General features: G+C 44.0%; 5 protein-coding genes across 10 annotated transcripts; 2 read left to right on the plus strand and 3 right to left on the minus strand.

Annotated features, from left to right (window-relative positions):
- The first annotated feature begins 11,573 nt into the window (after positions 1–11,573).
- Positions 11,574–49,771, plus strand: AEBP1 (AE binding protein 1). 3 transcript variants are annotated; one of them, XM_054997668.1, is made up of 22 exons: positions 11,575–12,725; positions 22,280–22,669; positions 23,833–23,898; positions 24,939–25,010; positions 25,716–25,787; positions 27,985–28,071; positions 29,362–29,439; positions 30,979–31,074; positions 31,464–31,559; positions 32,084–32,155; positions 33,110–33,219; positions 33,916–34,055; positions 35,048–35,132; positions 35,496–35,640; positions 37,631–37,722; positions 39,666–39,789; positions 41,871–42,067; positions 42,181–42,360; positions 43,529–43,868; positions 44,915–45,054; positions 45,948–46,047; positions 48,023–49,771. In XM_054997668.1, exons 1-22 carry the CDS (start codon positions 12,461–12,463, stop codon positions 48,589–48,591), a joined length of 3,516 nt encoding a protein of 1,171 aa, XP_054853643.1. In that variant the 5' UTR covers positions 11,575–12,460; the 3' UTR covers positions 48,592–49,771. The 3 variants fall into 3 exon arrangements, with proteins under 3 accessions (XP_054853644.1, XP_054853643.1, XP_054853645.1); XM_054997669.1 differs by lacking the exon at positions 23,833–23,898 and having other exon boundaries at positions 11,574–12,725; XM_054997670.1 differs by lacking the exon at positions 30,979–31,074.
- A 68-nt stretch (positions 49,772–49,839) lies between these two features.
- Positions 49,840–71,832, minus strand: POLD2 (DNA polymerase delta 2, accessory subunit). Of its 3 annotated transcripts, XM_054998447.1 has the most exons (12): positions 71,599–71,832; positions 70,615–70,660; positions 69,825–70,082; positions 64,602–64,723; positions 57,875–57,998; positions 57,357–57,471; positions 55,326–55,524; positions 54,559–54,639; positions 52,931–53,088; positions 52,584–52,711; positions 51,344–51,445; positions 49,840–50,122 (listed from the first exon to the last, which is right to left on the minus strand). In XM_054998447.1, exons 3-12 carry the CDS (start codon positions 70,042–70,044, stop codon positions 49,959–49,961), a joined length of 1,413 nt encoding a protein of 470 aa, XP_054854422.1. In that variant the 5' UTR covers positions 70,045–70,082; positions 70,615–70,660; positions 71,599–71,832; the 3' UTR covers positions 49,840–49,958. The 3 variants fall into 3 exon arrangements, with proteins under 3 accessions (XP_054854422.1, XP_054854421.1, XP_054854423.1); XM_054998446.1 differs by lacking the exon at positions 70,615–70,660; XM_054998448.1 differs by lacking the exons at positions 70,615–70,660; positions 71,599–71,832 and adding an exon at positions 71,457–71,567.
- A 5,025-nt stretch (positions 71,833–76,857) lies between these two features.
- LOC129342562 (antimicrobial peptide NK-lysin-like) lies at positions 76,858–82,805 on the plus strand. The gene is made up of 5 exons (XM_054998392.1): positions 76,858–77,078; positions 77,374–77,504; positions 80,124–80,234; positions 80,954–81,137; positions 82,639–82,805. Exons 1-5 carry the CDS (start codon positions 77,033–77,035, stop codon positions 82,665–82,667), a joined length of 501 nt encoding a protein of 166 aa, XP_054854367.1. The 5' UTR covers positions 76,858–77,032; the 3' UTR covers positions 82,668–82,805.
- A 2,393-nt stretch (positions 82,806–85,198) lies between these two features.
- On the minus strand, positions 85,199–94,876 carry MYL7 (myosin light chain 7). The gene is made up of 7 exons (XM_054998130.1): positions 94,817–94,876; positions 92,662–92,772; positions 90,014–90,089; positions 88,570–88,674; positions 87,570–87,648; positions 85,775–85,823; positions 85,199–85,400 (listed from the first exon to the last, which is right to left on the minus strand). Exons 1-7 carry the CDS (start codon positions 94,817–94,819, stop codon positions 85,299–85,301), a joined length of 525 nt encoding a protein of 174 aa, XP_054854105.1. The 5' UTR covers positions 94,820–94,876; the 3' UTR covers positions 85,199–85,298.
- A 3,712-nt stretch (positions 94,877–98,588) lies between these two features.
- GCK (glucokinase) lies at positions 98,589–127,023 on the minus strand. 2 transcript variants are annotated; one of them, XM_054998506.1, is made up of 10 exons: positions 126,895–127,023; positions 119,847–120,009; positions 118,156–118,310; positions 115,956–116,075; positions 115,140–115,235; positions 113,096–113,195; positions 110,803–110,986; positions 109,916–110,071; positions 106,870–107,103; positions 98,589–102,205 (listed from the first exon to the last, which is right to left on the minus strand). In XM_054998506.1, exons 1-10 carry the CDS (start codon positions 126,925–126,927, stop codon positions 102,061–102,063), a joined length of 1,386 nt encoding a protein of 461 aa, XP_054854481.1. In that variant the 5' UTR covers positions 126,928–127,023; the 3' UTR covers positions 98,589–102,060. The 2 variants fall into 2 exon arrangements, with proteins under 2 accessions (XP_054854481.1, XP_054854482.1); XM_054998507.1 differs by lacking the exons at positions 113,096–113,195; positions 115,140–115,235; positions 115,956–116,075; ... (1 more) ...; positions 119,847–120,009; positions 126,895–127,023 and having other exon boundaries at positions 110,813–110,869.
- Positions 127,024–142,943: the final 15,920 nt, after the last annotated feature.

Genomic DNA, 142,943 nt, shown 5'->3' on the forward strand with positions numbered 1-142,943 from the left:
CAGACAAGATAGATGCCTCAGGTTTGCAGAAAAATAATAAATAAATAAATAAAATAGGCAAAGTATAAATAAATAAATGGGGATTAAAAAATCCAAAATAACAGAATCAGTACCTGAAACTTTAAGAAATGAATGCCCTCAGTGGCTGTTGTTAGACAACCACAACCGTACTGCCAGCCTTCAGGTCTTTCTTTCTGTTAATGAAGAGCACGGGGAGGGCCGTTTGAGAAAGAACTCAGAGCCAAACTAAAAGTGACGTCTTACACAGGTTGGACACTAGTCGGCTTCCCTCAAGTTTTGATGGGAAATGTAGGCATCCTGGTCTTGCAGCTGTAATGGAGAGCCAAGCTGTAAAACCAGGATGCCTACATTTCCCATCAAAACTTAAGGGAAGCCGACTAGTGTCCAACCTGTGTAAGACGTCACTTGTAGTTTGGCTCTCAGTGGGATCATGCCCAGCAGCAACTACTGGGAGACTTGATACCATGCAACTTGCATGGTTCACCTAGGTCTGGCTTCTTGCTGCTGTTCAACAGCAGTCACCCCACAAAAGCCAGTGCAGTGTAATGGTTAAGAGTTCCAGACTAGGATCTGGGAGACGAAGGTTCAAATCTCTGCCTTGGAAACTTACTGGGCGACCTTGGGCCAGTTACACATTCTTAGCCTAAACTACCTGACAGGTAGTGAAGATAAAATGGAGGAGAACAATGCAAGCTGGGTCCCCCTTGTGGGAGACCTGTGAGCCCTGCTTGTAATTTCTAATGAGACAAGAGGGCCTTTTAAATAACTTTATTAGACATTTATTAGTGTGCTGTATCATACCATAACTCCTTAGTGATGTTGGTAAACTTTCTCATGCTTCATACTTCTTTTCCCTTAATTAGTTCATCTTTTATTCTACTTTATTGTACTTTTGAAACTCTAACCTTCCCCCATCATCCATTAAACTACCCAAGCAGTTCAAGTTCCCACAAACATCAAACGTTGATGGGGAGAAAAGCAAAGAAAAAACATCTAAATAAATAAGAGGTCAGGCAGGTACTTCAGAAACAGCAATATGTTCCAAGTTTCAGATTTCAGAGAACAGCCATGAAAATTTAGAGGGGTTTTCAATAGGAGTTCCCAAATGGTCATGGGATTTATGAGCCCAAATATTATTCTGGGGCTTTACTCATAGATTTAACCATCTGTGTGGCAGATTGCCCTATGTGTGAGTTGGGCTTTCCCAGGTAAAAAGGTATCTGCCTTTCCACAGACCCTAGCTCATATTTCCAGATGTCAGCGATGGCGCCAAACCAGGAGCATGGCCAGCTGCCATGTGGACACTTTCACAAGTTCAGTGGAAAGAAAACAGAGATAGACACGGCATCTGGAAGCAGTTGTTTCGTTTAGGAGCGTGCCTATGAAAGACACAGAGGAATCAGTCTCCAAAGAGCCCAGAGAGAGAGCCGTTCTGTAGACAGCCTGCAGAAAGAGAGGGCTGAATCACTGCTCTCCAGTCTGGATGACCAGCGTAAGATAGATCACAGTCTTCTTTACCAATGGGATTCACATGTATTAACTGAGAAGGATGGGAATCAGTTGCATTTCTTTCCTTCCTAGCTTCCAAGAAAATTATTGCTACTGATAACAACTACAGTAATGCAAGAGGAGGGGAGAAGACTTAAGAACTGGTGGAATCTCCTTCCTAGAATTATTTTTTTTCCAAGGAAGGAACGGATGGGTATCTGCTGTGGAGACATTCAGTCTTATATTGAAACTATCACAGGGAGAAGGACTTGTCAGGACACCCTCAGACCTGCTCAATGACTCCGACTCACAGTCCTCAGAGGAACTGTCCAAGGAGCCAGGATCAGTGGCTGAGAGACCAGAAAGACGAGGCAGAGTCCAGCCCTGCAGAGGTTCCAGCTGATAATGTACCATCAGCACCAGAGGCCACCCTCCAGAGCTTGCAAAGAAAACCTTGCCACCAGTGCCTGAGATAGCTGCCAAGCTTTCTCTGGGCAGGATTCAAACCAAGGCTTGTAGTGCCCCCCCAGACCCTCTCTCACTCTGCAGGAACAGTGGTGGTAGAACATCCAGGCCAAGGTGGCTCAAAAGAGGTGAATTGCCAAACTGGCTGCACACATCCAATTGTTGAACTAAAATAGTGCACTGATAGCTCTGTTGATGGTTAAGAGTGGCACTGATGGTTAAGAGCGGCAGGACTCTAATCTGGATAACTGGGTTTGATTCCCCACTCCTCTGCTTGAAGCCAGCTGGGTGACCTTGGGTCAGTCAGAACTCTCTCAGCCCCACCCATCTCACAGGGTGATTGTTGGTTGGATAATAATAATGCACTTTGTAAACCACTCTGAGTGTGGCATTGTTATTAAGAGTGAATTCTACTACCTTAAGTGTTGACTTTTGTACTGGTTATCAACTTTTATGGGATACATGTTATTTTTTTTTTATGTTGTTAAAGTTCGAGTATCCTCCTCCACATTCTCTCTGTGTTGCTTGCATAAGACAAGACTCTATATGGGGTCAGGGATGGATCACTCCGATGGTGTCTAGTTTCTGTTTTTCAATTTTTTTCCTTCTGAGTTTGCATGTGTGTTATGTGCTGTCAAGTTGCTTCTGACTTATGGTGACCCTATGAATGAAAGGCTCCAAAGCATCCTATAATTAACAGCCTTGCCAAGATATTGCAAACAGGAGGCTGTGCTTCCTTTATCGAGTCCGGCCATCTCATTTTGGGTCTTCCTCCTTCCCTACTACTTTCCTAGCATTATTGCCTTTTCCAGTGAGTCTCGTCTTCTCATGATGTGACCAAAGTACAAGAACCTTCGTTTTGTCATTTTAGCTTCTAGGGAGAGTTCAGGCTTGTTTTGATTTAGAACCCAGCTATTTGTCTTTTCGCCAGTCCATGGTATCCATAAAACTCTCTTCCAGCATCACATTTCAAATGAATCAAGTTTCTTCCTGTCAGCTTTCTTCATTGTAGCGTCACAGAAAACACGAGAAAGTCATAGAATGTGTTACTCTGACAGAATCTGCTGGCTGTCTTAATTATTTAGCTCTTGAGTTGTCAAAGACTCCATGTACAGCAATGCCACTTCAGTACATCTCAGATCATCGCATTGCTCCATAATCTGGCAGAAGCCAACTTCTATCCAGGGGTCATTTCGTAGAAAAAGAGCTGGAGGAACTCATTGGCATAACTCATTAGCATATGTCATGCCCCTTGACATCACCAGAAGTGTGTCATTAGCACAACTGATTTGCATAAGCCACACCCCGACATCACCTATCCTGACTGTTTTGGACCCAATCCTGGCCATTCAGGGCCGAAATTGGGCCCAAAATTGCAAAAAGTGGCTGAAAATGGCTGAAAAGGGGCCCAAAATGGTCAGGATTGGGCCGCTGCTGAGTGGGAGAGTGATCCATCACCCATCAGAGGCCTGATCTGGGCCGTTTCGGACCCAATCCAGGCCAAAACATGCCCAAATGTCCGAGAATCAGGTGGGCGGGGCCACCTGACATGTGACCTCTTTGGGGAACAGCCAGAACTGCGTTCCTGCGCGTTCCCCCTCAAAATGAGCCCCGCTTCTGTCTATTTCCTGTGTGGGGCATCAGTTCTCAGGAGGGAGGCACCACCATTATCAGAACAGATAAATGGGACTCAACCCTCTCGCATATTAATGATTTTAATCATAGGAATACATGTTAATCTATGTATTCTTCACAATATCTGTAAGGTTCAGTAGCTGGTCAGGAAAAGTACAGGACTGCCTCTCCACATGACAGTTCATTAGTACAGTTGAAGAAATAGATCTAGTGCTCTTTAATTGTGAACTTATAACCTTGCCTTGAGAATTTAATGAGAGTTATCAAGATGAATTCCAGCCCACTGCCACTTATCTTTGTAACCCTTTAGGGACTGTTTTATTCAGAGGACAATCATGTGTTAAAGTTAGAAAGATTTATTGCATTTCCTAACTGTCAACTTCTCTATAAAAAGTATCATGTAAGGGGCTAATTGGACTCCTAGTGGCTTTCAGAAGGAGGAGATCTTATCTTACGTGAGCATATCTGTGTGTCCAGTTTCCAAATCCTACATCGCATTTTGCCAATCAGCTTAAAACCTGATTTGCCGTAAGCTTATAGAAACTGTAATGACCAGGGCTTTTTTTTCAGGGGGAATGCGGGGGAACGGAGTTCAGGCACCTCTTGAAAATTCTCGGCAATAGTGCTTGAAAATAATATGATTTCAAAGAATCCCATGTGTTTCTTCCTCATTTCCCTCTTGAGAGACCTGCGTTTTTTCTGTACTGGTAGGATTACTTAGTACTTTATCTTTATCAAGGTCTTGCCTAATAAAAAGTTATACTTTTTTTGAAATAAAATCTTTAATTCAAAGAAGTTCTCTATTCTGCTGGCAAAAGATCTGATGTCGGACATATAACATTTCATTGTGCTGCAAGAGATAAGTCTCCCTCAGAGAGTTTGTCTGGTACAGACCTAATATGTGGTTTTGCAGCTGTGTTCAGCTAATGAGGCATACTTTCCCAGCACTGCAGATCTCTAGATTGGCGGCACGTTAGATGATTCGTCACAGTCCCCAATTTGCAAAATAAATTCAGAACTGTGCAGAGCTTGAAACAAATGTAACAGTGGTGGGATTGATGATTCTCAAGCATTATCTCCTCACCTGAACTTGCCGGCAAAGTGTTAGTTTATACATTCCCAATTAGGGATGCTGTTGGTTTAGTATTTGGGGTGAGGAATAAGAAAAATGGTACTGAAGTAATAAGCTTTTAATTCAACCCTTAATGTTTGTTGTCTTAAAATTCACTAACAAACCTCTCAAACAGCAAATGTTAAAAGTGATATTTATAAATATTCAAAAAGCCAAATCTGATTTCTGCTTTACAGGTAAGTACCAGCACTTTGAGTTGTTCCTGGAAATGGAACAGTGGCCAGCTGAGATCTTTACGAAGTAGATCTTCACTGATAAACTCTCCTTGAGAAGAGTCAGCAGCGTGCCTTGTCTGTAGCGATATGCTTTTCCCTCACTAAATTACATTTTCTGTGAATTAAGTCATAAAATAGACCTCAGGATGTTTGAAGTTCATTTCAAGTTTGGGCAAAGTTTGGAGGATGTGCTTGGGTGGAAAGAGTCCATTCACTCCCCCACTTCTAATTATAGCCTGGATCTATTCATCATTAGCCTTAATACTAATGACAGGGGAAACAACAGTGGCTTGAAGGAGACTGCCTGTTAACTCCTTGAAATTCAGTCTTGAATTTCCAAGATAATGGAGTTCTTCATCTACTAGAGCAGAATGGTTAGCAGTTGCATAACCTTACTTGCCCTTGCCTTTCTTACTTTAGAAGCAACATTTCATCTGTATCTATTTAAATGAATCAACATAGAAATGATCCAACTACAGTTACTCTCACCCAGAAGATTGGCCGATGTACTAGAGTAGGTCTCTCAACCCATAATACGACATCTGTTGGTGTTTGTATGGCTTATGGCTTCGGCCGGAAAAGCAATAAACATATTATTATTATTATTATTATTATTATTATTATTATTATTATGACATCACTGTGGATTGCAAATTAATGCCTTGAGGGCACACGCACACCCAATTGAATATTTGCTTATTTTTATTTATTTATATCATTTATAGACTTTAGAGCTGATGCAGATACTAATTTTAGATGCATGTCTCCATCCACAACATATCCACGTGGGACCCATTGAACTGGCTGGATGTATATCTTTTGATATGACTGGTGATGTTCGTCTACATCCTAGTTAGGTGCAGGATTAATTCCACTGACTGCACACAGCTGAAGAGCTGAATGAGGGCTATAATGTTTCCTACATGGTGATGTATTCCATGGAGGGAAAATTGTGTACTGCATCATTGTGAAGTGTAGGGTGAGGATTTCTCATGCACAGTTACCACGTTAAAAGAAATCCTAGTTGATCAACTGTATGAGTTTAATCAATTCAATGTATATAAAAACTGCAGAATGCAAACGGCATCAGGAGGCATTCCTTTAGGAATGGAATGAGGAATGCCTCTTCTAAGATTTGACACACTTGTGCACCATCTAAAAACAAATATGGTTTTTGCTCCAGAATATCTGTTTTGCCCATTTTCAAAATATAGCAAAAAGCATCTTCTTTATTTTTAGAAAATACACACTTGTATTATAACAGGCATAACATTAGAAGAGACATTCCCACACTGGAGAGAATTACTCTCCTAAGATGGTGTTGGCATTCTGCAATTTTTATAAGTGAAATTTTTTTTAAATTAAGTGAATCATGGGCACCCTTTTAAGGGCTCAAAAAAACCTTAGTTGTATTCTCTTTCTCTCTCTCTCTCCCTTTATATATATATCACTGCCATTGTGTTATCCTTTAATTTGGGCCCGTTTATATGCTTGTGACTAAATTTGTTCAACGAATCTTTGTGAATTGTGGTTTCTTGTTCACAAAATCTTGGCTGACATTCAGATCTATTTCTTGGCCTCTATCCAGGGCTGGATCTCAGGTTCCCGGCACCCAGGACAACCCAAGTCTGGCTGCCCTTGTGCGTGCGCGCACAGCATGCACGCACTCCTGGTGCTGCAGGGCAGGCATGTTGCCAGCAGAGCGGCGGCAGCGCCGGCGGCCACCCATGCCACTCGCCTGGCCCGCTGAGGGGGCGGCCGGCTTGCCGCATGCTCCGTCCTGCGGGGCAGGTGAATGGCGCGGGCAGCCTCCCAGCCGCCCACACTGCGTCCGGTGCCCCCTCTTTGGCAGCGCCGGGGGCAGACTACCCCCCTGCCCCCCCTCGATCCAGCCCTGCCTCTATTAATTATGTATTTTTGTTCTGTCGTCTCTTATTTTTAAAAAGCAGTCAAGGAGTGGTTGCTGTCTTGGAGTGACATATATTTTAGATTGTCCCCATCCAAGAATTAGTTTCCAGATGCAATGTTGTATGCTATCCAGGGAATCAGATTCACAAAGCATGTGATGATACTGCTGACCTTAGCATTCAGAAGGAAATGTAATCTGTTTGGAGTTTGAGTAGAGATGGGCACGATCCAAAAAAAAATACCGATTAAGCTGTTCATGGATCCGGGCCGCTGCCGAACCCAGGCCACCAAATCTAACTGATCAAGTCCCATTTCCGATATGGGATCGGGAAGGCCAAAGTGGGAGGGTGCCCTGCTGTTTCCAGCGATATAGGAATGGTGGTTGGTGGCAGCGGCGACCAGGCCCGGCGGGCAGGGGGAGGCGGCGATGAGCCGCCTCCCTTCAGGGAGGGAGGGGACATTCACACACACACACACACACACACACACACACACACACACACACACACACACACACACACACACACACACACTTAGAGGGGGGGGAGTTTTTAACCCGGCAATGAGCCACCTCCCCTGAGGGAGGGGACATTCCCAGGGCCGGATCTATGGTTGCCAGCGCCCAGGGCAACCATAGTCAGGCTCTTGCGCGTGCGTGCATGCACGCTCCTGGGTCGCCCCCCCAGCCCATGCAGCAAGCCGGCTGTCCCGGTGCGCTGCAGAGCTGGCGGCAGCGCGAGTGGCTCGGCGGCTGCCCGCGCCGTTCACCTGCCCCGCAAGACAAGGGGCGGCCAGCTTGCCCGCACGCCCCTTGTCCTGGGGAAAGACGAACAGCGCGGGCGTCTTCCCAGCCTCCCGCGCTGCCTTTTGCCTTTCCCCAGGACAAGGGGCGGCCAGCTGCCCCGCAAGACAAGGGGCGGCCAGCTTGCCCGCACGCCCCTTGTCCTGGGGAAAGACGAACAGCGCGCGCAGCCTCCCAGCCTCCCGCACTGCCTTTTGCCTTTCCTTTGTGCCCATGGCTTCAGAACACCCCCTTCCCCCTCCCTCCCCTGGGTTGCTGCTCCATGGTTGGAAGAAAGCCTGCTAATCAAGGAAAGCTGGGCTTCCATTCGTGTTTCGAGGGCGACAGAAGGAGGGCAAACACAGCTCATTCCCCTGGCTCCGTTGCCCCAGGAATAAATTACTGGCGCCAGAGTGTCTGCAATTCCGAACGGAACCGGTATATCCAATCAAGTCCCAAACAAGCAAACCCCCGACTGCTGGATCGGTTGCCATGGACGGAACCGATTAGCTGAGTCACGATGGCGCAAATGCCAAAATCGGGGTTTTTTTGAAAACGTAATTTAGATCGTGCCCATGTCTATTTATGAGCATATCCAAAGGTTATGGAGGGCCCTGTGGGGTATTGACATTCCAAGTATGTCCTTAGCTTTAATTAAACAAATATAAATTGTTCAGAACACGCTCAGTTCTACAAGCATGCACTTGAGAGTCTGCAGTCTAGAGCATGAATAAAGGCCAAACCAGTCGTGCATTGGGAGTTCTAGGTTGGCGTCCCAGGGATTTTTAAAAGTTTGTTTTCAGGCTTATGCTCTCCCCCACACCCCCGTGTCTGAGAACCATATTTATGCTGGGCTCTCTGAATGCAGGATTCCCCATACGTGTCTGGTTTGGCCCTGAGAAAAAGAGATGTGTTCTAGATTAAGCTTTGTATTCTGTGCATACTTCCTCCCATAAATGTCTCTATTCATCATCTCCTCCTTTCATTCAAGGAATTTAGCATGGCATACTGAAGGATTATCACACTGAAAGCAATAAACACCTCTTTCCCAATCAGTTCACTTCCCCCTCTCCTTTGCGTTCAAGGCATTTCCCCGATTTCTATCCTTACATCTCATGGCTTTCAGCTCCCATTCCTATTTCATTCTGTCATTCCAGTTTCCTGGAGCAACCAATACATCTGTTTTACTCTTTCAGACCAGAACTACATGGTGTGCATCTCATCCATCTTTTAAAACCCTGACTGCCATTTCTTTTCAGCATAGCAATATTAGGAAGTGCAATTTAATGGTGAGGGCAGAAGAAGGGAGCTTAACCCTTCCTGTACCTACTGTTTCCCTTCTACAGCAGGGTCCCCAACCTCAATGAACCACAATAAAATGGCTGCACTGGGGAAAGAAACCAATTGCTAGATGAGGGCTTAGGCCAGTCACAAAATGTTAAGATGTTCCAACCCAAGCAGCCTCCTATAATGGAGGAAGCTGTTTCCAAATGGGCACCCTGCAGGCACAATGGCGTTGCCTGCTGGGCTTTTCTGAAGCCAGGACTGGTTATTTGCTTTGGGGAAGAAGCACGTGGGCACCAGCAAACACACTGCTGAATGCCACAGCATCCACAAGCACCATGTTGGGGATCCCGGCTCTTCAGTTTCACCCAAGCTGCTCCCACCATGGTTCCAGATGCAGTTTCCGTCACAAATATGGATTTGGAACTCAAGCAGGGCAAAGTGACTTGGAAGAGGAGCTGCTGCAAAGTGTTTTCTCCTTACAATGCTCTGCGAGATGGAAATGGTTAAAAGCTTTTTAAAAGATGTGTTGGCTGCCTACAATGTAGTTTTAGACTCAGTCCTGTTTCCTGTGCCACAGATCACCATTAGCCTTACTTGTGCTTCTTATTAAACGTTGAAGAATCTAATTTCTTTAATGTTCTCTCAGCAGGAGCCACAGTCCTTGCCATAAATGCCAGTATTGACAAGGAGTGTAGCTTTGCATTCCATGCGCCATTTGAGTGCTGTTGCGGTATTTAGTCAGCCATGTGATTAATGATGTAGTGTGCAAGAAAATGGCAGTCTGTGGCCTTCGTGTGACCAAACTGCACAGCAAAGCAAAGTCTTTTGCAAATGGTTGTGGGTTTGAAAATTACAGCAATGTGGTTGATTTTGTCCTGGAAGGAGGCTGGCTGGATTGTGCAAGTCAATCCAGATAACCAGTAAAGAAGGATTCCTGGGAGGGCATACAATAGCATTGTCAGGGTTATATGGGTTGACTTTCTGAAAGTCCATCACATTTTATAAGGCCAAGAGCTGGAACATGATTGAAATACCAGATGTGAGATAGTTTGTTTTGAAGTCCTGGATAGTAGATTTAGAACACATCTAGGGAGGATGCCTCTGTGCATTTGAATGGGGAAATTCCTTCTTCCCCAAATAACTGCGAAGGATCTTGGCCAAGGAAAACTAGGATGGGATAGATACTTCTTGCGTAGCCAGAGAGAGCCAGTTTGGTGTAGTGGTTAAGAGCACGGGACTCTAATCTGGAGAGCCAGGTTTGATTCCCCACTCCTCCACTTGAAGCCAGCTGGGTGACCTTGGGCTAGTCACAGCTCTCTGGAGCTCTCTCAGCCCCACCCACCTCACAGGGTGTTTTGTTGTGGGGATAATAATGGCATACTTTGTAAACCATTAAGTTGTCCTGAAGGGCAGTATATAAATCGAATGTTGTTGTTGTTATAGCCAAATCTGGAGGTGAACTGGGATTCATCCACCAACACAGATGAAGGAAGCTCCCTCTAGGGTTTCACCATGCACCATCTAGATGAGGCTGACCTCTCATACCATCAGCACGAAGGATTTGAAGTGACCTGGAGCTTTTTGGGGGGGTGAAGTGCCAGGTGTTTTAGTAAGAACTGGAGGGAGGGGAAGGAAACAGAAACCAGCTTTATCTTCATCACAATTATGTAGATGACTATTGTTCCTATGTGGTTCATTCAGAAAGAGAATATAGAGCAATATTTGGGGACTGTGAGCTTCTCTATGGGTGCACTGCATGAGATCCATAATGAACCTGAAGGATTCCTTTAGCTATCACAGCTAATAGCCACTGATTTCCCCCCCATCAATTTGACTTTTAAAAATGATGGTGGAACCACATTGGAGCCACCACCCCCTGACAGCTTTGACCTCACACACAGAGAAAATGTACAGCTCCCTTGGCTGGAGTACAGGAACCAAAATCATACCTGACTTGTTAAACTGTCAGATGTGTATCTTACTTTACTGCAGTAGAAAAGAGCAAGAGTCCAGTAGCACCTATAAGACTAATAAAATTAGTGGTAGAGTATGAGCTTTCATAAGCCACAGCTCATGATCTGAAGAAGTGAGCTGTAACTCATGAAAGCTCATACCCTACTAATTTTGTTAGTCGTAAAGGTGCTACTGGACTCTTGCTCTTTTCTACTGCTACAGACAGACTAACAGGGCTACCCATCTTAATCTTTACTTTACTGCAACATGTGTTTAAACTTTGATCCTCAAGCAGTATCACATCTCGTCTCCACACTCAACACACCCCAATCCCGTGCTGTGCTGGTTTTTGCGCTTCCAGTGATCTAGAACAAACTCTTTGAAAAGGGACATGCCCCGAAAGGGGAATACAGCAAAAAGTGCAATAACCCACTTCTCTGAAACTGCTTTTAGGAGAAATCTGAGAGGCCGAAGCCAGCCAAGATTCCCAGTTTAGTCGCTTTAGTTTAGTCTATGCCTGGCGAAGGACTCGGGTCACTGCATCCTTCTCTGGAAATGGGGAGAGGGGAGGAGAGACAAGAGAGCCGGGGAAGGGCAGGGCGGGGGGGAATCCGGCTTGGTTTTCTTCGCAGCGTCAGGAGCTTCCTGCGGCTGCCCGCTTTTCACTCCCACGGTCTTCTGGAGAGGAGAAGGTTCTCTCACCATCGGCCCCACGACCCTCACCACCCTGCGAGCAGGCAGCAGCGGACACAAAAACAACCGCGAGAGGTTCCAAAGGGAGCCGGAGAAACAGATCCCAGGGCGCTTTTTGCCGAGATTACCAAAGGGACGAGCTGGGAAGCTGCAAGTTCTGGAAAGCGCCGCGGAGATCTCCGGATTTGCCCGGGTCGGAGCCTCCCGGAGAGTTGCTGGGGAGGCGTTTTAGTGACCCCCCTGCCCATTTTGTACAAAGAGCAAATGCCGGGCCGTTGAGGGCGGGGGGGAGCCCCGCGCCCGGCCGGCTCTTCGCTCGCTCCGCTGCCTCCGCGCTTCAAACGGCGTCGCGCAACCGCAGGCGCTTCTGGTCTCAATTAGCCGCGCTTGCTGCGCCGCGCATTCTTCGGCGGCGCTGTGCCTCCCAGCAGCGGCAGACGGCGCTTTCCGCTGGTTTGCGGGACGCTCCCACGACCGGCTCTGCAAAGCCCAGAGCTGATCGCTTTGGGGCCAGGAGCATCGCCCCCCTCCCGCGAAGGCCCCACCCCTGCTTCCAGTTTCTCCAAAGCTGCGCAATTCACCCTCCTCTCTGCGCCTCCCTTGCTTTCCAAGCTCCCCCTAAATAATTGCCCCGAGCCCTCTCCTCTTCTTCTTCCTTTGCAACCAGTCTTTCCACTGGCAAAACCTGCCAACTTTATTGAGCTAAAAATAGTCTCCTCCTTTTAAAGAACCCTGTTCTCTTCCCACACCCCCATTGCTGCTAACAGAGAATCCCCTTCGACGCCACCGCAGGCAAGACTTCCCCAGCAGCCAGGAGGACCATTCAGCAGGTGAGAAGGCACCTCTGAGGGTTTGCATGTGAAGGGAGCTTTGCTTGCCGTGATGGGAACCAGCTGCCCCCTATGGCTCTGTTGCCTGCTGTTGGATCTTCTGTGCCCCATGAGGCTCGCCCAGGTGGAGGCACAGACAGTGTTGACAGATGATGAGATCGAGGAATTCTTGCAAGGCTTCCTGCAGAGGGTGGATTCTGAGAACGAAGAGGATGCCGAAGAACAGGGAGCCGAGAAGCTGGCGCGAGGCGAGGAGCTGCCTGAAAACCGAGGAAGGCTCACGCCTGCAGGGACCGATGTTGGCCGGGCTGAAGAAGGTGAGCCCCTTCCTGTCTTGGCATGAAAAGGACCCAGCCTGTCCCCAGCGGGTATCCAAGGGGCAGCCCTGGTGTAAGCTAAGTCATGTGATCTCCTGCAGTGGTGGCAGTGTGGCAGGATCTGGAACCAAGCAGCCCCTGCAGTGCTGGCCGCTTGGTTCAGCTTGCCCCTGGCTGTCAGTGGCCTTCTAAGGCAACGGCCCGCCAGGAACTTTCCTGGCAAGTCAAAAGGCCAGCCTGCTTCTGAGGTATTGCCAAGTGATACCGGGAAGGCTCAGCCCTTGAGAGCCTTTTCTCACTTTTTGTGCACGCAGATCACTGCACTCAGAGGGGAAAAGCTGCTGGCTAAACAGATGCTGGTTGGAGGACGACACCTGGAGGGTAGTTTTAGGTGGGCAGCTGTGTTAGTCTGCAGAAGAACAGCAGGATTTGAGTCCAGTGGCACCTCAGAGACTAATAAGATTTTCAGAGAGTAGGCTTTCGAGAGTCAGAACTCCCTTCTTCAGACATCTGGAGGGCTTCACCTCCACCCTGAAAGATGTCCCATCCCCAAAAGCACAATGAAACTACTGACTGTGTTCAGTGCTACAGCATTCCCCATCCTCCCAGTGATTTTCTTCCACTGTTAAAGATGTGGCTTCTGCTATAGGCCTAATCTGAAATATGGACACTGTAGTTTAAAATATGTTTCTCACCATAAAGTGATTGGGGATAGTCCTAAAAAATTCAGATATCATTTTGTATTTAATTATTTATAGCTCGCTTTTCTCCCCAGCTGCTGAGAACATCATTCTGCCTTCCTCCATTTTCTCATAACATCAATCCTGTGAGGTAGGTCAGGCTGATAGTTTGTGATAGGCCCATTGGGGAATCAGACCAGCAAGACTAAATTCATGAGGAGCTGTGGACCTCACAAAACTGAATAGATTTCATTTTGTGTTGGGAAGGAGGTGGGTATGAACTGTCAACAATTGACTTCCATGTAGGGTGTAGCTTTGGCATTTCTGTGAATTCCATTGCAAATGTTCTCATGGGAGTGATCTTTCTTTAAAGTTTCAAGACCAGCTAGAGTTGCCAGTAATTTTTTTTTTAATGTTAAGGCTGCTGTAGTTCTTTCAAAGAGAATTTTAGCAGGTAAAGCTTTTCCTGCTCGAGTTGGGGAACCATCACCTTGGAATTTTAGCAATCTGTAACTGATAAAGGCACAAAGGGCCCTACCAGAGAAAACTTTGTCAAGCTTAGTTAGAGGAGGTGTGTTATGGGTACCCATGTTTCTTATTTCCTTTATCTTAAAAGCATGCAGTTTTAGAGAAAATGGGACTCTAATATAAATCTAACCTATACTGTAGTATATATTGTAATATATATACTCTAATAGAAACACCTTGAGAATCAAAGTGAATGTAACACGCTCATTTTTAAAAAAGAAACACTCGTATTGTTAACGCCACACTTACTATTAATACAGAAAAATACATGGATTTTGAATACTTGGAACCTTGCAGTACAGTGTGAGATGTTATTCTTACTTGTTATTTATACATTTTAAAAATCTGTACTGTCTATGAAATTACTGGCTCTTCAGTAGGCAGAATAATTCATGCAGCAATCATGATTTCCAGCAGGTCTGATGAAGGGAGCTTTGATTCTTGAAGGCTCAACCCCTGGAAATCTAGTTGGTCTCTAAGGTGCTACTGGACCTGAATCTTGCTCTTCTGCTACAGACCAACATGGCTACCCACTTGTCAGCAGGGGGCAGACAACACACATTTATGGATCTATAATTCCCCTTTAGAAAATTGTGTGGTTTCTTGAAGGATGTTGGGTGGCTGAGAAAAGCTTTCCTATACTCTGACCTGGGCCCATAGGAGAGGAAATAATGTATATTATAACTAGAAAAGTTACATGGGAAACCCACAAGGACTTGTGGGGGGACTCTTGTTCCCTCCTCGGCCATTATTTCCTCTTTCCCTCTTCCTGGCAACCTCCATAGCCTCACCTTTCCTTGCGTGCTTCTCTCCTTTTCATCCATCCACCAACCTACCTTTTATCTGCCCCCCAACTTCAACTATATTTATTATTTATTTACTTCATTTATACCCCACTTGTCTTCACATTGGGGGCCCAAAGCAACTTACATCATTGTTCTTACCTCAGTTTTATCTTCACAGCCTTGTGAGGTAAGTTATGCTGAGAATGTGTAAGTGGTCCAAGATCTCCCAGTGAGCTTCTGTGGCAGAGTGATGATTCAAACCTGGGTCTCCCAGATCCTAATCTGAAACTCTGACCACTACACCACACTGGCTTTTATGGGGGTGAGCGGCTGTTGAATAGTAGCAAGCAGCCTGGCCTCCGTGAATCATGCATGCTGTGCGGTATCAGGTAGCCTGATGGTTGCTGCTGGGCCTGTCTTCAGTTAGTCCTCCCTCAAAGGCCAAACAGCCATGGAAAAAGCCCTGCCCCCTCCCCCTGCCTTTCACTGACAAATATGAAGGCTTGAAAGGTGGCAATATTGTTGTGGTTGCCTAGCAACAGTAACTCAGACTTAAATATATTGATATTTAAACTCCTAGACACCAAACCATTATAGGAGGTTTTTTACACAAGAGCAGACTTCTCTGTGTGGAGCTGATGCAAATATATATCTCCATTGTGATTCTTGTGTGGTTCCTGCGAAACAGGCTGGATGTGTTCTTTGATATGAATGTATATTGCCATCAGAGGTTGTTGAATGTGCCTACTGGTATGTAACAAGAGTTAGATTGATGCCCACCTCTAGGTAGGCAGATTGGTTAGAATTTAAAGCTAACAACACCGATGAGTCCTTAATATGTAGGGAGCTAGCTGAAGTTTCTTGTGGAGTTGAGAATTCCTTGCCAAGGCCGGCTAACTAGAATGGCCTGAGTAACTTTACTTGATGCCTTAATTAGGGTTGCCAGCCTCCAAGTGGTGGCTGGAGATCTCTCAGAATTATAATTGATCTTCAGACAACAGATCAATTCTCCTGGAGAAAATGGCTGCTTTGAAAGGTGTATTCTGTGGCATTATATCCTGCTGAGGCCCCTCCTATCCCCAAACCCCACCCTTTCCAGGCTCCATCCCCCAAATGTCCATAAATTTCCCAACCTCGAGTGGCAACTCTATGCCTTATTGAATTCTTTAGACTGCTTTTTCTTAATTCTATATTCAGATTTCCTTTGGGTCACACCGATCTGATGATACTTTGCTACACAAAGATAGCATTTCCTCAGTCTAAGTGGTGTATATTGGCTTTCTGACATGGGTACTTCATGGCAGCAGAACAGGTACTTCCTTCAGAAATAAAAACGTACATTCCCCCCCTTATACATAGGTTATCTTAATTAGTAGTAGTATGTTCTACTTTAAAAGCTCTTATGGCTCTTCCCCATTGGCATTTTTAACCTGGGGCCTTCAGAATCCCATTGTTGCAGTCTTCAGTGAGTTTTCCCTGCTTGGCTGCAGAGAGAACCGTTTCAAGAACTGTGTAGTTTCTGGCCTTGCTACAGCCAATAGAGAAAGTACATCTAGGAAGAAGGAATGGCCTCCAATTGGCTGTTTCCTGGTAGACTGTCTGGCAGTTGTGTCACTATGAAGTTCTTTCCAGAAAAGAAAGTTGAGGAATGCGTGCTAGGGATCGTAGACAAGCCAGAAGCCTGCCAGCCCTAGCCCCTTACTACATTTAAAAAAGAGAATAGAACACAGTGAAAACAAGAGAAGAGGTGTACATCATTTACACTGTCAAAGTTTGACTCTGGAACTTAATGAAGTTCATTTTAAATATAATTTTTTTCCTACTAACCATTGCTGATGGAAACATTCTAATTCAGCGATATACTTGTCATTAATACAACAGATAAAACAGTGGAAATGTTGCTGAAGACAAACAAAAACTCTAAGGTCCTTAATACATGTATTTATATTCCATCTCTCCTGAGACCTGCCTGAGGTGGTCACACAGTAAAACATGATACAATTGTAAAAACAGCCCCCCATATTAACAAGCCATTATAAACCTATTTAAAAGATCAACAAAAATGGTGGATTATAATAATGCTTTTGCTCTTTCCTTGGACTGCCAGATCGAAATGTCAAAATTAAGGACTAGTCTCTATGGTGTTTGAAATGAGGGGTGTCTTTATTGGAAGAAGGGCAGTCCATTAAAAATACATATTGTTTTTGAGGTAGCATCGTACGGTTAGCCTATGAGGGTTGATATGATCTATAGTCATCAAGCGATGAGTGTGAGTGTGTGTGTACAATTCCATTTGCTGGTATGAAAGAACAGAGGCAAGAAGGGGTGTACTTCAGTTTAAAGTAATGCTGCTTCTAAGCTTGAAGCAACAAATCTAATATGGATTTAGGAATAATGTTTAGGCCAGTGCTTTCTGGAATAGATGGTATGCCTGTTTGACTGGTTGATTAGGGGCCTTTGAGGTTCTATGAAGAAGTGAATATGAGCTGCAGTAATTTCTACTTCCTTTCTGATAGTCTGTGTATTTCTTGCTTCTCCGAACTTTCATTGCAGCTGAGAAAAGAAACAGACTAAGTGAAGAGGTCAGCAAATCCTTGGGCCACCAAGGATCAATTGCTAAGCTTTTAGTAATGAGAAAAATTGAAAGGTCGTTGCCTCATCTTCTTAGTTGGGCTTTTGAGTATTGTTTATAGATGACACTGAGAGAGTAGAAGCAGGAAATGTATGTATTGCCCCACTTTGTGGGAGAAGGAAGACTCTCTGAAGAAAACCCCACTTGTCCCTCCAGTTTGCTGCTTATACAGGGAATAGAGACCGCCTCAAAAGGAAGCGGTTTAAATCTCTGTTCTTGGCACCAGGCTTGGTTGGTTTTCAACCCACTGCCCAGAGGGTATAGGCATTGCCAACCCTAGTGAAGACCAGAGCCCTGCTAGACTCACTCCCACAGACCATGGAAATGCTGGTCAGAGCTTTGGAATGAGACTGCGGCTGTCTGTTGGGCTGTGAGGTGACGGAGCCCTTAGTCACGCTTTCTCTGGGAGTCTAGGCCTCTGACTCATAGATCAAGGCCCCAGCTTGTGCTTTGTGTATCAGCAGAAAGAGGCAGAAGGCTTTCTGAAAACGCCATGTGGAAATCTAGAATGAACCCCCAGTTCAACTGAGACCGCACTGTGAAGATAGGGGAAAACAGAAACGCGACCAACTAACTCGAAATAGTAAAGAACAATGAGAGAAGCAATTAATTTATCCAATTACTGTGAAATAAACATTAAACATTACATTAAAGTGCTCTTAACAGAAGCTCTGGCGTACGCCTAGAGTTCCCCAAGGGGGAAAAAAAGAACTCTCGAAGAGCAAGGTGGACTGTAAAAAGCCCCAGCGAAGTCAATCACAATACACACAGTACATTCATGTATTTTTGTACATAAATATGTGCAAGGTATAACATCCAAACAGGGTCAATCCGGGAGTACATTCAAACCGTGAAATTAACAAACATAATCAAATTGTAACCGCAACGGGTTCGCTAGCATTAGACCATCCCGTATCGGATTCTCCTTCTTCCAAGCAGTTACAGCTGCAAAAAATCAGAATTCATCTTATTACAAAATTCAATTATTGCACATATTCCCAGTCTATCTAAAATATTATACTTACAAGAGTAAGAAGCAATATTAACATATACAAGTAAAGTTCATTCAAACGGCTCGCTCCCAGGCGTCAGCACAGCCTCACGGAACATACTTTCTTAAATACCATCAGAACCTTAAAGCACCAGGACCTCCAGGTATCCTCAAAGGTAAGCTGTAAGATCACAATTTACGTTCAGTCCCCTGGGTTCCACTGTACTCAACCTGTGGATCCACCAGGCTTCCTTTCTACGCAGGTCCCTTTGTATAAGAAAAGGGTCCTTAAATTGGCTCACATGAAGAACAGAATAAATAAAGTCCGTGTCCTTGTGTTTCTTTTCTTTGAAGTGGGCTACCATCGGAGCGTCTTCCACCTCACGACGAATCCGCGATCGATGTTCTTGAATCCTGGTCTTAATTTGTCTACTAGTACATCCTATATACAATAATTTACACGCGCATACAATCATGTACACCACATTCTGTGTATTACAGGTTGAGAATGCCTTCCAGAATAGCCCCATGGTTTTAAACTGGAGGGGCGACATGACAAAATCACATGTGTTACATCTCCCACATTTGAAATGTCCCACTGGCAAACCTGTGGATGGTGTAGCTCTAGCCAAATCAGTATGAGTCAATTGATCTCTAAGACTCCTAGTCCTTCTTAGTGCAACTAAGGGCTTTCCTTGGCACCCTGGGAGATCCTCAATCAGGGGCCAGTACTTTAGAATTCTAAAGAATGGTGTACATGATTGTATGCGCGTGTAAATTATTGTATATAGGATGTACTAGTAGACAAATTAAGACCAGGATTCAAGAACATCGATCGCGGATTCGTCGTGAGGTGGAAGACGCTCCGATGGTAGCCCACTTCAAAGAAAAGAAACACAAGGACACGGACTTTATTTATTCTGTTCTTCATGTGAGCCAATTTAAGGACCCTTTTCTTATACAAAGGGACCTGCGTAGAAAGGAAGCCTGGTGGATCCACAGGTTGAGTACAGTGGAACCCAGGGGACTGAACGTAAATTGTGATCTTACAGCTTACCTTTGAGGATACCTGGAGGTCCTGGTGCTTTAAGGTTCTGATGGTATTTAAGAAAGTATGTTCCGTGAGGCTGTGCTGACGCCTGGGAGCGAGCCGTTTGAATGAACTTTACTTGTATATGTTAATATTGCTTCTTACTCTTGTAAGTATAATATTTTAGATAGACTGGGAATATGTGCAATAATTGAATTTTGTAATAAGATGAATTCTGATTTTTTGCAGCTGTAACTGCTTGGAAGAAGGAGAATCCGATACGGGATGGTCTAATGCTAGCGAACCCGTTGCGGTTACAATTTGATTATGTTTGTTAATTTCACGGTTTGAATGTACTCCCGGATTGACCCTGTTTGGATGTTATACCTTGCACATATTTATGTACAAAAATACATGAATGTACTGTGTGTATTGTGATTGACTTCGCTGGGGCTTTTTACAGTCCACCTTGCTCTTCGAGAGTTCTTTTTTTCCCCCTTGGGGAACTCTAGGCGTACGCCAGAGCTTCTGTTAAGAGCACTTTAATGTAATGTTTAATGTTTATTTCACAGTAATTGGATAAATTAATTGCTTCTCTCATTGTTCTTTACTATTTCGAGTTAGTTGGTCGCGTTTCTGTTTTCCACTTCGTATTACGTGACTCTCTCTTTTGGACTTTGTTCGCACTGTGAAGATAGGCAAAACAGTATCAAGTACTCTTTAATATATAGTTGAGGAAAACAGGGACAGTTGCTGTTCACGAACATAGACTTAAAGGCAGGTTTGTAACATGACGCTCACCCGGTCACTTATGGTGACCATATTGGTGCTATAATGACTACTGGCAACAGTTTCTAAAGGTGAGGGAGGGTGTGCCCCAAGAACAAAAAGCTTTATTGGGTTGCCAACCTCCAGGTGGGACCTGGAGTTCTTCTAAGAAGTACAACTGACCTCCACACTTCAGAGACCAGTTGTCCTGGAGAAAATGGCAGCTTCAGAGGGAAGGCTTTGTGGTATACTACAGAGTCTAGGAGAAATTAAAGAGCCTTCACCGGTAGGTATTATCCTCAAATCTCCAGGAATATCCCAAGTCAGAATTGGCAACCCTGTGACCATTAGAAGGGGTGGTAGGAGGGTGATGGCGCGTGGAGGAGATTTAGCAGAGCTTGGAAGAGCAATTGGCACCCTACAAATTGTGTAATGTTTTTATTTCGTAGTTAAGTAGCCGTATGGCCTAGTCAGGAAGTTGGCCAGGAAGATAGCTTCCTAGAGATTACGGTGACCTGGATTGTTGTTGTTTTTAAAGTACCATAATGTCAACCAATGGTGACAAGAGTCAAGGTCACTTTCACTGTAACTGTTGTCTCAGGCTCTGCTTCTAGAACAACTCACACACATACACACCATGTAAATGTGACAAAGGTTACCATACATAGTAATGCGGTAGGATTGATGGAGTAAATGGGAGGGAGGTGCATATACTGAGTGCCCACATTGTGATGAATGTGTGGGGGTGGAGGTGAACACAGCATGCTCTGTCTTGGCCAAGGGTGTGGCCAGCACATTTGGTCTTGCTCCTCCTCTACACACGTTGCCTAGTACGTGCTTATATTATGTGTCCCCTCCTTCTAGAACTCTCTGTGTCTACCCGGGGCTGTCAGCTTCTTCACCATCATCTCTCCCCCTAGTGGCTCCCCTTGGTGATGCATAAGGCAAACACAATTCAACTTTCTGCTACACTGCTGCTTTATGACTTCAAATTCTAGCTCTAGGTTTGGCAGCTCCGAGTTGGGAAATTCCTGGAAATCTGGCGGATGGGTTTCAGGAGGGGAGGTACCGTAATGGGGCATTTCCAAAACAGCTGTTTTCTCCAGGGGAAGTGATCTCTGTTACCTGGAGATCAATTGTAATTCTGGGAGATCTCCAGCCACCACCTGAAAGGTTGGCATCCATAATCTAAAGAATCCATAGCATTTTACGTGTATTTCACAGGCAGTTTCCTACCCAGGCTATGCCTAAGGCCAAGTCTATTTAGTTTCAGTACCGGAACTACATCATGTGTTTTCTAAGCCATTTCTGTAATTAGAGAGCTACTTCTGTGAGGCCCTGAAGCTTTCCCTAATAAAGAATTTTTGATATCATGATATCAAGGTATCCTTTTCTATATGATCTCCTAGGGTTGTCGACCTATTTTGAATAAATTCCTTTAATGATTTTTTAATTGTACAGTATCTCAGTTGCATGAAATAATGAATTTTGAAATTCTGAGATGAAGTTCATTAGCAAAGTAGGAAAACAATAAGTCACCCCAAACAAGTAGTTACAAAATCTGCAATGCGCATATTCACCAGTAAACTGTACATATAAAGGGAAACTACATACTGCCATTATTAAATTGGTATAGTTGGAGGTGCTATGCCAGGGAAATGTTTATATATGCTTAGCTTTTGTATAGAGTTTTTGCACAATCAAAGCTCCTTATGCACATTCTCTTGTTGAAATTCTTTCACCCACCAAGGGTTGCCAACCTCCAAGTGGGCTCTGGAGTTCTCTTGGAACTACAACTGACCTCCAAACTACAGAGATCATCTGTTCCCCAGAGAATATGATGGCTTTGGAGGGCAGTCTCAATGGTATACCATAGATTCTAGGAGAAATCACTCTCCACATTCCCCCCTCCACAGGCTCTGCCTTCAAATCTCTAGGATTTTCCCAGGCCAGAGCGGGTATGCCTGCATTAACACTGTGATGTAGATGAGTAGTTCTGTGTCAAAACAATTTTGGTTTTGAAAATTTAGCTGCAAGAATTACTTTATCAAGGAGGAGAGCAAGGAGGTGAGGAAAGGGTTAAAGCCCGTTAAAACTTTGGTAACCTGACTGTCAACTTGCCATGTTTGTTTTCTCACAGGAGCACCAGAGAAAGTCAAGGAAAAGCCCAAGAAAGGAAAGAAGGAGAAATCGCCTAAACCAACCAAGAAACCCAAAGTGAGACCTTCCAGAGGCCCTAAGAAGGAGAAGCCTCCCAAGCCTACCAAAAAGCCCAAGGAGAAACGTCCAAAGGCAACAAAGAAACCCAAGGAGAAAGCCCCCAAGCCCACCAAAAGAACATCAGGTGGACGGAGAACAGAGAGGCCTCCCTCTGTCCAGCCGCATGAGGAAGAAGAGAAGCACCACTTGCCAGAGACGCCCTTGACCCCTCCCCTGGCCAGAGAGGAAGATGATTATGATTCATCTCGATTACACTTGCTCTACGGGAAGGAAGATGAGCAGTCTCGTGCGAATGAAGAAGGGGGCATATGTAAGTACCTATTGTGTCTTTCGTCAGTCATGTGACAATACAGAGACAAATGGACTTGATAGTACCTTTGCAGAGTTACTCCACATATGATTCCACTGTGAAGTTATCTTGTAGCATCTTAAGGGAAAAGCCCAACTACATTTGATGTTGTGGATCCATGATCAGGTGCCTGATTAATTTAGCTGCAAAAATCAGCTGCAAGTAGGGGATAACATGGGTTATTTTTTAGCTATTTATGCTTTGTTTTTCTCTCAGTCGGGACCTAAAGTAGCTCACAACATTGTTCTCTCCTCCTGCATTTTATTCTCTCAACAACCTTGTGAGGCAGGTTAGGAGGAGAGAGAGAAAGAGAATGATTCGCCCATTGTAACCTAACGACCTTCCATGACAGAGTGAGAATTTAAACTTGGTTGCCCAGATCCTAATCTGAAATGCTAACCCCAGGCAATGGCACAGGGAAAGAAGTTTTCCCCTTCCCCTCCTGTACTGTTTTGCTCATTGACAATGCCCCCATCCCTGCACTCAGCTGCTTAAAGTCCCAATAGGAAAAAAAGTCAGGCGTATTATAGACAGGGGTCAAGGACTTATTTCCCTGTTTTTGCTGCTTCACATACACACAATATTCCATGTGAAGCAGCAAAAACAGGGAAATATCTCTCTCCAGTGCTGTTTCAGCATGGAAAATTACTGGCGGGGGGGGGGGGGAGGCAGCAGCCCTTCCTTCCCCTGCAGTAGTGTTCTGAGCCCAAACAGACTCTGCTTTGTTTTTTAATAGTCATTCTCCAAAGCTGCTGTGAGGAACCACAGTTGGGTCCAAGTTGGAGAACCCAGACCCAGCTCTTAAAAGAAGCAAATGTCTAGTTTCCCCCTTAGATATCAGAAATAAAAACTCAAGTTGCAAACATTCCCATTTATACCCAGGACTCAACCCCGGCTTTGCAAACCATGTCCGAATGCCGTCTCCTTGGGCAGTTTCTGGTAGGACCCACCTCCTCTAAGTGTCTTGCTTGTCACATTTCCTGCTGATTGAAGGGGGGAGGCAAACTTTTCCTTCCCTTTGTTCAGGCTGTTATTCTACCTTTCCTCAAGTCCTCTCCCATTCCACCTCCCCAATCCTGGGTGCTTTGCTGCTGCATCTCTGATTCAATCTACATATTCTGCAGCTTTGTTTCCAGAAGAGCCGGACAAACCGCGATGGGATGAGAAACAAGATCCAAACAGGCATCAAAGTAAGAGCAATTAGGATATGGTGGGTGACAGTGGGACTCTGGTGGGTAGTAAGAGGAGTGTTAACCATGAATCAGGGTAGCGTAAAAGTCAAGCGGAATGAAACAGTAGTGAGTCATGTATTCGGCTGATCATAGCAGGCAATGAACATGAGTATTGCTTCCCTGGATCAGACCTCCTTGTTTCTGAAAGTTTTTCACTGGAATTGCATATTAGTGCATGAAGTTAACAGTCCTCTACCGTTGCTCCTCAGTAGCTGGTATGCTCATAGACCTATCTGCCATGAATTTCTATCATTCCTTTTTAAAGCTATTTAAACAAGTGGTTGTCACAGCATCTTGTAGTGAATTCCATAAGTTAATTATACATAGTGTAAAGATGTACTTTTTGATGCAAATTCTGAATCTGGTGGCGGTGGTGGAGAGTGCCCTCAAGTCATAGCTGACTTATGGTGACCCCTGGTCAGGTTTTCATGGCAAGAGACTAATAGAGGTGGTTTGCCATTGCTGTGTCTGCACTGTGGTCTTCACTGGAGGTCTCTCATCCGATTACTAACCAAGGCTGACCCTGCTTAGCTTCTGAGATCTACAGCTGATTAATGTTTTAGTATTATGGGAGAAGACAAAAAAAAATAGTCATGAGTATAGGTCAAGAAATCACATGATCCAAGGTAACTAGGATGAAACATGAACAAGCTTTGTTGGTTCAGACCAAAAGTCCATTTAGAATTCCTTTCCCCACGATAGCCAACCAGGTGCCTTTGGAAAGCCTACAAGCAGGGCACAGAGGTCTTCCCCTCTTTGCCCTCCAGAAACTCTGATTCAGAGATGCACTGCTTCTGAACATGGAGGTTTTATTTATCCATCACAGTTAATAGCCATTGATAGACTCCAGGATTAAAGAGGAGTGCAAAAAGGATCCTGTAATTGGAGTGTGTAACATGGAAAGGATAGAATGGTATATTAAAATCAGGGAAGAGGCAGAAGCATCTCTCCATGTGAGGGTCTAATATTATACCTGCCTGTTTTGTTTTTCATTTTAGCTGATTATTATGAACCCCCCACTGAACCGCAGGAGCCCAGGAGAGAAGACTGGAACCGTGAAAGCCAGCCAGGTGAGCAGTCCCTCTTGTTTAGAGTTGGCTGTTTGCCCAGGGCTTTTTTCTTTTGCTGTCCTTAAATCACAGCCCAGACTAGACTCCACTGGGGGCTGGTTAAAGAATATAGGACCCTCATGCCAAATAATATTTTGAGGATGTCAGACCAATAAGCCACACACAGACAAACACACACAGTATGACCACTCCACAGCTACCTCGATACCCTCCTTCACTCCAAAACCTTCTGCAGTAAACATTATCCCGCTTCTCATGTTGGCCAGACCTTCACTCTTCTAAATTTTCCTACAGCTGAGAATGTGGCCACTGCCTCATAGCACCTGAAGAAAAGCCAGCAACCTGTAAATGCTCCGTTCCCACTACAAATGCATCAGTGTGTCCACAGCTCCACACTGACACCCAGTGAAAGAAGCTGTCGTATACAAAGCTACCATATGAAGAATGAGACCTTTGGTCTATGTAGCTCAGCATTGTCTTCTCTGAGGGCCAAGTTACACTGCAGCTGTGGGGAACATCATTTTAAAAGACTGCAGGGGCCAGATTTGTCTCAGGACCACGGCATGGAGGAGAGGGGCTCGTGCCTTCCTCTGCATCATTCCCCATTCCAACACATTTCCCCATTCAACCCTTGCCCTCAAAGCACTATATCCTTAGACAGCCCCCAAGTCCAGGAAATAACTGTGCTGCTTTCTCTTTCTCTAGAGTCCGCAAGAGAGCTGGAGCCACCTACACTGGATTACAATGACCAGATTGAGCGCGAGGACTACGAGGATTGTACGGTTCTCTGTTGCTATGTAGTAACCATTCATCTGCTGGGGGCACATCTGGCTGGGAAAAGAGCCAGGGGCATGCCTCAAGAGGCCAAGATTGACAATACGGCATCCACAGGTCCAGCTTGGGGACACTGATGCCATTTTACAGATGAATGCCACCATTTAAAAATGTTGCTGGTGCCTAATCCTGATTGGGCCTTCATGGCATTTTAAAATGGCTGAGTTCAGCTGTAAAATGGCATCAGCATCCACGGGTTGGACCCATGGACTCTGTAACATCTAGTTTGGCCCTGGTGGTGATAGACAGTACCATCAAGTTGTAGCTGATTTACAGCAACCCCTGCTGGGGTTTTCAGGGCAATGGACTAACAGAAGTGGTTTGCCATTGCCTGCCTCCGCATAATGACCCTGGTCTTCTTTGGAAGTCTCCCATCCAATTACTCACCAAAAGCGTGACCCTGCTTAGCTTCTGATATCTGATTAGATCAGGCTTACCTGGGCTGTCCAGGTCAGGTCAGTTTGGCTGTAAACCAGCTGATTATCTGTGGTTCCATTGCAGTATGATGGTCTGATGCTGTGACTCCTTTGTGCCTTTTGAGGCAGGGATAATTTCCTTGAAACCTTGTATTCTGTTCCTGAAGATATTTCAGGCCAACAGGAAAGTATCTGCAATCTTTAAAATGTGAAGATGCTTTGCCAGCATCCTTAGTGGCCATTTTTCAGTTGCCCATTCACAGTGACAGATCAGACTTTCAACACCATTTGCAATAGGTTAACCTTACTTCAATGTTGCTGTGAAAATAAAAAAGATGAAATATGAAGTTCTCTGCACATTTTAAGCTGCTGCAGAAATGCTTGCTATTTGCTGGCTTCTTTCCAGTGCCCTAGGATTTGTGCAAAATTTTTCAGAAGGAAACAGCTCAGCAGCCGAAACACACACATAGCCCAAACCTTTCCCCCATTTCCCCTGATTGTGCCTTGACTCTTTTGGCTTGTCTGAGTGGAAAATGCCCAGCAGATTTTGAATAATGCTTGACAGATGGGAGGGATTTTGCCAAGGCAAACAGTACAGCCGTGCACTGAGACCCCAACATGTGGTGCTCCAGCTTGGCTGGGTGCTCAGATTCTCTTGTTCCCCTGTTCTACAAAGGTCATGCTGGCTGCAGAGCCAGGTAACTTCAGGAGTCTGGTGTACTTCCTGCAATCCATTGATGCCCTCAGAATCTAGACAATTGGGACTCTGTGTTCTCTCACCAATTCCCCCCCCCCCACACTGTATTTGGCACATTCTTCCCCCGCCCTGAACCATCTGGGCAAAATGGCTATAGGAAATAGAAGAAGAGCAGGTGAAAAGGGCAAGGGCTACATGTCAGGGGCCTGTGTCAGAAGGATCCAAACTGGGCTTGCCCCAATTAGAAGAAATGCATCAGAAAGTCAGATCCTCTGCAGACTCTCTGACTTCATCCTCTCCATAGAACCAGTTGTGTCTTTACCACCGTCTTCTGTGCTCTACTCCCTCTTCCCAGTATTGCATTCAAAACTGTTCACTTCCCCTGTTGACATTATACATACTTATAGGGAAACCTGACTGAGAAAACATACTTCATGTGTGCAGAAATGAGCGTATTGCTGATCCTATTCCACGCATTCACTCAAACCACTGAATGCATGTGCCTGTTGACTGCATTTTTATCTGGCCCTTTCTCCAAGGAACTGAGAGTGGCAAACAGAGCTCTCTCCATTTTATCTCCACAGCAACTTGGTGAAGTCAGTTAGGCTGAGAGTGGCTAACTCAAGTTCACCTGATGATGTTCAAGTGTAGATTTGAACTGGATCTACTAACAACTACACTGTGCAGGCTCTGCAAATGTATATTCTGTACATACTGAAGCAATTTCTATGTGTGATGTACGTGTGAATGCACTGAGAAGGGCTATTGCTCATTGTCAGAGCACATGCTTTGTATGCAAACAGTTCCAAGTTCAAGACCTGACAGCTCCTAGGAAACGGGGTGGATGGGAAAGATCCTTTGTTGTCAAAATCTGCATTCAGTGTAGAGTAGACAGCACTGATTCTGCATAAGGCAGGTTCATATGAACAGGGCTTCCATGTCACCCTGAGGGTGAGGGATCCTAACCCTCTGCACCCACGCACACACGCCTCTTATAAGTGACAAAATTGTCTTCCTTTCCCCACAGTTGAATATGTTAGACGCCAACCCAAGCCCAGCAAACCAAACAAGAGGAAACAGGAGAGACCCAAGCCAGAGACTGAGGAGAAGCCAAGTATGCAGCTTGTTTCCTTTTTGCCAGGATGTTGGAAAAAAGAGGGAGGTTTAGGGTAGGGGGGAAGAAAAGAAATATGTGGGAAAGGCTCCCGGAATAGCAAAAGCAGAAGGAGGCTGAGCAACTTCAGAAAGGGAAATCCCTTTCTCTTCTGCTTGCTGGAGAGGTGCCTTTTATAGCCCCAGGGAAGATGTGTGCACATGCTTGCATATGAGGGGGAAGGACCCCACCCTTCCGCTCCCGATGGCTTTATATCCTTCCGGCCTGCCACCACCAAAGTGATTTTCAGGCTTCCTTTTCATTGACAGAAGAGGGACTAGATGACCCTGAAGGTCCCTTCCAACCCTATGATTCTATGACTGTTTGGCACTGGTGAGCTTCTGAGTACAAACAGATTACAAAGCATGAATGGACACAGCTAGTCCCATGGGGAGGAACTCTGACACAGCCTTCTTCTTAAACAGAGAAAGATCTTTATTGTACTTGATTGCAGAGCACAAAAATGCAAGGGAGGTAATATCATGGCTTAAAGGTGAAACAGAAATAAAGAAAAAAATAAAACATGCTGAAGTAAAAATTAGAACAGAACAGACAAAGGACAGAGATCTTTTAAAACTCTTTTTCCTGATGGGCGGATTTCTCCCATCCCACCAATCCTGGGTTTGGAAGAGCAAGCCTTCGTGGGTCCCATGGCATCTCTCCCCAGTCGTTTGTTTCACGTATGACACGTCGCTGGAGACTTTTTACTTCCCTGCATGGTTTATGAAAACAGTCATCCTTCTAGCTGAATGGCTGGAGCCTGGAGCTCATCTCTGCTTCTTGTCAATGTGATAATTTTATTACCCTCCCCTCCTGAGAAAGTCTTCTCAGGGTCTGATTTCCCGAAGGTTGTGGTGGTGTCAGTTAAAGGGCATCTTTCTGTTGCATTATAAATAGAATTTTTATACATCACATTATGAATAGATTTTTTTATTTTTATTGAACCTAGATTACAACAAAGCAGTCAGAAAGTCTTACAACTAAGTCCTTTTCATGTGAAACTTGGCAAAAATTAATTCCACACCCATATTAGAGTTTAAGAGGATCTGGGGACTGAAAGAATTTGCTGCTCGAGCTGTGGACCACCAGTTGGCCATCCCAGATACAGAGGAAGTACATTTATATTAGACAGTTACTGCAAACCTTGGGATGCTTATTACGGGCTTGACCTGCCCTGTTAAGTGGACCTTTGGGAAATTGTGATATCATGTCCTTGGAAAATGTTATTGAGATTTTTGGTTTGCTCTGCAGAGGAACCTGAAGAGCTGCCCATCCCACCATTTGAGAGTCATTATGAAGAAGGATTTGAGCTGCCAGATTATGGGGACAGTAAGTATTATTCCATGTTCTTCTCCATAAAAGGGAAAAACCTGCTTGGAATGGCTATTTTGCTGCTCAATGTATCCATTCCTTGCTTTCAAGAAAAAAGCTTCTATCATATTGGCTCAGTGCTGCCTCCCTGCTTCCACCAGTTGAGGCTAGACTCATTCTAGAAGCATTAGCAAAGCTCCTGAGAGGGTAAACTGCATAAAAAAAACAAAAGAGGCTCGAAGAAATTATTGCTAAAAAAAAAAGGTAACCAGCACACAGGGTAGATCCCAAAATGATTGCCCCAAATTTCCAGGAAGACCACAACAACCACCACACCCTTGTGCTTGTATACTTCTCTTCTGAACAAATTAGTGCCACACTCAGAGCAGTTAACAAAGTCAGTGCTATTATTATCCCCACAATACAGCTGGGGAGCTGGGGCTAAGAGGATTGGCTTACCCAAGGCCACCTGCAGAGTTCATGACAGTAGTGGGAGTCGAACCAGCAGAGTGCTGGCTCAGACCCCAGCCACTTAACCACTATGTTACAGGTCCTAATCATCCGTGCTAATTTCCTTCCAGATTTTTGACAAAGTAGGTAACTTTGTAAGTACTTCTGGCCTTCAAGCTATGTAGATCCCTTCTAGATAATTTGAACTAATAGTCACATTAAACATACCCTATTCTCAGGTAGAACTGGCCCCATTAGGGTTGCTTTTGGTTCTTGCTAGGGGACGTAGAGGCAGATGGACGGTGTATTAGGGTTGAACTTGATAAACTTGTACACATAAAGCTGCCTTATCCAGATCAATATTGTCTACTCTGACTTCTAGGTGTTTTCCAGTGTCTCATATAGAAGTCTTGTGCATCATTCATTACCTGGAGATGCTGGAATTACACCTGGGACTCTCTGCGGGCAAAGCAGATGAGCTACAACTGAGCCGCAGATCCCTTCCAAGGCTCATTCTAGAAGTATCAGTGAAGCTCATGAGAGAGTAAATTGCATCAATAAAGCAAAGGGGGCTAAAAGCTGTGATAAAATGGTGAGATTGGGGAGAAGGTAGCCGTGGGACTCCATCTTCCTCCTTGTCAATCATGGCTTCCTCAGTGGTAGACCACACTGTGCCTCACATTGTAGGCTCCTCTGTAATTCTTTCTAGCCAAATGTGTCTTGCTTCAGCTTGATTTCATATCCCTTCTTAGCCATGAATTTCAATGGATGGTCTAGGAGAAGGTTAACTTACCTTCAGTTAACTGATGGCATAGATCCCAGAAAGGTAGCCGTGTGAGTCTGTTGCAACTGAAGTTACAAAGCGTCTTGTGACATCTGAAAAAGTAATGTATTTGTTGTGGGAGAATTTCTTACAAGAGCCATTTCATTACCTCACATACTTGTTGGGAGGATAAATGAATGTGATACAGTATTGTAAAGCACTATGGGTAAGATAGTCAGGACTGTGTTGTCGGTACTCCAGCTGTGGTGGAATGACAGGGCTGAGGAGAAGCTGGCCGTGGGACTCCAGCATGTCCCCCTCAACAATCACATTTTCCCCTATAGTGGACTACACTCTGCCTCACCAGAAGCCCAAAACATTCCCCAGCAAAAAAGACGAGGAAGATGAGATGGAGACGGATGAAGAGAAACTCAAACTACGTGAGGAGATTTCAGGAGGGTGGGATTGGGCCTACAGGAATGGGGATTTTATTATAGAGGGGATGGGAATAGAAGGGATTGGTTAACCTCTTGCTGTGACACATGCCATGTTGGCTTCCTCCCAGACCTGTGTCAGAATTGAAAACGTAGGCTCCTCTGCAATTCGGTCTATCATATTGCTCCACTTAATCAACACTTGCATGACCCCTGTGCCTGCTTCCCCGTCAAGCACAAATGCCATCCTTGCACTTCCATAGTCTCACTTTGCACACGCGCCTTGTAGCGCTCTCACTTCCATCCGCATTCTTGCACAAAATCGTGCCTGCCTCGCTCAGAACATAAGTTGGTTTGGCCTGTTGTTAACTCTGCTCCTCTTTGCTGTGGAGCAGAGAAGCCTAAGAAGGGGAGTGGCAGCAGTAAAGAAGAGGAGGAGGGTGATGTGGATGAAGATAAATGGGCGGAAGAAAAAACCAAGGATCGTAAAGGTCAGTAACCTGTGAAGCCAGAAAAAAAAATGGGATCCTGTTGAGTTTGGCTTAGAAACAGGAGAGGAGGTGGGTGTAGTGATTGATGTGCATCTTCTGCCAGGTTTAAAGGCATCTTAGTGAAATTCTTGTAAATAGCAATGTGAATTGATGAAAGATGCTGTATAGTGGGCTGTGATTGTAATAGGAAAATCAGTGATTAATATAGCAAAATTTTCATGTGTTTGGACACTGCAGCAATAAAGTTACTATTTTTTGATAATTCTGATTAAAGGGTCATATTTTCAATCAGAAGTGAGGTCATTGAAAATCACTGTGATTTTCCTGAAGAGCCATTATGCTTTAGAAATCTGTAAATTAAAACTGTAACATTTGCGGCTTTGCCGGTAGGTGCTGGCCCAAAGGGGCATTTAGGCTGCTTTCATTCTGCTGTTATTAATGAAGCTACAGTTCAGTTTCCATTTGGGTCCCAAACTGCAGAATTTGCTCTCTAAACTTTGACCCCTGTATCTTCACTTGTGTAGGGAAGCCAAAGAAAGCAGGAGGGAAAAAATGGGAGACAGATGAGGATGAGTGGACTCCAGAAGAGAAAATAAGTAAGTAATATGGTGGGGATTTTAGAGACTGTTGTATGTTTGTATTGCCGAAGGCTTTCACGGCCGGAGAAGGATGGCTGTTGTGGGTTTTCCGGGCTGTATTGCCGTGGTCTTGGACCAAGACCACGGCAATGTTGTATGTTTGTTGACCAGCCCTTTCTCTGTTTCCAGGGTTTATCACCTCTGCTTAGAACCTAACTAGACGTTACAAACGGCACGAGTTCTCGAAGAGGACTTGCAGCTATACTGTAATCCCTCTTTCCCCCATGCAGTGGTCCTGATCCAAACCAAGCCACTCTGTGCACTTACTCATGAGTTGCAACCCAGATCTACCAGTTACAGTATAGCTACAAGTCCCCATGGCAAACTCATCAAAGGCATAAGATTAAATTATTGCTATGGATAATGCATCTGGTGAAATGCCAGAATAAACTTTGTTAGTCTTTGGGTGCCACTGGATTTCTGTTTAAATTTCCAAGTCTTTTAGCAGAATAAGACAAATCAAGACACTCTTGACCCTCGAGATTTATTTATTTTATTGCATTTGTATCTTTCCCTTCCTCAAAGAAGCTTAGGGTAGCATCTGTGGTTCTCCCCTCTTTCAGTTTATTCTTGCAACAACCTAGTGAAGTAAGTTAGGCTGAGAGTGAGTAACAGGGCCAAGATCATCCTGTGAACTTTATAACTGAGTGAAGATTTGAGCTCAGGTATCCTTGTTCCTAGTCTGTCACTTTTAACTGCCGTACCACACTGGATCCAAAAGCTGCGTTTTGAAATATACTGAATATTTTCATTTCTCAACATCTCTCTCAGGTTTGCCTTTCTTCTTTCTTTCTGATCTGATCTAATTTGATTGTCCTGATAATCTGTGGCTGTTAAAGTTACCCCTTCATGCTGAAACCATCGTGTAATGCCTATGCAAGAGTAAATTGGCTTGACTTCCCTGCTTTGCAGAATGCCCTCCCATAGGAATGGAATCCCACCGAATCGAGGATGACCAGATCTTAGCTTCCTCCATGCTGCGGCATGGACTAGGTGCTCAGCGTGGCCGCCTCAATATGCAGGTAATAGGATCATTCTGCATCTTGTTTACAGGGGATGCTAGGATGCTCTTCTCAGACGGTTAAACATGAGATAATACTTATAGTATATAATACTATACTGTAACAGTGATATCATCAGTGTTACAGTGCTTATAAAACACTTATACAGTAATTAAGTTAAGAAGATCAAACCCTGGGCCGTTTCCCCACGGCTTACCTTGTTCCAGAAAACAGTGAAATCTCACATGAAATCTCACAAGAAGACGCTATTATCATGTCTTCTCCCGCGATAACAGTGTCTTCTCGCACGGGATTTCACTGTTTTCTGGAACAAGGTAAGATGTGTGGAAATGGCCCTGCTCTTAAAAGAGACAAGATGAGAGCTGACATGGTATATTGGTTGGCACTGCAAATCCATTGACTTCAATGGGCTTAGAAGGGGATATCTCTGTTAGTATTGTGCTGCAAGAGACAGAAATTCCCAGTTCAACTATTGTGTCAGCTGGGAATTCAGTATGTGGACTTAGGCAAGCCACTCTCAGCCTCCCCCCCCCCCCATTTGCAATTTATGGAGATAATATGAGTTGTCTGTCTTACACATTTGTTTCATAGATTACAACAAAATAACATATAGGAAGCACATTGTATATCCAAAGTGCTATATAAATGCTAAGTGTTCTTGATAAAGACCAAGTGCTGCTTCCTCCTCCCTTCCAGGCAGGATCCAATGAGGATGATTATTTTGATGGCGCTTGGTGTGCAGAAGATGACAGCCGCATACAGTGGATACAGGTGGACACCAGAAGAACCATGAAGTTCACAGGAGTCATCATCCAGGGCCGCGATTCTCTCTTGCAGTATGTGTGGAAGAGGGGGCAGGTGGGGGAAGGGATGAAGGGGAAGGGCTGTGCTGAATGGAAGTCACCCCCCCGCCCCAGTCTTGCACTAGTGGTTTAGCTCTACAGCCTGCAAGCTGGGTCAAATATGTAAATCAAGCAGTTAATTTACATAATTTATTCTGTTTCTGCTATGATGAAAAGGGGCTACTCAGGACACCCTGGCCATGGGAATCCTACTGAGTGCTTCTTTGGATTCTGAGTGTTCACCAGGCCTTTGGGCAGTGCTGGATGGGCCAGTGGCGGCCATTTTAGTTATGTGTCTTCCCTAGTCACGTTTTATTTATTTATTTATTTATTTATTTATTTATTTAAAGCCTGTCTTTCTCACAGAGACTCAAGGCAGATTACAAAATGTAAAATAATGAGTATGAACAGAATATATAACAAGCGGTATGATAAGACTGGGTTACAAAGTTACGGAACAATGCAGTAACAACAGTTTGGTGTAGTGGTTAAGAGGGGCAGGCCTCTAAGCTGGAGAGCCGGGTTTGATTCCCCACTCCTCCGCTTGAAGCCAGCTGGGTGACCTTGGGTCAGTCACAGCTCTCTCAGAGCTCTCTCAGGGTGATTATTGTGATGATAATAATAACGTACTTTGTAAACCGCTCTAAGTGTGTGTTAAGTTGTCCTGAAGGGTGGTATGTAAGTCGAATGTTGTTGTTTGTTGTTGTTGTTATTCATCATAACATATAAGAAATGCAAAAACCAAATGACAGAAATTAGAGAACAATGGAGTAAACCTAGATAATGCATATGATAAACAGTGCCGCAAACTACAGCCCTTGTCCCTTCTTAAAAATGCCTTCCTGAACAATTCTGTTTGACATATTCTGTGGAATGATAGAAGTATGGGAGCCTTCCTGATCTCCTCAGGCAGGCCGTTCCATGCTACCAGGCCCACCATGCTTTACATCTTCCATTCTCCAACATTTTTTTTTTGTCTACCATAGTGAGGACTTTGTCACCACCTTCTATGTGGGCTTCAGCAACGACAGTCAAAACTGGGTCATGTACAGCAATGGCTATGAGGAAATGGTAGGTACTTGCGTCTAGAATCTGAAGGGCCCTTGAAAAGCCCCTAGAAAAAGATTCTCAGAATTTTTACTCAAAGGAGGGTTGCCAACCTCTAGGTGGGGCCTGGATTTCTCCTGGAATTATGACTGATCTCCAGACTAGAGCGATCAGTTCCCCTGGAGGAAATGGCAGCTTCAGAGGGTGGGCTCTCTGGCATCACGTCCCTGTTGAGCTCCCTCCTCAGGCTCAGATCTTCTAGAATTTCCCAACCCAGAATTGTCAATCCTGACCCAAAGTTAGGGCCTTCTGCTAAGGCCCATAGAAGACAAGCTGTCTTCTTGGTGTCCTTCAACTGCTGCAGTTTATAAACTGTCTTTCATGCAGCTTTTCTATGGAAACGTCGACAAGGACACTCCAGTGATGACCGAATTCCCGGAGCCGAAGGTGGCTCGCTTCATTCGTATCTACCCACTGACCTGGAATGGTAGCCTTTGCATGAGGCTAGAAGTCCTGGGCTGCCCCCTCTCCAGTAAGAGTTGGAGGAAGACTGTGCATGCATGCATTTATTTTTTTAAATCCCTTGGATCATGATTCTCTATTATCCCATACTTTGATTAGCCTTTGATGCTTTTCCTGACTCTCAGAAGATCTCCAGTATTGCAGTCATGGCCAGAGCTCTGTTAATAATACCTGCGTAGCTATCAATATGTTATCGACTTCTCATTTCTATAACATGTTTCAAGAGTTCTTGTGACAGTCCTGAAAGGTAGGACCGTGTGGCTCACCTCCTGTAGGAAGACCTCCTCTGAGACTACAGCTCAGGTGACATTTGGACTGGGAGCTTCAGGGCTCATTTCTGAGCCTTTGCTTTACTACATCTCTCAGAATTACAGGTTTAAAAAGCTCCAGGTAACAAGGGTTGAATCCACACATCCTGGCATAGTGCTAAACTGCTGGAAAGATAGCATCTTCCTGGTGCGATTTCTGACATCATTGCCATGTGGTGCGATGATGTCAGAAATCGCGCCAGGAAGATGCTATCGTTCTGGCAGTTTAACGCTATGCCAGGATGTGTGGATTCAGCCAAGGTCCAAGCTTCTTCTTCTTCTTCGTTTTTGGCCCATCAACTGTTGTCTGTAAAAAGCCTTTTTCAGTTATTCTACTCTCTGTATACCCTCAATAGAAGGTAATATGTTGAAGATGGAGGGATTGCAGAAGTAGCCTTATGGGATGGCAGTACTAAGAGAAACACACTGGGGGCATGAGAGAATTTGTGAGAGGGGGGGTACGATTTGGAAGTCCTGCCTACCCCTATGATATCACCATCCAGGATTCTTTAAGTTCTCACGGGCTTTAGCAGCCTGATTTTCTCCTTTGTCTTTTTGTCTTCATTTAACTGCTCTCAATTTTCTGTGCACGTGGCACATATTCAGTCCTCAGTGGCCATTTACTGGAGAGGAGGCTGTTTTTCTTCTGGTGAATTTCCATGTCCTATTTTTCTGCATCCCTGTGAAGTCCCCTGAGAATCTGCAGACTCCTACTTTATATGCTGGTGGCCTGGTTTTGCCACTGTCATGGGAACCAGACTCTTTACTGTTAGAGTGATATGTAAAATTGTTACAGGTCATGACAGAAGGGAATCACAGGATATATTGCTGGATTACTGAAGATGAAGGGAGACAAACAGTACAATCCTAAGCAGAGTTACACTGAAGTCAATGGACTTAGAAGGGTGTCAGGATTGCATTATAAATCTCCAAGCTGCCTAAGCAGCTTTACTGGAAAGTAACTGAATAGTTAGCCAGCAAGCTTTGGACTGGGCTGTATGTCTGAAAAAAAGAAAGAAAGGGAGGGGTGGATTGAATGGCCTCAAAACACAGATATTGGCCGAGCTGTGTAGACTCCAGTATTAGAATAATATGGAGCCACAGATAAAGTGAAGGCCTTTGTTAGAGGTCTCATAATGACCTTACCTGGGCTGTTTCCACACTACTCACCTTCATCCGGAATGCTGCGGAACGTCGCAAAAAACGCGCAGAAGATAGCATCTTCTCGCGCGAGTTTTGCACGATGTCACGCAAAACTCGTGCAAGAAGATGCTATCTTCCGTGTTTTTTTTCACGACGTTCCTCAGCGTTCCGGATGAAAGTGAGTAGTGTGGAAACGGCCTTGGTGTGATATGTAAGATTGAGAGAGAGATTGCATAAGGCAATAGAGGAAGTTTGTAACTGAGCAGGGATTTGAAATTGAGTTCACCATACTTCACATCTCACATGCTGATTCTTAAATCTTCTGAGACATTCTCTTTTGCAAGATTCGGGTCCAGTAGCACTTTAAAGACCAACAAGATTTCCAGGGTATGAGCTTTTGAGAGTCGGAGCTGCCTTCATCAGATACCTGACTCTTGAAGGCTCATACCCTGGAAATCTAGTTGGTCTTTAAGGGGCTACTGGACCCAAATCTTGCTCTTCTACCACAGACCAGTATGGCTACCCACCTGAAACTATTCTCTTTTGCAGATATCCATAGCTACTACAGCCTGCAGAATGAAGTGATGACTTCGGTAGACAACTTGGACTTCCGCCATCACAACTACAAAGACATGAGACAGGTGAATATGTATGTCAGAGGAGAACTTCAACCTTGACTTTTGCAGCTTTCTATCAAACTAAGAATAAGCTAAAGGGGCTGAGTAATATCTCAATCCTAGGGTTGTTCTCAGTGACCATATATTGCTCCCAATATGTACAGAACAGTACACCTGAAGTCTGTCTACCAATAAAAACAGAGACTACCAAATTTCTTTTTTCTTGAAGGTACATTGTTACTCCTTTGAATTCCGTTAAGGAAAATTTCAGCTGGCATTTCCCTTTATTCCCATAACAAACTGATCATGATTGCCAGAAGGGCTTTTGTTTCTGCCTTCTGAAAATGGATTTTGCAATCGGTTTGATCTGCAGCCTTTCCAGGCTGTCTTGTTAAAAGTTCCCACAAAAACACGGGGTGTCTATAAGCTGCTTTTGTGATGTCCCTTCCACAGAGCCCTCCTTCGTCCAGTCTTCTTCTCTCAGCTTTTCTTTTTAATGAGAAACTTCTGTGTACTTAAGGGCAAAATTACATGTGATGCAGGAAGCTGCATTTGCTTATTCATATATTTTGCCCCGTTCATATATAAGGTGTTGGGGGTGTGATCTGACATTTACCTAAAAAGAGCTGCTTGGTTGAGGGGGGTCTAACCCTTCCTCCACCACGAAATCCCACGTTCTGTTGCCTCAGGCACTTTTGTCTACCCTATTAGAGCTGAGTTGAGAAATATTCTGAAGCAACTTACAGAGGTAAGTCAGAGTGTTCCCCAAACCACATATCCCTTATGTTTTTTTTAAAAAAAAACCCTTAGACCTTGCCCTCATTTTATACATGAACAAGCAGAGATATTAACAACTAAACAGGGCTACCTTCATCCTGCCTAGCGTGGCCTGGAGAGGGGTTTCAAAGTTGCAAATTTTGTTCTTGTTTTCTCAAGGGACACTGTAGCCCCTTTCAGTTAATTTTCTGCTTGTCCTGCTGCGTGTACTGGAAGAATGTGCTACAAACCTCCCGATACACATGAATCAGCTCACCATAGATCGCATGTAGCCCATGCTCTCGATATGGATATTTGCCAAGTTTGCGACATGGGTTTGCCACAATCATTATTTTTGAAATTCCGGGAATGATTTTTTTTTTAAGTGTTGGAAAGCCTACTACCAGGAGGAAAGCTAGGAATCTCTCTTCCTTTGTGGCTAAAATGAGGGTGGCAGTTGTTAACGTATTTCTCAGATTTGAAACAAACAGGAAACATGTCAATAAGATGATTCAAATGAATCAAACACATTTTGGAGGTCTCTACAAATAAAAAATAATTATTACATGCTGCCCTTTTTACAAGTTTCTGTCACAGCCACAGATAGACACCCTTACTATCACTTGTAAAAACCACTCCTTATGTGAGGCTGACCCTGGGCGTAACTACACAATACACCCAACACGTGTCAGGTCAAGGGTCTGTGACTGGACTTGCAGCAGGACGTGCATTGGGAGAATTTAAAAAGCACTCATTTGCTCTGCACCGGAAGGGGGGAAAAGTTGCTTCCTGTTTTGCCTCCACTCTGCTTTTTCCAGAAGAAAGGGTGGCAGTGGGGGGGGGGGCTTCTTGCCCTTTTTTGGGGGGGGCTTCACGTATCCTTCCTCAGCCACATGGACCATGAGAAAAGGGGTAAAAAGCCTCCCCTCCACTGCTGCCCTTTCCTCTGGTGAAAGCAGAGTGGGAGGAAAAATAGAAACTCCTTCTTCCCCCTTGCAGCACTGAGCAAACAAGTACTTTTTAAAGTGACTTCCCCTCCATATACATCTAACTACAAGTTTGGTTGTACACCCATGACCAGGCACATGTCAGGTGTTTCATATAGTTATGCTCTGTATTGGCTATTTCCATCCCAGTTTTCAGCTTCTCCTAAAGAAATCTTTTGGCTGGATAGGCAGCAAGTTATGATTCTTCCCCCCCCCCCCCCACAGCTTATGAAGGTGATAAACGAAGAGTGCCCTGACATCACTCGCATCTATAACATTGGCAAGAGCTCCCGAGGGCTAAAGATATATGCCATGGAGATCTCTGACAGTCCAGGAGAGCATGAACTCGGTGAGTGGCACGTTCTCTAGGCTAGGGCAGGCCCGAACATGTGAATAAAAAGTTGTAGGGGTGCAGCGTTTCATTGATTGATCAGTGCTAGTCTTTTGCTTTGACTGAAAAATGTTCCAACTAAAGAGGCAGTGAATAGATTTCCTTGAAAGACATTTGTGGCAGAAGTAAGCTGAATAAATATACAATGGTGTATGGGTTGGGTGGAGGAAAAACAAGGTGGGCTTTTTCTACCTATTCTGCCTCCCTAATTTTCACAGCCATTGATGGATCTTTCCTCTATGAATTTTTCTAATCCCCTTTAAATACCAATTGTAAGAACATAAGAATAATAAATATTCAGATCAACAAACATCCCGGCAAGCCACAGCATAATTGAATGTTTTTGTTGTGTTGGTATAACTGCCAGCCCTTCCCAACCCCTGATTTGCTGGCTCAGCAAGTCTTGGAATTGAACTGTGTAAATGTATTATGTCAGCCTAGTTCTTTTAGGAACCAAACTTGCTCTCCCTTCCAAAAACAAGGGAATGTTACTTGGGCAAGAACTGTTCTCCGTCAAATCATATTGGCATGCTGGAGCGGTGGTAACTGCTGGCAGTTGTTTGCTTTGCCTCCACCTGTGTCAACATTTCCACCATGCTATCCGAGATTGGCATTGGACTCCAAAGTCTATGCTTTTCTCCCATTGACTCTTTGTACAAACTAGCACAAAATAAGTTCCCTCCCGCAGCCCAGTGGAACTAATTTGTTATTTGAAGGTTTATTACAAGCCAGCCTCCTTGGTTTCTTGGCTTCCTCATCCAGTTCTCTTAATCCTTGTGAGTTACAAGGCCTGAAAGACTTAACAAATGCCTGACTTCTTTGGATGTCGCTCAGTATTTTTGAACAATGCCATTATAAACATGTAGCATTCTAGTATTATGATACCGGTTGGAGCAGAGCCCCAAATGCCATCACTTGCAGGCTTCTCTTGAAAGCAGGCAACAGTCAGGTGGCTTGGAAAGGAGATAGTGGGGTCCCACTACAGCATGGGGTAGCTGTAGGTCTCTTCCTTGAAGCCGCTGGCTTGTTGCAAAAAGTGCAGGTGGCTGTGTTCGTCCACTAGAAAACCATTTCAAATAATACCCGTTTGCCCCTATACTGCTCTTTTGAAAAGACTAGTGCCACACTCAGAGCGATGAACAAAATCAATGTTGTTATATAATCTCCACAATACAGCTGGGGCTGAAAGGAAGGGCTTATCCAAGGCCACCTGCAGAGTTTGTGGCAGTAGTTGGAGTCGAACCAGCAGTGTGCTGGCTCAGAGCCCTGCCACTTAACCACTATGCTACAACAGCTCTCCAAAGCAGTGGTAGTGCAGTATCCTTTATGAAGACCACTGAAATGAGACAGAGCAGGGAACAAATGCTCAGGTTCCCCAAAACGCTTCTACCTCAAGCTAAATGTCCAATAAAAAGTGGGGGTGGTTTCAGGGCATTGTTGGAAAACACCAAAGTCTTCTGTTTGAGATAGGAGAATACTAGAGGAACAGTGGAATACAGATAGGACACTGGAGATGCTGCAAAGGGAGGGGTTTGGGTGCAAAATTTGCACCCAAAGGCCTATTGGGACAGAGAAGGAAGCAATGGCTGTTCACTCTTTGAAGATATAAAAGTAGCTTGGATCTGCCTCCAGCACTCCTCAGAACGCATGCATCCCCCCTTGTAAAGCAGAGAGGCATGTTGACTGCAACAACAGCAGCATACATTATTTATTAGTACCAGCGAAAACATTGCCCCACAAATGAGCAGCCTCTTGAGCTTGTCAGAGCGCTTTCAATAGTTAATAAGATACATACACACAGAAGTGGAAGGGGAGGAGAAAGGGAAGGAGAAGATGGTGTTGATTATGAAAAAAAGCCAAGTATGAAGTTTGCAATAGCCTTAAGATGGAGTGGAGGAGGAACAAGTCAACTTTATATTGCAATATGACACTGATGTTAAACGCACACCCATATGTCACAGAGATGTCGTGCAGACTTAAGTAAGTCGGATGATGCCTTTTCTAATGGACCCACAGGACTACCTGTGTTTGTACTTTAGGGGAGCCAGAGTTCCGCTATACTGCAGGAATCCACGGCAATGAGGTGTTGGGCCGTGAGCTCCTGCTAATGTTGATGCAGTTTATGTGCAAGGAGTACAAAGATGGGAACCCCCGTGTGCGGAACCTGGTGACCGAGACTCGCATTCACCTCGTCCCTTCACTCAACCCTGATGGCTATGAGATCGCCAGCCAGATGGTGAGACTGGGATGGGATCAGGCGTCTCAGAGCCTTGTGATCGGGGGGAGGGGGGTGGATTACTGGTTTTTCATTAAACTGTGTCCCCTGCCATTCTCTCTTTTGCTTTGCAGGGCTCTGAGCTTGGTAACTGGGCTTTGGGGCACTGGAATGAGGAAGGGTATGATATCTTTGAAAACTTCCCTGATCTCAATAGCATCCTGTGGGCAGCAGAAGAGAGGAAATGGGTACCACACAAAGTTCCTAATCATCACATTCCCGTACCTGAGCACTATCTCGCAGAGGATTCCTCAGTAAGTATTCGTGGCTTCTTTGGAAGGACTGGGATGCTATAGGATTGATAATGAGACCTTTTTGCTGCTGCTGCTCCCCTTAGGCAGATGTAGTCTTTTTCCTTGTTACACTGTCTTCTCCCATGTGACCCTGCTTGTCATTGGAGGCCCTTCTCCAGGTGACCTCGCCTTCTGAGGTTCCTGTGGACAGGCTGTTTCCAGGGCTGCAAATAAATTATAGAGCTCTCTCCCTAGATATATTCACCCTGTGCTGTCTTTGTTATCTTTTGGGTGCCAGAGAAAATCTGTCCTGTTTAGCTGAGCTTTATGGGTAGTGCTATTATGATTATGTTTGGTTTTACTGTAGTCTGACATAACTTGGCCCATATTTCTTTGATTCCTCTGGATAATGAATATTGATTGTTTTAACTGCTTTTTACTTTGCTGATTGGTATTTTTAAAACATTATTTCTGATTATGGATTTATAAGACATTTTAAAGAGCTAGTATTTGATAGCAGGCCAGAGCAGAAAATAAAATTTATCAGCACACTATGCCGAAAGCACAGGGTAGCCAGCACAGAAACTCCGTATGTTCCCAGGGCAGAGTTAATGGAAATGGGCTTGGATCCTAGTCCTTCCATTCAATGTAACATGTCCTCAGCTGTTGTGGAGCTTGTTCCTCTGATACAAGGCATTTTCTTCTCCCTGGAAAGTGCTGAACAGAGAGTGCCTTGCATTAAGGAGATGCGCTGTGCAAAGGATCATTTCCTCCACATGGAAGATATACTATGGAAATGAAAGAATAGTGCTGAGATCCAGACCATGGGAAACATAGTAGTAGGTTGCAGGTCTGTGGAGTAACAGTAATTTAATTGCAAAGTTTATAGGTAGTATGCATTATCAGTATTAAAAACATAATCTGATAAAAGAAACAAGAAAGAAGTCCAAGAATCCTGACGGAAATAATCAGCAGTAATAACTAAAAGCTGAAAGAGAAACTGCTCTGAGAAATAAGAGTTTTGCAAGTTCTGTGGTATGACACAGTGATGGTGCCGTCATATGAAGGTGGTCATAATTTGGAAGGAGTTTGGCACGTATGGTAGAAGAACAAGAGAACTACAAAGTACCGTTTGCTCACAATTTTCTCCAACACAACCGACTGTCTACTCTGCCTCTTTTCTTTCCAGGTGGCAGTGGAAGTGCGAGCCATCATGGCATGGATGGAAAAGATTCCTTTTGTTCTTGGTGCCAATTTTCAGGGTGGGGAAAAGTTTGTCTCCTACCCCTTTGACATGGCTCGCCCTGTCAACGAGAATGAAGTGGCCCTTGCAGTCCACAATGACTATGAAGAAGAGAACCCAGAAACCAAAGAGACCCCAGACCATGCCATCTTCCGCTGGCTGGCCATTTCCTATGCTTCGGCCCATCTCACCATCACTGATACCTTCCGTGGGGGGTGTCACGATCAGGACATGACCAATGGAATGGGGATTGTCAACGGCGCCAAGTGGCATCCACGAGTGGGAAGTAAGTGAGCATAAGAAAACCATGCTGGATTGGACCAAAGGTGGCCACCGAGAAGCCTTTGGGAAGCCCACTGGCAGGGGTTTGTGGTGTTAGTGCAGAGACCTCCTCATAACACAACATTCAGTCTTTGATATACCAGTTTTCTCCTAATTTGTACTGCTTGTTTCATGTGTAGTGTTGGGTTTCGCTATCATTGTGTAGACGGGTTCTGGTCTGATAGATGACTTCAGTTACGAGAGAGTCCTTCCTGTTCTTTGCAGGCTTTGGAACCTGAAAAAATAAATAGGAAGTCCAACAGCAAACTCAAATCGGGGGGGGGGGGGAATGGGTGGCTGAAGACAGTATAGTTACTGTGATCTGGTATTTATGGTACTGCCACGGGAGCACTGAGTCCCTCAGTGGAGAAAAGCAGGTTAGAAGTGCCCTGCATGAATGACTGGAAACTGTAGTTGGTTCAGAATAGAGCTTCAGGACCAAGTGAATGGCAAGTGAACAGGAAGGAATACACGTGAGTGTGTTCACTTGCCAGGCAAGTGTAATTTGTCACTTGTAGCTTGGCTCCAAATGAGTTGACTGGTAAAACTAGACAAGAATCTTCCCTTGTCAGCACTTGGACCGTCACTGGCTACCAGTTCATTTACAGGCACAGTACAAAGTGCTGGGCTTGACCTACAAAGAGCCTGGGACAAGGGTATTTGAAGGAACACCTGCCTGTTAAGATCTTCTTCAGATGCTGTGCTCTGAGTGCTACCACCTTCTGTCGTGAGTGGCTACTAGAGACAGGGACTTCTCTTTTTGTTCCCATATTCAGCAACCTGGAGTCTACTGGTAAAATTTCAAGCACATGGTAAAAACCTCTGTGTTTAACAGATGCACTTGACTCCGTAAGATTGAGTCTGTGCTGTTTTTTTAATCTGCTGGGAATTGTTTTTAGTTTTATATCTTGTTTTCTACTTTAGTGTGTAAAACTTACTGGATTCTGCCTTGAGAGAAATTAGTTGGTAGATGGGATATAAATATCCTAAATAAAACTTCTGCTGTTCCAGGCATGAATGATTTCAGCTACCTCCACACCAACTGTTTGGAACTCTCCATCTACCCAGGATGTGACAAGTTCCCCCATGAAAATGAATTGGCTCAGGAGTGGGAAAACAACAAAGAATCATTATTGACTTTCATGGAACAGGTGAGGAACAATTTATGCTGTGGGGTGAGAAGGGCTGTGATCAGAGCAAAGGCGCTAAGCAACATTGGAAGAAAAGGCCATGCAGCTGGCACACTTTAAGTCGGTGATGATTTTGAAAGCTGGTGAAGAGGGGGAAACCGCATTTTTCAAGACTGTCTCATTCAGTTTAAATACTCCTGTTTTGAAACTGTTTCTCGTTTAAGAGTAACAATCCCATGTGCCATTGGTTTTTGCACCAGAGTCTGTTTCCTTGCATCAAAATTTCCCCGTGAAAATGAATGCATTGTTTCAACATTATTTTGTGTCATTGGTATAGAAGAAACAAAAGCATCATCAACAACTGCAACAAAAATTGCAACAACCAATGCCAATGCATGAATGAAAAAGAAAGTTACTGGCTGGTTCCTAGGCAAAGGGGATTGATGATTGCTCTTGGGTAGTCATTTGGCTAGTCAAAAAAAGATTGAGTAAAGTGAATGATTACCTAACAATATTTTTTGTAACAAATTTATAAGGGCAGTTCTAAGCAGTGACTTTCATGACAGATGACTGCCTGCCTTCATTTCTCATAGTAGGTGGTCAAAAATGACATTTACTGTTCTGCTAGGATTGCCCTGACTGCTGCAATGCTAAGAGACAAGCAGCTCTCATTCTTGCCTCTGCTAACATATGGCACCAGAAAGAAATTAGAAGGCAAACTGGCACCTGCACAATGGCATGCTTGGCATCGCAGAATATTTGGTTGTCATCAAGTAATGGACAAATGATTGCCTGGCACGCTAACTTTACTCTTGGGAGGTGGCTGGGCAGGAACAGACTTCAAATCTACCCCAATATAATTCACAGTGACTCAGTGGACAATGTTGTGACCACTGCCTGGAATCTTTTTGCAGGTACATCGTGGCATCAAGGGTATGGTGAGAGACCAGCAGGGAGACCCCATTGCAAATGTCTCCATCTCTGTCGTGGGGATCAATCATGACGTAAAAACAGGTATGGCTAGGATGAACAGAGGATAGCCGTGAATGCTGACCATCATTGTCTTGCATTGCCTAAGTGACCCTCTCTCCTTCGTCCAGTGCTGTGCTGGAATAGGGCTAAGACCTTTAGGAAGAGCTCCCAGTAAACAGTTTGAACCTGGAATTCCTGGGCAAAGAAGCTAGGAGACATGTTAAAAACATGAATGTGACAGTTAAAGCACCTACAAGCAAGAAAATGTGTTTAGCTTCAGAGCATTGGCCTGCACTAGACTTGATCCAGTGCCTCAGTTCACTTCCTGTTTAATCTCAGCTGTCAACAAGGGAAAAATAATTGCTGATGATCCCTCAGCTAAGTCTTCCTGGAGGACCAAACTGACCTTGACACTGAGTTGTGGGCTCTGGGCAGTTATCTAGGACATAATTTTTTTTTTAAAATGCAGCTGCGGAAACATAGCTCTCGCAGAAGAGGGGCAGGGGTCAACTTCTTTAACTCTTTCCTAGCTTGCAGGCCCCAAAAGCAGTTTTTAGTGGGGAAAGAGTGTAGTTGATTAAAACAGGAGGAAACTCACAAAGATTTACAGGGAAAGTCCTGTTTTCTTCTCACTGCCTACTCCAGCCTCACCCTTACTCATCCTTGCTGCCAGTTTTGCTTGCTATTTTGAGTTGCTATGACAATTCAAATGCTGGTGTGGAAGTTGCTGCTAACTCTGGGAAGATGCGTTGTGTTAATCTTGTTCTGCAAATCTAGGACTGATGCCGTGTTATAGATTTGCCAACCTGCACAGGGGCTAGGGCTTGGCTATTAGAGGGGTAATAATAATAAAGGTTACAGTGTAATTGTATAGTAAGAAGTGTCTACGGTCAAAGGAGCAGCTACTTTCCAAGATTCTATGTACTCATTCATAGTAATAATAATAATGATCGATTTATATACCACCCTTCAGAACTTAACACCCACTCAGAGCGGTTTACCAAGTATGTCATATATATCCCCCAAACAAGCACCCTGTGAGGTGGGTGGGGCTGAGAGAGCTCCTAGAAGCCGTGATTGACCCAAGGTCACCCAGTTGGCTTCAAGTAGAGGAGTGGGGAATCAAACCCAGCTCTCCAGATCAGATTCCTGGAACTCTTAGCCACTACACCAAACTGGATCTCTAGTAGTATTGAACTATTACATAGCCATGGCATCTGTACTGATGGAAAGTTGTTTCAAATGGTAGCCCTAACCCATAGGCCAACCACTAAGCTTTTTCCTGTGGCAGTAAGTTTGCACTGTAGGGTATAACTAGAGGGGAGGCAGTTTCAAGCAAGCATTTTCCCACATTCTAGTGGTGAAACTCCAGGAGTGCATACAAGACGCAGATGCGTGGCATCCTAACAGTCAGGAATAAGTTGAGAGGGACCTGATATATAGAAACTCCTGACATTCATTTATATGACCTGTGAAGCATTTGCTGCACCTTGGCATTGATGTAATCAAAACTGAGCTCCATCTCTCCTGAAAATACTTTGCCATTTGAAAAATACAAGTTGCATTCATTCACGTTTGCTGAGTAAGTTAAGAGCAAGGCACAAGAAGCATGCATGTTCCTCCCTCCAGAGGACTAGGAGGTAGCCATGATAGTTTGGCATAGTAAAATAAAGCCCAGCAGGAACTTAAACACTATCAGCACTTCAGTAAATATATAGCAGATTTTAAATGTTTAAAATTTGGAATATAAGTACATATAAAAACTGCAGTTGGCACCTGCCCTCTTAAGAGAGGCGAGCTTTGTGGGAAGAATAGGAACTGCCTCTTCTAAAGTACATTATTTTCTCTAGTAGGTTTTCCCATATGGAAATTTATGCTGATTTAATCAAGCAATTAAGTTGGTACAAATTTTCACTTATTTCTTAAGACAAAATAGAAAAATAAAAGATAATTGCTTATAATGTCTTGCAATTGATAGTGATAACTATCAACTGTTGTCCTCCCTTGTCCATTTCAGCAAGTGGTGGTGATTACTGGCGCATCCTGAACCCTGGGGAATACCGTGTCACGGCCAAGGCTGAAGGCTACAATCCCAGTGTCAAAACCTGTAATGTCTTCTATGACATTGGAGCCTCCCAGTGTGACTTCACCTTGTCACGCTCCAACTGGAAGCGCATTCGAGAAATCATGGCCATGAATGGGAACAGGCCCATGGGAAGGTTTGGACCTGGCCAGCCCATGACACAGAGGGAACGCCTTCGCTGGAGGATGAGGATGCGGCAGAGAGCACGCCTGCGCCAGCAGATGCGCAACCGCCTCATGCGCAATGCCACTACCAGTGTTCCTGCCACTCCTCTCCCAACTACAGCCTTCCCCTTTCTATTCAGCAGCACCACACTCCCACCCTGGAGCAGAGAACCTCCCACCACTGAGGAACCAGCCACCTGGGAGACCGAGGTCTACACTGTGGTTGTAACTGATTGGGAAACTGACATCACAACAGAGGCAGATGCCTGGGAGGAGACCACAGGCACTGCTTTCCCCATGACCACAGCAGAGACTTACACAGTGAACTTTGGAGATTAGTGACAGCCAGCAAGCTTGCTATGACTGTTGTCTTGGAACAATCAAATTCCAAAAGCTGGTCCCCCCCTACATCCGCTTCTCAGCAGGAAGCTACATCGGTTCATCATAGCACAGTAGGTGCTGTCCTTTGCTTTTAGATCCCACCAAGAAACCCGCTGGCTTTGAGCAGGCTGCTACAGCCATAGCATTTACCCTTCTTAAATCTCTGCCTTCGATGTAAGGATATTACTTTCTCAGAGGTATGTTGTTCCAACTCAAGAAGCCTTATACTTGCCAAATGGGAAGGTTACATGAGCAGGCCAATAGTGGGCTAACTTCTCCAGCCGTTTGTGCTTGGTTCTGGTACAGAAATAAACACAGAGAACATAATTCTCTGCTGTGGCTAAATGCATGAAGTTCAACCATGTTGCTCTTTCCTCCCCCATGTCCTTACAGGTCTTACAGTATGGCACAGGACAGAACTTGAGGAAGACGAAAGTATAAACCTGTCCCCCAGATAATTACATTCTTCATTGGGGCAGGTTAAGCACATTAAATACATTTGAATGAGGCTCCATCAAGTCCCCAGTTGCAAGTTCTTGTCCTATTAAGCATTACTGGTGGGACGGAGACAGATTAAGCACCACTAAATGCTAGATTGCAATTTTTTAAAAAGAGGTGTGTGCACATTTGTACAATGCAGAGATCTTGCACCCGTTTTGTTAAACAGGAACGCTTTAAAACATTTTGATGAGGTCTTAGAATTGATGTTTAAAGCGGTAGAGGGATTAAGAAATGACTGCAAAGGAGCAAAGTGTACCACCTCTCTCTGACCAGTAGAAGTGCCAGCCAAGTTCACAGTTGGTTTTTAAATGCTTAAACAACTTTTTTAAAAAAGTCTCCAGCTTCACATTTTGTTGCAACTGAAAGCATGATTCTGTGGGATCTATCGGATTGTTCACTATAAGGAAGATTATCTTTCTCCACATGTAAGCAGTTTCTAACCGCCAGTATTTTGCTGCTGCCGTGAATGAAGCTGCCGCCCCCAGCAGCTAAGAGAAAAGGGAAAATGAACAGGAGACATTCAGAACTGTAGGGTTGATGCCCAGGCCACACAGCTGCCCAGGAGGCAGGTACAGTGCCACTTTAAGCCTCTTTGGCCTTCTAAACATTTATATGAATAAAATGAATTATTAAAAAAGCTCTCTCATTTCTGCATATTTTTGCCACCCGGATGGGGACTGTATGAACAGGGCAATGGCATAAAAATAGAAGACAGTGTTCTTTATTGTGTTTCCTTGTACAAACCAAAGTTTCATATATACAGAAGACCCAAGCTCTAGGCATCCCATCCTCCGAGGTAAAGGCAAACTGCCAAAGAGTCCCTTTTAGGGCCCAGTCTCCATCGCTCCCTCCTCTTCCTCCTCATTAGCACCAAAAGCAGAGAAAGTGACTGGCTGGCACGTGAGGTCACGCAGGTTGATCAAGCAAGCAGTCTGGGATGTGCTGAAGTCAGGAAGAGTCACCAGCAGGACTTTCTGACCATCTTCCCCTGTAAGGCAAAATCCACAACAGAGCAACTACTAACAAGGTGAGTGGGAAGGGTCTGGTACAGTAAGGTTAGATAATGCACTGTATGAATGAAGGCAGACCGAAACATACTGTGGACATAGGCACTTAATCTTGATCAAATATGTCAGTGAAAACCAGAAATTGCAATTATCATGTCCCTCCCAAACTTATGCCAGTTTGGGTGGCCACTTGACCAAGAACTTCAGCTGTAAGAATATATAATTGCCCTGCTCCAGCAAGAGAGATTTGCAAGCAAAAGAGCTTTGACATGTAGATACACACCCACAACAATACGCAACCAAAACATATGAAAGCCTGGCAGATGTTGTGAGCAATTTGTTGCGCACACAGCATAGCTCTCAGGCAGATTCTCATAATCTTGCTGGTGCTTAGAAGCAGTCTAGTCATATTCCTTCTGTCTTTTTCTGGGGACGTTTTCTCTGACAAGGTACAGTCTAAAACAGCAGTGGTCTCAAGAACGTAGTTATACAGTGTAAATCTTTCCACTTGGCTGCTTTGTACCAGCAAGTCTGTGAATGCTGCTAAAATGTCAAGATTATAGAACACACTTTGCATGCAGGAAGTGTGTAAAACTTTCAAGCAGGGACGCACACCAGCCCTTAAACTATCTTCAAATGCTAAAAGATCCTGAGACACAGCGAGTGTCACACACTCTTGGGGTTTTGGCACCTGTGAGTGTATCAGCCTCTTTCTACATGGAAGTAATCACCCTAGAGTCCTAATTTCCATCAAAGGCGAAACTCAAATTTATCCGTGTCCCCAAAGATGCTATATGTAATGCCTGGACCATGGAATGAATAGGCTTGTATCTATTTTCCTCTCTTGATGGACGGTAGTGGATTCTGAGCCCCAGAGGGAGGGGTCTGCAGACAACAGCAAAGGATTTTTTTTCTTTCCCTATGAGTTTAAATTCCTTGCCCTCTTGTTTTCATTGTGGGCTGGAATAAGGAGCAGTGAGAAATACAAAGTATACATAAAACACTTTCTGTACCTACCCAAGGTTTACAGGACTGACAAATGATTTTGCTCCAGATAAGTTTTGTAAAATGAATCTGAATTTAGATGCAATCTAGGAAGCTTACAGATTTCTGAGACAGACCTTGAACTGGCCAGAAGGCAAAGTCTTTAATGTTCTTTGGGATCTGCTCCCCCATAAGGCCCCCTTCCCTTACTGTCTTACCTTTAGCCACCTTGGATTTGAAGAAAGGTGCATTCCCACAGAAATAGACATGAGGGCAATCAGTGAAGATGAACGGGTCAGTCTTGTAAAATGGATAACACCCTGGAAGACAAAGAAGTGCCTTTTAATGAATGAAATGTTAATGAATTAAAGGGTGTTCACAATCTGGGCAATCTGCACATATCACAGAAATGCAAATTACAAACTGTTTTTAAGACACACACATTGGCATGGCCTCAATCCAGGTATATCCTTCCTGTGACCATTATTTTTAAATGGAGAAATAGCAGGCATGCATTTTGTTGGTGCAAGACTACCATCTGCTATCCCTCCCCACAGATTTTTTTAGGCTTTTAATACATAATACAAATTTTAAAAGCCAGCCTCTGTTATCTATAGTGTATGCATCTTACGCACACCCAAGGTGTAGTACTGCTTTCAGTGTCAAGGTGCTTTGCACACATCATCAGAGAAATCCTTACAACAACCATGTAAGTTAAGTCTACATTATTCCCCCTCTAAATTTCAGAAACGGAGGTTAGCTTAAGACCACCCAGTAAGTTTGGGGCCAGGATTTGAACCAGCAACCTCTTCGATCACAGCTTGTTTTTTTAACCACACTATGTTACACTTCAATGGAAGTGACAGCATTTTGCATTTTTATCGTAGTGTTCATTGTGTAAAACCTACTATCACTCAACAGCAGTAATGGCAGAAAACAGCAAAGGTGATGAGAAGGGAAAAAGAAGGGTGGCGAGTTAGGAACAATGTGAGCAAGTTCTGGCTCTTGGCCACTGCTCTAGGATTCTCCTAGGGAAACATTCCACACCCTTGATAATTTATCTTGAACATTTCTGTTGCTGCATGCAATACATTCCACTACATTCAGGGCCACCCTGCCTTTGCATACCAAGCTTCAACAGCAGGCTCCGGGCTAATTTAAAACTGGATGTTTTAGTGCATTTCTAAAACATGCTTCTGATTTTAAGACGTGGTGAGGAACATATCCCCTCTCACCCCATGCTTCTGTCTGGTACTACCTACACAATCACTGGTCTTTCATCTATATTCAGAGTAGAAGATGGAGAAGGGAGACCTCAGCAACAATAAACAGATGGATTTCTGCACCTACCTATGCATTCCTTCCAGACTGGTCAGCTCCTACAATATACAGTTATTTGCTCAAAGCTATCCTGGCCCATCCATCTACAAGAGTCCCAAAATGCCTTAATTTAATTACCAAGTGTATCTGGGGCTGTGGGACTGATATGCCCAATCCGTAGGGTCCACTCCAGGATTTCCAGGTAATCAGACATGCAGCTGTATTTGAAGATGTCACTGATGTTCTGGCCAGAAGACCCCAAAAACCTGAACAGAGAGGGATAAATTGTTTAGGAGTTAAATGATGGCACTAAATCCTGGCAAGGACCAACAACTGTGATAACCAAATCTTTGCCAAGGTTAATGCTAGTGTCTCTGCCAGAGGTATGGCCACAAAGAATGCACTTTCTACTTTCCAAAGAGAATTTACCATTCATGCATTTGCTCCAAGGAGTTGGGGGGGGGGGGGCGGAAATCTGCCTTTACCTGACACCATCAATATTCGCCTGGTAGGGATTGGTCACCAGCTGCAGTGTGGAATAAGTACTCGACAGAGGAAACATGCAGCGATGCAACGGCTGCTGCGGCAGTGTGTAGTTGGTGGGGTCAAACTCGCCAGGCATCACATCTACAGGGACAGACATCTGAAAGGGTAAAGCAGTCAGTCAGTAAAGAGGCCCCTCAATTGATGGAAGTAGCAAGGAAACAAGCTAACTTGAGTTTAGTAGAGAGAGCCCACAAAGCCAGAAATTTAGAGACTGAGCTACGGCTTAATTTAGGTATCACTAACCATTATCAAGGCGTTTAACTATGGTTTACTGCAACACCTGAATTGACAAGCCATGGTTTGCAAACAGCCAGCAAAACGGTCGGAAATTTATTTTATTTATTTATAGTCCGCCTTTCTCACTGAGATCCAAGGTGAGTTACAACAGTGCGAGTGGAAATACAATGTAATCGACAGCTAAAACATTCACTGAGCAAAGTACAATAATGAACAACAGGACATTTGGGGAAATGGATACAATAGGGAATGGTAGCAGAGAAATTTTAAATGAGCATAAAGCTGAGCACGGAGATGAAATCTATCTGAAACAAAGCACAACTAACTTCCACGGCATGTTTAGCAGCGTGGAAACTCGCCAGTAGGCGCATATCTACATCAGAAGACAGTGCCCAATAGTGTAGTTTGCAAATCATGCATGGTCTGTGCCAACTATGATTTGGTATGTCAGAACTGACAAACTACTTCTAGCACTGCTCTGCTTCCAGAGGCTATTCCACACAGTAAGAAAGTAGACTAGTAACTCTGAATATGGCTTGCCTGCACTTTCAGAAACTCAAACCATTGTTCGGGTTCTAATATTTGATTAATATCAACAATGAATGAGCCTTTCCTTGGAAGCATGACCAGCTCCTAAAACAAAGCACAAGATCTTCCCGGACATCCTGAAAAAGCAGCAAGTATCTCCTTAATGAATAATGTGGATTCCTCGCCCCTGTTCCCTCTCTTCTTTCTAATAAGCCAGTGTGGTATAGTGGTTAGAGTGCTGGACTAGGATCGGGGAGACCCTGGTTCAAACCCCTACTCTGCCATAAAAACGTGCTGGGTGACCTTGGGCCAATTACATTCCCAGCCTAACCTACCTCACAGGGTTGTTATGAGGATAAAAATAAGGAGGGGAGAATGATGTAAGCCACTTTGGATCTCCATTGGGGAGAGAGGCGGGGTATAAATAAATAAACAAGAGGTCCCCAGGTGTTTGTGCTTGAGTGAAATAACGTTCAAAGAAGCAGAGCACACCTAGAACACTAGTTATTGCTCCATTTGCACTGAATGGTGGTGGCCAGAAAAGCAATTCCTTATCTTGAAGGAGGAATAGTTTTTCTGTCCACAGGAATCCCTAAAACACCTTTATGGTTTCAGTTCTTCTTTATCCCTTTTGACCTGCCTTTGTAGCTGTAGACGAGAGCTAGTTTGTTTTGGGCTGTTCCCTCAGTGGCCGTTCAGGGAGGCTTAACTCCCCATAGCAAAACCAAGAGACTGACCTAAAAACAGCAGACCCGCCGCCACCAAACCTTTCCCCATCCCCTCATCCAAAAGTGGTTCTCACACTCAGCTGCAGTAGGATCTCATCCAGCATTTTCACAGCCTCCACGCTAGCAGCCTGAGTCTTCTTGGTCAGGTACTTGGCCTGGATGAGAGCACGCAAAGGAAAGAGCCAGAGGGAAAAAGACTCAAATGTTTAACTGGCGCGATGGAGACACAATGAGATAATCTACTGGGTTAGAACTTTCTGGTAGATGGCTACACTTTAAGTTTAGGAAGGCAGTCCAAGAACAACCAGCCACTGCCCCCTTCTGCATATGGGCGCAAACAAGGCAAAAAAGAAGGCACTGAGCTGAATTTCAAGTATATGCTTTTCTTCAGATCCAATAGCAGGAAAGAAGCATCTCTGACACTGAAGGGGGAAAAGGATAGGGGCACACAGTAAAATGTTGAGCTGGTACCCAAAACAGGGGTAACTAAAATGCAGAACTTTGGGTTCCTGGCACAGAAGATGAACTGCTTATCTTGGAAAGTTTTGGAATTCCTCCTGCTCTGGGAGAGGAGGCTGGCAAGTCTGCAGTCTAAGAATACCCTGCCAGTGGAAAGGGTTGGAATGGAAGTCCCTTCCAAAATTATAACCCTACGCATTCCGGTCTCTGATTATCAGCCACACAGGGGGAGAAGGAGACTTTAAGGACCCTCTGAATTCCTGCATGCTATGCCTCTAAGCAAAGACTGAAGAAATATTTCCAGAAAAGATGGCCTGGGATACAGCATCAGTACACGCAACCAACAACACTCCAGTTGGCAAAATGCATCCAGGACCTTCACCTTGTTCACGGTCTCCTTGTTTTGGGTATTCTGACTGAGCAGGTTACCCGCCAAGATGACTCGAGAGATGAGGGCTGCACTGCTTTGCTCTCCTTCAGCGCCCAGCTGCCCCGTGACCATGTCGACCAGGAGCTGCATGCCCAGGAGACTCTCTCCGCTCTTGCCTCCAAGGCCGAGGCCTGACACTAGCAAGACAAACCTGCAGGACAAAATACCAACCACAAATGCCAGGTTCTTATCTCACGCCACAGAGCCTTGCTGTCTAGACCTTTAGAGGCCGGAAACCAGGGAACTGTAATGGGGTCTATGACAGAAGGCTATATAATTATGCATGCTGTGAAGCTTTTCTCCCTTTCTCATAATACTAGAACCAGGGGTCATTAACTGAAGCTGATGGGTGGGAGTTTCAGAACAGACAAAAGGAAGTAATTTCACATGGCACATAGTTAACTTGTGGAACTCACTGCCACAGGATGTGGTGATGGCTGCCAACATGGAAGGCTTTAAAAAGGGCGTGAACAAATTCATGGAGGATGGGGCTATCAATGGCTACAAGTCATGACGCAGAGGCAAAGGCCCCTTTATATCAGTTGCTGGGGAACACAGACAGGAGGCAGCTGGTCAGCCACTGTGTGAATAGTTCTGGACTAGATGGGCCTTTGGCCTGATACAACATGGCTCATCTTACGTTCTTATCTGGCACGGCTAGCCTCAGGATACAAATGGTTAAAGTTTAGCTTTCTGGCAGAGAATAATAATTAGGTTTCTTGTGGTGCTGGAAAAGCCATTTGGAAAACACAACAGTTATCAGTGTGATTTCCATAATGAAGGCATGAGTAGATTGGAGAAGTTGCTAACAACAGCTTCGCATTGTATAGTGGTTACAAGTCTTCAAATGGCTTTTCGTAATAAACTGGCCCTGGGCCTGCAAATGGGCTACTTATATTGTACTGATAAGGCAGAAACAAGAAGTGTGCCCAGTGTCCACTGCAAGAAACCTAGAGACGTGCAGGACTCACAGCAGACCACGTGTGCAGATCCACTTCTCAGACGGCATTTTACTATTAATTTCACTTTTTGTTATTTCTGTTTGCATCCCACTTTCCAGCAAAAGCTCTCCAAGTATCTTATGGTCCCCAAGAACAACATATTTAAAAATGCATTATGTTATACAAGCCATACAGTGCAAATAAAAAATGCAAAAAAACCAAAAAACAATTCCACAAACTTAAAAGCCACAGAAAACAACAGGGGGCAAAAGCCTTCCTGAAAAGATAGTGCCGATCCTGTCTCTGCTCATTCCCAAGTCCCTGCCATGCCCACATCTCATAAAGACTCCTCTGCTCTTCTCGTCTTCAGATTCCACCATCACTTAGTCCGTGACCCAAAAACTAAGCGAAGTTTCTGAAACAAAATTGTAGAACCAGAACAAATCACATTCACTTCGCTATTTTAATTAAGACTATTTATTCCAAGTGGATATTCATGGTTTTCTTGATGCAGAAGTTGAGCAGAACCCCCACCCCATCATTGGGACAGGATTCTTGATAACTTCTGCTTTAGAGGATATCATAAGTCACTGCCGCAAAAATTACAATGCAGTGCTAAAAAAAGGAACTGCTCCATGACCAAAAATCTTCTACGGTGTCAGTACTCTGGCCCTTTGCCCTACATGATACCAGGAGACATGTCCAGAGAACGGGGCAGACAGGAGGCTGAAAGTCTAAGAAAGCAAAAAGATCCAGATTTTGCCGCATCTGGAAAAAAGCGATAAGCCATGAAAAAGCTAACTATAAATGCATTGCAATATCCCAAATTATAAAACCATTTTTACAGCAAAATTTTTGCAATTAAACAAGAACTGGACATGTTGCATTTGTAGCTATACGTTGGTTATAGTTGGAAGGAGCAGAAAAACTGGATCCTGTTCCATAGTTTTGTTCCACACTGGCCACTGTTAGAAAACCAGATGCTGGCCTAGATGGACCCTCAATTCTGATCCAGCAGAGTTCTTCTTACAGGGAACCTCACCTATCCGTACTGGGCCCCATCATGGGTAGCTGGGTGGGCATGTCTGCGAAGCAGAAGTCTTCGACAAGGAACTTCCCGTCTTCCTTTTCTGAGCCATAGACGGCAAGGATGGTCCCTGGGAAAGGAGACAGAATTAAAAGGACGGTCAGAGCTACAGCAGTTCCATGCTAATTCATTCCACGATACCATTCATGGTGGTGTAGGAAGCCCAACATGCTTCATGTCATCATGATCACACTCTGTTCACCTATCTGGTCTTTCCTACCACTCAGCGGTCATGCATGGGGGAATCAGCAAGCAAGGGGTAGGGTTAAGCACTCCCTCCTGCCCACTCATCTTACCTGCAAGTACCACCCCCTCCACAAACACACACTGCATTTACTTTACAAGAGAAACATGGAATGGGAAGGCCCAGTGCGCTCTTGCATGCTGCTGTGCAGGTTGCTGGACAGAAGCAGCCTGGATCAAAGCCATGTCTTGGCCCCAGGATCTTTGTTGGCCCATTTTAGACATCATACCTGTTACCAGCTTGTCAACTGGTATGGCTCCTTCCAGTTTGATTCGCTGCAGCTCATCCTCCAAGATCAGCTCATCTGACTGGTGGACATATTTGGTGCGGGAAGGTTGTGGTGGCAGATTGTGCTAGCGAGAAAAAGCAACACCAGGCAGTGAGAAAGCGGCAAGGTTTACACTGGTGCAAAGCTAATCTCCAAGAGGAAATATTTTTGGCAGCAGCTCCAGAAGTTTAGAAAGATTTTATGCTTCAGGTCCCTTCAGAGACCTGCTTGAGGTAGCTAGAACCACATCTACACCTTACATTCCTGCAACTATGAACATGAAGATTCTAGTCACCGCTGTTCCTTCTGGATTAGTGCATGCAATGTTTTACGGCGCTTTTAATTTTTTAAAAAATTAATTGCAATGCTTGGCTGCAGAACTCTGGAGAAGGACTCTAGTAGAATAAGCTCATATTGCAAAAGTGACCTGCAATGCTTTTAAAACAGGCTCTGCAAGACCTTCCATGACATCATGGCAGCAAGGATGATAAATTCATTACCAGCTGGACCGGGCAGGTCCAAAACCTCAGAAATCACACCATATGCAGAATTCTGGTGGATGGTGGAATAGTTTTGTTTCTTCTCAGCCTCGTCTTCACCTTATTAAGAAATCTACTGCAGTTCTTTTAATCTTGGTAAAGGATCTCTGAAGCAACAATCAATACCATTACTATGCCACCATGTAGACCCTGTTCATTTTTTAAAAAACAACACAGCATGTCTCAAGTTTCTACACACACAAACCAAACTCGGGAACTTCATTCATTATCACAATTCCTACTCTCTATGCACTTCTTCCCCACTTTCCAAGCACCAACACTAATATACCCACAGCACTGTAATAGCCCTCACTTTCCACATGACTTGTAGGGGGGTGCACCCCTCCCCCCCAAAAAATCAGGTGATCTGGATCCGGTTTTCAGGGATACAAAAATTTGCTATCCCTGAAATCCAGGTCAGATTCTGTAATCTGGTTAGAGAATCCCAAATTTATCCAGCCATTAATCCTTTTGGAGAATAATGGAGAAAACTATACAGGGGGATGGGGGTGGCAGGGTCATTTTGCAAGCAAATTCCACCAAATTTGCTGGGAACCTACTCTTTCCTGCCCACCAAAGTTTCAGGAAGATTGGGCTCTGGGATCCAATTCTATAGATTCCCAAACAAGCTGCCCAGCCAGTCTCCATTGTTTCCCAGGGGGGAAACATTTCCAAGGCTTTCCAGATAAAGGGGAACCTTAAGCAAAGGCAATCCTTGGCCAAGAGCCAGTCCCAAAAGTAAGTCCCACTTCCAATGCAAGCTGAACCAATAAAGCCCAACAGAACCAAAGTGAAGCAAGGGAACCAATGTCAACCCAGAGAATCCTCTAAACTGAAGCAAAGGAGGGGAGACTCGCTGGAGATGTGGAGTTTAAAAGGCGGCCGGCAGACTGAAGGACTCTTCTGAAGCTTGGATGGAGGTAGAACGGCAGGATGGGATGGGAATCCCATCCTGCCTGCTGCCTCCTGTCCTCTGCCAGCCTCGTGACACTCTCCTCCTGCCTGGTCACTCTCCTGCCGTGGTGTGGTGCTTGCCCCCCCTTCACTCCACCTGCTGCTCACTGCTGCTGCTCCACCTCTCCTGCAGCTGCTTCCACGGCTGAATGATCCAATCCGAGTTTCTCCCGTGTGATTCAGCATAGCCAGATTCGTATAAATCTGGCTATTCAGCTGGGTCACAAATCCCAGATTGTACACCCCTGCTGACTTACATACATTTCTTTCCCCTTTATTAGGCCCTATGCTTACTTCCAAGCAGAATGCTCAATCCACCCCCCACCCCCAAGGCTGATGGTAGGTAAACTCATGAGAAAAGGAAGTACTTCATTACTCAAAGAGTAATTAATTTGTGCACCATCTGTGCACACAATGTAGCGATACCCACTAGTTTACAAAGGGAATCAGACAAATTCATAGAGGATAGGTCAACTGATAGCTATTAGCCACTATGTATAAATGAAAACTTTGTATTCACAGTAGTCACCTTCTGAATGCTGGGTGGTTTTGAATCCATGCCCTTTTCATAGACCTTCCAGGGTCATCACATTGGATGCTGTGTGAAAGAGGATTTTGGACTAAACTGACCATTGGTCTGATCTGCTATGACTGCTCTTACGTTTGCATGTATCTTCTTCTTTGAACTCTCACTTGTGCTACAGCTTGGAGGAGGTAAGAAACAGCTTGAGAGGAGCTTGGGAGCTGAAGTATGAAGAAGCTCAAAGGAGACAAAACACTTGCCCTTCCCCACAAGCCCTTTACGCATGACTGAAAAGGGAAGAAGGTTGGGGGTGATCTCCAACAGATGCTGGCTACTATACAGGGATCCATGCCCTACATCACATCATCTCCAGCTTCAGATAACTGGGTCTGTAACCTTAAGGCACCAACATGTTTTTTGCAGCAAGTTGCAAGCCGCTGAAAATGTTGACTATTCCATTCACAGAAGACAAAATTTCTACCTGTATTTATGCACCCCCCTCCACTCTATTATATTTTTACCCAGCCCTTTCTACAAGAAGCTCAGAGTGGCATTTTATCTCATAATCTTGTAGGTTATACAGTGAGCTTCATGGCCAAGCTGGGATCTGAGCTGTACAGGTCCCATCCACATACTCTGTCAGGGGCCAGTGCATGTTGAAAAGCCTCGCGCCTGTTAAGACTGCTAAATAGTATACCTCATATTTTAAGAGCCATGTGGATTTGAGTTTCTGATCATTATAAATACAGCTCTTTAAAAGAACACTAGAAGTAACAAAAATTAAACACGGGGGGAGGGGGGAGCATGCCCGTAAAGGAAAATTACCTTAGGAAGAATGGAGCCGGTTTCCCAAAGCCAAAAAAAATCTGCAAGCAATAATTCGTAAGTTGTTTCCTTCTAAGATTTGGCATCTAGGACTGCTGCAAGCAACAACTTTGGAAATTTATCCAAAAGTGATGTTACTCATCTGGTCAGTGATTTCCTGCAGCCAGTCTTCGGCGGTTCGGCTCCAGCACATGTGTTTACAATCATAAAGGGCTGTTTGAAAGGAGTTCATTATCAGGGCATGTTAACTTATTACTCAACTGCCATCCTTTCAAAGTTAGCAAAGACCTCACTTACTAAAGAGTTGAGCCACGTGGCCAACAGGCTGAGGCTTCCAGATGGGGAATTTTTCAGGTGCCAATGGTACTGATTCAGCAAAGCCTGACAGTTATAAGCCACGCAGGGAACATTTCATTCCCATCCTGGTCCAAATGGGACAGACGAGACGAGCAGGAGTGAGGAAAGTTGAACAGTCCAAGAGAGTGACCTGCGCAAAATGCCAGTCTGGTACAGGGTTTAGAGTACTGGACTAGGACTTGGAAAACCTGGGTTTGAATCGCTGCTTGCTATGAAACTTACTAGTTTACCTTAGGCCAGTCATATTCTCTCAGCCTAACTTCCCTAGTTTTGAGGATAAAATGGAGGAGGAGAGAATTATGTACAGTCCTGATCTTCTTGGATCAGGACGATGTCCATAATGGATAACAAAGCAAGAAATAAAACCAGTAAGCCCAAGCTTTTCTTGCTGCACGGCTTCCCCAGATTCCAGAGTGTTGTATAGTGTTAATTCATCATTAAGAGAAAGCTCCGGTGCGGATTAGGGCTGCCATCTTTTTAATCAAGCAACAAATAATTAAGGAAGTGAAGTTTTCCCCTACCGCTTCTCAGGAAAAACTTTGCCTGTTAAATTCTCGTGTCAGCCTATTTATTGAGGCACAGGAATGAGAATTTCTTTTTAAAAAATCTATTGTAGCCTAACTTTTAGAAGGAAAGGTTTCCGGTTGAAAGCATATCAATTTAACTTATTATCTTGACCTGCACTGAGAGATGAATGCTTGGGGGGGGGGGGGGCGGAATCACAATGATATCTAAAATAAACCAAGAGTTCTCCTTTAATAAATGCTTCCACTCATCATTTCTGCTTTCAAACTTCCAGCCAGTCCTATGACCTTACTTTAAAGAGTGTTGTCTTGTTGTTGTGCCATTGGAATAATGCAAATAACCCAAAGGAAAAAAATGGGAGATGTGGTGATTGCCTAGATGAACCATTAGACAGTCGAGAAGCCAACTAGTGTCAGTTAATGAAAGAAAAAGCCTGGCTCATCTCTTTTGGCAGAGTATGACTGAGAAGGAAGGACACTGGCAGAAGAAGAGATTTTAGAGAGAAAAACATGTTTATTTCAACTGATACCTTCAACATACAAAGCTGCCATATACAGAACTAGAACCAGAGACCGTTGTGCAAATAAATCCAACGGGCTCTAGAAAGCTGGGGCTGGGGAAGGCTGGTGGGGGGAGGGTTGGGAAGGGCTGGCAGGTGGGGGGCAAGGGGGGGTCTGGGGAGAGGTGAGAAGCAGGAGGGGTCTGGGGAGGGATGGCAGGTAGGGAGGCAATGGGGGTTTGGGGAGGGTGGAGAGGCAGGAGGGGTCTGGGGAGGGATGGCTGACAGGTGGGAGGCAAGGGGTGGGTGGGGATGGCTGGAAGGCAGAATGTGAAGCCAGGGAGGGTGGGCAGGTGGGCTCGCTCTTCCTGCCGCATCCCCGGCTTGCGTCCCCTCGCCCTGGGTCCGCAGAGAGCGCCGCACTGCGGCTCCAGCAGGCCATGCAGGGCGGTGGCCACATCGCTCGCACCCCCTCACCTTGGGTCCGCGGAGAGCTGAGTGCTGCAGCTCCAGCGGGCCTCGCAGGGCAGTGGGCCCATCGCTCTCACCCCCTTGCCCCGGGTCCACAGCGAGCAGAGCACCGCGGCTCCAACAGGCCTCGCAGGGCGGTGGGCGCATCGCTCTCGCCTCCTCACCCCAGGTCTGCGGAGAGCAGAGCGCCGCGGCTCCAGCGGGCCTCACAGGGCGGTGGGCGCATCGCTCTCGCCCCCTCACCCCAGGTCTGCGGAGAGCAGAGCGCCGCGGCTCCAGCGGGCCTCACAGGGCTGTGGGCGCATCGCTCTCGCCCCGGGTTGGTGGAGCGCGGAGCGCCTGGCTCCGGCAGGGCTGATGTGGCAGCGAGCGCTTCACCTTCGTCCCGTCGCTGCCAAAAGCGGTGCAGGTCAGCTCCAGCAGGGGTCAGAGGGCAGCGGGCCACAGGCGCTTCTCCCCCGCCGCAGCTCCCCTGGGGCTTGCAGACATGCTGCCCTTCCCGCACCGCCACCTGCCTCCTCCTCCAACTGGCAGCAGCAGGCCAGGCCTACTCGCCTGGCCCTCCGCCTCTAGTGGCACCCTCTGGAAGTGGCATTCCACTGTGCCCTTTTATCCTGGTGCGCCCGCACTGGCACACCAGTATAAATGTGCGTTGTCGGAAAGACACTAAGGGAATTATTTATAGTAGGATTAGTGAAATCCATCTAATCCAGTTTTGTCTGTGATTGGCACAGAATGGTTTTTTCCCAACACCTAACTGTGGGCCTTCATCCTGAGATTCCTAGGTTTTAAAAAAAAATATTAAAGATAGCCTGGGCTAGGTTGTCCTTCCACCAACTAAATTGTTCAGTGGTCAAAGAGTACATATATGTTTCAATTAAAAAAAAGTTAACTGAAAGATCTGGTTAACAGAAGATCAATCCTGTAAAAAACAGTCTTGTGGGAGGGGGTGAATTTCCTATCCGAGTTGCACTTCTTAGGACATAATTTGTACAGAATTGGCTCTACAACTTTTCCCTCTTAGGATATTGTACCTGCACATGAGTAAACGTGTCCCCAGAATACAGCCACTTGCCAATTACAGTTTTCTCTGAGTAAACAAGAACACATCTGGGCACAAAGCAACTGCAGAAATCAAATTATACCATTTTGGATGCTTTGTAACCCCAGCACATAAATCACATTAGAGTTTTAACGTTTTCCATTTTTCCCCCTCCAATAAAATAACAATCTAGGAAAGCGTTTTTAAAAGATCTGGAGAGATGCAGCCCCTCCTGTTATCCCAGATAATATCTTTCTAACCACAGACACAAATGTTTTGGGGATACAGAAATATCCCAGAAACAAACAAAAATGCGCAATTAGTTATTAATGCAGTTATTTCCCCCTGTGTGTGTTTTCAGGCTCTTGAGGTTTCAGTCCTCTGAAACACAATGTTTCCTTCCACTGAAAAAATAATAATGGGCTATGTACACACACACCCCTCATAATAAAATGTATGTAAATTTTTGTTCAGGTTCACCAGAAGGTTAAGGCTACAACTAAAAGATCATTAAGTGGTGAGCAAGGACGTTCACCAGAAACCCTCTTGGGAGATATTATTAAGCGAAGAAAAAATTGGAGTAAGAAGAGGTGGGCAAGAAAAAGATACCATAGTACATGATGAAAAAGCAATGGGATTGGACCCCATCACTCCAGTCACCTAAATGCAGAGCGTTCCTCCAAAGCAAAGAACCTCCTGCCATATGAACAGCTGCTTCCATCTAGAGATGCTCAGGACCTGGAGGAAGCCCCAGTGTGGTAGAATCCATCCCCTAGTTTCAAATACTCTCACAACAAACTGGAAGATCTCTCGTTTATATGTAATTAAGTTAGGACATGTAAGGTTAAAAAAAAAAAGCTCTCCTGCTTAAGACAGATTTTAGTCATTCCACTGTGATCTTGCCACAGTTGCCATACACAGACCATGCAAGCTCATTTGTACCCTCCTGTTACCTCTTCGCTGATTTCTCGCAGAATAGATGGCTGAAGCTGCATCGACTTGAAGAGAGTTCCCACCACACAGCATTTCTCACCTATCTGCAGCTCACACAGCTTCTTCACTGTAATGTTGCTCCCTGCAAGAAAAAGGCGACAAGTACAGGGAGTTTTTCCAGCACTAAAAATGTTAATCTGGCTGAGACATGAAAAGTGGCACGTACTTGTTCCCATAAGCACGAATACTAGAGGCCTACTCGAGTACCCCACCTCCCTTCCCTGCTCCATAGGATTCCTCACAATGAAGTTTTGTGACCTACCTTTCTCCCTGCCATCTATTTTCTAAGAAGTCTCTCTCTACACCACATGCAACTCTAAACCAGAAGAAAGTGTATTTCTAATGCTGACACGAACTTGCAGTAGAAGTCACACTGCAAATGACTTTAAAAAGTTACCAGGCCTGGGAAACTTTTTAAAAAATGCTTTTGAATTCTTTCCTGTTGTTATATTGAGAGCGGTTTTCCAGAGCCTTCCTCTAGGGGAGACTCTACCACCTATGCTGTCCCACAGCTCCTTCTATTCATTATGCAGACTGAAAAATCAGCACAGAAGCAACACGGCTGTCAGGAGCTGGGAGCAATCAATTAGCTGGCTGCATGAGTGATCACATGCACATACACGATAAGGCGGTAAAGCTGCATGGAAGATCATGCCATTAACCAAATGTACACAAAATACTGCATCAAATGTTTTTGCTCCAGTCAAGTTTTGTGCATAGCTCAGAATTGCTGGCAGTGAGTCCATGGTATATTTTATGCATACCAGGCAAACCTAACATTAGAGTTTCTTATTCAAAATAACATTTCACAGAAGCTAGAACAGATGCTGCACTCTAGTGACAATCTCTGAAACTGCACCAAATCCCATCTAAACTTCTATTAATAAATCCTAGCCTGTCAAAAATTACTGGAGTACTGTATGTGTACACTGCGCAGTTGTTGAGTCTTGGACTAAGATCTGGGAGACCCAGGTTCAAATCGCCACTCTGCCATGGAAACTTGATGGCTAAGCTTGGTGGAATGCGCTCCCGCTGGAGATCCGGGTGATGTTCCGCCGGGCCTTTGGCTGAGGACCAGCAGATGTCCCCCTTCTTCCACCTAAGACCACCACTTCTTCTGGGACTGCCCTCGGCCATGCACTACGCCCATATACGGACTCCCAACTGTTTATTTAAGTAGCGTGCGCCTGGACTATTTTAATGATTGTTTTAAGATTATTATTGATTTTATAGTTTGATGATTAACTCATTGTATTTTATGAATGTTGTGAGCCATCCTGAGCCCATTCGTGGAGAGGGCAGGGTATAAATCAAATCAATAAATAAATACTCTCAGCCTAACCTACCCCACTAGATTGTTGTGAGGATAAAATGGGGGTGAGGAAAACGATGTAAGCTGCTTTGGTGGCTCATTGGGGAGAAAAGTGGGGTATAAATGAATTAAATAAGCTAACAAAAGTATGGCAACTGTACGTTTTAAAAGGTGTGATGACTATTCTTGAGAAAAAAAGGAGAGCAGTAAAAAGGAAAGTTAATGTAACATTTCATAATAAAGAAAACCCCTTTTCAATAGGGATATACATTTCATGTATTCAAAATTCTTTTCAACTACATTAATACTTCAGCAGGATACTTTCAACACATACTTGGCATGTTATTTCTCATAAAATCAGCTGACTCCCACAGCTGCATTAGTTATAATGCAGCAGTGATCCGGAGTCTGTTGCATATTCAGTGAGTCAGAGGCTATGTCTTCAAAAGCTAATTTAAAGGGCAGAGAGAGACTGACGCAAGGCACACGGAACACACCGCCCTCTCCAGCTTCACACCATCATTCACCAGCCTCTCTCAATCCTCCTAAAAAAATGAGAGTTTAAATCTCATTTTCCTACCGTACACAAACTCAATTTAGTTTTATTTATTTACTTCATTTATATTCTCACCTTTCTACCCATGGGGATCCAAATCAGCTTTTATCATTCTCTTCTCCTCCATTTTATCCTCACAACAACCTTGTAAGGTAGATGAGGCTGCGAATGTGTGCAACTGGCCCAAGGTCACCCAGAAAGCTTCCATGGCAGAGCAGGGATTTGAACCTTGGTCTCCCCAATCCTAGTCCAACACTAACCACCATACCACACTGGTTGTTTATGGTTGTAGCTTCGTGCAATTCATCCTTGCAAGCTACAGAAGTTAATTGTCCCTATTAATATACCCTGCTGTTGTTTAGAGTTCACTACAAGAACCCAGACTTTCACTTATGCTCTCAACATTTAAGCCTTCCCAATTATCATCAAACAGGGTTTTTTCCACCAGGACAATGGCAAGATCTGGGTCAAATGCAAGGATCAAACCCAGCTTGCTCAACAGGCACTTTTCAGTATTTCCGAGCTGCAGAGATTATCAGCTGCAAGATGCAGCATTAGCAAATGGCTGGCCCTGAACTGAAAAAGTGTTGCTAAGCTTGGGAGAGTAACTGATTCTGTGCCATCCTTCTGCCTGTACAATCCACTTTCAACATGATGGTATTTCAGGCCTTAGACATTTTTTGTCTGCATTATTTTCTAATTCTCTAATTCTAATACTATTGCATTGTTTACTGGATGGTTTATGCTGCCTGATTTTTTTTTAAAAAAAATTATAGTCCGCCTTTCTCACTAAGACCCAAGGTAGATTACAAAGTGCACGTCAATACAATATAATCAACAGCTAGAACATTTGATGAGCAAAATACAATGTGATCAGCAGCTAGGATATTCCATGAACACATATAATAGTTGCAAAAGTCTGAAAACAAGCATAAATCTGAACACAGAGATGAAACCTTTCTGCAACAAAGTGTAACTAATTAACATGACATCTTTAACAATGTGGAAACTACCCAGTAGGAGCTTATCTACATCAGCAGAATGTACACGCTAGCATAGCCTACAGCCCCGGTCTCTTTCTAAAGTATCTCTCTGAGCCAATTCTTATGGAACAGTTCTATTACCTGAGTAGAAAGCCCTCCTGAATAATTCAGTTTTGCATACTTTGCAGAAAGTCAGAAGAGTGGGAACTTCCCTAACCTCCCCAGGACGGCCATTCTTTAAGATGGGGGCTACCATAAAAATATGTATGGGCAGCTGTTGATTTAGCCCAGCGGCAGAGCAGTATCTGCAGAAGGTCCTGTACTGATGAGCGAAGCTGCTGTGACGATGGAGAGGTGGTTGCACAGATATGAGGAGCAAAGCCCATGAAGAGCTTTGTATGAGACAGTCAAAACCCTGAATAGACCTCAGTTCCTGTTGGGTAGCCAATGGAATGCTTGTAGAATGGGAGTAATACGCATGCTCCATCTAGTTCTTGAATGTAAATGAGCTGCAGCATTCTGATTGATTGATTGATTGGATTTTTAGCCCGCCCTTGCCACAAGCAGGCTCAGGGCGGGTTACAATCATAAATAAATTACAATAAATAAAACCAATAAAATACATCTCAGTACCAACATGGATTTCAGCATTCCAGATGGTGCACCCTTCCCCCTGTTCCTGTCCCCCCCCATACACAAGGGAAGAAAAGGGTGGAGGTGTGGGTTGGTGAAACTAACTCCCCAAGCATGGGGAGGCAGATGGACGATATGCTCCCCCCGACTGGCAGGAGACCAGCAGGGAGGCTAATTAGATGGATCCAGTGCTGGCCTCAACCATATGCCTGGCGGAACATCGCCCGAGTGTCTTCCAACAGAGAGTTCCACCAGGTTGGGGCCAGGACAGAAAATGCCCTGGCCCTGGTTGAGGCCAGCAGAGCTTCCCTGGGGCCAGGGACCACCAGTAGGTGTTTAACTGCAGATCTAAGAGCCCTCCGAGGTACATATGGGGAGAGGCGGCCCCTCTGGTATGCTGGTCCCAGTCCGTTTAGGGCTTTACAGGTCAGAACCAGAACCTTGAACCTGATCCGGAATTCCACGGGGAGCCAGCGCAGCTGCTGCAGAGTTGGAGTCACATGTGCCCTGAATGAAATTCCTGTCAGGACACAAGCAGCAGCATTTTGGACCCGCTGCAGTTTTTGGGTCAGGCCCAAGGGAAGCCCTGAGTACAGCGAGTTACAGTAATCTAATCTGGAGGTGACTGTTGCATGGATCACTGTTGCTAGGTCATGGGTTGAGAGATAGGGGGCAAGCTGCCTGGCCTGCCGAAGATGGAAAAAGGCAGTTCTGGCAGCTGCCTTGACCTGGGCCTCCATTGACAAGGAGGAGTCCAGCGTCACACCAAGGCTCCTGACCGATGAAACGGGCACAAGTGGTGCCCCCTCAAAGGCCGGGAGCTGAATCCCCATATCTACCCCCCCATAGCCCAGGTATAGGACCTCCGTCTTCGTGGGGTTCAACTTCAGTCTGCTCTGCTTCACCCATTCAGACATGGCCCCTAATGCTCTAAGTTGGGCCTCGGGAGTAGAGCCAGGCCAGCTGTCCATCAACAGGTGCACTAGCTAGAGTCTCTAAGCTGACTTTGAGGAGAGATTTTCTATTATTTTGTAATCTGCCTTGAGTCCCAATAAGAAAGCAAGACTATTAAAGAAGTAAACACATTTTAAAAAGTTTTAATTTTAAAAAAAGGATTTCAACTGTTATCAAGTCTTTCCAAGACACTGCTTGGCAACTTCAGTTGTTTTCCAATATAACTAAAAGTTCTAGATGTTGCAACTCTTTGGCTAAGGAGAGCCACTGATCCCGATAGAAACAAACTAATAATTCAGAGATGGAATTTACAGTCTAAGCCACAGTTCAGATACACTGAGGTATGTGGATCTAAGCCAATTAACAGTCTAATCCTAAATACGCTTAGATAAAAAGTACCCTTAGGACTGCAAAAATATTCTCTCTTTAAGTCAATGACACTGCATTCAGATCTTAACTCTAATTAAATCACTTTGCCTATCAAGTTGGAAGAGTTCTGCAGTGAGCACCAAAAACACTCAAGCACATTACTCTTGAGTAAAGCCTTCTAAGCAAAGCTAAAATGTATATAATAGCAAGCACACAGAATGCTCAGTGTTAAGGAGATGGATGAAATTCTCACACCATTTACCCCAGGCACAGTTGTACTGAGCTTGATGTACAACTTTCAGTGCAGGTTACTGACTCTGCCAACTTCCAACTACCATAACGCCACAAGAGTAAACTATTTTGTACACAAACTCACCCCACTTCCGCCGGGCTCTGTCCATCAGTAAGGGTCTCATCTGAATAAGACGTGTGGCATAAATATGGGCATACTGCCGGTTGAAGGTCCTCTCCCCAAGCCTGAAGTTCTGTGAGCAGTTGGTATACGTAGAGATGGGCACACGGGCGAAGGTAGATGCAATAGAAGATGGGGAGGTCAAGAGACTATGGGCAGAGGGCACAGCCTGCTCCGAGAACATGGCTTGCAGAATGGACTACAAGCCTAGGCAACAGGTTTCTGCAAAAGATAAGGAAGTAAAAAAAAAATAGGGTACTGAGAAACAGGGATTCTTATGTTCTGTTCTTCCTCTAACAAATTCAGGACAGTGTACATACGGGGTTAGCTTCACTGTTCCTCACAACAAACCCTGAAGCACTTTAGGCAGCACAGTGTCAGTCTAAGAAGAGGAAGATTTTGTTTCAAATCCCCACTGCCATATAGCTTCATGGATGTCCTTGGACCAATAAACTCACTCTCAGCCTAACCTACCTCTCAGGGTTGTTGTGAAGATAAAGTGAAAAGGGGAAGAATCATGAACACTGTCCTGAACTCCTTAGAAGACAAGGAAGGTAAAATTGCAACAAATAAATAAAAGCAGGCCAGACAATAATTTGACCAAAGCTACATTGTGATCATCAGGACTGAGTATGGAAGTGAACATGGGTTTCCTACATTCAAACACAATACCGGCTCCCACAGAATTCCATTTACAGACACTTTGACTAAAAGTTACCAACAGGGATCGCAAGCAAAAAGATTAAATACTTACTTATTTCATGCATCTAATGAAAAGCAGGATTGGAGTCCAGCGACACCTTAGAGACATAATATGGTATATGTATGCAAATTTACAAAGATTTAAAACCAGCAGAAATCCAATACAGAGCTGAAGAAATAATGAAACAAAGCATAAGCCATTCTGACATATTAAACAACATAGGAATTACCCAGTAGGATCATATTTTCAGCAACAGTAGTAAAGTTTATGGTCTGTCACGTTCACAGTAATGTTAGTACAGTCTGTAGTCTTTCCCTATCCCTTTACTAGTGGATTTCTTTGAGACAACTTCCTTACAGTACAGCCCTCCTATCTGAAGATTGAATAATTTAGTTTTACACACTCTGCTGAAAGCCGGGAAATGGGAACTTCCTGACATCTTCAGATAGGCCATTTCATAAGGTGGGGACCACCACAGAGAGTGCACGTATACAGGCAGCAGTTGCTTTTGCCCATGTGCAAGGTAGCACCTGCAGAAGGTCCTTTTCAGATGAGTGAAGCTCATACCCCGAAAAATCTTGTTGGTCTCTTAAGGTGCCACTGGACTCAAATCCTGCTGTTCTCCTGCAGATCAACACGGCTGCCCAACTAAAACTATGCATCTAACAAAGTGATCAGATCAGCAAGATCTTTACACTGAAATAAAATGCAGCCTTTGAGAGACTCCTGTTTGTTTTTACTGTAACAGGCCCTTTGGAACGGTGTTAACAGTATTGCCATAGATGTGATATATTTTTATTTTTTAACATTTTAATATTTTATTTTATGTTAATACTTATTTTGTTTTAAAGATTTTATATTTATTTATTTTTTTATTTTTAAAACAAACTTACAAATATAATTCTCTCCTTTTTCACTTTGTGCCAAGAACAATTCACAGTGCCTGCCTACCTCTGCGGGAGCCTTGACAGAGGCAAAGCACCCGCCCTGGTCTCCCAGCCCTTTCCCCTCGACTGCGGAGCCTCACAAGCTCACCTCTCCCATGCTGGACGGAGAAAGGCGAGCATCACATCTCCCACCTGGGAAAGGAAGGAAACTAGCAGCACAAAAAGGGAAAAGGCGCCAAACGTCCTGACGTCAAAAAACAAACGCACCAACAGGAAGTGAGGTACCAAACATAAAAGCCGAGGGTAAACACGCTCGGCCTTTTTTGTCGGCACTTCCTGTCGCCCACCACCACATCGCCGTTCTTCCAATGCAAAAAGCACGTTGAGGGTTAGATCATAGAGTTGGATAATGGTAGAGCGACACCACTGTGACCCTTAAAAGGGAAATGGCTTTTTTAGGAGAAGCGCACGCGCTTGCGTGTCGCTCTAGGCATTTCTCTCTCGAACTCTCTGTCCGTTTAGCTTAATGAAGCGGCTCCGTTCCACGGTAGCCGTCGGGTGTACCTGGGCGGTGTGGCGCGGGATGGTTTCGCACAAACGAACAAGGGGCGGGTTTCTTACCTGTGAGGAAGCCGAACCAGCGTAGCTCTAGTCTCTCCCCCCCACACACAAACTGCTAGGGGATCTTCCGCCGTAATAAATGTGGTCGCCTAAACTCGAGTCATAAATCCATTGAAATCAGTGGGGTTAGGCTGGAGGAATTCGGTTTAGGATTGCGCTGTTAACGTGGTCGTCTCTTCTAGGAGGAAGAAGGGCTTCTTTATTTCTTTTAATTAAAAGTGCCGTAGCGCTCTTCTTTTGTTTTCACTTAGGATTTATTTATTAAATATCTTGTTTTTCCGCATAGTTCAAGGCGGCTTACAAAAGTATGAACTAGGAGGGTCAAGCTAACATAAAAGTGTTAAAAAAATCAATATTTATTATATGGTTGTTGTGGGTTTTCCGGGCTGTATTGCCTGGTCTTGGCATTGTAGTTCCTGACGTTTCGCCAGCAGCTGTGGCTGGCATCTTCAGAGGTGTAGCACCAAAAGACAGAGATCTCTCAGTGTCCTGGAACTACAGTGTCTCAGTGTCAGGAACTACAATGCCAAGACCACGGCAATACAGCCCGGAAAACCCAAAACAACCATCGTTCTCCAGCTGTGAAAGCCTTCGACAATACATCAATATTTATTATAACTTGTGCACACAACATTAAAAATGTAAAAAGATAAAAGTTAAAATATCAGAACTAATAAAATATACAAAAGATTCAAAATTACATACAAATTGATGGAGAATCCAATGACAATATACATACATCAAAATAAATACTATATCATAAATACTATAGCATCTACAAATAAACTGACCAGATGTGTTTCGGCCCATACCGGTCTTCCTCAGTGGTCATTAAAATCCTATGTAAAACCACACACATCCAGGGATTAATTATTCCAGTGATAATTAAAATTGAATTAGAAATGAATTAAACCCAGGTGTTGGTGTTAAAATAACGTGCATAATGTGTAGTTGAGAGGAATTACACAAAATACCATGGATAAACTGTCATGCTTGTTTCACTACACATCTGACAATGCCTTCAATATTATTCCGGTATAAAATGATATCTGTCACTGGAGACGTGAAGTCTCCATCAAAGATAGTATTATTACACCATAAGAAGTATTATCTTGCTGTTTCCAAAAAGCCCTGCTACAACACATTCCATCCTCTGTTCACCTTTGTGCAACCATTAGCTTTGACCCATGTAGATTGGGGGTGGGGGGTGGGGAGATCACAACTTTACTTGATGAGAAAACAGCTGGTTTCTGGAGCATTCAGTAGGTGTAAAGTTCTATGATGAATACCACCACATCCTATGAATACCACCACATCCTGGTTTCAGTTTTTCTTAGAAACCCTGCCTTGTGTCTACTGTGGGGGATATGGGGGCAAGCAGGCATCTACAGATTCAACTGAATAAGTGGCCCACCATGTCATATGTAATATTTGAGCTCTAACAAATATAATCCTCTAGTAAGTTGTTAGCTGATGAGTCCGACTGTTTTCCATTACTTATTGGCCAAGAAACATGTAGCTGCTGACATTCACAAACACTAGGAATTATTCCAAATGTGCCTTGCCTTGCCCCATATTCTGCATTGGAGGACAAGATGCTGCCTTTGGGAACTGTTCTACTCTTTTAGTCTACTAAATGGAAAAATTTGCGGAACTACCTTTCTGTATCACTGCATATGATCAGATTGGTTCCTAGCGAATTTCTTCTTCCAGTATGCGGTATCTTCTTTCCAATCTGAAGCTAGTGTAAACTACACTCACTGAATTACATAGTCTCCCAAAAATATTGAATTGGATTGGATTTCTGACTCAGGAATTGCTCATAACACATTTATTTATTTGGATATTTATACCCCAGTTTTCTCTTAACAGGAAGCCAGAGCAATATTATTGCTCTCCTCTCCTCCATGTTATATTCAAAACAAGTCTGTATGGTAGGTTAGGCCGAGAGAGAGTGAATGCCCCAGAGTCACCCAGTGAGCTTCTAGGGCAGAGCAAGGATTTCTTCCAGCTCTAACCACTATACCACACTTGCTCTCAAATGTCTATGTTAATGCCAACTCTGGCTTGAGTAATTCCTGGAGATTTCAGAATTGTGACTGTGTGTGTGTGTGTGGGAGGGGGAATCAGAAGAGATATGTCACCTAGAATCTATAGTATTCTATAGAGTTTGCCTTCTGAAACTGCAATGTTCTCCAGGGGAACCAATCTATATAGTCAGGACTCAGGAGATCAATTGTAATTCCTGCAGAACTCCAGGCCCCGCTTGGAAGTTGGCATCTTTAGCAGGAGAGGGAAGGGCAAGCATGCATCAGGGAAGATGTGCAGGTGGGGGGTTGGCAGCACTGGGCCTCACCAGAAGCTTGGGCAACTGGGCCCCACCTTAGGGTATGATTATGCTGGTCCATCTAGTTGGTATATAGATCACAAGCTGCCTTCAGTTCTGATTGAGAAAGGCAGGATATAAATGTTTTAGTAAATTGATAAATAATATATTGTTTGGGGTTGTTGCACAAAACTGTGCTCTTCCCCTTTGCCCCTTCCAATCTTCTGAGCAAAAGAGAGATGAGACAGACAAGGGCTGTTGTAACAGAGTATATTTGCAAATATAGGGTACCAGCTTACAAAATGAGCTTAGAATGTACCACAGAACAAAGGAGCACATGCTTCTTTTAAGGGCTCATGTTATGATCTTCACTTTCTTTGGGGTGGATTTTGCTTTAATCTTTCCCTTCACACCCTCTGGGTAGTTAGCTGCCACCAGGAATATATAATTCCAAAATGTTTTATTTAAATTTTCCCTTTTGTAACGTGTTTGAGCGTCAGGCTCCTTCGTGGTTCTATGTGGCCCTGAGGATAGGAATGGGAGATAACTCTGGGATATAACAAAACAAAATAAAAGTTTATTTTTTAAGAAGCGTATTGGTTACATAAAAGTCATTCTTAGTTCTTCTAGTTGCTTCATCCCAACTCATTCACACAGATCTCTTGTAAGGCTTCACACACAGTTAGCCTCTTTCTCTAGGCTCTATATTTCCCTCACAGAGAACTCCTCAGGCAGCACACAGCTAGCCTGTTTTCTTTTCACTCTCAATTCTTTCTCTCTCAGGCGCACACACAGTTTGCCTGCTTCAAACAGAATGAATATATAGTCTCACAGACACATTCAGTTCAGGCTTCCACTCAGGTTGCCTTTCCCTCACAAATACATGAACACCCTCAGGCTGCACACAGCTCGCCTCTCCTGCCCTAACTGAATCTTTTTTCTCTCCCTCAATAACTGAAAACTGCCTTCACTCCGCCCACTCTGTCATCAACCAATCATATCACTCACTCATCTCTCTCTTTCACCCCCACTCTTCACCTATCTCACCAAACATTTAAAGACACATGCACCCATTTCTTGAAATCATTACAGCTCATGACATCATTTTGGAGAAACGAAACTCACATTCAAACAAAACATGTGATCTCTTTACACCTATGGATAGGCTATTCTCCATTTCTCACTCTCGCGACAGCTTTATTACTCTTTTTTGTCTTCACAGTAGTCCCTCGTTACTTTCACACACACACACTCTTCCTCCAAAGAGGAGGGGGGGAGGACTTACAATTTTTCCTTTGTCTCTGCCTCTGCATCATAAGAATGTTCAGTTATCTATTCCCAAGGACATACATTTCTTCTGTCATAAACAACTAGAGAAAAGGGGGGGGGCTAAAGAGCAGAGACCAGTTACTTTAAAACATAAAAATCCATTCTTTTCCTCTTGCTAGCTTAATTCATAATTACATTATTGATTCAAGGTCTCCACTAAAAATTTGCTAATCCCACAGGGTCTGGTTGCTATGAATAAGTCTATCCTATTAACTTTATTGACTTTCTTCATTTATACCCCACCCTTACCTCCAATAGGCACTCCATCCAATGAGGACTCACGTTGTTGTCATGTCTGCCATTTTATCCTCACAACAACCCTGTGAGATAGGTTGTGTGTGTGACTGGCCCAAGGTCACCCAGCAAGCTTCCATTGCAGAGTGGGGATTTGTACTGGGGTCTCCCAGTTCCTGGTCTAGACAGTCTAACCACTAACTTAACCTAAAGTGACATGCCAGAGCCCTTGGCAAAAGAATGGTAACAACTGTAAATATCTTCTTAGAGGCCCTTGATTGTTTTCTATAGTTCCCTCCCTGAGGCTAAGAGACAGCACAAAGTCTTTTCCTTCCAACACAACCAACCCAGATAAGCACTGTCCTGAGATCTTCTCACCAGAAATGGAAACTGTGTAGAAATATAATAAATAGTGTACCCCCAGAGAATATAGGCAGAGCTGTTGAACACCTTAAGGCAAAAGGAGCACAGTGCTGAATCAATATGGAAATATTAACTGTGCTGGTTTGTGGAGCTATGGGGCCAATGTGCACATGGAACGAAGAAAGATTCATAGCCATTTATGTCATTCAGAGAGAGATGGGGAAAGAACCAAGTACCATGCCAGGTTCATTCTCCTCTCTCATATCACTTGAGGCTAGGAGATTGTCATTCCCTCCCCCCTTTTTCTGTCATCTTTAGACGAAGAACCTTCTTTCCTTCAAGATGACAAAGTGTTATCCTTTTTAAAGGGTGACAAATGTGGTTAAACACATTTGCCACATTCTGAGACATTTGTTCTCATGGCTGGGAGTTTCCACCGGTTAAAAAGGTGATATTTTTGCCTCTGTTTTTTCTGTTGTGAGCTTTTTCACAAAACCTTGTGGGAATTGAGTTAGGGACAGGAAAACAGAGGTGGGGCGGACTGCTGAGGCCACAGCTCCCCAAGCTTGCCTTTATAAGCCTTTTTATCAATTTCCAGATACTCTTGAGAGTTCAGATACGCCCTGTGCTGCTTTAGGTATAAAAAGCCTAGTTGGACTGAAGTGTTTGGAAGTGGCTTTTCCAGCTGCGGTTGAACTGCTGACCTCCAATGGCTTCTTTGTTCATTTTGTCCCTGAATATTGCTGTAGGTGCAGGTAAGATATGAAGGTCGAGGGATGTAATTTCTATGTCTTCAAGAAAAATGTTATATGTTTTCATCCCTTTTTAAAAAAAAGCTGTACCTCCAAAGTTGCTGTCCCTCTGGGATTTTCCAATAATAGTACAGTTACCATTATCCACCTCCAAAAGAACCCAGAATCAGTGTCACTGCATCACTAACGCATATTGTTTTGTGGAGAAGCACCTCAGCTAGGAAGGCTAGCAAGAAATAATGTTAGATTTGCTTGGTTTCTCATCTCTACACAGTTAACTGCCCTTTTGCTTTGACAGCCTTGGCTGGATCCCATCTGGTTCCTGAGACATGCCTGCAAGGTCCAGAGTTCTGGTGCAAGGACATGGCTACAGCTGTTGAATGCAGGAGGGAGCAGTATTGTTGGAATCTCCAGAACGGCTCCTTGTTGGTAAGAGGGGACAATTTATCCCATTTCCATCTGATATTCCCTTCTCTCTTCTTGCCATTCTTTGGGCCAAGCTACAAGTGACGAATGACACTTAAACGGCAAGTGAACAGGCTCACATGAATTCCTCCCTGTTCACTTGCTCTCCACTTGCACTTCACTTGATCACATAGTATGTGTGATCAAGTGAAGTGCAAGTGGAGCGCAAGTGAACAGGGAGGAATACATGTGAGTCTGTTCACTTGCCATTCAAGTGTCATTTGTCACTTGTAGCTGGGCCCTTTGTCTACATTTCACACTTACAGAAAAGTTATTAACATTCCTGTATTAACATATGCTTTCCGTCCATTTTATTTTCATTGTTATTGTTGAGTTAAGGAAGCTATAAGTAAAAAAAAACTTACACAATTTTATTCTGGGGTATATTTTTTACCCCAAACTAAATTTCCAATGCATCGTGGTAAAAAATGTCCCACCATTTTTTAAATTTGTGGCAATAGAAGTCATTGTATTTCATAGTACCCAAACATCCAGAGCCTGAAAATATACATTTGGAGGAATGTTTCCTTTGAGCAGATTCACCATTCCTTAGTCATATTTTTTCCTTTAAAAAAAAGGCCAAGCACTGGGCTTCCTATCTCTGCAAAGAGGCCCTTGCCGGTCTGCTCACCCCCCCACCCCCCCAATACTGGAGTGGGGGGGGCTCAAGAGAGGCATTTGCCCTGGCTCACCCTCTGTCCAGGATTTTTCCTGATGCCATAATGGCCAATCCATCCCTGACAGTCAACGAGGTAAAAGGCAGCTGAAGGGACCCCTGCTTTCAATGGAGACCACCGTGCTGGGGAAGGGTTTTTCTTTTTGTTTTACTCTTCCCCAGTATATTCACATAATTTCTTTGACAGAAACAGAAGCCTCTGGGCTGTTTTTAACCCCAGTTCGTTGGCCGGGGTGTGGGGGGAGGGGGATCACTCTTTTTCCCTCTGTTTGTCTAATAGCAGCTGAAAGTGGTGGAGGTGGTAGTTTCAGATGAGAAAACAGGAGGGGAAGGTTTTTTTTTAAAAAAAATCCCTTCTCTAGCCCTGATCCACATGGCAGAGCTCACATCTAGTTTTTAAAGATAAACTACTCATTGAGGGTATCCCTGAGTCCCTGCAGAGCCAGATCATGCATCTGACGAAGAAAACTTGATTCTCGAAAGCTTATGCTACAATAAAATTGGTTAGTCTTAAAGGTGCTACTGGACTCTTTTTGATTTTGCTACTACAGACTAACACGGCTAACTCCTCCAGAATGGACAGTATTCATATATCAATAGTCTGACAGAGAGTGGAAATACATGTTGTAAATTACCTGGGGACGCTCAAGTGCAGGACATTATGAGTGGTCCTCAATTCACATACAGGCTGTGTCTTGCTAAGCACGTGTGCATGCCGTTTTCACGGGAACTCCCTTTGTGTGATTGCATTTGCAAGTGAGTACAAACACCAAGTTTTTTGGGGGGGGGCAGAGCTCCAATTCAGCTGTTTCTGCAGTGAGAACTCTCAGGGATGGACACTGTGGAGCACATACTTTAGGCTCCATTGACTTGCCAATTTGTGTTTCTTTAAGATGTGAGAAAGTGTCAAAATCTGCATTTCAATTAATGGATGTGGGAGGTGGGGGAAACTGGGAATTTGGCAGTTGTAAACAGCCTGGGATACTTTTAGCAGTTGAAGAGGAACTAGTATCAAACGTGTGAATGTACTCACGTGAAGCAAATTGAAGTGTGACTGTGTGAGTGAGGGTATGGGAAGCTGGAGGGGGGACACGTGAAATGAAGTACCTAGCATTCTTAGGTACTTTGATCAAAAAGAGTCCAGTAGCACCTTTAAGACTAACCGACTTTATTGTAGCATAAGCTTTCAAGAATCACAGTTCTCTTCGTCAGATGCATGGAGGGCAAGAAGAAACTGGTCAGATATATAGGTGGAGAGGGGAGGGAGGAGTAGATGCAAACAGTAGCTTCTGATATGGAGATCAGTTTGCTTCTGTTAAGGAAGTCAGTTACTTCTGATAATGAGATAACCATTCATAGTCTCTATTCAATCCCAGCCTGACTGAGTCAAATTTACATATGAATTCCAATTCAGCAGCTTCCTGTTGGATTTTGTTTTTGAAAGGTTTCTGTTGAACTACAGTGACCTTTAAGTCCTTGATGGAATGTCCTGGTAGATTGAAGTGTTCTCCCACTGGTTTCTGGATGTTGCCATTTTTAATGTCAGATTTGTGTCCATTTATTCTTTTGCGCAGAGGTTGGCTGGTTTGTCCAATGTACAGAGCAGATGGACATTGTTGGCACATGAGGGCATATATCACATTGGAGGATGAGCAGTTGTAAGAGCCAGAGACAGTGTAGTTGACGCCATTGGGTCCTGTAATTGTATTCCCTGGGTAGATATAGGGGCAGAGCTGGCATCTGGGTCTGTTGCAGGACCTGGTACCTGTGCTGATGACTGCTAGCCGATTCATGATTGTAAGTGAGAAGTCGTTTCAGGTTGGGGGGCTGTCTGTAGGCAGTGTATTTCCACCCTCAGTAGAAGGCAGCTGCATCTTTTGATCACTTTGAGGTTTTGTTTGTGACAGTGGGAGACACTCTTGGAAGAGGAAGAGGCCCCTGCTCCAGGGAAGAAATGTTCTATGTGCATCAAGATAATGCAGAAGCTCCAGGAACTGGCTGGGGATGATCCAGATGAAGTAAGTTGCCCATTACTTTCTCGTAGTTGCTTTGCTACTGCTTATTAAAGCGGGCATTGGAGGAAAGGCTATTGATCTGCAGCAAGCTGAAAGCCCACAGTGCAGTTTTATTGTGAAAGCTAAGCTAAGCAGGCTGGCCCTGTAAGCAACTTGGATGGGAGAGCTCCTGGACTGCGGTGAGGACAAAAGGGTAAGTGCCGTAAATAAAAGGTGCACAACCTGTGTGCAAGTTCTATACTTTAATGGAACTGTGAGATGCTGCAGGAGCTCAGAAACACCCCTGCTCATCTGTGTGTTTGACACTGTTACAACTCTGTGCTTGCCATATACACTACAGCCTGAGGTTGCAGAGAAGAGACTGGAGAAAGGAATTTGTTCACGCGAGCAATGGGTAATCCAGTTTGTTCTGGGCATAGAAAAAAAAATGACAAAAATGAGGGAGGGAGAGAGAGAGAGGTGGCTTTGGGTTTTCAGAGATCTCCCAGCATTTCTAGTTTTTTCATTTAGGTCCCCAGCTCAGACCTTGATGCCTTTACTCTAAAGCATAGACTTAACCCCTGACCATTGACAGGGCCAGTGGAGAAAATATTATTAAGATAAAAGAAAGGCAGAGACTGGTATTGGGAAAGGACTATGGAACAAAGAGAAAAGCCATGCAAGTGTGACAGGCATGCTGCTGCCAAAATTCTATTACCATTTTGTTGTTGTTATTGTTGCAGGAAGCAATTAATAATGCAATCAGAAAGACATGTAAGTCTCTGCCCAAGCCCCTGGGTTGGGTTTGCAAAACCGTGATGAAAAAGTTCAGAGATAAGATCATCGAGGCTCTGCAGAATAACGAGGACCCAAAAGAAATGTGCGTTGACCTCAAAATATGCCGACGTGACTCAAGAGTACTCCCAGGTAAGATAGTGAAACTATTCCTCGTAATCATCCTACTGAAATGTTATGAAAGGGAATAATCAGGGTATAGCTGTGCAACATGTCTATGTGACACATTTCTGAAAGGGTCCAGCACAATACCGACACCTCAGTCTTCATGCAGTTGTGGTATCCAATGGGGTATCAAATGCCATTCTGAAGCATTTGAAAAAAAATCTCAGTATCAACATGTCAGATGGCAGGGAAATGCAGGAGTACCTTTGAAAGAAAGGCAGCTAAAAATGCTATAGATAGATAGGATAGGCAGAGATCCAAGAGTGGACCATTGGACAAATTCAGTAGACCATCCAGCACTTGTTGGTGGTTGGAATTCTTGCAAAGAGTGCTGGACTGGGTGGATCCAGCCCAATCCAACAAAGTGCTTCTGAGATCTTAAGCAAGATTGGGTACTCAAGATCACTTAAAACAGCTTCACAGTGCCTTCACTGTTAAGAGATCCTGCACACTTCAAAAACAAGAACTGACTGACTCATCAGATCTCTGCAGTGAGCACAAGAAGAATGGGAAAGGCATTGGGTCCCATTCACAGAATGCAGAATATGGAGCAGAAGTGTTACAATTTGAAATTAGTATGTTGCAAGAAGAAGTCCTGTGGGATTGCATTTGAGTAACCATAGGAAATGATGGGCCAGCATCTGGAGTAGATACCCTGACCTGGATAGCCCAGGTGAACCCGATCTCGTCAGCTCTTGGAAGCTAAGCAGGGCCAGCCTTGGTTAGTAATAGGATGGGAGCCCTCCAATGAAGACCAAGGTTGCACAGGCAGGCAATGGCGAACCACTTCTGTTAGTCTCTTGCCATGAAAACCCCACAAGGGTCGCCATAAGTCAGATAAGTCAGTTATGACTTGGCAGCAGTCTCCACCACCACATCTGGGGTAGACAAGGACAGTACCTTTTTCCTCTCTATCTGAAGGGAATTATATTTATAATAGGGAAAGTATTCACTTGTGACGAGGCACATTCCAGGGAGCAGGAGTTTCCCCAAGTCATGATCAAATCACTTTGCAATACATTATTTGCTCCCTTTCTGAGCACAGGTTGTGCTCTTTTCAGAAACCAAATTTGCTGAAAACCCACTGCGTAGGTTTAAAGATATAACAAAAGAACAGAATAGTCTATATGGAACAGAAAAAATGGGGGAAACCTCCGTCCCATGCTATTTTGACATGGGAGAATGGCTTGAGGGGGAAGGGAGGAGCTCCTCCTCCCCGCCATGGAGGCATTCTGAGGTTCTTTGGGCTCTCTTATTTTTTAACAGCCATTCCCCAAAGCTGCTGCGTGGCTGCAGGGAACCAAGCTGGGCCTGAGAAACCAGATTCCAGTATCAGATTCTGTCTTACTTGGTTTGATTTGAACTTTTTGCTTTCATGTGAACTAAATTTTGCACTTGACACGTGTACATTAGGACCTTTCCCAGTCAGATGGCCTGATGCTAACCGTGTGGTTGTTTTCTGCACCAGGTCCTGCTGCTTACGCTGCTGCACACTGATCCTGGAGACCAGCACAGATGATTGATGGTTTCAATCACAGATGATTTTCAGATGCTGAGCATTCCGCTGTAAGGTTTTCACCAGTTGCTTGCCCATGATGAATCTTTGCTTTCGGGTGTTACGCTGAATAAAAATGCATTGATTAATCTGTCTTATTTGTTTTCTGTAAAATGTGTGCACACGTAGGAAAGGACGCAGATACACACAGGACAAAACTCTTAGCCCCGAAACAATCAGACTAATTCGTCACTTGTAGCTTGGCTCTGACAAACCTCCAGTCTCTTAGGCTCATTTCTTTCCAACTGAACATATTATGATTCCCTTTCCTGTGCTGCTTTCACTCCCCCCTCAGTTAAAAGATAAATGTATATACATATTACTGCAGGACTGGTGCCTGATCTATGTGCATCTGATCACCAGGAGACAGCCCATCAGTTGTGCTGCTCTGGGCAAGTGTTGGTGAAGAAAAAGCCGTTTTGATTCCGGTAGTAGCACGACAAGACAGCAGCACACTTGGGATGCAGGATCTTTCTGGGGATCTAATGGGGATAGTGGATCTGCTCCCTATTTGAGTGACACTTTGTCTCTTGGTGTGATCTGTCTGTATATTTTTAAGTACAAACAAAATCATAAATCTCTCTCCTCCAAAGGAAGCCAACCCTGTTCCAACCACTGCCCCTGGAACTTCTTGCTGTATAGAAAAGTGGGCAGTGCATAAAGCTATATATGAGTATGTGTCTCTATTGTTTTTTAAAGGCAGATAGTTCGCTCGACACAAAGGACAAGACTGATGGTTAGTTCAGCCTCTTGGTATGTACACTTGTCATGGGAATGGTGATGGAAGGTATGAGCTAGCCTTAAATCACAGTGGAAGAACCTGCTGTGAGCACTCTTTAAATGGCACATCTGTAAGCTTTGTGTGCTTCTCATACCTATGTAAAGGTCATGACCCCTACCCCAGTTCTTCCACAGAACTAGAATTCCCTGGGTTCCGTCTGAGGGCCAAGCTACAAGTGACGAATGACACAGGTTGGACACTTGTCAGCTTCCCTCAAGTTTTGATGGGAAATGTAGGCATCCTGGTCTTGCAGCTTGGCTCTCTGACTGCTGTCCAATGGACTTTTCAACTGTCACTTGTCCAACATTCCGCCAAGCTGTCTACATTTCCCATCAAAACTTGAGGGAAGCTGACAAGTGTCCAACCTGTGTCATTCGTCACTTGTAGTTTGGCCCTGAGACAGTTATATCGGATTAAGTCTGTACTGCTAAAGTGGAATGAAGATTTGTGTAATATAAACATACCATGATTCCTTCAGCATAGTGTGAGCCCAGGTTCCTCCTAGATTCAACTGTATTCCTCACAGACAATCAGCCCCACCCCTCCATACACACACTGTCATATATTTAATTCCTATAAGTTGCCCTGCCATACATATCAAAACGTTTGCACAATGGGGCTATGAAAGTCAAGTGAGGGCTGATGTTCCTGAAGTGAAAATCTGAGACAACACTCAGTTATACAAGGGGTGGGGGGGAATCTTAAATTAAAAAATGGGGAGACTAAAGAAAACAAAAAGTTTAAAAGTGTCAAAATCTTGCAAGACTACCTCATGAGATCTTGGCAGTCATTTCAGATTGCCTAGGCAAACACATCTCTGATTGCCTAAGGGCCAAGCTACAAGTGACGAATTACACTTGCCTGTATTCCTCCCTGTTCACTTGCCATTCACTTGGCAAGTGAACAGGGAGGAATACATGTGAGTCTGTTCACTTGCCAGGCAAGTGTAATTCGTCACTTGTAGCTTGGTTCTCAGGAACCTAAAATGGCTGCCAAGATCTTTTGAGACTTCAACAGATAAACTTGAGGAGAAAAGTCAAAATGGAAGGGAGGGAAGGAAGGAAAATAGAACACAGACAGGGGAAGATGGGGGGGCTGAGTGGAGCAGAACATTCCTCTCCCCCCCCGTGTGTGTGTGTGTGTGTGTGTGTGTGTGTGTGTCTGTCTGACTGACTGTCTTTATGAAAGCTAGTGTGGTGTAGTGGTTAGAGTGTTGGGCTAGGATCTGGGATAACGAGGTTTGAATCGCCACTTTGCCATGGGTAACCTTGGGTTAGTCATGCTCTCTCAGACTAACCTACCGCACAGGGTTATTCAGAGGATAAAATAAAAGAGAGGAGAATGATGTAAGCTGCTTTGGGTCGCCATTGGGGAAATAAATGAATATTTTATATATATCCTTTCTTAAGTAACATATGTATATTTATTTATTTAGGTATTCATTTGTTGCCTTACTAATAAAAAGGATATTTTTGAGTGGTTTGAGGGAGTTGGTGGTGGTACGGATTCCAACCAATCCGTGCTGTTTACAGAACCATTTTGTTTAAGAAGCTTGACTCTGGATAGAAAAGGAACAAGGAGATCAAAAACAGTGAAAACCTTTCCAGGTTTGCCCTGTTGTAAAAAATGTTACAACCATTGTCACTCATACATTTCTTTTAATCTTATAGCCATAATTAGAGCCTCATTCTTTCCTCATTGGGGCTTTTATTGCAGAATATTTTATTGCAATGCCCTGTACCGCCTGTGCTGGTAGTTACCACACACTGTGAATTTTGCCAGTCTTCTTCTCTCAGTCTTCCTTCTCATCGCCATGCGTGATGATGTAACACAAAGATTTGTAATCAATGTTCCCAGCCACATCGATGGGGGCTAAAGCAAACATTTGTTCCACCTAGAAAGAAAGAAGTACAGGAGGAAAGTAACCAGGGCTTTTTTTCAGGGGGAACGTGGGGGAACGGAGTTCCGGCACCTCTTAAAAATACTCGGCAATAGTGCTTGAAAATAATAATGATTTCAAAGAATCCCATGTGTTTCTTCCTCATTTCCCTCTTGAGAGTTCCGCCACCTCTTTTCCCAGAAAAAAAACCCTGAAAGTAACAATATGCTATCATCCATAACTGAGCAAAGCTGAGATTTTAAAAGGATTGGCTGAGGAGGGAGGCTTTGCTAAGCATGTGAAGATCCCAGTTATCAGGGAATGAGGATCTTTAGAGGGAACGTGTTGAGGAAATTCTGGATATCAATTCACCAAGAAGGTCACCTCACCTCGTCAGAAGAGAACTTGTCCGCCTGTGTTAGCAGGAGTTGTTTAAACCTAGAAATAAATTTTTTAAAAAAGAGTTCAGACATCACTCAAAATTTAACCACTCTGAGTTGTCCCTGTTTATGAGACGAACCCTATTTTCTAATCTCTTTCCCTGTCCGATCATTGTCTCAAATTTGTCTGTTTTAGCTTTTGAGGATGCCTCATTAATTTTTTCTCACTGTGAGTTCATACAATTGTCATGATTTATGGTTTTGCCCCCTCTCTAGAAGTTAAATCTCTGAGTGGGTACAAATGCGTATTGTCTCTAGCATGAATATGGGCAAATTGATGCAATGCATAGCTTGCCATTTTACACTCTGCAGCTGCTGAAATTTATTTTGAACGATGCCTTAAGAATTCAAAATACTGCAGGGCTATTATATTTTCCTGAGTATATTTTACACACACACACACACACACACACCAGAAAAAACACCTAGGCTTTTAAATCTGTGGAAGACAGGCTGTTGAGGAGTAAATGGAGAACTACTGTAGCATAGTGGTCAAGTGGCTGGGCTGTGAATCAGCACTCCGCCTCTCGCTACTGCCATGAACTCTGCAGGTGGCCTTGGGTAACACATTCCTCTCAGGGCCAAGCTCCAAGTAACAAATGACACTTGCCTGGCAAGTGAACAGATTCACGTGTATTCCTCCCTGTTCACTTGCCATTCATTTGCGCTCTACTTGATCAAGTGGAGTGCAAGTGAATGGCAAGTGAACAGGGGGGAATACACGTGGGACTGTTCACTTGCCATGCAAGTGTCATTCATCACTTGTAGCTTGGCCCTGAGTCTGTTCACTTGCCATGCAAGTGTAATTCGTCTCTTGTAGCTTGACTCCTAGCCTCAGCTCCCTAGCTGTATTGTGGGGATAATAATAACACTGACTTAGTTAACCACTCTGAGAGTCTCTCTACACGAGACCGCCAAGAACACTCAAGTGAAGGGAGAAGCAATGTTAACCAGGAAACATAGAAGTTTAAAAGACAGCTGAAGGCTTCCTCGCTTTCACCTCTCTACAAAGAGCTGGAGATCACTCCTGGGAGGGTTTGTTTATTTCTTCTTTGCCTCCCAGAGTGCAAGGTGAAATTAACATAGCCTTCACAAACCCTCCAAGGAGCAATTACAGGCTCTTTGTAGAGAGGTGAAAGTGATAAAGCCTTCAGCTCTGTCTTCTAAACTCCTACATTTCCCGGTTAACATTGCATCTCCTTTCACTTGAGCATCCTCATGTAAGAGGGCTCGTATAGAGGGACTCACAGTGTGGCACTAATCTGTCCAGAAGAGCGGTATATAAGCACACTGTTGTTGATGTTAAATTAATACAACTGAATGTAGAAGAATCTTCAATGCATTACCAAAGAGGACATGGAGACAGCAAAACTGGTTTGAGAATGGGGGCCAAAGAAGTTTGCCCCTGTTTTCATCTGCAAAGCACTGACAGGCATTTGAGTTTCCAGAGACTAAGAGCCAAACTACAAGTGACGCCTTACACAGGTTGGACACTTGTCAGCTTCCCTCAAGTTTTGATGGGAAATGTAGGCGCCCTGGTTTTACAGCTTGGCTCTCCATTACAACTGCAAGACCAGGATGCCTACATTTCCCATCAAAACTTGAGGGAAGCTGACTAGTGTCCAACCTGTGTAAGATGTCACTTGTAATTTGGCTCTAAGGAAAGAAATGTAATGGGCCAGGGAGGGGGGGGGGTCAGAGCCCAAATAGCTATACCAAGGAAGGAGACAGTGTTTGTACTTACTCTTCTTTGTTGACGTAGCCAGTGCCATTGGGGTCAAAGAGCTTGAAGGCAGCAAGGATTGATTCTTCTGGGTCAGTTCCTGTGGAAGAGAAGAGAAAGACTATTTGGGATACACTCTCAAACTTCACCAGATAAAAGTCGGCTCCTTCTCATCAGGAAATCAGGTTGTTTGATTTATCATAATTAGTTCAGGCAGGGACTTTGAAGCCTAGGGGGGAAGTAACTGTGACAGATGTTGGAAGTCCCTGCAGCAGATCCCATACCTTCCAATATTTCAACAATGGAAAAAAGTGTGCCGTAGCACTGACTCTGCCATGGAAACTCTCTGGGTGTTCTTAGGCCAGTCGGTCTCTGTCAGCCTAACCTACCTCACAGAATTGTTGTGAGGATCAAATGGAGGAGGGGAGAATGTAATAAACTGCTTTGGGCCTCCACTGGGGAGAAACAGGGTATAAATAGCCAAATAAATAAGTAAAACACCCACGCTACTATTATGCACTGATGCAAGCTGTGCACCATCTGCTCTCTACTGAACGAATTCACTCTGCAATTATTTGTCTCACATTTTTAAGTCAGGAGGGTGAAGTTTTTCTGGCTACAAATATACAAACAATGCAATCCTAAACAGAGTAACTCCAGTCTTAGCCCATTGAAATCAATGGGCTTAGACTGGGGTAACTCTGCTTAGGATTGCACTGTAAGCATATTTCTGAGTCCCCTATGGTATGTTGCCAACAGTTTAGAACATACCACAGCAACCACAGTGAGTGAAATAGCAGGCTGTGCATTGTGCTTAAATGTTCACGCACATGGCATTTACACACGTGTGCACTAGCATGGAGATGCATTCATCTACTCACTCACAGACTTAACTGTTAGAGGCACTAAGGTGCTGAACTGTGAAGAATGTTGACACCAGTAGTCACACAGAAATTTACTGTGAACAGATACTTGAAAATAAGGACCTTGTCTACTGAAGACCAGGGTGGCACTAACTCACCATTCAGTTTTTCTCCAAAGAGAGTTAAAAAGACTGTGAAATTAATTGGTCCTTTCCCTTCCTTCAGCATCTCTTCCAGCTCCTCATCCTTCACATTCATTTTACCTATAGAGAAAACAGGTACCCAATGAAATTCCTTTTCCATATGGGTGAAGCCCTTTACATTGCTTGTGATAGGCAAAAGAAACCATCTGAATTCAGTACAAAGACTGCTCTGTTACTATGGAATCTTGTGCTGTTCACAGTGCACTGCAGCCCAAACTGCTGTGTACATCATGGGCAAAATCACCAGTATAGCCAGTATGCCAATGCCATCCTTACAATTTCAGTTATTGAAAGGATTCCATTCTGCTTTTCTGGTGTGTGTGTGTGTGTGGGCATGGCAATTTGAAAGTATTAATCAGGCTACATAATCATATTGTTATATCCTGGGGAGTTGTGAATTTGGTGGTGTCCCTTTATTGTATTCTACAGGTATTTTAACGAAAATCCTTTGCTTTAGATTCAATTTTCACTTGCTATGTTGGTTGTTGACTGTGGCTGGTTATGGCCTAGACCAGGCCTTACCTTGGTTGCAGTAAAGTTTGATCTGTTTTGGTAACAGGTGTAGTAGAATTATTACACTGGAAGCAAGGATAAAATTAATGTGGACCTGGGGGACTGCCTCTTACCATATGTTCCCCAGAAGCTGCTCCATTCGGCAGACAAACATCTACTGGTGGTCCCTGGAGGTTCACCATGCCTTTACCAGAGCCAGGCCTTTTTCAGCCCTGGCACCAACCTGGTGGAAATCTCTGTGGAAACCGGGGCCCATTCACATTTATTATCTTTCTACCAAGGCGGCAAGACAGACATGTTCCACCAGGCATATGTTGGTTGAGGTGGGTGGGCCACTAAACCAGCCTCCTGCTAGGGTGGAGATGTTGTTCCCCCCAGACTGTTTTCATCTGGTAGCTGGACACTCTGCCCCATGGATTTGTTCAATGTCTAGTGGATGCGAAATAGGTGTCCAACGGTCTTACACAGATTTTATTGACTGATGTTTAAAGTTAGCTATCATGTTTTATTTATTTATTGCTTTTTGTGATCTACTCTGAGCCTGCTTGCAGGGAGAGCGGAATATAAATTTAATAAAATAAAAATAAAATAAAAAACAATGCCGATGTATTTTCATCTAGTTAGACCCTGAATATTCCATACTATGGCATTTGTACCTGACACTGTTTTTCTTATTGGACAAAGGGAGCTTTGACTCTTGAAGTCATACCCCGGGAAGCTAGTTGATCTTTAAGGTGCTACTGGGCCAGACTCTTGCTCTTCTAGTATAGACCAACACAGCTACCCACCTGAAACTGTTTTCCCCTTGTAGCAGCTAATTATGTGATGTTGAAGAAACCTCTGAATTTGTACAGATCACCACTCCCTAACAACTGGAATCACTCACCAAGTTGGCCATAGGTCTCTTTCAAGTCTGATTTGCTGATAATGCCATCACGGTTCTGATCAATGCAGCTGAATGCCTTGGGGAAAGAGAAACATACTATTTGGAGTTCTATTCCTTTGTGTCACAATGATAGTGATGCATGCACGTGTGCACATAGGTACACAAACACACACAAATATGTCCCCATCCTACCTACCCCAGGAATTCGTTATCTCCTGCCCTGATGTTATCTCCTCAGAGTGGAAAGAAAGAAGCCGTTCATTATAAATCTATCAGTCCTTGACTTCCAGTCAGGGATGATTATGGAGCTTCTACAGGACATCTTGCTGTAACTGTACTATTTCCAGGTTTCTCCATCCTTCAAAGGCTTTTTCCCAAATGAGCTTAACCTAGGGTTGCCAAACTCCAGGTAGTGGCTGCAAATCTTCAGGAATTACAACTGATCTTCAGGCAACATATATTACTTCCCCTGGAGAAAATGGTTGCTTTGGAGGGTGAACTCAAAGGTATTGTGCCATATGGAGGTCCCAAACCCTGCCCTCTCCAGGTTCCACCCCCGCCCCCAAATCTCCAGAAATTTCCTACTTGAGGGCTGGCAACCCTACTTAACATTGATATTTTTGAAAAGAAAAAGCACTTTATCAAGCCTTTTGGAAGGAATGGTACATATTTCTCTCCCACAGAGTTCCCGCTCACATCAGCACTATTGCCTCAGGGTCAGTAACTCGCAAGAGCCATTTTCCTATTTTTTTCCTGCCATGCCAACAGAATAATTTTTAAGGTTTTTTTTTTTTTTTAAATCAGTAGTTGCAATAGTGCTATATGGCATCTATTCTAATACTGTCAGGCTGTTGATGAATTCTAATGCAGCAATTTCCCATTGCAGTCTCCTTTGAAATTCCGTTGCTGTTGAATGCTGCCTTTTCAGGTCAGCACGTTTCTCAATGGGGCCAGTTTCTATCAGCCTCTGGTATCACCATTACTTATAGAACAGCCTTTACCACATGGGATTGCAAGGGTTTCCCCCCCACCCACCTCTGCCATTAAAGTATTGGAGAACCCCCCCCACACACACACATCTTGGATCATTAAATTATGGGGGGGGATTGACCCACATGTGTAACCCAGTTTTGCTTCTCTTCTGTCTAACCTTCCTCCATGTTCCTCTGCAACATCTAGGACCAGATTGAAATGAGCAGATGGGCAAAAATCTAAATGGTTGCAGATGAGCAAGAAGAACTTACCCCTGTGACATTGCACATGTCTAATGTTTTATTTAAACAGGACTACTGTATTTGCATATTAGCACACTTGCATAACACCCACTTGTGTTGATGGATCTCTGGGATGCTAACATTGCATGCGCAGGAGCCGGGGGTCCATTTAAACAAGTTGTTGGGCTCATACAACATCATATGGGTAAGTTCTTCAGGCCCACCAGTGTCATGGTTAAATCAGGTCTAAGAACAAATTCCAATGTTTTTTAAAAAAATATATGGTGATGTCACCATATGTCTTTCCTGTACCAAAGGTCACCCCCCTGCTTGTAGTGCTGAAAGATAGAACTTTTGATTCTGGAACATAACAGAGAGCTTCCAGGCTGATGGACACACATAATTCTTCACTTAACAGGTAAGTAAATGGTTGTATTCCCTGCCAGTGGATGTGGTGATGGCCAATACATAGATGGCTTTCAAATGTAGGGGGCTTTACAACGGAATTAGATTCATGGAGGATAGGTCTAGGGATAGATACGAGCCCTAATGATTAAAATTTCCTCTTCCAGGGGCAATAAATTTCTGAGCCAGTGTAGTGTAGTGGTTAGAATGTCAGACTTGGAGCCAAACTACAAGTGACGCCTGACACTAGTTGGACACTTGTCAGCTTCTCTCAAGTTTTGATGGGAAATGTAGGCATCCTGGTCTTGCAGCTTGGCTCTCCGATTGGCTCTAAGATCTAGGAAGTGCAGGTTCTGCCATGGAGGCTTGCCTGGTGACCTTGAGTCAGTCACACACTCTCAGCCTAGGGTTGTTGTGAGGAAAAAACGGAGCCAAAGAGAACCATGTAAGCCACTTGGGGCCCCCATTGGGGAGAAAGGTGGGATATTAAATAAACAAACAAACCACTGAATACAAATCCCAGGAGGCAACAACAGTAGAGGCCTTGGCCTCTGTGCCCTGTTTGTTAAATCTCCAGGGCAGGGCTTCCTGGCTGGCCACTGTGGTACAGATAGGGTTGCCAGGTCCATGTTGGGAAATTCCTGGAGATTGGGGGGGGTGGAGCCTGGAGAGGGCAGGGTTTAAGGAGGGGAGGGGCCTTATAATGCCATAGAGAACCCTTCATATCAGCCATTTTCTCCAGGGGAACCGATCTCTGTTGCTTGGAGACAGTTGTAATTCTCGGAGATTTCCAGCTACCACCTGGAGGCTGGCAACCTTGTCACAGGTTGCGTGACTGGATGGACCTCCACACTGATCCAGCAGGAGACATCGTACATTTTTAGGCTGAAAGGCTTCCATTAGCTCTCATTTTAAAAAGAATGTACTGCTGTCTGTGTAAATGACATCTAAGAGTTCAGTTTCATTGAAAGCACTAAGTGGATGCCAGCTTTCTGCTTGAAACCAGGCCTGAGGCCTGGCCTCCCTCACCTCTTTGAACTCCTGGATCTGTGATTGCTCAAACATGGAGAAGACATTGGAGGAGCCTCTCTGTTGACGTTTTGCAGCTGCTTTGCTTCGAGTCCCAGCTTTTCTGCTGGCCTAGGGGGGAAAAGTCATGATTAAGGCACCGGAGATTCAAAGTGGGTCCCAGCTAGTCAAAATGAAAGGAATCTTATCAATCCAGGAGCACCTGTTATGAGCTGGCACAGTCAAACCAGAGCCTCAAAGAAGTTTTCCATTCTAGATAAGAGCCCAAAAAGAGACAAAGCAGAATAACTTTCCTTCCTCTCTCAAAATAATTTGAACTTAAATATATGCAGTGATTTTATTTATTTGGTCATTTTTACTCTTTTTTCCTTCCCCCAGGGGGCCCAATGATGCTGCTAAGCAGTAAATTTGGGACAGACAAAACAAAATATTTCATCTCTTAAATGGAATTTACTGCCACGGGCAGGCTGTGATGGCCACTAGTTTAAAAGGACAATAGACAGATTTGTGGAGGTAAGATCCAGGGAGATAATCAGATCCCGCCATTGAACAGGACTGTCTATTCATAAATTATATCTGAATATTAATAAACAATATCTGAACAGGCAAATAAAAATTGCAACCATCTGTTACATCTGGAACAGATATTTAGCAAAACAAGTCAGTTCTGAACTGATTGTTCATCTTGTACAAGAGCAGTTATGAAAAGATCTTTGTTTTACGTTTGATCTTCATTAATGTCAATATAGTTTATCTTTTCTTGATTGATTAAAAATAATTCTGCGGGTTAAGAAATTGATGTTCTATCTCTAGTATATTTTAAATATCACCCTGTTTTCCACCACTAAAATACTAGCCTGGTCAGAATGCTGAAATTATTAAATGCGCATTAGAAAATTAGTGAAAGCCGATACCCAAATGAATTGGTTGGGACACTCAAAGTAAGTGCAGTCGCTAGATGATCTCCATTACTGGTTGAGAGCCATTGTGGTGCAGTGGTTATAAATTAAGTCCATGTGGACTTAGACTGGAGTAACTCTGTTTAGGATTGCACTGTGAGTGACCTTGGGCCAGTCATACTCTCTCTCTCTGCCTAACCTACCACACAGGGTTATTGTATGAATAAAATAAGTGAGTGGAAATCCTTGTAGCTCCTTGGGGGATAAAAACAGGATAAATATATAAATATATATATATAAATATATATAAATACAAATTCAGTTTGCCTCATAATTTCTTCACATAATAATTCTAAAAATCCCATTCATTAAAATCGTGGAGCAGCTATACTCACGAGTCACGACGTGATCCAAATCAGAGTTACACCCTTTTAAGTCCATTGAAGTCAGTGAGTGGGCTGAGATTGGTATAGCTCGATTTAGATAGCACTTGCAATTATTGTGTTAGTTCTGTGGCCGAGAGCCAGGAGAGGGAGGTAGATGAAGTTTGCTACTGGAATGGCTCCGTTGTTACTTCTCCCTCTTGTCACAGGAACTAAATGTTCTTCGTATGTGGGAGGTTTTTTGCCTGTTTGGTTTTTGTTTCGGGGGGGGGGGGGGGTGTTTGTTCAATAGTACAACATTCTGTTTTTCAATCTGGTCTCCTTTCTCCCCACCCCCATCTAGTTTCTTGGGTTCATTTATTTTATGTTTTGTTTGTTAAGATTTCGAGAGGTTCCCCACCACCACCTTGAAATGAAATTTGTTGCACTGTACAAAAATAGTACGCTGCTTCAAGGACTCTGGTCAAATATGTAAATAAACAGTCATATGTATTAATTAGAAAACCTTTGGAAGGCGTGACATAGCTGGGACATCACATAACCTTTGGGATGATTACTTCCCCCAGAACTGAAATACAAGCTCATGTTTATTTATTTTAATTGATGCCAGTTTTAAATGACTGATCATTGTTCAGTGGAAGTGAAATTAACAACAGGAAAGAAAGCTGGAATGCAGCTACACTAGGACAAGAACAAGCTATGGGAAAAGTCGCCCCTGCGTCCCCAAAGTTGCCCCCCTTAGTTAAAAGGGATCGTTCCCAATCAGCGCCTGGTCTGAAATCTTTCCCAATCTCCAATGTTTATTTCCTTGCATGAAGGTAGAACTACTGCTCCCTGCTGTAGAGGAAAAAAGCAGAGGGGAAAAGTACTCACCATCTTGGAAGTCCCGTAGAACAAAGAACTGGATGGTGTCAGCTGTGGGCTCAGGCTATATCCCTCATGTTATCTCTTGGTGAGCTAAATCAGGAACAGGGCAGCGGGAGAGAGCCAAAATTGGCAGTCCTTTTTGATACTGTAAGAGCGAGAAAGGCCTGGGTGATAGGACCGCATTCCAGGCTTTGTCGATGGAGGAAGCTCCCTTCCCTAGTTTGAACTGTCCATTCCAGACTGACCTTTGTCTTATCCTTCTCTGTACAGAAGTATTGTCAGAATCAGAACCGCCATTGGTTGATGTTTCTGCACTAACCCGGCCTATACCTACTGAAATTGGGAATGTACTGCACCATATTTCATAGAAATAAGGTACATTCCAGCAGTCTGGTACCTCTGTGCAGTTAGGCACCCAGAGCTCCTTTCAAGTCAATTGACTGAGTGAAGTCAATTGCCAGAGTTTCTCTACACAAGACGTCTTACACGGAGATGCTCATGCGAAAGATCTTACACTGGTTCTCCCACTGTGGCTACACATGCATTGCTAGGGACATTTCAGTTTCAAATAATTTCAAATTGACTGCCCCTAGAGAGGCGAAGATGAAATTAACAAACCCTCTGAGGAGCGATCTCCGCCAGCTGTCTTTTTAAACTATGCTTCCCGACTAAGATTGTGTCTCCCTACACTTGAGCGTCCCCATGTAAGATGTCTCATGTAGAGAGACTCTAAGAGCCAAGCTACAAGTGACGCCTGACACAGGTTGGACACTTGTCAGCTTCCCTCAAGTTTTGATGGGAAATGTAGGCATCCTGGTCTTGCAGCTGTAATGGAGAGCCAAGCTGTAAAACCAGGACGCCTACATTTCCCATCAAAACTTGAGGGAAGCTGACAAGTGTCCAACCTGTGTAAGGCGTCACTTGTAGCTTGGCTCTTAGATGTGCCTAATTCTGTTGTTGTGACCCTCCTCCTATTTCTTATGGCCCCAGTACCATGCATGTTTGATCACCATCCCTCTTCCTCTGGCTAGGCAGCTTCCCTGTTACCAGAAAGGAAACATCTGTCATTGTGACGTATTATAAGTACATAGAAGAGATATGGGCCGATTCCACACCACCTTACCTCCCGTGTTTTTTTCGGAATGTTTGCGTCACATGTGAGGGCGCAATATCCAGCTGCCTGTCCACATCACCTTCTGACTCCCATTTCTCTTGCGCGATGCCACGATCACATCCCCTCAATAAAACCCGCAATGAATGGGAGGGGTGTGTGGTTTGGCTGTGAAAAGCCTTGTGACCTTTTTTTTTTTAAAAAAAATCTTCAATTGGTCAGTATATCGACAAGATACTATCCTGTCCTATCGAAACGACACCCCGTTAATTGGCTGCGATTGGCTCATTATCCTCCCACCATCGACAGTTTGCAGTGATTGGTCCCGTTTAGGCGGGCAAATTTGAACTGATTTTTAATAGTAGATCAGCGGAATTTTTCTCTCTGTTGGTAGTAGGAGGATTGTTGGATTTCTCATCATGGCTCCTCGTGAAACCATCCTGTTCCTTTTTTTTTTCTTTAAGTGCGGGGGGAACCTCGGAGACGAGGGGTGGGGCTTGGTGATGCTTTAGGGGCTGGATGATGTAATGAGCTCATAGCGCGATGAAATCGTGGTGGTCTGCTGCGGCGCCGTAGCGATACCATTATGATTTTTTTAAAAAAACGTGTGAACAGAGGAATGTGTAGCGCTGCAGCAGCAAAAAACTGGCGCTAAAACTAGGTGGTGTGGAATCGGCCATGGAATCCTTTTTCTTTTGAACATCAGTTCCATTGAACTTCAGAGAATGCACATCATAGTTTGGATATCTGTGATATTTTTTGAAGCCTGATCTGTCTGCACTACAGAGAATATATGGCTGGGTGGAATTAATCTGGGATTTGCTGTATGCATTTAGCAACAATACTGAATTTCAAATAAATGCAGTTCTTTGCAAATGACAGGACATTTGTTGCTGCCATTTGATAGTGGGTCAAGGCTTTTGTGTGTTTGCAAAGGAGAATCTATTGATCATTTTAGCTGCTGTAACTCTTCCTGTTATGGCAGCAGGATGTTAGGAGAAGTTACATTCATCCGAATTCTTCATTTCCTACAAATATTAGACACAGGAGCTGGATCTCACCCAGAATTAGAACAGAAATGGAAAAATAGTATCTAACCCATCCTGTTTTAAATGTGTGTTAATACACTGTTGTTTTAATGTTTTAATGTAGATGAATTTTTTATTGTATTTTAATATGTTGTTATCCGCCCTGATCCCGCTCACGGGGAGGGCGGAATAGAAACTTGAAATAAATAAATAAATAAATAAACAAATAATGTCTATATGTGCATATGTTAGTACGATACAGACTGGATCTTACAATTTATATTCATGGGTATTTTTCCAGCTCTTTTACTGCCTCTTGCTCCATAAAGATTTTATTCCTTTTTTAATGCAAAGACTTTTTATTGGTGGAAGCAGCAGCTGTGGATACCATCCAAGATATGAAGAAAACAAATATTTAAACAGGAATCATCAAAACAAATTGTATGTTTACCTATAGCAGATTCTCTTTATTGCAAAGCAGCTCCTTCAAAACATGAGGGGTGAATTTAGAGCCAGTGCCATGTTGTGGCTCAGTTGTTGGGCTGCAGAGACTTGGATTCAAATCCAAGTGGCTCAGTTGTTGAGCTGGGGAGACTTAGATTCAAATCCAGACTTGGATTCAAATCCAGTGTGTATCTTGGGAACTAGCCTGCCAGCACAGTGCAAGATTAAAACAGAATCGCCCCACACAGGGCTTTTTTTCTGGGAAAAGAGGTGGTGGAACTCAGGGTTGCCCTCGGAGAAAATGGTCACATGACTGGTGGCCCCGCCCCCTGATCTCCAGACAGAGGGGAGTTTAGATTGCCCTCCGTGCCGCTCCAGTGATCAGGGGAAATCAGGGGGTGGGGCCACCAGCCATGTAACCATTTTCAAGAGATTCTGGAGCTCCGTTCCACCGCGTTCCCCCTGAAAAATAGCCCTGGCCCCGCATATGGTACCCAAGCTCCATGAATGCAGAGTGGCTTCTGATTAGCCAGGGTGGCTGTCAGACTGCAGCTGGGGAGGGGGGGGGGGAGTTAAGCATCCGCACAACATTGTCCTCCATTCATCCACTTTCTAGAGTTTCATTTGTTTTGGTACGACCTTTCCTGAAAGATTGCAGTCCAAGTGGGTTTTATATGCTATATGAATGGGAAGATACAGATTCTTGAAATTCCTCATGCACATCAGCGCCATTTTGCTGATGTCATCCCCGCACTGCTTCCCTTTCTCTGCCTTCACTATAGCATTATAATGACATACCTATATAAGAACTACTGATTTTTTAGGAGTTTGCAGAAAGCTTTGCAGTGACATGTGACAGGGGGGGGAATAATGGGGGAGATGATTGAGAAAAGTATGTAGCATCCTCCTGTGTGAGTGCGCCATTGCTGCAGTGTGAATGCCTCTGCATTTAGAGCAGCAGTGACTGCACAATGGGGAATTGCAGCTGTGTTGAGGCAACCTTTGTTTTTATCTTCTGCATCATTCTGTCCACTGCTTAATTTTGTGTACCGGTTTCTATAGCAACATATTTTGCTTTGCATCTAGGCGAACCTTATTTATTTCTTACACTGTAGGTGCAGCATGTTATACTTCAAAACTGTAGCAAGGCTTGGCTTAGAATAAGGCACAGCAAAGTTGTACAATATATTTTTAAAGTTTTTTTATTCTTAATATTTTTTAATACAAAATGATCCCGCAGGATGGCAGGAGACGGAGAAAAAAGACATTATTGCAGTAGGAAGGATGTCAGTCAAATAACACTATGACCTGAAATCAGGATTCTGAAAGATGAAACTTGTCACGAGGCAGATGTTACATTTTACAAACAGAACTGTGCACTTTTTTTGTGTGCAAACGTCACCTTCCACCATTTTGCTACGTATGCATCACATTGCTGGGAAATAGACAGGTATGGGACCCTTTCCTAAGCTTTTTTCAGATATTTAGTTTTGGCATTTCAATTGCATGTAACAGGAGTATACATGAGAAGTACTCCAAATACCTGCAGTCACCATTTTGTTGGACTAGGATACAGCATGACTTTTTTTGGCATGCAGAGGAGTTCCCTAAAAATCTCCACTTGTGCATACTGAAGCTGGACATGCATGGAAAAGCCACGTGCTGCTTCATTCATACAATGACAACCATGCACATTTGGAGGATCATGTGTACTGTGCACTTGTGTGACATGCTGTTGAAGTGCCAAAATCCAATGTCAGAAAAAGGTCAATGCTTGTACGGATCTATTCTAAACTCAAGTGTGCGCCACTGTAGCTAGAGTAAAATGCAATGGGAATGAGTTGGCAGAGTCATGAGATGGCAAAGTGGCCTCGATCACTTCAAACTGTAATGGGGTGTGTTTGTTTCTATTCAATGTTCAAAAAAACCCACCTCCCTGCAACTAGAAAACTAGCAGAGCAGGAAGAGGGTCAGGTAGAACTTTTCTCCCTGAATGTGCTAGTTTCTTAGGGTTTTTTAAAAAAAATTGCTGAGGGTTTAAAACAAGAGGGAACATTCATGCATCTTCTCCTTGCAGTATGGCACAGTGCATTCTACCATCTAACAGTCTACAAGCTTATTTTGCTGCATATGTAGCCCAAGGAAATTCTTTATGATTTAGTCCAATGATAACTGCATTGCAACTGCTTTTTTTGTCTTCTGTTGTTCCTGATTCAAACACAATTGGGCCAGTCCAGATATAAATGGATGCTAGACAGCCTTGCTACAAGGGGAACTGCCTTGTTTAGGTTTGCCAACTCTGGCTTGGGAAATTTGGGGGCATTACCTGAGGAGGGACTTCCATTTCTCCTAAACTGGATGGCTTACTGTAGAGTCTGTCCTTTGAAGCTGCTGTGTTCTCCCGGGGGGCTGACCTCTGTAACTCCAGCCCCCATCTGGAGGTTGGCAAACCTTGCCTTGTTGTGTCTTTTTCTTTAAATAATTCAAAACGAGTACTTCAGTGACACACCTTTCAAAGGAATAAACAAAATTTTTAAAAATTAAAAGTAAATTAGGCATGGGTGTAAGCAAACTTACTAAATGTTGCTCCCATTAGTTTTTAGAGCCTCCACACTTGATTGGGGTAGAGCAGAAGGAATGCTCAGCTTCTAAAAATTCAAAAATATAATAAACAAGAAATTAGGCCTATGATAAAAGATCACAGGGCATAAGGGTCGTGTTGCTCCTCACTGATGATATCACAGGCATTGTCCAATAGGTGCCAGTGACACTTGGGCAACCACATTCCACATGACACTTGCTATAGCAATGGATACACTCGCTAACGGCAAAATATTATGGCACAACTGCTAGGAAATACAGCTTCCCTGCAACAGAAGCACTGTCTTCAGAAAGGCATTTGAATCAACCAAAGTAAACAAGTAATAATTTTTGAGCTATGTTATCTGAAAAGCCTGTAGAAATGCAACATCAGAAAGGAGACATCTTTTCCGAGGCCTCAGTGCGGAGCATCCTCAAAATCACCTTCCACTCAGCCTTTTAAGGACAACATATCCTTCTCAGGAGAACCAAATTCACTCAGTATACACCCCATCTCGAAATGGCAGGATTCAGTCACCACTTGGGGCTCTAATAACAGCGACACATTCACGCGTTATGCAGGTCATGTGATTTATTATTGTGTGATCTGTATGCAGAGAAATGATGGGGCCACAGAGCACTCCAGAGTCCAGATGTGTGTGAGCCTCCTAGGAAGATAAATGCACTCCATTCTCCTTACCACAGAGAAGTTGTTTGCCACAGTGAAGAGGCCCCTTTTCATTATCTCACTGTTTAACACATGGACCAGTCTTTGGTGGCTCTTCTTAGGTCTACTGACTGAGATCAGAAATTGGATTTCTTCAGGGAGCTCTGTGGTGTATTTCCCATCTTCTAGCATTAAAAAAACTGATGTGGAATCAAGCAAGAGTGAAGAATGTCCAGCAGATCTAGGTCAGGGACCCCCAACCTTGTTGAGCCTGGGGACACACTTGGAACTTTGAGAACACTGCTGCTGGGGGAGGGGGGGCATGCAGCCAACCACAAAATGGCTGCCATGGGAGCTGGGCCAGTCATAAAATATTGGGATGTTCTATGATTAGTGCCCTCCTATGTGGGAGATATCTGTTACAAATGGGTACTCTCTATAGACAAATCGGATTATGCCTCCTGAGCTCTTCTGAAGCATTACCTGCTCCACTGAGATGGAGATAAGCCAGGACTGGTTCTTTGCTTTGGGAAAGAAGAATGTGGGTGCCACAAAACACATTGGCAGGCTCCGTTGTACCCTCTGCCAGCATGTTGGGGATTACTGCTCTAGCTAACAGTTTCATGCTTTTTGCCTGCTCCCTAGTCCGAGACCATATTACTAATGAGAATCGATTCTTACACAATCTATAGATTGTCCTGATTGACCAATTGAATAGGAGGCAATATGTAAACGAAGATGTAAGCTTTGTTTTGTGTGGGGTACCAAAATTTAGAGAGTTTGGCATTTATCAGAGGTGAACCATATCAGCTTTTGCTTGAGAGGATGTTTGGAGTGGACTTACGTTCACCGAAAGAATTTAAGGAATAGCTGGTGAAAACATCAAAATCCTGGAAACTAGAAGGAAATTAAGGAAGTCTGCTCAGAGTCCTTCCCTGCCACAGCTGATCATTCTGCCAACAATTACTGATAGGCACAAAATATGAATTCCCCCAGAACCTGATTTGTTGAGGGAGAAATAGCATCTAATTGATCGAGCCAACTGGATATAGTTTAGCTCAGAATCCTTCTTTTTGAGCATACCAGAAAAAGGGGGGGCATGTTCATTCCCTTCTCAGCCATCAACCCCACCCTACACTCAGACTATGTGAAATTGTTTATTGCATACTCGGAAACTCCAGACCTTGCAATAGTGGAGAAATTTTTAAGAACAGAAAGGAGAGGCTGCAATTGGCTTGGTTGCTGTGTTGTCTACAGGTAGAGGTTAGGGGGGCTTTGGAGGAGCCCAGTATCACTCTATCTCCCCCCGCCCACTGAGAGAAACCTTCCCTCTGCTGTTTCTCCTCTCAGCCTGACACCAGACGGAGGCACTGTCCAAGTGGATTGGCTTCCCTTTCAATGGTCCTTTGCCAGCGATTCTTCACTGGCCCATCATACAGGCCATTTTACACGCAACAGCAGAGATGAGAGCCGCTCCCCTCCCGCTGCCTTCCTCTGACTGCAGGAAAGAGATGTCACAGCCAGGTGTAAGTTGTCTGACGGTTGCATGGAACCGATCTTTGAAGCTGAAGAAAAGAAAAAGGGGAGAAAAGAAAAGGCCTGCGGATTTGCTATTTTGTGCCATCATTTTCAAGCAACAGTAGCTTACTCCCACATCAGTAATTTCCTTTGCTTGTGTACTTTTAAGAGTAAATTACTGATATTCTTCCGTATTTTGGAGCAGACTCAGAAAATACAGTAGATATTTATACTCCACTGTTCTCCCAATGGGGACCCAAAATGGCTTACACCATGGGTCTCTCCTCTTCCACTGTATCCTCACAACAGCTCTGTGAGGTAGATTATGCTGAGAGAATAACAACATTTGATTTATATATCGCCCATCAGGACAACTTAACACCCCCTCAGTGCAGTTTACAAAATGTGTTATCCTCACAACAATCACCCTGTGAGGTGGACGAGGCTGAGAGAGCTCCAAGAGAGCTGTGACTGACCCAAGGTCACCCAGCTGGCTTCAAGCAGAGGAGTGGAGAATCAAATCCGGTTATCTAGATTAGCGCCCTGCTGCTCTTAACCACTACACAAAACTGGCCCAAGGCCACCCAACAAGCTTCCATGGCAGAGTGGGGATTCAGTCTCGCAGATCCTAGTCTGTCATTCTAACCACTACACCACATTTATTGTTGGTCACTGCTGTCAAACCATACGCAATTTATGGCTCCCCCTCCTGGGGTTTTCAAGGTAAGAGACTAGAGGAGGTTTGCCATTGTCTGCCTCTGCATACCAACCCCGGTGTTCTTCAGAGGTCTCCCATCCAATGACTAATTAAGGCCAACCCATCTTAGCTTCCAAGATCTGATGGGCTTGCTTGGGCTATCCAAATCAGGACCTGCATAATTTCTATGCTTCCTTTCTACCCAAATAGGGTTGCCAAGGCAGTGAGCGAACATCAAAACTTTAAAATCACATTTAAAATAAAGTATATATAAAATAAACAATTCAATAAAAACATACAGACAATCACACACAACAACACCATCACGGAGGAGGGTCAATAACAGTTACTGAGGGTAACTGTAAAGAAGTCTTCACCCCTGGTGGAAGACAACGATAGAGGAAGACAGACAGCTCTCTCTGGGGAGGGAGTTCCAAAGTTTTGGCACCACAACTGAGAAGGCCCTTTCTCAGGTTGCCACCTGTCTGCTCTCAGATGATGGGGGCAGCTGAAGCAGGGCCTCCGAAGATGACTGGAGTGGATGGGTGCATGCCCTGGTGACATCTAAATTAGATTACTGCAATGTGTCTGTCCACATCCTCAGACTGGACAAGCTGAAGGATACCCCTCACAACTGGACAAACCAGCACCCTGAGGCCATCTGACTCTATCACTGCCCATGTAGAGTCCAATATCACATATCCTCCCACATCATTATAAGAATTTGATACCCAAAGCAAACGATGGTAACTAATCTATATTTGTTTTGAACATGTAATCATCATCATCATCGTTGATTTATATACCGCCCTTCAGGACAACTTCACATCCACTCAGAGCTGTTTACAAACTATGTTATTATTATCCTCACAACAATCACCCTGTGAGATGGGTGGAGCTGAGAGCTCTGTGAGCACTGTGACTGACCCAAGGTCACCCAGCTTCCTTCAAGTGGAGAAGTGAGGAATCAAACTCGGTTCTCCAGATTAGAGTCCTACCACTCTTAACCACTACACAAAACTGTCTCTTCTGCCAAAGAAGCAAGACTTGGGATGGCTCATACAATTTAAAAGACTAAAATACAAGAATCCTGTTTTAAAAGTTTAAGAACTAGCAATTATAAAAAAAAATGTTAAGTACAGCTGTCCTTAAACCCATGATATTTTCTGCAGATCAAAGCAAATCACATACTCTTCTAGTAACATAGACACACACACAAAGCTGTCAGACCCGTGGTCTATCAAGATGAGTATTATCTGCTTTGACTGGCAGCAGTTCTCTAGGGTCTCAGGTCTTTTACATAAACCGATTGCCTGATGCTTTTAACCAGAGATACTGAGGACTGAACCTGAGACGTTCTGCAGCCAAACTTTTTAAAAGTTTTTTTTTTAATTATGTGACTAAATCTGGTTGGATCATACTCATTCTTTAAGCAACTTTCCCCATGTTTCTTCTGGTATCATTCTACATAGCATTCTACCAACAGGGTGGACAGTTGCCATGTGGACGTGTCCTGAGCAGCGTCCAAGAACCCACTTTATGGAGTGGCTGCTTTCACTTTACCGCAGGCATCAAGCACAGACTCAGGGAGTTTCCTCTTCCTGCTATTGTCCGTCATCTCCTGTATAGCAGCATGAACTTTGCTTTTAGCACAGCACGATGCTGATGAATGAAAGATGATCCTATTTGGCAAAGCTCAAGATAAACACCAGCAAATCCCTCCTGCTCTCCTGCTCTCTCCAGCAATCCCTTTAAACTGCTTGGGAAAAGGCCAACCTAAATGTTGCATGCAAACACAAGCAAGATTAACCTTGCCACTTTTCCGCAACTCCCTCCCTCCAGATGCTTTTACCTCCACAGGGTTCTGGACGCAGTTTGCAAAGGTACACATATCTGGAACCCCTTGGAAGGAAAGCAGCTGGGGAGGTGACTGCAGTGAAAATACAGAGGGCAGGGGAAGAATCTAACTCACTCTTCCTCTCCTCTTCCCATCCTCATTGCTGAAAATCTCAAAAGCTATGTTGTGCTTAGAAAAATCATCAGAGTTTAACAGATATTTGTGTGTTTATGTTTAATTTTGTCTTAGGTTAACATGTGAGATCTAGCACGGTGCAGTGGGTAAAGTGTTATCTGGCAGAACTATGTTTATATTTCCACCCTGCCAGGAAGGATGCTAAAAGACCCTGGGCTGGGCTCTCTTTCTCTTTCAGCCTAACCTACCTCATAGGGTTGTTGTAACAATAAAATGGAAGGGGGGAGAGCAATGTGTGCAGAGCTGACCTTCCTGGAGGAAAGGAAGGATAAAAATGTATTCAATAAATAAATGTTATGGTAGGATCATGGTTGGATTTGTCCCTATAGTTAAATTCATGGGAGGAACGTAACCTGTGGGAGGGAGTGTACAGGCCAGAGTGGCAACAATCATGTGATCTTTGTTGCATCTTTCAAATGATGACGATCACAACCCTTGCAACAGCTAAGATCTCTAAGTGAATGGCCTCAGTTCAGACATAATGGGAAACCATGGCATTGTTGTTGTTTAAACAATGCCTAGGATGGCTGAGGCTAGCCCAACCTTGTCAGATCTCAAAAGAGCTAAGCAGGGTCGACCCTGGTTAAGACTTGGATGGGAGACCCCCAAGGAAGTCCAGACTAGAGCCGCTACGCAGAAGCAGGCACTGGCAAACCACCTCTGCTTGTCTCTTGCCTTGAAAACCCTACAGCACTTGACATGGATTGTGTAAAGATTGTGAAAATGGGATACCGCTTCAAACCATAGTTTTAGGTCCTGTCTTGACAGCTCGTAGGGCCCAAACGAAGCATTACATTCAGCACAGCATTGCCACCGGCTCTTGCAGACATGTGACAGCTGCAACTACCCTATGGGAATTCTTAAGTGCCATGGAGTGTGATTGGGATTAGGACCATGCTGTGGGGTGGAGGTGGAACTCCAGCCTTTACCTGTTTCCCAGCCCCAAATGACCCCAGGGGGCTGCATGTGCACTGTATGCTTTCATGATCTGAACCCTCACTGGGCCCCTTGGAAGGTTTGGGGTGAGGAAAATGGCACAGGGGAAAGGTTGGAGCCCCTCCTCTCCCTGATCTGAATCCTCAGCATCGAGTTCTCACAGGCAACTTGCAGCTGGTGTTCCGCTGCCAGCCGCCGTTGAGATCACACACAGTTTTGGTCTAAATAACCATAGTTAGTAACTGACGAAGGGAGCTTTGACTCTCTAAAGCTTGTACCTGGAAACCTTTTGGGTCTTTAAGCTACTACTGGTCTCAGATCTTGCTCTTCATAGTTAGTGGAATGACCAATATTCAGACAACCACACTAACCCTAGTTATTTAATTAAACCATTGTTTCAGGCGCTGTCTGTACTGAGCCACACTCTTACTACTGTCTTACTACAGTGGCCATTTCCATACTACCTTAAAATAGTGGCAGGCTCCTGGACACTGGTGGCTTCTTCGGGAGATATGAGCTGAAAAAACGCCCTGCATCAGTTTTAAAGAAAACATTGCGTGAGGAAGCAGCCAGCGTTTCGGGAGCCTGCTGCTTTTTTAAGGTAGTATGGAAACGGCCAGTCTTCTTTACTACGGAGAATACCTTCTTGTAAAATTGGAACTGTCCCTAAATTATCCAGCAGGGGAGTTTAGATTGCCCTCTGCGCAGCGGCACAGAGGGCAATCTAAATTTCCCTCTGTCTGGAGATCAGGGGATGGGCTACTGGCCAATGTGACCATTTTCGCCAAGGGTGATTTAAACTTTTAAAAACTCCCCCCTTGTTCCAACTGACCCAAAGTGACATCATTGTGTGGCCCTGAGTTCCATCACTGAGTTCCACCACCTCTTTTCCCAGAAAAAAGCCCTGCCCCAAATAATAAACAAACAAAAAACCCTCCACAACTGTTACGAGATTTCCCTTCGAGATGTTTAAAGCTCTTAGTAGTTAAATGATTGATGAACCATTCTCCACTCACTCGATACCAAGGGTATTATGGAGGCCTCACCTGGGGTGGAGCTTGTAGACAGAGCCATCAACACCCACTGTGATCTTCAATGTCTCCTCACTCCTACTCTTCCTCATACGATTAATGACACCAGCCAGTCCAGCTGAACACATCTTCGCGGCCCGTGTGGAAACGCTCTCGCACACCATACGAACAATGTCACAGTCCGTTACTGAAGACCTCAGCCCAAAGGAAGTCAGGATGTTGTAGATCTGCTTGCGATCTCCAGGGTCACTGGAAACAACACGTTTAAGTATTCTCAACCATGTTATGGTGATGGTGGCTGACTTGATTATCAGCCTATGCCTCACTGGAAAATTCATCACAGTTATGTTAAAAGAATGTTACATAACATTTGCAAAAAACATGGCTTATATGGAGCAGACGCTGATGTGATCTGTGACAGGAGACTGGAAATTGTCTGCCCATGTTACGGCAGCCATGATGGAGTGCCTTTAAATGGCTCAACATGGTGCTGGTTACCATGTTTATATGCAGCAATTCACCACGTGTATTGGCCAGTTTTTATCATATGACCACAGGTTTTTTTCTTTGACAGAATCACCAGCTCCAAATTGGAACATTCCTGGGGATTTGGGGATAGGTGGAGCCTGGGAATAGCAGAGTTTGGGAGGCAAGGGACCTTAGCAGTGTATAATACCATAGAGTCTACCTTCCGTAGCAGCCAGTAGAACTGATCTCTGTGGCCTGGAGATCAGCAGTAATTCTGAGAGCTCTCCAGCCACCGCCTGGAGGATGGCAACCCTTTTCTTTACCCATATATGGGGCAAAGAAAGCCCACTCATACATGCAATGAGCCATTTTTCATGAACTTCATTATTGTTCATGAATATCAACTATGTTTTTTCTATGTGGCCACCATAACCCAGGCATGCTTTTGAGACAGAGAGTCTCTCCACATGTTACTAAGTACCTAGGGATGCTCAAGTGAACCTCATTTCACGTGTTCCCCTTCCAACTTTCCAAGCACTCGCTCGCAAGTCACACTTCAAATTGCTCCCTGTGAGTACATTAACATGTTTCATGTCAGTGCCTCCTCAACTGCTAAAAGTGTCCCAGTTTCTCCTACAGCCATTCATTGAAATGCAGATCTTGACATTTTCTCACAACTCAGAAAAATGCAAATTGGCAATTCAAAGGAGCCTACAGTACTTGTTCTCACAGCAAAAACAGAGCAGAATTGGTGCTTTGCCCTCCGGAATTACTTGCAGATGCCACCACACAAAGGGAGCTCCTGTGAAAGCAGTATTTCCATGCACTGAGCAAGAACAGCTTGCACGTGAATTGAGGACTAAACATACAATCCTGCACTTGAGTGTCCCTAGGTACTTAGTAACATGTAGAGAGACTCAGAGTCTGTTATTTGAGGCATCATTTCCCACTTGTTAAGGTCCGGCTTTCCTTTTGTTGTCCCAGCTGTCTCAGCAACCAGAAGAACTAGAATTGTTCTTTCCTTCAAGTACAAAATTGAGATTCCCAGCATGCTGGTATGTGTCTACAGACTGCACACAAGTGCTCCAAGGGGAAAATTCCATAGTTACAGCTGTTCATTGTCTAGGCTGGTACAAACCAGTTGCTTTTTCTCTGCAGGCACCCTAGCTAATTCTCGCTGGCTGTGTATTAGTGGCTCAAAGGTGACAGATTACACTGAGAATATTGATTTTTTTTCATTGCTGCTTTTCCCTTACATAATTATTGCTGTACCTATTTGTGCAAAATTGAGAAGAAAGCCCAGGCACAACAATGGGTACATCATACAGACCGAGATAGGTAATAAATTGTTATCCAGATAGGTAATTAATGGTCTGTGACCGTGAGTGCCTTCATCTGGTCCATCCAGATTTTTACACCTCACTCTTTCCCAAATGGCTAATCAAATCAAAATACTCTTCTACGGGAGTTTTTTTCAGCCGGAACACGGTGGAACAGAGTTCCGGCACCTCTTGAAAATGGTCACATGGCCGGTGGCCCCGCCCCCTGATCTCCAGACAGAAGGGAGTTTAGATTGCCCTCCACGCCTGGCAGAGATCAGGGGGCGGGGCCACCGGCCATGTGACCATTTTCGCTGAGGGAGATTTAAACTTTAAAAAACTCCCCCCTTGTTCCAGCTGACCCAAAGTGATGTCATTGTGCGGTCCTGAGTTCCACCACCTTTTTTCCCAGAAAAAAAGCCCAGCTCTTCTAGATGAATGCTGACTTGCATAAAACTTCAAAGGAAACTTCAGCAACATGATTGACAGCATCATTCCAAAGAACAGACTCATCCACAAAGCTTACATTGACTGGAACACATGGAACAGTAAGGGATGGACTCACAACGTTAACAGTCCTTCACCTACTGCTGCCAATGCCTAAAAAATTCTCATTCAAACTCTCTTGCTGGGCAGAGACATTAATACCAATTAAATGGTCTTGAGGTATGCAGGCTGCATCTCTATGTCCAATGACTGCAATGATCAACTGGTTATGAGGAACTCTCATGGCTTCCCTCCGGAGAAGATGCCAAGTGAGTTTGCTGAGAATCCTGTTAGTGATTCCTAGTCCCCTACAACAGAGCCATATTGGTTACAAATTCATTTGTACAGACATACCACATTGCACAATTGAGAGACTGCCTCCTTTGGCTTACCTGTTACATTCCCCCCCCTTCCTCTACAGCATTCAGGGCAGCCATGTACATGATTCTGCCCTCTGCCCTTACAACAGGATTAGGCTCAAAGATATATATAGAGAGAGGACTGGCCCAAAGCCACAGAGTGAGCTTCATGGCTGGGTGGGGATCTGAACCCAGATCTCTTCACTGCTGCACTTACCACTACACCACAACAGCCTAAATGACAAGAGCATAAGATAAGGAACTTTGGATTCCCTAAACAGGACATCTAATAATAGCAAAGTCAAAATGCTCCAGAGGTTTGACTTCTGGTACATCAGGGAAGAGCTGGGGGCAGGAAGTGGCTAAGAGGACAAGGCAGAAACGGAACGAGGGGAAAGAGGTATATAGATCCTTAAAGAAATGCATTACCTTTCAATCTGTGAGATAAAACGAGTTTCAAAGGATCCTCTGGTTTTGAGCTTCTCTGAAGTTTCTCCATTGAAGAGCAAATTTTCATTGACCAGTTTTAGCAGCACTAACCGCACAATCTCTCCCATGTACTTCCCACCTATGATCTTCTCATACCTAAGAAGAGGGGTAGGGTGGGCGTGAGAAGGTAGGAATTAGTTTTTAGTATTACAAAGAAATGTGCATGCAAAGTGTATATCTATGTACACGTGAAACTCAATAGGAACATATAAAAAGTATATTTGATTTCATTGTGTGCGTGTTCTGTCAGGGGCAGAGTTTGCTTGCTGGAATCATCGTGAGCTGTTTTACCAACAGTCTCACAAATCAAGATTGATTGCTGGACAACAGAGGCTATTTGATCTGAGCTGCAGGGGGAAAAACAACCAACCACCCTCCCTCTTTTGCTGGACTTTGCACATTTTCTCAGCAGCCAATGTGTACAGGAGAGTATTAGCTGATTACACTACAGAGCATTTCACATCTAGGAAGCATGTTCCTCTGAGCCAATTTTGCTCAGATCTTGGTGCTGAGTAAGTCATTATCTCTGGGACAGAAGAGATGAAATGAAATGCAGATCTCAGCCCTGGATTCCATTCATGCTCTCAGCCCTAGAGATTTTCCAGGGTTTGCAAGGCGTGTCAATTGACCACCATGCTTGTTCTCAGCATTAGCACTAATCAAGATGGGTCCTCTCCGAGGGAACTGCCCTATCTTAAGAAGATTCATGCCTGGCTGAGGATGGGAGTATCCTGAAGTGTCCTCCTGCCGTCTCTTTGGTCAACAGGGAGAAGCCCAGGAAAAAGCAATAAGCAGTGATGTTAACTTTATTCTGTTGTATTCCTTACAGCTGCTGACCGGGGTTAAGGGAGGTCTCGTCCACCACTCGATCATATTCCAAAAGGAACTCATCCAGCTCTCCAGATGCTCCAAAAGCTCCCCATTCCGTGTTTACGCACATCCGGCCCTCGTCCCCTTCCACCAGCTCTACATTCTGCAACTCTTCCATGTAGCAAGCATTACAACCGGTGCCTGGTAGGGAGGAAACACAGAGCGATTCGCCATATTCAGTCATTGCTCCTCTGCTAGACAGTGAACTTCTAGCAAACCTAGAAAACCCTATGGGCTTTAAGCAACACACGAAAGTAGTTCAAACTCAGCCTATCCAGCCAGTGCAATTTGGAATACAATGGATATGACCAATGGATTCACACCATCGTTAGCAGATGAATGCCAAGTTACAAAACCCTACCCCTTCTTTAAGCCAGTCTAGCTAAAATGTGTCCCATTTTTGTATCTGGCAAGAAATGGAACTCTGTCTTTTCTAGAGTGATTTCTTTTCTACCACCTCTTGAGCTCCCTGTGATCAAGATACCCAATGAGACAGAAAAATGGCATGACATCATGACACGGAGCTGCATTATCCACAACCCTTGGGACACTGTTGAAAGTCAGTTCTTTCCATTCTCTGGGCATTTGGGCCGCACCTGTTTTCAGCCGCCAAGCTTTAAGGTCAATGAGTTGGATCCCATGAATATGTTCAGTTCTGCTAACTGTGGCACTTCCTTCTGGTGCAAGGCAGAAGTGCTTCTTGCAACCTTGTTCTGGAGCAAGGAGTACCACTGTTAGCAGAACAGATCTGAGCGGTCTAACCCAGGTTATCAAGATAGACTGTCCATCATCATTTTGTCCTCCTTCTGTCATGTGCTGTTTCATTGACTGTCATTGCACAAGTCAAGAGATGTGGCATGATTTACTCCATAGAGTAAATAGAGCAAAACTGGAGTCCAGCAGCACCTTAAAGACCAAGAGAATTTTCCAGGGTATAAGATTTGTGAGTCAAAGCTCATTTTGTGAGATACAATTAGAATGACGGTCCATCAGCCCTTATAAACAAGTCTAAAGGGCCTCTGCCTTTGACCGTGGAGAATTGTGTTTGTGCTAATGGGTTTGCATTTTGTTCTACTACTACAGACAAACACCCGAAACAATCCACATTTAATACTAGCTTCATAAACAGATACTGTGCAGGTTTTGACTTGGGTCCTGATGAATATCTCCACTGAAAGAAGGGATTTCTGTCAGTAGAGCACAAATTCTCCCCCTCCTCCTTCTTGCTGCAGCCGATATACCCCCAGAAGACACCCAGTAACAGCTCGAGGAGAGGAAAAAGAAGTCTACCACAGAGGGGGGAAATCGGCAAACTTCTCCACCACCATCCCCTCGACTGATGCAGAACTGATCCATCCCCATGTGGAGATAGGGCTTGCAACATTTTGGACATCTCTGAATAATAAAAAGTATGGAAAGATCCTTTCCACATGTGGCATTAAATGTGCATTTAAACTTCATGCATATCATTTGTACTGCATCATGTAAATGTTGTTAATGTGAGAAAAAATGCTTAAGATGATATTGTACATTTTATGGAGACCCTGCTGAAGGGACTAGCTTAAAAATGTCTCCTCTTTGTGTACAAATCCATTGTGCCTTACCTGGTAATTAATCAACCAAAAGCAAAGCCATTTATGCCTACAGCATATTTCTATCTATTTTTAAAATCTTCTAATGGTAGGAATCAGTATTGTGCATAATGAAAGCACAGCAGCTTGTGTTGATAAGGGCAGTGTTTGAGAATGTCAGTAGCTATACGAATCTCTTCCCAGAACTCTAGGTAACACTCTGACCACATTAAGCACTTGACTGGTTTTTTCGTTTTTGTTTTTAATCTTCCCTCGCAACCTGCTACCATAGTATCACACACAATATTACTCTTCCTCAGATAAACAACAGTATCAACCCTTATTCTGGATGCCTATCAGCACAGCTCCTCCCCACCTGTTCCCCTTACAAAAAAACCCCTCAATTTGTGTTGCTCTGAACTAGAACGCCAAGAGCCTCATTCAGTTCACGCTGACTCCAAGACTCTATTAACCAGCATCCAGTATGAATCAGCAAGAATTCTCTTTTGAACGACACTAGCACTGGGCAGCTAATCTTTTTCCGCTCTAGGCAGTCAGATAATATCACTCTCAGAGATAATCTAATAATGCCACATTATTCCCGATATTGATAAACAAGGATTGGCAATCAAGTTTACAGCAGGAGCGGCTTCCAAAGTGTGTAAGATTAGAGCCTTACCTACGATCATGCCCACTTCACATTGATGATCTTCATAATAGCAGGACACCATGGTTGCCACTGTGTCATTGACCATTGCTACCACGTCCATCTCAAAGTCCTGAATAGGGTGGAAAGAGGCTTTACAATCCCAAAGGTTCCAATAAAGGGAAGAGCATAAGGAGAACACACAATACAGAATATTATAGCCAAATACTCTTGGGGGTGTATAAATTGGAGATGGTGCTCGAGATTGTTGGGGAGAGGCTGTAACTTGGTGAACTAGCAGATGCTTGTATGCATAGGGTCCATACGTAATGTAACTGAGAGGCCCTCTTACCAACAGAGGAACAAGAGGAAGCAAAAAGCAAGCACCCCTCCATCATGCCTGGATGCAACTCCAGGTGAAAGCTCTCGGTTACCACCTGCCATTGCTAAAACCAGAGGGAGAAGAGGCAACAGCCAGATGACCTTTCCCAGTGCCTGGACCCAGGCTTCATTGCTTTCTTGAGCACCTCTTGAGCATTTATAACTATCTTTTAAAGATCTGTGATGTGCTTTGTGAGCTAATTTTTAGCTGAAAAGCAAAAGTAAAACATTCAACAAATAAAAGACAATAAATAAATTTGGCATCTGCATATAGAAGAACCTCCAGTAGCAGAGCTGGGAGAGACCCTTGCCTAGGATTTTTGCAGAGTCTTTGGCATACAAGGTAGACCAGGGTTGTTGGATCAGGGAATCTAGCTCAGTACAAGGCAGGTTTCTGCAGGACACACAAGAAATGAAGAGCAAATAACCATGGCTAGAAAATAGGGAGCTGTCTTCTTTGGCTGTTTCCTGCCTGTCCTCACACAAAGTGAGGGTTGCTTCTTCTCCATTATCTTTCAATGGACTTTTAAGGATGGCCTTTCCACCAAACACCATACAGAACAGAGAGGCAAAGATGGAAGTGAAGGGTACAATAAGACTCCAAAAGCGTTTCTAGATTATCTCCATATGTAAGTCAGAACTAACTTAGGTATGGATAACAACAACAACTACAACATTCGATTTATATACCGCCCTTCAGGACAACTTAATGCCCACTCAGAGTGGTTTACAAAGTATGTCATTATTATCCCCACAGCAAAACACCCTGTGAGGTGGGTGGGGCTGAGACAGCTCCAGAGAGCTGTGACTAGCCCAAGGTCACCCAGCTGGCTTCAAGTGGAGGAGTGGGGAATCAAACCCGGTTCTCCAGATTACAGTCCCACACTCTTAACCACTACACCAAACTGGCTGAAGACAGTTCTCCTCTCTTGGGGCAGATCTGTACATACATGAAGGTGCCTTATATCATTGATCTATAAAGGTCATTGTTATTGACTCTGACCGGCAGGAGCTTGCTAGGGTCTCAAGGTGAGGTCTTTGGCATCACTGACTACCAGATCCTTTTAACTGGAGATGCCCGGGACTGAACTGAGACCTTCTGCATGTAAAGAAGATGCTCTGCCACTCAGCCATGGCCTTTATTTAGCTCTGCCTGGGGATCTGAAGGCAAAGACTTTTCTACTCAAACTCTTTTTCTTAGCCTATGTAACAATTTTCTACTGAGGCCTTTGAGCTGCTTGACAATTCCACAGAACTGGCATGCCAGATTGTAGCATCAGCATGCTCGTAAAATAATTGTTAAACAGCTCAAGGGTCGAAGGCCATTAATAGTAGGAGACAGGAAAAGGACTACATCTGGGTCTCTCCCTGCAATAGATGGCTCCCCAGCACCACCTGTTGCCTGGATGTAAACACAGGTGAGCCGGAAGTGATGTAGGACTGCTGATACTGGAAGCAGGAAGAGTTGGTATCCAATATGGAGCCCTCAAAATGAGATGGAGACCCAGAGATGGCCACCATACCAAAACATTTGTCCATTTCTGGGGGAAATCAGTTTCCTTGTGGGGGGCCTGAAGGGCCACTGAAGCATTCACATGGACTTTGTTGCACTTAAGGACATCTTGTGGATGTATCAAAACTGAAACAGTTGAGAAGAACAAATGCACTGGGAAAAGATGAATTATTTTCATCTCACCCCCCGTCGTTTGATAGCATCTCTCAGCAACCCCACAATGTTGTTCCCTTCAGCTCCTGATGCTTTGAAGCCTTTAGTCCAATTCAGCAGGATCCCCTGTGGAACAGAACACAAAAAAGATCAGGAAAAAATGCTCCAAAATGCACATAGTCTTCAGCCGCAGGGAACCCCACACTGACCCCCCATGAGAAATTAATCCTGAAATTAGGAGGCAAGCACAAAGCAAGATGGTAGTTGGGAAGGCAGACAGACATGGGAAACCACTCTGTGCAATCTGGAGTGATTACATACAATAACTAATACACACATGTCATGGTTTGCAAGTTTGCCACACATTAATTTAACTGCAGGGATGCCCTTTGTTGGGCAAAGCTGGGCTATGACAAACTCCCGTCTGCCAACAGACAGGAGAGGTGTTGACTGGAGATTCAGACTAAAACTAGGGGAAACCAGAGTTATGGGGAAGGCTAACTGGGACACAAGAGCAGGCTAAATGGCTGCCATGAGATATTTATGGATGGGACCAAGCACAGCAGCCCTTTCCAGATGTTAGGGTTTGGGGATAACACTGTAGTGCAGAGAAACTGGTCATTTTCTGAGTGTCTGTTAGATTTATTTAACTTTTTTGTGGTTTCTCTTCCAATCGTTACTTCTAACTCGAGCTGCTTTATTGTTCTGATGCTGCAGTGGAGCGGCCCTGTGCACGCTCCCATATTGACTGTTATAAGGTTTCAATAGCTCAGCCAAATCACACTTGCAGGAAAGAAAGCACAGAACATAGTAATGGGGAGGGTGTGTCGCGTTTCCAAATCTCACCTTGTCAAGGTCCTCATGCCTCACCGGGAAGGAAAACGTAAAGCCCAGAGGTAGCTTTTTGTGCTTCATCTGGTGTTTATCTAGGAAGTCAGAGATGCATTCTGAGATGTAGTCAAAGAGCTGGGGAAGAAAAGAAAGGAGGGGGAGCCATTGCTTTTTACTAAACATTGCCTTTCAGTCTGAGCCCTCTCCCCTAATTAACCACCTGCCACAGCAGGTAAGGTTACCAACTGGCCAGTTAAAAAATGGCCTGTCTCTTTCATAGAGGTTTAATATGCAGAAATGGGCAGTTGAAGCTTTTTGTGCCATAGAACAAAACATCACCTGATGATTGCTACAGATCAAATTGATATTAAAGAGTCAACACAGGGACCAGTTTAAAAGATGGCAACCTGAACAACAGGGCAGAGATGGCCTTTTACATAAAACATTAACATCAGAGCCACAATCCAGTGAGCAGAATTTCTGAGCCCAGTTCTAGCCATTCTTTTGACTTTCTGTCAGAAGCTGCATCTCCATCCATGGCTCTTGGAATCAAACCATAATCATTTCCAAAAATGGAATACCTGAATAGCTATATAGAAATGGAAGGCAGTAAGCCTGATAGCTTTTCCCCTCCAGGGTATGATGGTGGTTTTCATTCAGTCCCTTTGTAAACAGAAGTTCATTAACAGGCTTGACGAAGGGAGGCAGCAGGGCGGGGGGGGGGGGCTTGATTTAAGTATGCTGACTGAAAACACTTGATGCATCTGTGCGTCTCCACTAGATGGCACTTTACATCTAGGTTGGGTTAACTCATATAATGCCTTCACTCTTTCACATTTGTTATGATAATGAAAATGGAAGCAGACATTTCTGTGATGCTGGTGGCTGTTGGGATGTCAGAATGAAAGGAGTGGTATGTGTCTCAATACAGTCAGCTACAATTCTCTGCAACAGGGAAAAACAACTCCCCTAGAAGACAGATGAGTAAGGTTTATAAGCCTTATGCATCCACGCTTAGGCAAAGGACACTGGTCCACCCTGGACACTGGTTCCATTGTTGAACTACGTCTACTATTATCATCATTTTGAGGCCAATAGAGAGTCATGACTAGAGGTGGGCACGGACTGGGAAAAACCCACAGGCTGTGGGGCCGTGGTGTTTCATGGACTACAGACCACAAACTTTTCACAGTCCAGTGCCGGTTTGCGTGCTGCTAGTCAGCTGGAGCAAGGGGGGATTTGAATGTTAAAGCACTCCCGGCACCGCTTGCCAGCGGGGCGGGGAGGCTTTAACAGATCACGGACCAACAGACCAGCAAAAAATCCATGGGGTCCGTGGAAAACGAGCATCCCACAACCTGCCGGTTCGCAAACACTGAACCAGCCCGGTCCGTGTTAAATTTTGGTCTGTTTTCTGATCTGTGCCCAACTCTAGTAATGACATTTTCTTCTAGGTAGGATACATATACAGTACAACCACATTTATCTGAAAGTACTGGGTGTTATTCAAGCATTTAGATTAGAAATGCACAATAAAGGAGTATATAACTTGCCGAGGATTAAACTCTATTGGGTCTGCAAGAGGGGCATATACAGTAAATCTGTTAAGGATCTGTTAAGAAGTCTTGGGTATCTGTTGTCCCCATAGTGGATTTAAAAGTCCTGTTGCGCAAGCAGAGAGGGTACTAGTCAATTGACACCTACAAGTAAGGTTTCCTTTAAACACCTTTAACATACAGACAATTCTAAAATGGTTAAATTCAATAAAAGCTGTTAATGGGTCAGAATTCAAATTGTGATTTCTCCCCATTCTAGTCCAGCCAGGCCTTACTCTGACTTCAGAACAATAAACCCCAAAGCACCCAGATGTGTAAGCAAACCTCCATTGTGACATCAGAGAAGCTCAGCCAATTATTTCAGAAGATTCAGGGTAGATAAAGAGAGCAGACGGTGAAGAAGACATTGCAAGAATAAGACTTTCTGGTAGAATCAAACTATACCCCATTGTATTAACCAGTCTTTAGTTATTATGGAACTGGCTAAGAACATCTTACCCAAGAAAAAACAACTGTAGGGATTTGAACCCAGGTCCAATTCTAATATTTTATGCCGTGTATCATAATCTTACCTCCCACTCCCCAGGATCAAGGCTTATCTCAATTTCTAAAATTTGTATACCACACCTAACTTGATTGATTTCACCTATCGGACTCACCATTTCAGCTGTTCCTGTCATGGCATCTTCCGGGATGGAATACATTTGGTGCTTTGTGTTCACACTCCATTCCCCATCTTCACCTTCTCCCACTTTTACCAACATCACTCGGAAATTGGTGCCCCCAAGATCCAAAGATAGGAAGTCTCCAACTTCTGCAGTACCAGAATGTGACATGTCAGCTTTATGTCTGGAAAACAATCTGGGCAAAATACCAGTACACAGTCCCCAGAACCCAACCAAAGCATTATGATGATGATGATAAATGCCTTTATTATAATGTAGTGGCCCCCTGCTGAGCATGTTGCCCCTTCATGTGCACACACCACCTCCTGGAGGACAGAGAGCCAAGCTACAAGTGACGAATTACACTTGCCTGGCAAGTGAACAGACTTACGTGTATTCCTCCCTGTTCACTTGCCATTCACTTGGGCTCCATTTGATCAAGTGGAGAGCAAGTGAATGGCAAGTGAACAGGGAGGAATACACGTGAGTCTGTTCACTTGCCAGGCAAGTGTAATTCGTCACTTGTAGCTTGGCTCAGAGTGGAATGCTGCTCTTTCAGTCTTCTTTAAGCCCTGTTGGTGCTGACAAGGTCAGACGAGCATAGAAATGTTGTGCTTTGTCCATCGAGATTCCTCTTCCAGCATGAAAAATAAAATTGTTCCCTGACATCACAGGAGCCACTGATGTAATGTCCCATTCCTGATGGGAGCAGAAGAGCCAAAAGTCTATGGTTATTCACCCAAGAGCCGTGGGTTTGTGGCATTTCACGGACATGGACCACGAACTTTTCACAGTCCAGCCCTGGTTTGCAAACCGATTGGTTCGTCAGTCCAGCCGCAGGGAGCACTCTAACCCTCCCCCCGCCGCTCCAGCTGATTGCCAGCCTGCCAGTCAGCTGGAGCAAGGAAGGGATTTAAATGTTAAAGCACTCCTGGCGCTGCTTGCCAGTGGCAGCGGGAGGCTTTAATGGACTACGGACCAGCAAAAAGTCTGTGGGTCCATGGAAAATGGGCATCCCACGACCTGCCGGTTTGCAAATGCCGAACTGGCCCGGTCCGTGCAAAATTTTGGTCTGTTTTCCGGTCTGTGCCAACCTCTAGTTAAAATAATATTTAAAATGGTACTTATTAAAGGATTTATATATGAGCATAGAAAGATTTTGATTCAAGTAATAACAATACAAGAGATTAATTCAGCCATCAAAAAATTAAAAGTAGGAAAAGCACTGGGCTCGGATAGACTGATGGCAACTTATTACAAATGTTTGGAAGATATATTAGCTATCCCTTTGCAAGAAGTAATGAAGGAGATACGAGATAGGAAGAACATACCACCAACGTGACTAGAGGCGAATATAACTTTAATATATAAAGAAGCGAACGATCAGATGAGCTCAGGGGATTTCTGTGCTCAAAATGGCCATCCGTGTTCATTTCAATGGAGGAAGTCGTATGAAAAGCTCATGTCATATGGCCAATGGTGACACAGAAGCTTTTTAGGGGTCATCAAAGGGCAGCGCCTTACATAGTATTAAATGTTATTATTGGAGGCATAATCTAGATGTTCAGAATCAGGCCCCAGAATGTCTTGAACTGCTCTTGTATAATTGGGTCAGGATATTAAATAGAAGATTCACTGATCCCACCTCCCCACTGACATACATTCCCAATAGGGTAATGTGTTACCTGAGCCCTCGGGGGTAGAGCGCACATAGGTGGGCAGCATCTTCACAGAAGCCTCTTCGTGGGTCTCCAGCTTTAGCCCTCGGTCCATTTCCCTCTGCATCCGATACATGACTTTCTTCAGATCTTCTTCCTGTAGCCGGAATTCCGACAAGATCTGCTCCACCTACAAGAGGCACAAGTCAACAAAGTAGGAATGTGGGATCATTTTGCTCAAATGGGTGTATTTTATACCCTTCTGCTATTTTTTTTCAAAATGCAGAGCAGATTTGTTTTTGGTGGAATTATTCCGTTTTTTCTTAAAATATTTCTGACATTTTTTAAGCCTAAGGCGTAGGCAGGTATTAACATTTCAACAGTCCCTTTAGCTCTTGTCCCCAGTTAAGTTCCTATTAGAATTATGTAAGTTTCTGGATGTCCTCATGAGCTAGGTCGTTGTGCTGCATACCTATCACCGCTGGCCTTGATTTCCTGTTGACATATAAAACAAAATGCCAACAACTGTCTAGCTATCTAGCAGTCATTTCCCCAGAATCTAGTTAAATGTTTATATATCCTATTCATGGGCTCCAGGACATTCCAGGGGCTGCTGAATCCCTACACAAAGTGATCAACTGTAGATCCTGAATTGTGGAGCATTGCTTGCATACGCAGAAAAAAATCATATTTACTCGCAGGTCTAACCCCACTTTGTGGTGTTTGGATCTTGCTTGAAAAAGATCTTTCCCTTCTGCTTATTTTATTTTATTTACTTCTGAAGCACAAACAATGGTTTGTTCTCTACCCCGTAAATGAGGATTCCAGAACACAGTTTAATGCTGGTTTGGGGGGAAGGACAAACCATAGTTTGTGGTTTGGATATAACAAGAAACTATGGGGGGCTGCAAGAGTAGAAATGTTTCAGTATTGAGCCATGCACAAAAGGGGAAGGGAGAGCATGATGCTGAGGCTTGTTTACATAATAAAAAACCAGGATTTGTTGCTATATCTTGATTATGGCTGAATCCACACGTACTGGCATAGCGCTAAACTGCCGGAATGCCAGTGTCTTCCTGGCGCGATTTCTGAAGTCATCACACCACGAGAGCGGCATCGTGGTACAATGACATCAGAAATCGTGCCAGGAAGATGCTGGCATTCCGGCAGTTTAGTGCTGTGCCGGTATGTGTGGATTCAGTCTATGTCAGGCTGTTCTAGAGTTGCTGTTCCCCTGCTGGGGGTGGGGAATCCCCCGCTCCTAATCTCCACCCCCCACTCACCAGGCCAGTTGGGGAGAAAGGCGGGGGAACAGGCCTCCATGGGCCACTCCTGGGGCAGCGCCACCATGTTATTCCTGGGAGTGACATTGTCACACTGCCTTGGGAGCACTCCTGTGCTTCACATGGGGCCCAAATCGGCCTGGTGTGAAAGCTCACGCATGCTCCTGAGCCTGTGCGATGATGTCACTTCCCGGAAAGAAAAAGATGAGTGCTGGATCCCTCATCTCCTGCTGGGAAGGTAAGGGGACCTGGAAATCCCTAGCCTGTTCACATCACACCACCCTCTCCAAAGCTAGTGACCTAAAATGATGAGTACACCTGTTACTCCTGGAGTATCCTTAGGGAGTGACTGCAGCTGAGAAGCAGGGCCACCCATATATAAATGCTGGTGGAGCAAGAATTTTCTCCCAGCTGTTCATTGGGAGATGTTAAAAGTTTCCAAATACAGAGGCAACCCGGGGCCCTGTAACCATTGGCCAAACTCTCAGTGTAATGCTTGTTTAATTGAATGAAGAGTAGTAAATGCTTTGGAAGATGCAAAGATACTCTGGTTTTCCTTTCCTTTCCACATCAAGCTAATGCAAAAGGCCTTTCTATATAGTTTACTGGTATGAAGTGATGCTTTATCATAACAACACTGTATGTTGTGCAGAAGAGTCCTCTTATAAGGTCTTTCATGAAGTCTGTACAAAAATTTCTTACTATAAAAGGTCCATTTCAAGTCAAACATTGTTTTCACAATATTAAGAGGTCTCTCTCTGAACTACTGATGCTTCTATTCTCAGGTTGTTTGGACTTAATGGCTAGATGTACTTTGAAATAAATGTCAGCAGTGATTGTTAATCTCAGCTGTTTCTCAGACAATACTTCTGACAGAGAACTTGCACAGATGTAGGGGTTTTTCCACTAAATAAAATCCATTTTGTTCATCATACCTGGACTTACAGGGATGTATAGTTTCATAGGGAGAAGAATAAAAATGGGTGTCTCTAGAGAGAAGGGATTGCCTCCGGAATTGCTAAAATAACATGGAAACAAATTCTACTCTGTGTTTTGGAAATCAAGCCAATGTATGGCCGTGCTTTAAGGTTTATAAGAAAGACTAAACCCTGAGTAAAGCTGAAATAATTTCATCATTTTTAATGTAATACATAAATGTAACTGAATCTGACAAGTTAAAACCTCGTGGCCTTGAAGTGTATAATCTTGAGAGGAATCACACAAAACTGAACATAACACACGTAGCATCCAGTGTTTACCTTTTCATTCCACAAATTTTAGACATTCTGCTGTTACAAGTCACAGAGATAGAGAGAGAATATATTCCAGCCTGGTAAAGCCTCTTTATTTGGTATATAGTCAAATACAACTTGCAACAATAGAAGATAAATTCAGGATTGCCATCTCTGGATTGGATATTTCTGGAGATTTGGAGGGTGGAGCCTGAGGAAGGGGAGGGTTTGTGGAGGGGAGACACCTCAGTGCCATAATGCCATAGATTCCATCCTCCAAAGCAAACAGTTTCTCCAGTGGAACTGATACGTGTAGTTTGGGGATCAGCTGTAATTCTCGTTGCGCTCCAGGCTCCATCTACATAAATCGCAGTATGGCCGTTTCCACATGGCTCCCCGCTGCTCATAACAACCTGGAATATCGTGAAAAAAACACGGAAGATCATGTTTTCTCGCGCGAGATTTGCACGATGTCACGTGATCTTCCGTGTTTCTTTCGCAATATTCCGGGTTGTTACGAGCAGCGGGGAGCCGTGTGGAAACAGCCCTTCTCAAGCTGTAATTTATCTTCAATTAAAGCCTCACAAAAATGGGAAAGTCTCCCCCACACTTCTTTGCCTATATGGGCCCTCCTTTGCCATTCACAGTTATAAGCCAGAGTTTCCAGATAGGCATGAGTAAAGAAGCAGAGGGCAATGGCCTTAGGTGCAATCTGTATATCTACTCCACTGTCTGCAATTCTAGAATGTGGATTTAAATAACTGCCCCACTTTTGTCACTCTTAATCCGGGTCCTTTATGTACCTATGGGCTGTTTTGAAGATGTGCCTAAATTAAGCCAACAAAAGACCTTGGATTTCTATTTATAGTAGGTGGTTATGTTCCAGACCTAAAAAAGGAATGTCATTGATTGGCTTTCTCATTAAAACATTGACCAACTGCAGCTAAATATAGTACAAAGTATAAATATTTACATTTCTTTTGGTATTCCATTTTTTGATAGCTAAGAGGACCAGAGATAGCAGGGTGAACAGAATCAGTTCTCTTAGTACATGACCTCTAATTACACAAATGGAGAAGTTGTCCAAAGCCTTACGTAAAGAGAATTGTGGTGCTTTCCAAGTCATTCCTAGACCACCTGATTCTGTGAATGTTACTGACATGCTGCGTGTATTACAAAATGCAAACATAAGGACATTCTGCCTTTCTTTTGGATAGACTGGATTGGTGTGCAAGAGCAAAAGAAATATAAAAAACACAGTAATGTGTTTTTTTCCTGCCCCTCTTCTAAGGAGCACAAGGTAGCATATCTGGTTCTTGCAACCCTATTTTATGTTCAACAACCCTGTAAGGAGGGTTAGTCTGAGAGAGTGAATGGCAAGCCCAGCAAACTTCATGGTCAAGAAGACATTCGAACTCAAGTCTCCCTGTTCCTAGTTCAGCACTAACAACAGCATGAAGGCAACAGCGCTCCCCTGTTGCTTTCCCCCAGTACTTGCTCTTCAAAGGTATACATCCTTCAAACATGGAGTTTCCATTTAGCTAACATTCCATTTAGCCTCTTCAAGGGCCTTTCTCCAGGTGCTCCTGCCTTTAGAAGCTAGGCAAGGTAGGTCCTTTTTAAGGTTTAAAAGATTTATGGAATACCTACACCTCAGAATGTTTGGTCAGGCATCTTCGTGTGTTTTTAAAAATACAGTTAAAACTGTTTTACCGTGTAGTCCTAAACAGAGTTACACCCCTCTAAACTCAGTGACTTTAATGCAATTAGAAGGGTATAACTATGTTTAGAATTGTACTGTTATTTGCCCAAGTTTTCCGTTAATTTGCTACTTCTTTTATTAGTTGTTGCCTGTTGTTTTTATTATTTTAATGATTTATTGGCTGATTTGTTAAACTACTGATATCTTTACTCAGATTTTATTGTACTTTCTACTTTTTGTTTTGCTAAAAGCCACTTTGGAAATTTTATTTTAGAAATGGAGGCTAAATAAAGTATGCATGATAAAATAGACTAGATTGACAAATTCACCATGAATTTATGTAACCATTTAAAAAGGTAATCTAAATTGGCCATAGGGCTGCCGCTTGCCAACCTTGGGTTGGGAAATTCCTGGAGACTTGGAGGTGGAACCTGGGGGAAGATGGGGTTTGGGGAGGAGAGGGGAGAAGAGGTATAATGCTACAGAGTCCACCCTCCAAAACAGCCATTTTCTCCACTGATCTCAGTAATATAAAGATCAGTTGTAATTCCAGGAGATTCCCAAGCCCTACCTGGAAGGTGGCAACCCTAACTGGCCAACGCAACATTTTGTAGTATTGAATTCTGTTGCTCAAAATCATATTTCCTTTTAGCTGACCTGAATCTGTTGCCCCTCAATTTCGTTCTACTATTCATGTTTTAGCACTCTGGAAGATCATTTTTCTTTGGTCTCTCTACATCACGCGTAATGTTATAAATGTCACTCATCTTTTCTTTTTCCGGCACAGAGGAGGTGAAGACAGAAGAAGCTGAGGGAAGGATAGGTGGAGGAGGATGAATGAAAGAAAACAGAAGACCTTCACGAGAAAAAACTGTTTTTAACAGCAGCATAGCAGAAATCCACTGCTGAAAATGTATATAAAGATGCCTTATACCGAGTCAGGTGGTTGGTCTAGCCCTCCCAGTATTCCCTGCCCAGCAGCAGCTTTCTGAAGTCTCAGCCAAAGAAAAATCTCTCTCTGTCTCTATTACTGGAGATCCTTTACCTGGAGGTGCTTGGCAATGTTTGTTAGGTGCTCTACCGCTCAGTCATGTTCCCTGCCCACATTTAAAATGGTATTTAACATTGAAAAAGTGCTTTAAGTGGCATACACGGAGGAAGTCCAGGGTTGATATGCAGTTGACAGGCAATGGCAAGCCACCTCTGAATGTCTCTAACTTTGAAAACCCTATGAGGTTGACATAAGTGACTTGATGGCACTTTCCACCACCACAAGAACATATGAAGCTGCCTTATACCAATTCAAACCAATGGTCCATCTAACTCAGCATAATTTACTCTAGCTTGTGCAATGCTACATGCCAAAAAAACATTTCCCTGTTTTCCCTGTTGTGTAGATGATAAGGAACATTTCTGCGTATAAAAACGGTGACCCCCACATGGAATGCTGTACTAAAAGTGAGAGTTACCCTTTCTGATGCTTGAAAAATGAAACACTCCACCACGGTCTTTTCTTAAAAGTTATGGGGAAGCGGTTGGTACACTTGCAGATAAGTAGTTTCAGTGATGAAGATAAGCAGATAAAGAACGCTTTGGTATCTGGAAAAGGAGTGGATGGATCTTCTCTTATGTTTCAATCTATTGGATCAGCATAGAAAAGGATCTACTGGAAATCCGAAGTTTTCTGATGCCCACAATAGTCACTGAGCATAACAGGGCTACTGTGTTATTCATACTTGTTTCTATGAGAAGAGAAAAGCTGTTGCTGGCAGAATATTGAGAAAGCATATCAGTGTCACTGATGAGAATGGAGTGAAGTGCGATGAAGATCCAAGAAAGTCTTTTCAATGAGCAAAGCCAGGGCTGGTTCCCAGTTTTGGGAAGCCCTGGGTAGAGAGCTCAGGGGCTGTCCTATGCCCACTTCTGGGCTCCCATTCTTGCCCTCCCACTCATGTGTCCCCACCTGACTGGGTTTCCTTCTTTTGCCCACTTGCAAGCTCTCCCACCACCTGCAGTCACAGCTGCCCACCCTGCCTGCCTGACTTTTCCTTGATGGTAGTGGGAGCAGCTAAGAGTGTCACTGCCTTGGCCACCAGGAATGTACCACCTACATGCCCTGGGAACAGAGGTGACAAAGCACTCACAAGCAGGCAAAGGAAGAGTATGAGTGGAGGCATCAGAAGAGATGTGTGAGTACGGAGTCAGTAGCAGTGGGCCCCAACAGAAACTATGGGCCCTGTCAGTTACCTCCCACTTCGCCACTGCCATCACCAGCCCTGAGCACAACTCATGGGCTGTTTCAGGCATTACTTTGAATTTTGCTGTCTATGCAAAGTATAATATCACTTATTCCCAGGGTCCAAACAGAAGTTGGCAGTCCCTACAGTAACTATATACATCTATTTTCTTCACATTCAATTAAGCACCGAGGAGCCATCTCACATGATCAAAATGGAAATTAAAGATTAAGGATATACCAACTTAGTTTATGAACTACCTCTGTTAGTTCAAATACCAAGTATCTGATGGTAGCCTCTTCTGAATGTTAGAAAAGTTATACTAGAACAACCACAGGAGACAAATGCTCCCCGATACACATTTTGGGCAATCATAGAATTACTCTGAGTCCGCATGGTTGGATTCAATATGCTCAATGAAGAAAGAAGGAAGAGAAAGGGATGCTGGACAAATTGTTCTTTTCCCAGAAACATCAGTGTTGCCCAGAGGAAAGCACACAATATTGCCTAGAGGAAAGCACACACACAGAGTACAGGAAAGGTTTTGGAACGATGCTACAACATTCTTAACTGATCATTTTAAAATAAAGCAGAAGAGGTTTTGCAGAGAGGAGCCCTTACCAGCTGAAAAGTCTCAACCACCGTCTTCGTCATGGACAATTTTGCACTTGCCAAAGTGTCCTTTGGTTCTTTGTTTGTCCTGAGGACACTCAGGAAACTGATTACTGATTGTACACTGAGGAACCTCTGTGCCACTTGCTCTGAAACTGAGCAGAGAGCCTGTGCTTCTGCCTCTTTTGGTTGCATGTTTGCTGAAGTTCAAGGTTGAGAACTGCTGATAGGGATGGCAACCTTTCTAATCCAAAGAGATTAAAGGTTCACCAGCAGAGGAAATAGACATAACAACAATGGCCAAGAGAAAATGAAGGCCCGCTATCAGAAACACCAACCGGCAGGATGCCAACGGTAGAAATGCATTCCACAGACTTAAGTGATCTAACCAATTCTACATGCCATGGCCTCAGTTTGTGTCTCTTTAGGATAAAAGAGACTTAGCAAGGTGTTTGGCATGCAAAGTGGCTGCTTTTTGCTGTTCTGTTCTTTTTTGTAAGTGACTCTTAGGTCATTTAAAAATATAATGTAGCTGTGGTAGCTGCCATTTAAAGGGGGAGAGATTGGTGCAATGGAAGAGAGGCAATTTACAACAGCCACATTATGAAATTTCACATCACAAATGTTTTCAAAAGTTCTAGCTACAGAAAGATTATAGATGTACGATACCTTTCCCAGCATTATATAGAAAGCTTAGGAATGGATCCACTGGTAATTTCTGCTGGCGGAAGGAAGTTGTCTATGGTGTGTGACTTTCTCACCTCCTCATTACCACTGCAGACCCAATGCCCCCCAAATGCTTCTTCTGGGGGACCCAAGGGCCATAATCCAGAGCTAGAGAAGGATCTGCTAGCACAAAAAGAGAGAGGAAAACCTGTTCTGTGTTCAGAAGGCTCCCTCCTTGTTTGTTTTTTCAACTGTCTTTTTTGTATTGTAAGGCAATGGAAAGAAAAGCAGGGTATAAACAGACAACGGAAGGAGGAGCTGAAGGTCTGCAGTGGGAGGAGGAATCAGATAAAACTTTTCCCCTTCTTCTGTTTGTGGAAATTCTCCAGCGGATCCAAGCCAATAAGTCTTTTCTCCTCGAAAAGGGGAAAGTGTAAATCTTCCACAACAGCAATAAAAGCAGCCTGATGGCTGAGAAAGGGCACGAGGGAGAAGAATTAAACAGCCCCTCCTCCTGGCCCCCCTCGCCCTTTAGATTGCAGGCTCTGTAGCTGCATTCTGGGTAAAATCACAATCAGGAAAAAAAATGGGGGACTGCATACAACATGTAAATCGGTCTGTTGGCGTAGATCTCATTGAGGTGGTCAACCTTTACCTAGGCTGCACTGCTTTATATAGCAGTAGAGGAGCCATATAGTTGGAAGCTGCTGCATACAACCCCCTCCCATAGAAACCTAGATGTTAGGGGAAAGAGTGCTAGTTTAACCTTGTCCCTGACATGCTAATTTTCTAGGTGCAGAGGCAGAGGAACATTGAGGGAGCAATCCTAAGCAGGTCAACTCAGAAGTAAGTTCCATCTTATTCAATGGGGCTTACTCCCAGGTAAGCGACCTTAGGATTGCACCCTAAGTCATTTGAAACCCCACCACCATTTTGAAAAGGCACAGCCTATCCACAGAGAGCCCTAGACCTGAAGACTTTCTAAATGCTGAGTTTTGCCCAATAAATTTATTTGATAGTTATTTGTTGCATGGGATCTTGATATGATTGTGTGGGAGTTCAGCTCCTACTGGATATCATCTGTAACTCTACTAACTGCTGGTAACACTTGTGACTAGTGATATTCTTTCTCCTTGTACAAGACACTGCACAGAATTGTGACAGAACAGAATTATTTCCTAGTGAGCTTACTGCACCAGTAATGTTCAAGGCAAGGATAAGGAAAGAGGAGCGGGCTTGCGGGACAACAGAGTCTAATGGATACTTTTATTTTAAAATAAAAAACGCCTGTCCACTTTTAGAAAGAAAGAAAGAAAGAAAGAAAGAAAGAAAGAAAGAAAGAAAGAAAGAAAGAAAGAAAGAAAGAAAGAAAGAAAGAAAGAAAGAAAGAAAGAAAGAAACTGTTAAATAAAAATAGGGCCCAACCATAGGGATAGATAGATTTTAATTACTTATGCTGCAAGCCTGTCATCATAATATCATCTATAAATACAAAAAGTTTTTTTCCTCTTGTGACTCATAAAATTATATATGGGATGTGGTCAAGTATGTTGGGGAGGGGCATGTAGCAGATTTGTACCACGTCCAAAGAAATTACAATGCAGCCTGCTGAAATGGTTTATCTGTGTCTAAGTTGTACCAGTGCAACTGAAGGCTCACATGCTTGGAATAAATTCCTCAGCACAGAATAGCATATTTTATTATTTTGATGAGTTCTAGTCTAGTCCTATCATGCTAGTTTTCCATGATGGGTTTTTCCCCCCTACGGAGGAGTATTCAATCATGTGAGCCCTGTCCAGCGGTTTGTTCATCCCAGACACAAGTTTCGTACTTCAATGAAAAGTTGGTCTTAGGTTAATTATTTACCAGGCTGTGGCACTTAAGCGTTCATCTGAGCCAACAAAGCCATTCAAAATTACATGCGCTGTACAAATAGATAAGAGCAAAAATAGACATCCAAATCTAGGATTTCCAACCTTGAAAGTCAGTTTAACTTCTAATCTGAAAACACACACACACACCCCACCCGCAATTTCTCCTCTTACTCCTGGAAAAAATTCATTCATTTTAGGACTTGTCAGGCTAATCACTGAAATTAAGCAATGCTTGGCTTTGAACTTGAAAAGAAAAAAAACTGAGATATGTCAGGGAGCAGAAGAGTTAATAAGTTGCAAATTTAGGGGACCTACAGTTGGCAATGGGGTCTCAACATTGCCTGATATTTTAAATATGAACTACTTTAGATGTATTTTAAACAAACGTAAACACCACAGCTTATATATAACTCCTCTACTTCTGCCTGTTCACAAAAGAAGTTATCACTTATACTGTGCCAAATTTTCACAGCTGAATATTTTTGGGGTGAAAAGTGTGCTTTCCAAGGGCTGAAATGGTCCACAAATGTTCCCTAGCTCTGAATAATGTCTTGGGTGGGAGGGGGCATATTGGGGGAGGGGGCATATTTGCTGCTTAGTTTTTCCAGTTTGCAGCTATGCTGACCCTATTTATGGCTACAGCTTCTTCTCCTTCACTATGCAATCTCAGCCAGTCAAAGATCATATTATCCAGGGTTCCCCAGTGTGGTGCCCATGGGCACTGCTGCACCCGCCAACACCTTTCCTGATTAGGCTTCCCAGGTGCCTGCTGGTGGCAGGCAAACTCCCAAGGATTTTCCCCCTTGTCCACTGATCACCTAGCAATCAGTGACAGGGAACATGCTCCTGGACGTTGCCTGCCACTGACAGGCACCTCAGGAGCGTGCGCGCTGTGCGTGCACTCCCAACTGGCACGACGATGTCACGTCCAGAAGTGACATTGTTGTGCTGCCCACGGGAGCATTTCTGCACTTCGTTTGGAGCTGATTTGGGCCCCAAATGGGCCAAATCGGCCCTATGCAGAATGCAGGAATGCTCGCACAGCCGGCATGGTGACGTCACTTCTGGCTCCACTTCTGGTTCCAGGGCATGTGTGCAGAGGCAAGGGGTACCTGGCAACCCTATTCCTGATGCCTGCCAAGTATTTTTAGAAAGTGGATGGAACCTGGTGCAGCTTTTACCAAGCATGGTTTCTGATTGGCCATTGGAGATTTGATTGGCTGTGCAGATTGCTTTGACAGAAGTGGCTTCCACAGCTCAAGGATCTTAACTGTGTGACTGAAGGTAAGCTGTGGCAGCCATTTTGTGACTGGCTGCACCTCCTGCAGCAGCCATTTTGTGTCAGCCATTTTGTGGCTGCGCCCACCATACTGTGCCAGAATTCTAAATGTGCCCATAGGCTCAAAAAGGTTGGGGACCCCTGATATAATCCATCAGTGACATCGTACTGCCCCATAGCCAACCAAATGTGAATTCACTCTAATCACTGAGTGTAAACAAATGCTTTGCATTGCCTTGAAGGAGAAGGACAAGCTGTGTTGCCCGCTGATTCAGTGACAGGGCTGATTGTCCCTCTGTTCCTTTATTTCACCCAAAGTTTCATTGATTGCCTGCCATGTGTGGAAAAAGAGACTGCCAGTTTCCTGTTTCAGACTGACAACAGTCTCTCTCCCACCTTGTGCACATTTTCACATTCTTCCACACCCTCTAAAAATAGGGAGAGTCACATGCGTATGTGTGTGAGGGGCTGTGGCTCAATGATAGAGCATCTGCTTGACATGCAGAATGTTCTAGGTTCAATCCCTGGCATCTACAGTTAAAAAGAACCAATCAGCAGGTGATATGAAAGACCTCTACCTGAGACCTTGGAGAGCTGCTGCCATTCTGAGTAAATAATACTAATCTTGATGGACCAATGGTCTGACTCAGTATAAGGCAGTTTCATGTGTTAGCGCACATGTGTATGTGAGTATGTATCTGAAAATGGTCACAAACCTACCAACTCCCATTTTGGCTCATCAACATTAGTTTTCAAACTAAATTCTGGAGAACATTATAATCACAGAGAAATTTAAGCAGGGATTCCTCAATGTGAAGTTCAGTAATGCTGAACAAACTTCCTTGAAAGACAGCTGGAAACTGTAACAGAACTTCCCTTGTGATATGCTGCCACAGGAGAATATTTGGGTCTACTGCAGATGGTACTAACCAGCAGGGGTCATTTAGTAGAAAAAGAGCTGGAGGAAATTATTAGCATAACTCATTAGAATAACTCATTAGCATATGCCACGCCCTGTGCCATCACCAGAAGTGTGTCATTGGCATAACTGATTTGCATATACCACACCCCCTGCTATTACCTATCCTGGCTGTTTTGGACCCAATCCTGGCCACTCAGGGCCTAAATTGGGCCCAAAATGGCAAAAAGGGGCTGAAAATGGCCGAAAAGGGGCCCAAAATGGTCAGGATTGGGCCGCTGCTGAGTGGGAGAGTGATCCACCACCCGTCAGAGGCCTGATCCGGCCTCCGATCTGGTGGGCGGGGCCACCTGACATGTGACCTCTTTGGGGAACTGCCGGAACTGCGTCCCGGCGCGTTCCCCCTCGAAATGAGCCCTGCTAACCAGATTGCGCAAGGCAGTAGTTAAGCTCAAGTGGCCTAGCTGGTACCCAGTGTCAATGGACGATGTTTCACAGAATATGCGCCAGAATATTTTGCAAGTACTGATGTTCTGTGGCGGATGAACCTATGTGGGAAAAGTTCTCTGAAGGTAAAATGCTTGAAAACCACAGATTTATGGGAATATAGTTTTTCTACATGCCAATATCCACAAGTCCCTTTCAACAGTCCATTATCTGTATGTAATAGGCAGAGATGGCATCATACAAAGCTAGCTTATAATGAGTCATCCACTGGTCGGTCTACCTAGTATTTTACTCCAGCTGGTAATAGATCAAAAAAGAAAGGTCTATTTCAAACCTTTGTTACATAAGAATCTTTCATTGACAGGGCCTAAGACTGGACCTGGCAGCTTCTGCATACAAAGCACATCCAAATATTGCTAGTATTTTATTTTCTGAGTATGTATGTATATGTTGCAGCCTAACTTTCCAATTCTGAGCAGAGTTACACCGGTCTAAGTCCACTGAAGTCAATGTGCTTAGAAAGGTGTAGATCTGCTTAGAACAGCACAGCATTAGGAAACCATCAAAAATTACCAACTTGTATGACATGATATTCAATATGTGTAATAATTTTTGCAGAGCAGAAGCTGAGTTTTAAGATTTTTAGATGTGACCTCTTCAGAAGCTTTCCTGACTTGGCTTTTCTTTTAAATATTAGACATATAGCTATCTGGAATTCTTTATGACCGGCCTTCTAGGCTTCACAATCCATACCAGCTGCTCCCCAAGGCAAACAAATTTTCTAGTGCTTATGCATGGCTTGAACATGGCTCTTTTAAGCTAATGAGCCAACTCTCTTCTGGACTGCAGAGGAAGACTCCACCGGCAAACTACTATCTTTGGGTTGCACAGCTGTGTTGGAGAGGAGCCAGGTGTGAGAGCGTCTATATGCGTTAATGGATTTTAACTTGGTCAGTTTCATTCTAGTTATTTGCAGAGCTCCGGCTGTGAGATCACAGATTTCTGCCAGCGAGTAGATGAGATGTGCCATAAACACATAATGAACAAGAATAACTACACTGAATTAAACCCAGGGTCATCCTGCCCATTCAAGATACCCATAATAGCCAACAGCAGGGGTTTCTGCAAAAGCACATGTTCCTTTCATATTTTATATTACCCAGCTATATCTTTATGCCAATGGAAGAGTAGTGGTTAGAATGTCAGACCAGGGTCTGAGACTCAGGTTCAGTTCTCTGCTCGGCCATGAAACTCACTGGATGACCTTGGGCCAGTCATTATCTCTCCATCTAACCTACCTCACTGGGTTGTTGTGACAGTAAACTGGAGGTGCAAATCAGATGTATGCCACCCTCAGTTCCTTGTAGGAACAGCAGCTTTAAAATCAGAAAGAGCACTTAATGATTGACGGTGCAATCCCATGCTGTGCACTGAAATCAATGAACTCTGCACTGTCATGTACTCACTCAAGTTCAGCCTAGAGGACGCTTTGGAAAATCAGTTCTACTTACCAAGAAAAGCTGCTTGGGCGATACAGGGATCTCAAAATTTCATCTACTTTGATCCACTAGCAAACACATTGGAGCATTTTACATTATTCAACTTACTTTCTGACAATCTAAAAAAAAAATACTCTTGTGTGTGTGTGTGTTTGATGCTTAGCCTTCATTGATTGTCTGTGCACTCACACAGTGCTTTTAATTAGAAAAGCTTGAAGCAATAGGACATATTCTTAAATAAGCATTAAGTGCTTACGTACTGACAGAGAAATAATTTTGCTAAGAAATCTTTGCACCTTCATGCCTTGGAACAGAGTTGAAATCTACCAAAATGTTTTTGTTCTTGTTTCCTTTTTCTTGTTCCTTGTGTGAACAAACACCTAAACTATAGGTCTGTAGAGATTTCATATTTGCAATGATGATTGCTTTTATAGCTGAATTCTCAAGATGTTAAAATTTTACAAACTCCCAGATCCAGGGCACGAAATGCCCTCAGCCAAGGCTACTGAAACCTTAGGAAGAGCATGATCTGGGTCCAATAGCACCTCAAAAATCAACTAGATTTCCAAGGTATGAGCTTTCAAGAGTCAAAGCTCCCTTTGGAAATTTAGTTGATCTTTAGAGTGCTATTGGACATGGCTCTTGCTCTTCAAATGCAGAACAACACGGCTACCCACCTGAAACCTGACATATTTCCTGTGATTGCTACCCGCTCCCCTAATCCCCCTGCAGGCAATCAACACTGTGGGAAGCAATGTCATACGTTACTCCAAAAGCATGGAGCATTTTCACACCAGCATGTACTACCCCTGTGACATAGGACACTGATGCATAAATTATCCATGTTTGCACTGATACACACAGTATTGGGATCTAAAGAAGGGAGCTCTGACTCTCAAAAGCTTACACTCTGAAAATCTTGTTGGCCTCTAAGGTGCCACTGGACTCAAATCCTGCTGTTATACAGTAATGATATCTGCAATGTCAAATAGATCTCTGGTATAGAGCTTTTCAGTGGCAATGGGAAAAAAAGCTGTGAGCAGTACACTGTCTCCAGTTGTCCTCCTATCTCTATAAAAGTTCCACATCATTCTGCACCATCCAATTCATTGCATAATTTAATGTGCAATTGATGCTCATTTGCATACACACTCATAGCACCTTATGCCCAAGCTTGTACTTCTGTTACAGAGATATCATATCTTTCTAGTAGTCAGATGTTAATGTTTTGTGTTTGGGAAAATGGCTCACTTTTCTAAAGCAACTCTTCTATTTCACTGTCCTTTTTGCTTTGTGATAAAAATTATTGAAGATTTTTTCTTCTTCTCAAATTATATCATTGCAGAGGACTCCACTATAAAGACACAGGCTCAATATGTTTCTTTTATGCCCACAACTATGGTTAAAAAAAAACAACCTGAGTTGACCTGCTCTTGGCCCTTTAACAGTAGTTTGTTCTGCAGCTTTAGTAGGTGATATAAGCATTCTTGAGATATTTGAAAGGGTTTCTATGGGAGGCCCAATATTCTTGCATCAAGCTCCACCTCTGACCTACATGCATTCAACTGAATTTATGCCAAGAATTTATGTGCATACAATTGCATACATACATAGCTTTCTCCCAAAGATCCTAATCACAATGAGAGGACAGTAATGATATCTGCAATGTCAAATAGATCTCTGATATAAAGAACAGCATTTCAGTGACATCGTTCAGAAATGGAGCATGCTGCAGCTCTCCCACTTCTACCATCCGTGAGTTCATTCTACCCCTTTCAAATGTGTAAAGAAGAGAGCTACTGCTTATCTCCATGTCATTAAGAGTTTCAGCTGCTAACTCCAGCAGATCAAATCATGGTTAAAGGGTGTGTTACAGGGGCCATTTCCAAGGCTGGCATCCCTGTAATAATATCTGGTGCACTGAGTAGGTTGAGAAGAAGCTGAAAGATGCTTTGGTTTGTTTGCTCAGACTTTAAGCAACAACTACTTTGTTATCAAAGCCAGAGCAGAAAACAGCAAGTTGGAAAAGGAAAGTAGGTGAAAGAGCACCCCATTAGGTTCCCTAGACAATCAATCACCTTGAAAACAAATACTGTCAGATCTTAAGGAGGCCCTTATAGACTCTATACCCGCCTGGCAATGAAACAAAGCTGCTGGCTATTAGGAAATGTATTTACACTGAGGCTGTCAACTCACCTCGCCAAAGTCTCGGTCAGCCTCCATTAGCGCACAGTGCAATACGGTGTGTTTGGAGCACCACCACCGTCCAGCCTGGGCCAATCCACTGCCTTCCGGAGGAATACCAAGCAAAAATGTGCCATCCATAGAAGCCATGCACAAGATCTGGCATTAATTCGTGTCAGGATGCAGGATGCATCTCATAAGGCACCAGGGTCTTACAAAGGAACACGAAGGACAGGAAAGGGAATGATGTTTGACACTGCAGGGTTTAATCTAAGGCAGAACAGACAGCCCTGGAATTGGTTTTGAAGGCCAGGCTTATCTGGAAACACGAGAGGCAATAATAAAGGAGAATGCCTTTGTCTGCAACATAAGAGCTCCCCAGGGCAGTAGCCAGCCTTCCTCATCAGGCGCCGCCGCAATATTTCAACGTGGGCCAGATCCTCCCCAGTCAGTTTGTTGGGAGGGGCCCAGCAAACCCAGTAAGGATCCATACCTTAATCTGCTGGGTATCCCTTTCCTCCTCTAAACACCTTGCCATACTTGTAATTATAATACCTGAAGGGAGATTTTTTTCCTGTTAAATGGAAGTTTCCACAGTTTAAGAACAAGCTCACATTCTTTACGTTTTTAAATGACTCCAACCCAAGGGCGAGGGCCTGACTGCATGGATCTTCTCACAGAATCACTGCATGGGAAAACGCCAGTGCCGCTCATCTGGCTGAATCATTTAACCAGTGGTTTTCAATCCATTGGTCGATACTCTCATGTGGGTTGGGACTTGGGAGGGACCCTCAGTTTAGTTCTGACGAGTTGATGATAGACTGTCCATCAACTAAAACAGTCCCCAGAGTGGTTTACGTCACAATAAAACACAAGACAATACAGGTGGGTGGTAGAGTCCTACTTACTTGGATGGAGACCCCCTTAAAAGCCCCCCATTTTTTCTTGCCGTTGGTAGCACTGCTGCTAATGTGCATGTGTAGAGAACAAGGGCACCGCACCGTGCCTCCTGCCTGCCTTCAAATGCATTGCTGAGTAGAGTAGCAGGAGCACAAGGCTAGGTCAGAGTGGAGGAAGTGAACCTTGGTTTATTCCCCATTATGGTAAACCGCCTGGTGCTTATCCTTTATTACCTGTCCCCAACTATAACTCTGGCTTGCCCTATCACCCTATCAGCTCACCTATTCCCTACACTTCATACAGTGAATTCATAACATGTTATGCAACAGTTGCATTTTAATACAATATAATTATATTGTAAGGTAATATGTAATGCAATGATCCCACTAACAGGGCAAGTATTTTGTCACCCCAAGCAGAGATCCTATCCTGCACCTTCTCCTGTGGGACTGAGTCGAGCCCTGGCAGTTCGCCAGCAGCTTCCTCATTGATAATAATAATAACAAAATGTGGAAGTGAAAGGCAAAGAAAAGAAATGGAAGGAAAAGGATTATAGTCCATCCAGTTGAATTGTGGATGGTAAGAAAATTAGTGGAGACACTGAGGGCTGTGAATTTTCCAATCTTGGGCTTTCAGAGAGTGGAGAACAGGGGCCTTTTCAAAATAAAGAAATCCTACAGTGGATCAGTCTCAGTGTCAAAACCAGAGCTGGGCAAAACAAGTTTGGAAACCTATAATCTATCGCTTTTCCAGTATAGAATAATTTATAACTGCAAGGCCCTATAATTAGGTGATGTCTACATTCCCATGACACAGATCAGAGAAATGGCCTGTCCTGCATCCTACAATAAAGCAAAGCTGGAACTGGAGTGCTCTCACAGGCAAAGGTGCCTCCATTCTACGAAGCTATTCTGGCATGGCATGGCATGGCAATTTCTGTATACAAGAATACATGAATGCATCAAAAACAATGTTAACAATCAACAACTAATGTCCAGGAACGTACTTCTGGGGAAAGTGCTCTGTCCAAAAGGACAGAGAGATTATGGCATGGGAAGAGCAATGATGATTATTTCCTACTCATGATTTAGGATTGGTTTACACGTGCAGCAGGAGGAGGCAGAAATTAGTTGGGTAGTGTTGTGTCCTTAATGCTAGGTATCAGAATAAAGAGGAACATTGTTAATTACTCAAGTTCTTTCTCCGTGTGGCACTGCAACAACTTCTTTTCTACCTGTTCCTGTCTACATTAAATCCTGGAGCAGACTAGGACAGTCAAAAACTGGCCAGGATTAAAGGGTTATCAAAAACATCACAGGGGGTGGAGGTAATATGGACAGTGCTGTTTAGAATTGCCAGGTCCAAGTTGGGAAATTCCTGGAGATTTTGGTGGTGGAGCCTGGGAAGAGCGGAGTTTGGGGAGGGGAGGGGCCTCAGTGGGGTATAATGTCATAGAGTCCGCCCTCCAAAGCAGCCATTTTCTCCAGGGGAATTGATCTCAGTGGCCTGGAGATCAGTTGTAATTCCGGGAGATCTCCAGCCACCACCTGGAGGCTGGCAACCCTAGTGCTGTTCCAGACTGCAAGTGGATATCACATTTTTAATGTTCCCCTCTATTAAGAAAAACTCCTTGCCAATAGAAAACGTACGCACCTATCTATCTCCCTGATGAGCTAGGCTTTTTTTTTTAAACTTGCAGATAATTTTCTTTTACATGGGAGATCACTCAAAATGCCTTCCACCACCTGCTTTCTCCTATACTGCCTTGGGATTCTATCACTTTCTTCCACTGCCTGTGCAGATCTTGCGCATATCCTACTGAGAGTTGAACAAGGCCTCGTTCAGATGTACTGTTGTCTGACTATTATTCATTTCAATGAATTTGCATAAGAAAGGGTGGTTCATTGTTGGCGGAAGCTATATTATTTTGCTGCTTCATCCAGATCCAACCTCTGCGCATACAAATTCAGTGGAGCGTCGTGTTTCGTGCTGCACAGATCTGACTAGGTACAGAGAGCTAAGAATTCCCCCTACCTTACACAGGAACCATGGCTTGTTAGCCAGACTGTCTTTCCTATGCCACACGTCTGCTGGTTGCTGCTGCTACAGGGTTAATGTTTAAACAATCACTTTATGCCCGAGTGCTTGGGCTACTCCACTTAACACCTATTGGCTCAACAGATTGCAACAAGACTTTTATGTCACTGAGCCAGGCCGGAATGGAAATGGTTCTTTGAGGAATGTTTGAAATGCACACATTTTATTAGGTCAAACTTACGAATATAGCACATTTAAAATGTTTCTGGGACTCAGCTTACGGAATTCATACTATTGCAGTGTGCTTTGAACTACACACACACACACACACACAGAGTTATACACATGTTTGCTACGTGCTGTTATCACCAATGAAGACGTGTTGGTTGAATTTTTGATTTAAGCATGCATTAAATGTAACTGACCTTTCTTTTATAAAATGTTGGATCTGAAAAGTCTTGTGTTAAGATTATAATTTGTACACTAACTTCTTGTCTGAGAATTAGCAACCACTTGTTTATTTCTTTATATTTAATTGATACATTTCTAGTTCCCAAGCTCAATTCTGTATTCCCCCCTCTGATTTGTGCTGGTTGGGGACAATTCTCCCTTTCTGGTTCACCTTCCTACTGTGTTTGTAAGTTATATATTATATTAAACTTGCATTTTGCATACATGGTGCATCTCTTGCTATCCATAGGCATTTCTGAAATGAAGGGATGGTTGCTTGAAATAAGGAACAAGTGGCAAGCTGGCACTCCCTTAACGGCTGAAATAAGTTTAAAACATTTGGTTTGAAGTATTTTAGAAGTTACTTCAATCTAAGAGCTGAGAACAATTCCCACTTGCAACTGCTTCTTTATGCCCCATAAAAGATGGTGAAGCTGTGAAATGGACCAGAAATTTTTTTAAATATTCTAATCTTGTCACTTTCACTTTAAAAAAGTGTTTTTGAGCGTACTGTAGAAAGAGACGAACCATATGCTAGGGAAATGTGGATAAGTAAGAAAATGTTCTTGAAACGTGAGGCACAGTTGCAAAAGAGAGTCCCGTTTGCCTGCTCATGCAGAAAAGTAAATATTCACATGCTACTAAGAATAATGAATAAAATCTTTGAAACTCCTCCAGGTTATTTGGAGGGGTTTATTTATCACTATTGATTGATGACACAGACATTATCCAATAGGTACTTTCTGTTCTGGTACACACCATTGTTGGCAGTCATGCTGGTGAGAGCTAGTTTTTCCCTACAAAACCAGTTCAGTTCAAAATGCTGTCCCTGAAAAACTAGTTGCTAACCACATAGATGTAGTGACAATGAAGAGGAGGAGTAGGTGAAGAGCGGGTAAACACACACAAAAATGAAAGATATAACCCCTTTCCCCAAATGGAAATGTAACAGTCAAAACATGTCATTTTTCTGCTGCATGCTGGATGCCTGAGAAAGGAGTTTCCTTCCGCCCCTCCAGCACTGGACTCCCCATCACTACCACAAGTACACAAATGAGCAGTTTAATTTTGCCATCTGGAATTCATTGAGCTGCCTTATTTTTTTACATAAGGCAGGCAGCGTTAGGATTGCCAGTTCTTCACCAGATGGAGGAGGGCAGTTCTTGGAAATATAGTAATTGTGTGACAGGGAAGGATGAAGCAACACAAGCCTCCCCTGCCCGCCCCCGCAAAGCCTATCACACTAGAATTACCCTGCCTCCACTCTGCAGAGTAATTGTAGAGGCGCCCCAATCAGTCCTGGTGTAGCTGGCTCTGTAACTCAGAGTTAGTTACCCACATTTATTATCTTGCTCCTATACACCTGCTCCTTTACATTACAATCCTAAGAAAACATGCCTGGAAGTAAGTCCCATTGAGGAGAGTCTGAGTAGGCCTGCTTACAAACACACTATTAGAATAGTAAACTCAGAACTGAAAACGACCTCAGATCCTCAATCTCCTACCAACCTTGTATATATCAGCATAAGAAATCCAGAGATGTGAGGATTCAAGCGAGACAGCCAAAACACATGCCACAGGGGAAGACAATCTCCTCACCAGACTCTGTCCAATTTTCTCTGACTCCAAGTATGGAAGGCAGGGGTGGGAGACCATACAGGACTAAAAAGACTGTGAGGTTTGCTCTTTGTGGCCACAAGTGGGAAATTGGAAAATTACTATGACTGAAGGAGGGTCCTTGGCTCAGCGGTAGACCATCTGCTTAAGAACATAAGAACATAAGAGAAGCCATGTTTGATCAGGCCAATGGCCCATCCAGTCCAACACTCTATGTCACACAGTGGCCAAAAAACCAGGTGTCATCAGGAGGTCTGCCAGTAGGGAAGGGACACTAGAAGCCCTCCCACTGATTTCCCCCCCCCCCCCCGCCTAAACACCAAGAATACAGAGCATCACTGCCCTAGACAAAGAGTTCCATCTATAGTTGTTGTGGGTTTGTTGTGGGTTTTCCGGGCTGTATTGCCGTGGTCTTGGCATTGTAGTTCCTGACGTTTCGCCAGCAGCTGTGGCTGGCATCTTCAGAGGTGTAGCACCAAAAGACAGAGATCTCTCAGTGTCACAGTGTGGAAAAGATGTAGGTCATTTGTATCTACTAAGGAGGGGTGGGGTTGAGCTGAGTCATCCTGTAAGAGTTTCCCAGGGTGTGGAATGCTAATGGCGGGAGGCTTCACTGTGTCCTGAGGAGGTTCTTTTGCATATGGATTGGTACTTGATGTGCTAATCTTCTCTGCAGGGCTATTGTCGGGGATAGAATGTTTTGTTAGCCTGGTGTTTTTTCAGAACTGGAAACCATGCTCTGTTCATTCTTAAGGTTTCTTCTTTCCTGTTGAAGTTTTGCTTATGCTTGTGAATTTCAATGGCTTCCCTGTGCAGTCTGACAAAGTAGTTGGAAGTGTTGTCCAGTATTTTGGTGTCCTGGAATAAGATACTGTGCCCTGTTTGCGTTAGGCTATGTTCAGCCACTGCTGATTTTTCAGGTTGTCCAAGTCTGCAGTGTCTTTCATGTTCTTTTATTCTTGTCTGGATGCTACGCTTTGTGGTCCCGATGTAAACTTGTCCACAGCTGCAGGGTATACGGTATACTCCTGCAGAGGTGAGGGGGTCTCTACTGTCTTTTGCTGATCGTAGCATCTGTTGTATTTTTCAGGTGGGTCTGAATACTGCTTGAAGGTTATGCTTTTTCATAAGCTTTCCCATCTGATCAGTAATTCCTTTGATATATGGCAAAAACACTTTTCCTGTAGGAGACTGTTTTTCCTTGGTTGTTTGATTCATCCTGGGTTTGATTGCTCTTCGGATTTCATTTCTGGAGTAGCCATTTGCCTGAAGTGCGTGGTTTAGATGATTAATTTCCTCATTGAGAAAGTGCGGCTCACATATCCGTCTTGCACGATCCACTAATGTTTTCATTATGCCTCTTTTCTGTCGGGGGTGGTGATTGGAGTTTTTGTGTAAGTACCGATCAGTGTGAGTTGGTTTCCTGTAGACCTTGTGACCTAACTGAAAGTTTGCTTTGCGGATGACCAAGGTATCCAGGAATGGGAGTTTTCCCTCGATTTCTTTCTCCATTGTGAATTGTATGTTCAGGTGGAGGTTGTTGAGATGATTCAAAAACCCCATCAATTCTTCCTCCCCATGGCTCCAAATGATAAATGTATCATCCACAAACCGGAACCATACACTAGGTTTGTGGGGTGCTGATTCTAGAGCTGTTTTTTCAAAATGTTCCATGTAGAAGTTTGCTATAACTGGGCTGAGTGGGCTCCCCATGGCCACCCCATCCATCTGTTCATAGAATTCGTTGTCCCATTGGAAGTAACTGTCCCATTGGAAGTAACTGTCCCATTGGACAGTTCCATCTATACCTTGTGGCTAATAGCCACTGATGGACATCTGTTCCATATGTATATCCAATCCCCTCTTGAAGCTGTCTATGCTTGAAGCTGCTACCACCTCCTGTGGCAGTGAATTCCATGTGTTAATCACTCTTTGGGTGCAGAAGTACTTCCTTTTATCCATTCTAAGCCGACTGCTCAGCAATTTCATTGAGTGCCCACGAGTTTTTATATTGTGAGAAATGGAGAAAAATACTTCTTTCTCTACCTTCTCTATCCCATGTAAACCTCTATCATGTCACCCCTCAGTCATCGTTTCTCCAAGCTAAAGAGCTCCAAGTGCTTTAACCTTTCTTCATAGGGGAAGTGTTTTTCATCCCTTTAATCATTCTAGTTGCCCTTTTCTGC

Source organism: Eublepharis macularius, chromosome 14 (assembly GCF_028583425.1).
Source record: "Eublepharis macularius isolate TG4126 chromosome 14, MPM_Emac_v1.0, whole genome shotgun sequence".
NCBI classification, from domain to species: domain Eukaryota; kingdom Metazoa; phylum Chordata; class Lepidosauria; order Squamata; family Eublepharidae; genus Eublepharis; species Eublepharis macularius.

Bases quoted from the DNA above. Each gene is read 5' to 3' on its own strand.
- MYL7 (XM_054998130.1), bottom strand. The intron at 90,090-92,661 runs GTGAGGGAGGCC...TCTTTCCCCAAG, and splicing joins AGATCCAGGAGTTCAAAGAG to GCATTCAGCTGCATTGATCA. The intron at 85,824-87,569 runs GTAAGTACAAAC...ATTTATTTCTAG, and splicing joins GGCTACGTCAACAAAGAAGA to GTTTAAACAACTCCTGCTAA.
- AEBP1 (XM_054997668.1), top strand. From the start codon at position 12,461: ATGGGAACCAGCTGCCCCCTATGGCTCTGTTGCCTGCTGTTGGATCTT. The intron at 39,790-41,870 runs GTGAGTGGCACG...TTTGTACTTTAG, and splicing joins TCCAGGAGAGCATGAACTCG to GGGAGCCAGAGTTCCGCTAT. The intron at 42,361-43,528 runs GTAAGTATTCGT...TTTTCTTTCCAG, and splicing joins ATCTCGCAGAGGATTCCTCA to GTGGCAGTGGAAGTGCGAGC.
- LOC129342562 (XM_054998392.1), top strand. From the start codon at position 77,033: ATGGCTTCTTTGTTCATTTTGTCCCTGAATATTGCTGTAGGTGCAG. The intron at 77,505-80,123 runs GTAAGAGGGGAC...TGTTTGTGACAG, and splicing joins TCCAGAACGGCTCCTTGTTG to TGGGAGACACTCTTGGAAGA. The intron at 80,235-80,953 runs GTAAGTTGCCCA...TTATTGTTGCAG, and splicing joins CTGGGGATGATCCAGATGAA to GAAGCAATTAATAATGCAAT.
- GCK (XM_054998506.1), bottom strand. From the start codon at position 126,927: ATGACGAAGACGGTGGTTGAGACTTTTCAGCTG. The intron at 115,236-115,955 runs GTGAGATTTGGA...TCTGTTCCACAG, and splicing joins GGCATGAGGACCTTGACAAG to GGGATCCTGCTGAATTGGAC. The intron at 102,206-106,869 runs GTGAGGCCTCCA...TCTTTTCTTCAG, and splicing joins GTCTACAAGCTCCACCCCAG to CTTCAAAGATCGGTTCCATG.
- POLD2 (XM_054998446.1), bottom strand. From the start codon at position 70,044: ATGTTCTCGGAGCAGGCTGTGCCCTCTGCCCATAGTCTCTTGACCTCC. The intron at 64,724-69,824 runs GTGAGTTTGTGT...TTTTTCTTGCAG, and splicing joins CAGAGCCCGGCGGAAGTGGG to GGAGCAACATTACAGTGAAG. The intron at 54,640-55,325 runs GTGAAGGTCCTG...GCTCTCATCCAG, and splicing joins ACAAGGAGACCGTGAACAAG to GCCAAGTACCTGACCAAGAA.